Genomic DNA, 120,945 nt, shown 5'->3' with positions numbered 1-120,945 from the left:
CTCCAGACCCATCCCAAGTTCTGTTCCATGTGAAATTACAGATAGCTGATGCTGGGAGCACTGGGCAGGAGATGCCGATATCCCTGGAGAGAGACGGTGAGAGAAACACGTGAGGGCAATCCACGCCTCGCAGATGCTGGAATGTAAATCGGTCGCAACTGCGCTTGAACGCCAGGGCAAATTTTGAGCTGCTTGAATAATACAACCCGACCGCCGCGGAGTCCCTGGCTGTCCCAAGGATGGTGTCGCGGCTGGGTGGAGAACTAGGAGGATCCCGACTCACTCCTCTCTCTCCCCACGCTGGAAAAACCATTCACTTTCCACGAGTCTCAGCCAGAGGAGGGTGGGATCTGATGGCTCTGACAGCCCCACAGAGGTGGGATTTGTCTCTTTTTTTCCCCTATAAGGAAGAGCTAGTAAAACCAGCGTCAGCACGTCTGCCCATCACGGCTGGGGCACTCACCTGGTGCCCCTAAGCTGTCACTCTTAGCAACACGGCGAGCTGGGAATCTGCCTCTTTCTGTACTTTTCAGTACAGAACCCGTGAGAGCTTTGGCTTTTCTGCTTTCTAGGCTGTTATGCTGTATCGAACGCTTTCTGGGGAGCCAGCTTTGTGCTTCGACGGGGGGGTTGCAGAGAGGGGCTGAAAGGCCAGTTCTGTCTGAGGAGCACAGCCCTCCCCGTCCAGGCTGGGTTTGGTTACGGGACTATTTTTAAACCTACCCCATCTTTACTTCTCTCAAGACGGCGAGGTTGTGAAACTGCATCCAGAGAGCAAGATCTAGGAAGAGGGAGTGGAGAGCATGAAAAGAGACGCGGGGGGACATAAAATCAGGGGAACATGAGCAGCGCGGTCCTAGCTGATAGTGGAAGGAAGATTACCATCCTTTAGATTTCAACAGTGCCCTTGATTATCAAAAGGTAGCCAAACCTCATGATGTAAAGTCCCTGCCCTTTTGCAATGCAGCCACCTCTGGGGTGGAACACCTCAGCTGTTTAGCAGTACCTAGCAACCCTGCATAATGGTTTAGGAGAGAAAAACAAGGAAGAAGAATGCTGTATGTAATTGCAGCACTTGACTCCTAATTATCCCAGTTTGTATTTTGGCAGGATGGTGTGGAAACTGGATTGAGGAGGCTGGCTGGTGCATCCTGGAGTATTTTACTCTCCTCTGTGAGCCATTTACTGTCCTCGGTGAGCCATTCAACGTGAAGAGAAACCCTGCTGCAGCAATTGGTTGCAAGTGAAGACGGTGCCATTGTTATTCTGTCCTAGCAGCAGTGCTAAGAGGGGCTGCGTGCACTGGGAAAAGGAAGAGGCGAGATCTGCATTTCTCCCACACAGATTTATTGTGGGCTGAACAGTATTTTAGTTCTTTAGCTCTCTTAGCCCTAGAGGCCAAGACCAACCCTTCACCCACTGTGCTGTGACCCCTGTATCACCAGGTCCCTACCTCCTGTTATCATATCACGAGTCCCTCCAGGGCAAGTTCCTTGACTGGGTGTGGGGAAAAAAACTCCGGAAATTCAAACCACAATTCAGAAATACCCAGCAGCGGGCAGGGTTTCCAGGACATGTTGGGTGTTGATTAAAACTGTGATGCCACTTAAAAGACTGCCAGTAATAGTGGTGCTGTTAGAGCTCTGTAATTAATGTGTATGAAGTGAAATTAATTTTTATTTGATGTTTCACTTTTCGATTTAAATGAGATTTTCCAACAGACCAATTCCTGACTAGCCCCTGGGCTGGCTACACTCGAGGCACAGAGCTGCTGAGTAGGATGGCCTAGCTTGGCAGTCGCTTCTCAATCAATCTGCACCTTAAGGGTATGAATTTGTCTGAAGCAGGTAGGTTTCCACCAGCCACCCTAAACTCAACCCTGGTTTCTGGCCATGACTCTAACTCCAGAAACCTTTGGGACACCAAGGGGTACCAGGCAGTGTTTAGGCCAGGGGTGGGCAATTATTTTGGGCGGAGGGCCGCTTACTGAGTTTTGGCAAGCCATCGAGGGCCGCATGACAGGCAGCCAGGGGCAGATAAATATTAATTTTCCAAATTGTTTAGGGACCCCGCAGGCTGGGTAGAATGGCTTGGCAGGCCGCATCTGGCCCGCGAGCCACATTTTGCCTGCCCCTGGTTTAGGCGCTGGTGGGGCTTTGATGGGTGCTGGGAAGTGGTGGCAAGGGCAGCAGAAGTGTTGAGGACTGCAGGTGCTGGGTGATGCTAATGGTTTTGGAAGGGGAAGAGAGGTGCTGGGGGCCGGGGTGGCTGTGGGCATGTTTCCCATCTCCAGCCAACGCAGTAGGGCATCCAGAGCCATACTGGTTCAACAGGCTGCAGCACCAGTCTCACTGTAACTGGATGCACCACTTTCCCTGCACACCGCTGCAGCATGAGCTCTTGCCCAGGGACTTGATGCTAATGACCCGCACTTGCCACCTAGAAGTAGCCCATCAGTTCAGCATCTGCCTTTGTCCTGCCAGACTCGGGCAAAGACTAATGCAGCCTTTGTCGCAGCAAGTGCCTGGCTCAGTCTCCTAGGTAGGCTGCTCTTGCCTGAAGCCTGTTACGGAGCAGTGCTCTGATCTGAGGCAGTGCTCGTTACACAGAACACTGCCTCCGGCTTAGCTGTGGTTTCCAGAGCTCTGCAAAGAGAGCCCCAGGCCTCAGATGCTTGTTTCCTTCCCTTTGGAAGGGTCTTCGCTGCTCTTAGCTGCAGGGGGGCACTCAGCTGGGGGGGTACGGCCAGCTGGAACGTCTCCCCAGTGCACAAGTGCGCTCCTTGACCATGTAATATTCACATTGTAGAAGCCCTGTCCCATGCTCTGTTAGCGCACTGCCCAAGGCAATGAACCGAGGGCCAAGCACTCTGCCACTGTTTCCTGGCCAGATCCCAGAAAGTGCTTCGGTACCCAAGGAAGCTCTTATGTAAGGAAAGGTTTATTTAGCCTGGAGAAGAAAAGACTGTGAGGGGATTTAATACCCGCCTTCAACTGCTTGAAGGGGGTTTCCAAAAAGGCTGGAGCTGGGCTGTTCTCAGTGGGGACAGATGACAGGACAAGGAGCAATGGGCTCCAGTTGCAACAAGGGAAGTTTAGATTAGATATTAGGAAAAACTTTTTCACTAGGAGGGTGGTGAAGCACTGGAGCAGGTTACTCGGGAGGGAGGTTTTTAAGCCAGGGGACAAAGCCTTGGCTGGGATGACGTAGTTGGGGCTGGTCCTGCTTTGAGCAGGGGGTTGGACTAGATGTGACCTCCTGAGGTCCCTGCCAACCCTCATTTCCTGTGGTTCTGTCATTCTGTGTAAGTGCCTAAAGTCCCATTGAAATCAGTGGGTACCAAGGTGCCCAAATACCTTCAAGATTTGGTCATAAGTGACTCACCTGATACCCCCCAGCAGGCTGTCATGGAGCAGAGAATGGGACCAGGGTCTCACTTATCCCATGTCATCGCCTTCATTGCCTGCACATCGTGGCAACTAGGCCCTGCTTCCCCCTTTGCTGTGCCACATGCTCCGAAGGGAACAAATTGGATGCGACAGACCCTTGGAGACAAAGCTACTTCCAAAGGGAAAGTGGGGAAAAAATAACTAGTTGCAATATAATTTATGCATAAGACTGTAATGGGAGGGGCTGAACCATCCAAATAGCCCATAAGGCCCGTTCTATAGGGACTTCACTCTTCCAGGGATGAATCTGCAGTGAGAACCTTACCACCAAAAGAGGGTGTTTATTACTTCAGGGTACCTGAGTGATCGTGTCGCCAGGTGACAGCACAGGGAAGACCAGGCACTTGAGTTCTTCCTTGAGGCAACTCCAGCAAGGTCTAGGGTCTGCTGGAGGTGGGGAGATAGGGCTGTCACTGGCAAGTGTGCCTCCCGGTGACATTCAAATGCCTTGTCCTCCCCATGGGTTTCTGTCCCGGCAAGCTGGTGGGTTACTGCCCTGGCTTCGCACCACAGTGTGTGCAGCCGGGAGGATGAGCTAGCTCCGTGCAGCCGGCTGCAGGAGTTGCCTGTCAGCATTTGCGGTGCTTAAAAGCTTCGATCCGTTTCCCTGGGGCTTGTCTGGCTGGGATTCTGGCAACAACAGCAGCTCCAGAGGCTGGCTTGCGGCTTTTTCTAATATGCTCAAGGATTTCCTTTTGAGTGTGGTGCTGTTGACCTGCAGCATCAACATCTGTCTGGAATTCACAGTGGGGCCTGACACGGAAAGGCAAGATCAGGGCAAACTGGGCCTGCTCCACACCACTTCAGAGCTTTCTCACGTCGCAGTCTTCTGAGATGAACCTCGGGATGGGAGTTCCTGGCTCGCTCTGTGTTTGGGGTTTTGGGGTTTTCTTTCAATGACGTCTACTCTGCAGTACTGGGTGTAATGGAGGGGCGGGGGTCTGTAATGAGAACAGCCGGGGAAGGGTGATATTCAGAGCCCTCTGTGAGACCCTTTGGCTCTCTGCTCCTAACCCACCTTTCTCTCATTCAAAAAGCTGATGAACCCCTGCTTAGCTTCTGGGATCTTTCCCCTGTGCTGCAACATGAGCTAAATCTTCACATTCCTGATGCGTGAGTCATGACCAGATCTGGAAGGCCCTGAACAGAGAGGAGCCCCACCTCAGGGATCCTGTTATGGCCTGGCCCCTCTGGGCTTTAACTGTGCTGCTCCTGGTGCAAAGTGCGGATGGGTTCCTGTGAGAATGGGCCAGGTATGTGTGTGGGGAAACAAGTAAAAGAAGAAACACCAAGAGAAATCCTTTTGGCATTAAATAGGATGAAACCAGTGGAGTGGTCCAAAATGTCACGGGGCTTGATGAGAAATTCATGTGAAAACTTATAGGTCTTAGCAGTTTGGGCTTCTTGCTATAGCGCTTATGAAGCAGCCTATAGAGTGCTGCATTATAGAAAAGAAATCTCTCTGACTAGTCACAGGCTGGTTTACTAACCCTGCAGGAAAATGGTAGTACTTCTGTAAAACCCATAGGGCATTCGTACATGCCATGGGGTTTGATCCTCATTAATTTAACATGCCTAAAAATTCTTAACCCAGGTTATTTTGGTGCGCCACATTTGTGTTTGCACAGCACAGGCTTTCGAACAACTTAAGTCCCGCATGTAATTCCCTGCAGATTCCAGCATGGGAAGCCAGATACCAATCTACCTCCAGTAATGTCTTTCCTAATGAATTACAGCAGAAGGTGCATGTTTGCTGGTAAACCGGCCTCCACAGTCCCCACCCTGGCCCCCTGCTGGGAGTCTCATGCCAAGTACCCCCACTCACCCCACACCAGGCCACGGTCACCCCAAAACCCTGCCACTTGCACCAGCCTAGGCTCAGGCCAGTTTCCCAGTAGGCAACCCCATGGTGATCCCAACAACAAAGACTCCTCCCTATTTAGGGAAGAGGAGCAGGATGAAGTAAAATAAAAAAGACAATCCAGTGGGAGAGGAGGAGATGATGCTGTTAAATCCCTTTTGGGTATTCTCTGATGCTTAATGCCATACTGCATTTATGTACCATGGTGATAGTAGTAGCAGGCATCTGTCTGCCTCATGCAGCAATTGAATTATGCGGAGTGAGACATCAGCTCACTGAACATAATCCTCGCTTGAAAGACAAAGCAAAGCTGGAGTGACCTCTCCAGGGCACGCAAGCCTGGACAGTGTATATGGAGACATTGAGCTGCCCGCATACCAGTGTCTCCCTCTCAGCTTTACTGGTTTAATCCAAAGGAAAGGCAGGTGCCAGTACATGTGAAACCAGCTTGGCTTGCAGGAGCTGCCAGAGCAAAGGAGATCATCTATTTGTCCATCTACTGGGGCTCCACTCCTAGATTGGCTGCCGACCAGCATTAAAGAGCCCAGTTTACCCTATCATAGTGATAAAGAGCCTCTGAAATGCCTCACAGTGATGCACTCTGTCGGCACCATGATGCAGAGGCAAGTTGGGGAGTAATCCCACTGGTAGCAGAGGTCAGTGTATTGGGTCCTTAAGTTTGAATGTCTTGACCTTGGCGGGAGCTGGGATCTGATTGCACCATCTGAGCCCCTCATTGATTGCAAGTAGGGCAGCTTCTTATAGGAAGAGTTCAAGGTGTTTTTTTAACAACATAAAAACACCCAACATCCCGGAGAGGTGGGTAAGCGGGTTTTCATGATCCTCTTTTTACAAACAGGGAATCTCCTACCATAGCAAAGCTGTCTTGAAGGACAAGAAATAGGATGAAGCTGATGTAAAAACAGTTGCTCTTTAACTGCTAGAAAATTGCCCAGAAGAAGCCAACCCACCTCTCCCCTTATCTGGACACCTTTGGTCCCTCGCCTTTGGGAGCCTATACTTAAGTGTACATGATTCAGTCTCAAATTCACTATGTACACTCACCTCTGCCCCGGGCCTGGTGGGAGACTCTTCATAACTGCAAATTAATCATGTTAAACTGTGACTCCTCAGCTGTTAAGCTGTTCCCCGGCTGCTGATGGCAGGGTGACACAGCAGAACACACGCGTGCGTTTTAACCCCTTGCAGATGAATTGGTTTCTGACAAGGACCTTTTTTCTTTTTTTCTTTTCTTCTCTTTACTCTCTCCAGGTTTCACAGCTCAGGCGTTTGAATTGCTGGTTATGAAATCTAGCGACAGGGCTCACGGAGCAAAAGCAGGTTGGGAAGTGTCCCCCGCAGTGATGGCTGGATAGGTGGACCTGAGCACTGCAGAAGAGGCCTCCCCTGTTGGTTGTTGCTGCATGCGGCTGGTCGTGCTCAGCCGGGGAAACAAAAGGCATCGCTGCATGGAGTCCACGTGCTCAACCAAGTCTACTATATCGTGTAGTTTTAAGAGGGCCATCATGGGAGAAATAACTACGTCCATTAGGGCTGTGCAGAGCAGGTAATGTTCAATTCGGCAGCCATGTCAAATATTAAACCGGGTCCCGCTTTGATTTGCCGTCCGCCTCGAGTCCAGGTCGAAGCTCGGTTGAATATTTGAGCTGCTTCGACTTCCCCATAGGCGATAATGGGGAAGGTCGAAGCAGGCTAGAACTTTGGCATTTCTTGTCTGATCTTGATGAAACTTGCAGGAGTGGTAGCTCCTGAGGAGCCCACGAAGCATGCCAGGTTTCAACAAGATAGGTTCAAGGGGTTCAGAGAAACTGCACCCCAAACTCTTGAGAGCAAACCGCCTGTAACATCTACGTGCAAAGCCACAGGGAGCTCAAACCTGCAGGCTTGCTCGCCCCTGGGGAGCCCACCAAGTCTGCCAGTGTTCACGGTGGTGGGTGCAGGGGTTTGGGGGAAACTGCACCGTCGGCTGCTGACAGACACAACTCGTGGCACCGACGGAGCGAGGAGGCTGCGTTCGCTCCGTCTGCGCCTGGCACGGGGGGACCCTGGCAGCGGGAGGCTCACCTTGGGGAGCACCAGCTGCTCCCCCAAGCCAAGACCCAGGCAGGTGCGGTGGGTGTCACAACACCCGCAGCCATGCCGAACACCCTCTCGCTCGGCACGCTGGTCGGCGGACCGGGCAGGTGTTCCCGGGCAATTGCGGCCAGATCTGGCCACATCGGGCTGCGGGTTGCGCAGTCCGGGGCTCCGCAGGCTCGGCAGGATAGGCAGACACCACGGTGTAAGGGCTGTCTGCCTGATCCTGGGGTCTGGTGGGTCTGGGCCCCCTCATGGGTGCCATGGCCTTAGCCCACACTGACAGCGCCTGTGGTGGAGGGGAAGACTGGCTCAGGGATGTCCCACTTCCCCCGCCTCCACCACTTTCTTCATCAGTCCCTCCCTCCAGTGACTCGGTGTCTCGCTGCCACGTATGGTGCCCTTCACCCTTGGGTCACGGATGGCGGCCAGCACATGCGCTGTGTTGGATCCCAAGGGCTCGAGACTTTTCCTAAGGCCTCCTTCAGCCGCCTCACCAGTGCCTGCACATCTGGTGACAGCGGCCTGCCCCAGCCAGGGACATCGGCCCCCGGGAAGCTCTCCGTTTGGCTGCGGAGCTTCTCCGCTATGGGGACCACCTGGCTGAGAGGCATCAGCAGTGCTGAGGGGCTCCGTGGCCTCGAGGAAGGGCTTGAGGACCAGCAAGACCTGGGAGATGGCATCCCACTCAGCTTGGGTCGGGGGGCTGCTGACCCCAATCTCCCCAAGCAAGGCCAGCTCATGGATGGCCTCCTGTTGCTCCACCAGCCTCTCGAGCATCGGGTGTGTGGAGTCCCACCGAGTCTCCATGTCCTGGGCGATTCTGCGCTGCGGGACATTTAGCTCTGCTTCTTTGTCCCACAGCAGCTTGCCCCCCTTGATTGCCACTTTCCTGCATCTGGAAACGAGCCTGCTGGTGTTGCCGGTGCCAGCACCGGGAGCCCTGTCCCCCTCCAAGGCATCCCTCACAACCAGATGTGAATTGTGTGCCACATGGCGAATACCAGCAAAGTTGGCATCACGGACTGCCTTGACCATATTGGCCCCGTTGTCGGTGACCATGAAGCTGCGGGTGAGCTCAGCCTGCCCAACGCCCAGCCACCCCTGCACCATGCGGTTCATGGCCCCCCCCTTATCTCTGCTGCTGCGTGGGACTCGTCCATCACCTTGGCGTGAAGGAGAGCCCACCGACGGCCTGACTGGCCACACCGGTGCCTGTGCAGGAGAGGCATGCGTGATCTCCACCCGGCTGCTCCAGATGTCCGAGGTGAAGCGTATGGTCACCTGCGGACCCGCCTTGTGCAGCTGCTCCCTCAAGTGCTCCCTGCATGCTTTGTACGGGGGGGCACCGCCGTCCTGCTGAAGGTGGTGCGTGCGGGCACCTGGTAGGATAGGGCCAGCAGCCGCCTGAGCCCTGGCCACTCGACAAAGGTGAAGGGCTGGCCATCCAGAGCAAGCATCTCCCCAGTGGTCTGGGTTTCCTTGCTCGTATTTATGACTAGTCCCTTTTGCCCCCATGTTGCAGGGTGCCCTGCCTCTGCTGTGGGGGACAGGGGCTGTGGAGCGAGTGGGGGCCTTTCCTGTGGCAAAGGGGTGGCACCTGCGGAGATGATTCGGCATCCCCAAGGTGGTCATGCGCTTTGCTCCCTTGCCCCGGCTGATTTTGGCTCGGCAGTGCACACAGACAGCAAACGTGGGATCGTTTGCCAGCGCATAATGATCCCATGCTAGTACTAGGCCTGTCCCTCCGGCGTGTGGGTGCATCTGCGGATGCTGCTGAACTCTCCCCCGCTCCAGCAGTCAGAGGCGCAGCAAGAGAAAGAGCGGACTCAGCTGAGCCGCTTGCCTTCGCCTGTACGGAGGCACCTCCTGAAGTGCCTTCTGGGAAAGACCTCGTGGCTTGAAAGGAAAAACCTGAGGGGTGTCGAGCACAAACTCGACTGATTCTCCCTCCTTCCCCAGAACTTCCCTTGCCAGGGCACGGCGATCCAGATCCAGATCCAGAGCCAGCTCTTCGTCTGGCGCGGGAAGGCTCAGCGTCAGCAGTGCCACGGGGGGGAGCGCGCTGCTGTGCTGGCTGCAGTTATGGTGGGAGAGGTTGTGGCTGCCGTGTCTGGACATGAGGGAGTCTCGGGCACGGGCAGTGGCTCTGGTGGCAGTGCTGCTCGCCTCTCTGTACTGCTTGTAGCAGCCTCATCCCTTGTAGCGGGAGGAAAGAGGCTGCGTCTGAGTTTGGTGGGGGGAGAAACTGCTCTCCTGCTTGCAACCCCCCTTGCTCCGCTTTGTGCAGGCCAGCCGGTGTGGCCACCTGCCTTTCCACCCCGCTTCATAATGTGTGCCTTCGTGTGTAAACCGGAGCCTCTAAGTGTGCCGTGCGCCGCGGGTTAGATTTCTGGATGTTGTGTCAATGTGTTTGTGTGTGTGTAGATAATATATTGAGAAGCGTTGGTGTTGTGGAAAGAATGAATGATGATAAAAAAAAAAATATAAACTAAATTCCTATATATAGAATAGATCCTAGGTTACTACTAACCCTATCCAATATAAGCGTAAACTAATATGAAAAGTAGTTATAAAATAAAAGCACCAAGCTCTCAGAAATCCCTGTTGCTAGCATTGCAAGCAGGGAATCTGTTGAAGATTGGGGCTCCCAGCCGGCGTGGTCTGACGCAGAGGTGCTGGAGACCACCAGCAGCTCGAAAATGCACCCCGAGGCAGAAAGCAGGGAGCGGAAAAACTGCTGCCTTTTCTGCATTTTCTCTGGCCCTCCCCCAGCACTGGGATTGGACGGGAATGCTGACCGGTCACTGGCCAGCCACACATCAGTCATGAAAGCACTCCTTCCCCTCTCCCCGCCCCCCCTTACTTTCCTTTCTTTCCCCCCCACAGGGGGTCCAGTATAGGCAAGTCGAATATTCGACCCGCGCTGTTAATATTTGACTTCCGGTATTCGATTTGGCAGCTACTCGACCAGCTGCTATTCGACTCGACTTTCACTTTTCAAAGTCGAATATGTCAAATATTTGCCGAATCGAATATTAAGTCGAAGCTTTGCACAGCCCTAATGTCCATGAAAGCCATGAGCCCCTCCTCTTCCACAGGTGCTCCTTCCTGTGCATGGATGTCACAGCGGCTGACAAGCGACTGAGAGCTTTTGTTCCCGTTAGCCCTGCGAAGCAAGCGCAGGGCTGGAAGGGACCTCCATAGGTCACCTAGCCTGAGGCAAGATCACCTCTGCCCAAACCATCCTATACAGTTGCATGCATTGCTCATGACAGGCGACAACGTATGGGACGGAAAGGACTGCTGGTCAGTGGAGCCAGCTGTTCAGAGAGGCTGTGGGATCTCCTCCATTGGTCTGGGGTGGGTTAGGAACGGCTAATCCAACTTTTGTCCTTTAGACGATCCTTGAAGTCCCTTCCAGCACTATGATGGTGACTCCTGTGATCCAGCTGGAGCCCGTATCCCACGCAGAATTAGCAGCTCAGCCAGCAGGGAAGAAATTACAGCTTTCTGCTTGCAAGTGAAGTACCTCTCATCTCGAGTCAGTGCAGGACACAGGGCAGGGAGTCCTGTAAGGCCATTTTGAGTCACTTCTCACGGTGAAACCACAATTTAACACCTTTAAAAGAGCCAAGGCCTTTTGAAAAGCAGGCACTGGTGGTTTGACCTCTTGCCTGAAAGTGCCACCCCTGCTGTTTGATGGGCTTAGACCGAGGTTTTCTTTATGGAAGATTAAATGCTACTGATGGATTAAAGTGCTCGGGTGGATTAGCCTCTCCACTCCACGCAGGTGATACAGAAGAAAAGACGGTGTTTGGTGGTGTTTGCTTGAAAGGAAGCAAGGCCAGGCTCTGCTCGTGAGACGGGCTCTTCCAAGTGTGGGGGCTGTGGGGTTTTGTGACGAGCCATTGCTGCTCCGCGAGTTGCCGTCTGGTCAGAGCGGTGCTCTGGTGAAAAGCCTCCGTCTTCGCCGTTCCCGTTCTCTCCCCTGGACGGGAAGAGGAGCATGGTGTGAGCAAGAGGAACCGCGGGGAGGTTTTGTGTCTTCCTCACCCGCCACCAGCACTTTGCTTTTCTCTGGTATTGAGTGGGATGATTCTCGATGAGCTGCGCTTTGCAACAAGCCCGGAAGCTGCTACTGAGCTCTTGGTCTGCTGTGGGGATGCATCAGCAGGCAAAAGAGTGGGCAAGATGCACATTTTTGTCTTTCACAGGCTCCCCATAGATATCCGTCCTGCGGTGGGCCAATAGCGATTGAACACCACGAGGCAGACCCTTCCAGACCAGGCCATGGAGGCGCCGGAGACTAAATGCCGTCCATCTGTATAGACCGGCTGAAATATTCCCCGCTGGACCAGGCCCTGCTGCAGGCTGGCTGAAGGGGGAGGGAGGAACTGCACCCTGCCAGGCAGCAAGCCACAGCCCGCAAGGACAGAGGGACAAAACCCTGGCGGGCTCGGTGGGACAGACCCTCGCAGGTCTCAGCGCAGTGGGGTAATTGCGATACGGCTGGGGTAAGCCCGTCTGGGTGGCACTCGGTGCTAGCGCTATGTGTTGCCAGCCAGAGCGCCAGCAGATTTTGGGGCATGATGTGCCAGTTTTATCTTTGGGACAAGTAGGCTCTTGGGGCTGGGAGGCTGTTGTTCAGCTCTCACTGTCTTCTCATCCTTGTGATCCCTTTCCACGTATTCATGAGCTCTCTCTGCCTCTTTACTATGAGTTTTCCCTTTATTTGGTGAAAATAGATAAAAAATGCCACATACAAAGCAACCCAGGCAAGGCTTCAGACTGCGGAAGAGGGGGATCAGTTCTGGTCTCTCGTGACTCTCAGGATTCCCACCGAATCGAGGAGGTACACGGCTTAAACCGGAGGGAGTTTTAACAAAGTTAGTAATGTGCATTTTATGCTGTGCCTTCCAACCAGAAGCATCCCAGAGCACTTTGCCAGGCAGTCAAAGTCTCTTTGCTTGCCAGCAAAACACGGCTAACCCCGGTGGAAGGGAGCAGCTGTTTGACAGCACCCAGCAGCACTACACGACCGCTTGGAAAATAAAAGAAGAGCCTATTTGAGTCGGACTGGAGAGGGCCTTTTGGATAGCCAGGATGTAACTGCCCAGACAGGAATTTGGCCAGGATGCCGTTGCCCGTTTCGGTCTATCCACTAAGCTCTGATCAGAGCTGCTCGGTGTTTTGGGGAACGTGCCGAGGGTGCATCCATTTTGCCTCTCGTCTGAACCGCGGCATCTACAGCAGTGGGCCAGTGCTGCTCCAAGAGGGGAGAGGGTTGTCCCTAGTGCTTCATTTATAACCAGTGATGATCCTTTCAGGATCCCTGTCCCGTTCTGCGGAAGACTTGACACTGCGCGTGAGATGACAGCATGGAAGGCAAATGGCATCAGCACGAAGCATAGCTCCTACAAAGATTTTTCCTAGGGTTTCCCTTCTTTGCCTCAAGTACCTTTCCATTATTTCAGAGGAGCATGTCAAAGCCAGGCTCAAGCTGTCTCATTGGCAGCCCAATGAGTTGTGTTTAGTTCCCTTCCTCTCTAGTTTGCTCCCATCAGCCTGGTTATCTCAATTTGCCTACTCTGCTGTGCCCTGCTTGTATCATGACATACAGCAGGCAAAAAATCTCTCTGAGAGTTGGACATTAGGCAACACTGAGGCTGTTAAAATGATTTCCCAGAGCCTGGCCTAACTCTAAGCCCAGTACGTCACAATGGCCCTCTTCAAAGAGATGCTGATAGCTCAGCCCCTGGCTGAGCTCTGGATAGGACACATCCAGGAGAGAAGTGTCATTTCCCAGCAGTGCCATCAGGCTGAGGTTTCCATTTGCCTGGAGCTGATGAATGTCTGCTTCCTTTGAGACGCTACATTTGTAACATAAATCTGCCATCACCATCAAAATGACACGGCCAGGTTAAGTCCATCCATCAAAACCACCCTCCAGACCCCTTGCAGACATCTCACCTGGGTGCATTACTCCAAGGAAGAACACCATCAAAACCAAGTGGTGTCTTGGAGTTAAAGCCAGGCTGCTGCTGTGGCCAGTGGCCCCAAGGCAGGTTACAGCCTGCAGAGTGGTCTATGGCACCAGACTCAAGGCTTTGTCTTCCCCTCTCCTGGGTGTTCTGGTCTCCACGTGGAGGCGTGGGTTCAAATCTCACTTCTGATATTCCTTTTAGCAGCCCCAATCGCTTGCTGTGATTGTATAGTGGTTAGTACTCTGTGTTGTGGCAATGCCTTGCAAGCGGTGGCACGGCAGGCGGCTCAGCCTTTTGGACCTAGGAAATTACAGGCCAATCAGTCTGACCTCAATTCCTGGTAAAACCCTGGAGAAAATGATCAAAGAATCCATTGCAGACGGGCTAGCAGAAGGCAGTCGTCTGAAGGATAGCCAACACGGCTTTGTTACCGGCAGGTCATGCAAGACCAAACTCATTTCCTTCTACGAGCAGGTAAATTGCCACCTGGATAGGGGAAATGAGGTGAATGTCAGATACCTGGACTTCAGAAAGGCCTTTGACCTGGTTTCCCACAAAGTCCTCGCATTTGTGAACTCGGTAGGTCTTCAGCAGGATTGGAATGATTAATGCAGGTTAATGGCTTTCAGCTTCTCAGATGAGTTGCCCAGTATAAATAATACAATGCATATACCTGTACACAGGCCCCTGTGCTCAACAACATCCACACTTGCATCATCACCAGCGGCTCGTGCTCTGGTGCCCGTCATTACAGGGATGCGCCGAGCCGCCTTCTCTCGGCAGGACCAGGTGAGCTGAAAACAGTGTCCGAGAAGGCCAATTCACCCGGCCCGGGGGATCAGTGCAGAGAGGATGCCTCTTCCTGGCTGCTTCATTTCCACTGCCGGACATGCCTGTGGCAGGACCGGTGAGATCGCCCGACTCCCAGACTTGCTCGATCCCAGCACCGCTCGGTTGTAGACGCTGCACTGGCATGGCCTGAGGAAGGGCAGCGGAGTCCAAAGAAGTCAGAGCTGTCAGCTTCAATCTGATACAGCTGGTAATAATACCTGATGCTCTGGAGCCTGCTGGTATATTCAGCATTCACAGCAGTAAAGAGGGATGGTAACAGCTGGGCCTCACCTCCCCTGCTCTAGCCAGGCATAGTCAGACCTGGACACAGGCACGGGCAAACCAGGCGGCTGCCCAGGACCTGGACAGAAAGGGGGCCAGAAAATGGAAAAAAAAAAAATTACAATTGCAAAAAAAAAAAAAAAAAAAAAAAAGAAGTTTTAATATTGCATATATTATGGGGCTGGCAATGTTATCAATTGAGAAAAAAACTATTTAAAGACATCGATACCACAGATGTGATAAAAACTTTTGCAACAAAAAAAATCATTATCTCGGGCAAAAGGAGGCCTGATGCTGAAAGTTTGCCCTGGGCCCCCAGGTATCTAGGTAGGGCGCTGGGCATAGTGCAGGCAGGCACGGTGTTTGCTAGGCCTGCAGTAGCTCTGATCGCCCCCACAGTCCTGCCTTCCCTCTGCTTTGCTAGTGCCAGGCTCGCTCGCATGGCCGTGCCAGCAGCCACCAGCTCTCATCTGAAATCGGTCCTCACACGGACCCAGGGGAATTATCCCATGGAGTGCAGGGAGTCTGTAAGGTGGGATGGTATCTACCGGGGACTAGGTTTGAGGTGGCTAGTGCTCATGCCATAACAGCCTTAAATTGGGGTTGGATTGCCTTCAGCTGTTTTCTGCATGTTGAGAGACCTACACAGCTCTTGCTTTTTTCCAATTGCAATTACTGCATTTTTAACAGGAGACATCAGACAGTGGATGTTTGTCAAACCAGGCTCCAAATATGGGGTACTGCCCGCAGATATAAACCTAGCTACAGTCCTGTTTACAGAGCTCTCTAATGAGGGAATTGGGGAATAAATGGAAGCATTTAATGCTGATTTGCAAAAGTCTAGATGTGCCTAAGAACAGCTGATGCATCTGAACAGCTGATGCATCTACTGACTGGCAGCAGATGTCGGAGCAGGCTGTGAGGGACGCCTCCTTTAAGCCCTCTGGGCTGTTCTCTACTGCATGCTCATCATCTGAAATAGCTTCCCGCAGCTTCTTGAGAGACTCATTTCATTGAACACCTCTGAATGTCATACAGTCCTATGAGATCACTTCATGTTGTCTAAATATGGAGACACCATTCATCTTAAAACAGATCAATTTCCGTGAATAAATCAATCTGAGATTTGGGCGGGGGGGGGAGCAGTAAGCTGTTTTCCTGTCCATGGAGAATTTTTGAGATTTTAAAAAAGTTTGCAGTTCTGAACTGGAGTAAAAATTTGCAATCACAAAAATTGTTCATAAACCAAAAATTCCTCCTCTCCCCACCCCCCCCCAAAAAGAAAAGAAATTAAGTCAAGTTATTCTAAACATTTTGTTTTGATAATCTTGAAATGTTTTGCTTTCATCACAGTCCTTTAAAACTATTAATGAACATGGATTTTGAAACGAAAAGTTATTTCAACCTAAAAAACTGAATTTCTTTCCAAAAAGGGGCATGTTTTCACAGTTTTTAAATTTGGAAATTAAATTTGTCCCCATGCCAAACTCCCCCTTTCTTGCAGGTTTGGTTTTGACACATTGACACTTTCTGGCCAAAGAATATTTTTAAAACGTTTCCTGATCAGCTCGGCTATCCTGCCTGCTAATTCATGCATTTATAATACCTTGTTGCTATGGCATCTAAATACTTGTAGTAACACTTCGCACCTCCGTAATACTCTCCAGCTTCAACCACCTTATAAATGCTAATTAAACTGCATGCCACCCATGCAAACTAGAGCCGTTATATTACCCTTGTTGTACAGATGAGGAACAGAGAAGCAAAAGCCAGAAATGCACAGGGAATTTTTTGGCAGTCAGGAACCTTTACCTCCTGACTCCTGTGCCTTCCCTCAACAAGGTGGCTTTTCATTAGCATGAGTCGCAATGAAAAATAATAACAGGAAGCAGAGGCTGGAATGTAAACTAGCCAGTAAAGAGCAGTACGGTGGGCACGTCTACACATGCATTAACGCGCTTTAGTTAATGTGCATTAAATCTAGTACCTCCATTGTGACGTACTAGAAAAATGTGCATTAGCCTATCTTAATGTGCATTAACTAAAGAGCATGGGGCACTTTTACATGTGCTCAGGGGGTGGAGGGGTGGCGCTTTAATTAGAGCTCTTCTAATTAAAGCATTGCTGCACCTTGTGTATCAGTGTCCCCATGCTTAAAAATGGCGGTGGGGGCACTTGAACTAAAGGCCATTCGAGGAAGTTTAGATAAAGTGCCCCTGCCTTCTTTTTGAAGTGCAGGGATGCTGGTATACAAGATGCTTTAATACGCATTAAAATAGGTTAAAGCGCTTTAAAGCACACATGTAAATGCGCCCATAAAGGAAAAGCTCAGCCTTAGAGCTGCACTTAGCTGGTTGCCATTCCTGCAAATATGGGATGGGTGGGTGTGTCATACTGCAGTTCACAATATACTAAATAGTTTAGCAGTCTGCTTCCATCCCTGTTCAAAGATTTAATAAATCACGGAGAGAGAGAGAACTGTGGATGCTGATAAAGGGGAATAGGAACAACATCTCCCGTCTGTCTCTCTAGGCTCATTACCACAGTACCTGAGCCCGGGAGCACCTTCTCTTGCAGTGAAATCTGGGTCGTGCCTTGATCAAGTCTCAGTGAAGAAGCCTAGAAACGCATGCAGGGGCCGACGGGGTGAGTCTGAGATTCCACCCGGATTACTCAGTCCGGGCTAGACGGTGTCATCGGTCTGGTTAATCGCAATTGGTCTGGCTGATGTTCCATCCAGATCAGCAAAGGGTTCTTTGTGACTGCTGTTTATTTCATTTTAAAGGTTTTCTGAGACAATTTAATTGCTCTGGAGCCCTGCCGAGTCATAGCAGTCCTTTGGCACCTGCAGCCCTGCCTCCCAGGCCTGCTAGAGAGCTCCTACCCGATGCCCCTTGCCCAGCTGCAACCCAAGACCCATCTGGATCTGGAAACCAGGCAAAGCGGTGTGCTGAGTGTCCTGAGGGGCCAGATGCTTAGACGGCACGACCCCGATCTTCACCAATTTCAAGCAGAACATCTGGAAACTAGCTCGGCTTCTTGCCTGATGTAGCGGGGAGGGAAGTCCTCGCTGCTACAGCCCGTGGAACGATGCGATTGCTGGGGTTGCATGCTGTGCATGTGGATGGCGGCTATAATTACTAAGCAGAAGCTGGGAGGGGGGAAAACGAGAGAGGACGCCAAAGGGCACAGCCTGTCCATCAGCACTGGTAAGAATCTCACCTGTTGGATGAAAGAGAATATCTTGCAGGAAGAATCAGGCCGTTGGATGTAGCGGCTCCGAGGGGCAGTGGGACCTGTCCAGTGTCAGTGCACGGAGGGGGGGACCGAAGATGGCCTGGGGGTGGGCACTTGAAGAACCTGCTGCAGTAGATTTGCCAGAAGGCTCGGGCAGTAGTGCACAGTGGGTCAGTCGGCCTCTGTAGGGAGCGTTCAAGGGGAGGGCTCTGCAACCCGATCGGGGTCCGCGGGGGGCTCACGGCTTCCTCCATCCTGCTATTGTGAGCGGGCAGTTTGGCATTGCTGAGAACTGCAGCCGGGGCGCTGTGTGCTGGGGGCAGGAGTGGGGAGCACAGGGAGGGGATTTCTGGGTGAAAGAACAGAGAAGGGGAAATAGGGTTAGAGAAGTGTGGAGAAATGCAAAAGCGGAAGGGGGTGACCCTTGTGCTGGTGACAAAACCAAGCAGTAGCAGATTTCCCAGCAGCCACAACGGGAACAAGTCCGGCAGGAAGAGAATGGAGAGGAGGGAGGGGGAGAAGGCCTGAGTCTCATGGATTATTTCCTACGGGGTCACCCCAAACGGGGCTGACACTCCACCATCCTAGCCATCGTACATACGTATAAAAAGACGGCAGAAGGTAGGACAGGGTGGCACTTTAGAGACTGACTAGTTCAGAGAAGCGTGAGCTTTCATAGGCAACAACCTGCTTTGTCGGATCCTATGAGACAGTGGCATAAAGGGAAGGGGGGCCCTGGCCCGAGTCAGAAGAAAGAAGGGGACCAAGGAGGCAGGGCTCAGCCCAAGGCAGATTCTCCTGCTGACGGTGCCCGTGCACCCTTCCCATGGAGCCTGGGGCATGAGTGGGGATGAAGCCTGGGGTGGGGGCAGGTCTCAAGGCAGGAATAGGGCCCGAAGTACTCGAGCAAAATGTGCATTGCTGGAGACCCATTGCCTCCTCCATTTCGCTGATTAACTGTGCCAGACAACCAGCCAAAGCATGCTCAGCTGAGTGGGGGCACAGGCAGGGGACACAGGCTGCCCCCAGGACAGGGGCGAGAGCAGTCCCGCAGGGGAGGACAGACCCTGCATGGCGCCAGCACTGCCCCGGCACACTGGCTACCCCAAAGGGTGTGGGGGCAAGGCAGAGCCATGCCTCGGTCGCCCCTACCCCTCCACAGCGGGCAGGTGCAGAGCAGCCGGGAGGTGGCCGATCCGCTCTTCCAGCTGACGCTCCCTCGGGGACCCCAGCAGGAATCGTCCCGGAGTCGGACAGGCTTGTTCCGGGGACGCCTTGTGCGGCATGCTCCATCTGCTCCCCTCCAGGGCGCCCCTGGCTGTGATCACCAGCGCTTAGCCCTGCCTAATTAGTAAACACTCTCATGCCGCTCATTAATACTTAATTGACCAAAGGGATTTTTCAGGAGAGATCCCAGTTCGGCTCAGCCCCTACCAGGGACGTTTCCAATGGAATCTGGGTGAGAAGAAACAAATGTGTGAAAGTCCCGCAGGAGACGACAACTGCTTTGGGCACAATTAGTAGCTCATCCCCGGACGCAGGGAGCTGCACCGCCCCCTCCATATGCTGTAGAGGTGCAATTTCTGCATCGCATGATTTACAGCGGGGGGAAATAGGGTTTTTCCAGCTTCTTGAAGTTCCTCTTTTAAGCAAACAATCTGTTTACTGAGATGGGAGATCCCAGGAGAAGAAAAGTTCGGTTCCCAAGGAGCTGGTTCTGTACATGGCAGCAGACATGGCTACATTTCCTGCCGCTGCTGCAAAGTGGGATGAATGTTTTTAAATCGTCTAACTTCACCGCACAGCTTGGCGCTAGCTGCCAGTCGGGGTGGAGACAAGTGTTTAGGGAAAGGGGGGGTCTTTTCAAGGGTGGGTCCTACCATTGAAGGGTGGACTTGGAAGTGCAAGCCCCATCATTCTGCTCTGTAGCTTTAAGGCTGAAAGTCAGTAAATTGGCCAACCTTCACAGGAGCATTGGCCAAAGAGTTCCCGACCTTTGCTTTCTTCCCCTCATCTGAGAAGAGGTTTTAGCACAGAGGGGGTTTGACTGGTCAGCCTCCGACCCATCATTCACTCCATCTGCTGTCCATGGCAATGTTGCATTCAGATTAGGCTTCCTCCTATAATCATTTTGCAGTTTAAAATTCAGTTTTGTTATTTATCTGCTCCCTGCTCCTTGTATTTGGAATAAGTCCAGCTCAGGTACTGGCTTCTAATTTCTATTTGCCAAAACCTTGGTTTTTTGCACTAGAGTTTTAATCATTTTCCAACTGATTGCTGTGTGATCCACCTACCAGATTTGCAACTGCCCTTAGCTCCATCAGAAATGTCCTACCTGTGCTTGCTGCATTGTGTCTGGACAGGGACTTGCTCCTTACACCATGTCCCTCACAACCTTAGCTGTTTGGTGTCTGCATCACCCTTCGGTCTTGTAGCTAAAGCAGATGCAAGTGATTTGTCTGAGGGGATGCAGTTCTCTGATTGGGGCTCATAGATGGTGTAGGGATACAAAACATCCTCCAAATAATAATCCCGTATTCAAGAATGGTGTGGATCTATTTCCCCTTCTTCTCCCCTGATGCATCTTCAGTGCATTCAAAGCTGGCCTCTACATGGGGAACCCTTTTAAAGCGGTGCTTGCTGGTGGTTGTGCCTGGTATTAAATCCTGATTAGAAGCTCTTTGCCTTGTGATTCAGCTTTTTGCTTTGACATGCTGATGATCTGCATGCGCTTCCTTCCAAAAGCGCTGCTGCAGCTGGCTGTATTTATAGAAAGCCGTTTCTGACTTTGGACTAGGGGTTGTGGAGTGTGTTGATTTAAGCAGCTGTGTTGACTTTTATCTGCTTACCGCACATGCGAGGTCTGGGACACAAAGCGATTCCCAAGCAGAAAACCTGCCAACAAGATGTCTGCTGTGGTTGGAGCTGGCACTGATTGAGGACCTCGATCCTTCTGTGATTATTTTAGATCCCAGAAATGCAATTCTGCACTGCTTTACACCTGGTAGTCATACCAGAAGGAGTCCAAAGTGGAGGAAAAGCATCGCTTCTCTGCTTTCTATCGCTTAAGACCACTTCTATGTTTAATCAGAGCCAGGATGAAACTGTGGTTTCACTGGTGGGTTTGCCTTGTGAAAACTAATTAAAAAAGGAAAAAGACCTTTTCTCTTTTGTCATGTGAGGTGACCATCCTCAACTAGGTGCTGGAGCGCTCAAACCTTGCCGCTCTGTGGCACACAATATTGTTTAAAGCAGCTCTTCTACAGAGGTACATATGGGCTTTGCAGGGCAGGCATCCAGGCCCACCCCTGTCTCTATGGATGCTTGAAGGCAGAGTAGATTTGCACCTCATAGGTTAAACAAAATAAATAGATGTATCTACTTCTATAGATATCAATATAGCTCTACTTGTACAGATATAACTGTGTATTCACACACACACAGAGATATATAGTATACTTGGATAGCAAAAGTATATAGTGCGCTTGGAGGGATAGCTATGAATGGATAGGTTACCTGGATACATATAAATAGATCTTGTCTAGACATGTATATCTATATTTATATTCATACAAGCAGAAATATAGCTTTCCTTTGGTTAGTCTGTCAGGTGCAAAGCTACCCGGCCTTTTACTTGCCTCCAGGCTAACTCTTGTCTTCGTGCATGGTTGAGGCAAGGGACCCAGGAATCATCTGATGGCATTCAATATGGAGAAATGCAAGGTGCTCCACCTCAGGGGGTGGGTGGGGGACCCCACAGCACACTTACAGGCTTGGCCGTGCTACACGCGCTAGCACCACCACCGAAAGAGACTTGGGGGGCTTGATTGACCACAAGATGAACATGAGCCACCAGTGTGATACCGTGGGTGGCAAAGCTAACAGAACTGGTTTGCATCTATAGATGCTTCTCAAGCAAGACCCAGAAAGTTGTTCTCCCGCTTTACTTGGCCCTGGCGAGGCTGCAGCTGGAGTAGTGCGTCCAATTCTGGGCTCCACAACTCGGGCAGGACGTGGAGAAGCTTGAGAGAGTCCAGAGGAGCCACGTGCATGATCAGAGGGCAGGAGAACCGGCCTTACGAGGAGAGGCTGTGAGCCATGGGGCTCTTCAGCCTGGAAAAGCACAGGCTCAGGAATGACTTGGTGGCTGCCTATAAGTACATGAGGGGCGGGCATCAGGATCTGGGGGAACGATTGTTCACCAGGGCACCCCAAGGGATGACAAGGTCTAACAATCACAAACTCCTCCAAGACCGTTTTAGGCTGGACATAAGGAAAATCTTCTTTACGGTCCGAGCCCCCAAGGCCTGGAACAGACTCTCCCCAGAAGCGGTGCAAGCACCTACTCTGGACACTTTTAAGAAACGTTGGGATATTTATCTTGGGATCATTTGATCCCAGCTGACTTCCTGCCCCCGGCGCGGGGGGCTGGACTCAATGACCTTACCAGGTCCCTTCCAGCCCGAATGTCAATGAGATCTGGATTCAAGCACGAGCCGGGCCTCTGGGCGGTAGAGGTGACATCCACCCCGCACGCAGAGGGCTGGCAGGCACGAGGCCGACCTCCCTCTCCTCTCTCAGGCCAGAGCAGGGACGCGGAGCTTGGCCGAGGGCCGCCTCCCGCGCCTGAGCCTCCGCGGGGCTCACGGCTTCCTCCGCCCTGCTACGGGGAGCGGGCAGTCCGGCGCTGCCAGCCCGCCCCGCGGCTTCGGGAGCCGCCGGCTCTCACCCGGCAGCCCCGGTCAGGCCAGGCCTGGCCGGCGCGGAGCCGGAGGGGGCGGCCGGGAACCCGGGACCAGGGGGCACGAGGGAGTCCCGGTCCCTTCCGCGCGTGGGCGACCCCGGGCCCGGCTCCTGGCCGCTCCCAGCTGCTTTCCCACCTGTGGGTCCCACGGCTCACCCGCTGCGCACCCTGTCCACGTCCACGTGCACACACTTGTCCACGTACAGGCAGGCACATGTGTGCACACGCACGTCCACATATATGCATGCACACTTGTCCATGTACACGCAGGCACATACGTACGCGCATATGGATGCACATACGTGCGTGTGCGCGCATGCTTGCACCCCTGCACGCAGATCCATGCACGCACACGTGCAAGACATGCGTGCACACGTGGGGGCACACACGCACGCGCACGCTTTGCTCAAGGCGCGGGGCGGGGTCGAGGCCCTGGCGGCCCGCGCGCGGGGCGGGGCGGGGCGGGGCGGGGCTGTGGAGGCAGGCGCCGCTGGCGGACCACCCCGCGCCGTCTCTATGGTGCGGCGCGCGGGGACGGGCTGCGCCGCCGGCCCGTCCGTCCCGCCCTCCCCGTCTCGCTGGTCGGCGGGTCACGTGGGCGCGGCGAGGCGCAGGCCGGAAGCTCGCGGCCGCGGCGGCTCCATGGAGCGGGGCCCGGGCGGGGCGGCTCCAAGGCGGCCCGGTGAGTACCGCCGCCCCGGCCCGCCCTGCCCGGCCTCAGTTTCCCTGTGCGGGGTGGGGGCCGGCTCCGCCCCTGGCTGGGCTGGCTTGACAGGCCGGGACCCCCGAGCGCCCCGGGCCCGAGGGGGGCCCGCCGGGGGTGAGCCTCACACACACAGGGCCTGACACGCCTGGGCGCGGGGGGGCGCGCAGCCGGGAGGCACATCTGGGGTGACCCTCGCACACACAGGGGTGACACACTTGGAGAGGGCACGCCTGGGAGTGAGCCTTTCACAGACAGGGTCTGACACACCTGGAGGGGGCATGCCTGATGGTGATCCTTGCACACACAGGGTCTGACACACCTGGAGGGTCATGCCTGGGGGTGACCGTTGCACTGGCAGAGCCTGACACACCTGGGGGGGCACGCCTGGGAGTGACTCGCACACACAGGGTCGGGCACACCTGGGGGTGACTTACACAGACAGGGGCTGCCGTGGCCATGTCTGCCGGTGGCCGTTCCCGGGGATCCCCTGAGCGGTGACTGGCAGGCAGGCTGTGCCGTGCTGCGCTGCCCGCTCCCCATGCCAGATGGGGCTTTTCCATCCCCTTCTGCAGCGGGAGGTGTCTGCACTGCCTGCGCATCCCAGGGGGTCCGTGCTGCAGCAGGACTCGCTCCTTGTCTGGCTGGTTCGTGACTAGATGGACGCCTTTGCTCAGAGACCCTTGATCTGTGCTGGTTGTCAGTGCAGATACCGGCTCTGCGCCGAGGGAGATGGCAAAGGGCGGCCCATTGGTATATACCGCACGCCAGCACCTCCCTGCCCTGGAGCACAGGGACAGCAACCTGGGTTTGATCTTCGGGAAACTTTGCTGGCTGCCGTCTCTGGAGCGATGGGGGTTGTGGAAACGTGATCGGAGCAGGCAGGGCTGAGGTTTCAGACAAAGCCAGGGCCAGGCAACAGTGTTTCGAGGCTCTGTTTATAAAGCCATTGAGACCCTCAGGTTGTGAGCTGTTGGAGCTGAGATTTGCAACTCATTTCTAGGCAGAATTAGGGAGAACAGTTGTCAAAAATATGCAGCCTGGCACATGGGAGCGCGGCGGCTGCTCTCTGATGCCAGCTTTCCAGCGCCGTCGTCCTTCCTGGGGCGTTTTGCACAGGAAAGGTGGCTTGGGCGTCCCTGGAAAGTGGCCTGCTGAGAGTGCGACTTGCAGCTCTCTCTCCGGTGTGGGGGCCAGTTTCAAAGGTGCAGTAGCAATTAGATACCTAATTACCACTAGTGTCTTTTAAAATACTTCTTACTGACTTGGTTACTTTCCAGTTGTATCCAGTACAAGGCTGAAGGCCACATAGTTGCAACTAGGTGCAGATTGGTTTGACAGAGCTGCTTACATTGGGGGGCTGTGGGACAAATGCGATACAAATAAATAAAATTTCCTTTTCTCTCAGTTTCTTATTTAGTCAGTGAAAAGTAGGCAAGATCTTAACATTTTTAATGAAGTTTTATGTCTTTAACCATCAGTTCAAAAACTATTGGTGACATTTAAATAAGAATGAGTAGGGCAACTGGGTACTCCTCTTTAGCACAGGCAGTGTACAATGCAGCAGGGATATCGCTTAATGTCTCTGACTTTTACAAGGGCCTTAGCAAACAGGTGGGGAGCAGTAAAAGACAGGTGCACTTCTGTGGACCTTTCAGCTACAGCTCCAAATGGCAGCGATGGCTGTCTGTCTGGTTGGCACAAAGACTTTAGCATTAAGTCTGTCGAAAAGAAATAGACAACTTTTAGAGCTGTGTCATGTCTGTCTTTTATTTTTCGAAGGAGTCACAAAAGAGGATGTTCTTAGATCTCTCCCACTCAAATGCTCTTGCTTTTGCCCTGAGACTGTAGAAGCTGTAGATGTAACTCGGAAGAAGGTGGGACTTGGTGGTGAAAGCAGAACAAGAAAGGTGGTATGTCCCTGTTCATCCGCCTGTCTGGTGGCTAGTGTTTTAGCCACACTCTTCCCCCTGCTCCCTAGATTCTCAGGTTGGTTAATGGGAACAGAAGGGAGTCCTGCTTTACTGGTTCGCGTCTTAGCAGCTGTTGCTTAAACAAACCTAGGAGGGTGCAGTACTGGCCACAGGGCAGGATCCTTGTTCTGAATTGCAGTGGCGCCTTCGAAGGAACTATCTTTGCTGTACAAATTCCATCTCTAGTCCTGCAGCTCTGCCAAATTCCAGTGAGTTCAGCGGGACTTTCCATATTGAACGATAAACATTTTGATAGTTTTCATGTGCGGGGTGTCTGCATAGTGAGACCAGACATTAATAAACACTTCTGTTTGTCAGGCATATACATGGCTGGACTACAAACCTGGGGCGTTTCAGACCTGTGTCTAGAGGAAGAACTGGAGTGGTTTGGTTCAGGCCATACTGCGTAGCAGTGTGTGGCCTCACCTGCATCAGCTTGCTTTCCTTGGACAGCTGCAGAGGTCAGAGTGCAAATTGGTGTTTTTAGAAGGGCACGAGGGAGCACAAAGTGTGTTCTTGCTCGCAGCAGGATGCTAAGGTCTTATCAAGCTGCTGGGACTCATATCCATCCATGCACTTCTGGTGGATCAAGTGTTCTGCTTAGCAATGATGCTGCCAAGGGCGCCCTGGGAAGACCCTTACTGCTGAAGGTCCAAAGCGTTGCCACATGTTGGCTGTCGGACAATGGCAGATGCGGCTTAATTCAGGTGGCAGGGAGGTCACTGCCATTGTAGAAGTGCTTTGGCCATGGAGGTGCTCAGAGTTTTGCTAGCAGAGCTGGAGTTCAAACTCTCGTGCAGACAGGGCCTGGCTTTCCGAGTTCAAACGGTTGTGCAGACAAGGCCTGTGCTTTTCAAGCTGGATATTGTTGTGGAGCTCGAATTCCACCGCCAGCTGCTGCTTTGTCTGGCTGGAGAATGCAGTGGGTGTTACGCTGTGGACCTTTTAACCAGCACAGAATCTGCTGCTCGTGGCTGTTAACATGTTTTGCACTCTGTGGCAGTCGGGCAGACAGTTAAAACGTACAGTGTGACTGCCAAAAAGTAGGTGAAGCATGTTAGTGTTAAAATAACTTTGTTGGTAAGGGATGAATTGGGCAACTGAAAGGAGATGGGAAGTGTCTCTCGGTGGCCAGTACCTGATTAATAAGCATGAGCAACACAAACACCAAAGCAATTGCAGTGAGGCCCAGTGGGTGTTTTCAGAATTGGCTGGAAGAAGTTCCCATTCATAAGCTTGAAGTGTGCGTCTAGAAACACACGCCGTCATTTCTCAATAGCTTTCGGTGGAATAGTTGAAAGTTGACTCCAGCCTGGTCATGGGTCTGAGCATTCCCCGGAGGCTGCGTTCTTTCAGGAGCGTTAGAGCTGCGCTATTCATCCTCGCAGTCAAGAGCTTGTTATACCCGCACTCAGCTTTGAAATTTTTACAGTTTTAGTTTAAATGATTTAAATTGGAATGATGTTCTCCAGCGGTTTGAAATTATTCAGCTTGCTCCCTCTAGCCGTTAAAAACCTTAGATGTTTGTTGAGCAAATGGTCTTGCTGCTGGGCACCTTTTGAGATGGGTCAGTTATATTCTGATGCTTTTTTAAACCAAATTCAATTGTGAGCTGCATTAAACTAAGGTTAAGTGTCGGGCTAAAACTGATGAGGAAGGAAATGCAGTTAACGTGTCCAGGACGTGCAGAACACTGCTCTGCTGGCTGATACGTTGCAGCGTGGAAGTTATGATTGGAGTCACAGGTCTGGTGCTGAGAGTAACTTGTCTTTTAGTCATCAGAAGTCTTTCAGTACTCTTGCAGAACTCTGGCTTCTCTTCAGATGTATTTTCCAACATCTCAAGTGTGGAGATCTCTGACTGCTGGTCCCAGTCTGACATTTAGAAGGTGGTGTACTTGTGTTAACAGCTCAGTAGGATTAGCCAGAATTTGTAACCCAGCCAGATCATGAAATATTCAGTATTCTTGTTGCTATTGAACGTTAATCGTCCCTTCAGTAAGTAAAAGTTGTAACCTATCCAGTTTCCTTTCCTAGGCGGTTCTCCATGCTGTTGACACTTTAATACATCTTGACCCGCACACAAGAGAAGTTCCAAATCTCTGGTTCCAGGAAGATGTTAGATTGAAGGGAAAAGCATTTAAAAGGAACACCCCCTATGTCCTTTTTTCTGCGTCTCTCTTGCTTAGCATTTGACAGCTCATGCACTGGTTCAGTTTTCTGCCTATAGAGGAGCTTGAAGGTGGCTGTGAGAATAGGAGTGGGTGGGTAATGGAGGGTGGCGGAGCTGATACTGCAACAGCTCAGGTTGGTTATTCTCTTTTAAGGGCTCTCTAATTACATCGCTGGGTCAGAGGCAATTTTAAATGGAAGCTTCTATCTTCGTTGTCCGCGATGCTCATCAGTCTCATACTGCAGCTTTTGAAACTCATTGTCGTCCCTCGTTGTAACGAGACATGAAATAAAGTGGGTGAGCTGAAGGTGGTCTGGTGCAACCAGCGCTTGGGCTCTAAAGACTGTGTTTCTGGAGGATGCCACCCAGGACACCTAAAATGTCTGCAGAGGGCACTACGTTACAATCCTACACCTCGCAAAGGTGGCAGAGCTGTAGTCGAAATCAAGTTTTTTTGAGAATTAACAGCTGTTTGGTGAAATGGGATCTGATGAGTTGATGTTACTGTGAGCTACAAGTTAGTGTATCCCGCTGCTATAGAGCCTACTTCATCTTGGAATAAGTGTGGTAGGAAGATGGCCTCTAGTAATAGACCTCATTTCCCTAGCACCGGCTTTTGGAAGATCTGGAAGTGTTTTAAAAGAATGGCAGCAAGAATGTTTCCGTTGGGCATAGGCAGGGGCACAGTATTGTCCCCATGTCTCAGATGGAGAAACTGAGAGAGAGGCCAGAGCTTCTCACAGGCTGGAAACAGAATTTGAGTCTCTTGGCATCTGAGGTGGGAAGGGGAGGAGGGTTAGTCTCCAGTACTTTGTGCAGGCTGTTTTGTGCTCCAGGGGTATATCAAGACTAATGCCAAGTCTGTGGTGGAAGACGGCTGTTTAGCCATGCAACAGCGGCCATTTCAAAGTGTTCGCTGGTGATCAGGTGGGTTACCTTCATGCCGCGGAAGGAAACACCCTGACCAGCACTACAAGGGAGCCGACTAGAGGATGATCAACCTCGTGCTGCCGTCACTTCAGAGTGCTCTTCAACTCATTCTGGGATGTGGTCGTAGCAGCAGCACCCAGGTAGCAAAGGCAGGGTGAGGTGACTTCTTCCCTTGCGTTTCCCCCTTGCTGGGACTTTATCAGCATAAGATTTACCCTGCCTGGTCTGCCATTTGCACCAAGTACATGGGTAAATGCTTGGCCCCGTAACACACTGCCAGTCCCAGCTGCTTACATTGCAACAGATGTCACAGTTAGCTGCATATCCACAAAGCGCATAAACTGCTTAAGTGCCTAGCCCCTTCCAGCTCCACCTTCCGTTTTGTAACTTTGGCGTGCTCTCGTCAACTGCTTGCTAACTAGGAGTGTCTGTGTTGTAACGAAGTGCCCTCTACCTTGCTGTGCCGGAAACAGTCCTGGGGAAGCCACTGTCAAAGGGCTGTATTAAAGCCTTGAATGTGATAGTGGGCAGCTCCCATCTCTTGTTTTTCTCTCATAGCAGCCCCCAGAATGGACAGGAGGCAGTCAGTTGAAAGGTTGCTAACACCATGCAGTGGCAATACCATAAGCCCGGGCTGTTCAGCCGGTGGCCCGCGGTGCTCCTTATGCAGTAGGGAGCTGGCTACAAGCCACTATATGGCCTGTATCACGTGCAGCTTCATAATCGGTGCTCCCTAGGTACATGATGATGTGAATGTGATTTATTTAATGAGCACTTTGATGTTACATTCAGGTGAGTGCATACTACATGCAAGTCCACAGCCTTTTTCCCAGTCCCAAGGCTATGTATTTAAACAGTTTGCCATAGTTTGGTTGCTGGTAGGATTTCCATCAGGCAGCGAGCAAAACCGTTAAGATTCCTTGGCACTAGCTCAGGTAGCCTCACTGACAGCATACACTGCATTTGGTCAAGCTAAGTGGTGTGTTAGCCGGGTTTCCCTTGGTTCAGCTCTCCTGTCGCACAGCCAGGCTTGTGATGGCTGGAATGCGGCCTTCATCTTAATGCCATGTTGAAAGAGCGCTCATCAAATTTTTGTTTGCGTGTTTTAAATTTGCGGCTCCACTTGCTGACCTTACAGTCTGCACAGTTAATAGCCTATCTGATGTAGCACAGTTGCAAAGCCCTGCTAGGGAAGCTATACGGTGTTAGATGGAAACCCTCTCTTACTACACAGGATATTTGAACTTTTTGAAAGAGACTGAGAGAAGTTCAGAAAGCACGCTGGCAGAAAAAGAAAAGGAATCATTTGTCCCTATCAGATAGTGCAGTCAGACCTCCTTAGCTGTGTCTGTCATGGCCCTTTTTTACCCTTGCATTTGCAAAGCGATTGTTTCTGCTTAGCTGAAACTGCTGGGTTCCAAGTGGTGTTTTAAATGTCATTTTCTGCAAAACTGAAACACAGATATACAACACCTGCCTTCAAAGCATTTTAGCTGGTCAACAGAGAATTTGTTCTGTCCTTGTGGAGTTTTAGTTAGTCGCCGAGTGCATAGTGCAGAGATTGTGGGGGAACATTGTAAAATATGAAACACTTCGAAGTCTGACCGTTAGCTAGTTTCCATGGATTCAATACCGAGTACTGTTGTGACATTCTGCTTGTTTCAAATATATGCTAGAAAAGCAAAAGACTTTGTAACTGATACTAATTTTAAACAAAATCTTAAGTTGGCACTGCCACTTGGCAGTGCTGGACCCAGTCTGGGTCTCTGTTTGCTGCCTGCTAACCACTGACTGCTTTGGAGCACTTGAACTTGCTGGCATCGGAGACGAGCCAAGGGCAGGATCAGAAGGGCCATAGCACAGCACTAAATAGAAATGCAAGCAGCGATACAAAAATCATCATAAATATTGGCCCAAGGATCACAGCACTGGGAGCTCTTTGGTGTCTGGATCTGCAACCAGTGACTGCCCTTCAGCTTATGACTCCAGGATCTCCTCTGTTCACCTTGTGTCTTACCGCGTGGACATTTTCTGCAGGCTTTCAGTACAGCGAAGCACAGACCTAGTTTACTATAGAGGCCTTCCAGCGCTTTTACCAGTATCTGCTCCTGATGCACATTATAACTCGGGCCATGTCTTCCCTGCAGAGTTAACATTGGCTCTTGCCCTAATCTGGCTCCTGCATTTGGCATATGGCAGATGGGCCGGGACAGGCAGCACAGTAGCAGATAGGGTGAGGAGCAGAAAGCAAAGCGTCAGATCAGGTAAGGAGCACAGGGCAGGGAGTGGAAAGCAGAGCAGCCAGTTGGGCAGGGGAAGAGGATTGAAGTGGTGCTTGAGGAGAGCATGGGGCTAATTTGTGGCACACCTGCCATAAAGGTTGGCCTGCAGTACTCCAGGACTTTCCCACAATTCACCCTCTGGACTGTGAAGCATAGGTGAGCTTCTCCAGAGCTCCCTGGAAAACAGCTCAGCTGGGTATTCCAGCGCAGCAAACTGTGGGACATGCTCCCAGAAGTCCTGGTGCCCCACACGTGTGAGCATCCACACAAGGGTAGCTTTGCACTGTGGCTGCTCACATCTGGGGTGGGGCACCCCAAGTGCCCGAGGTGCTCTGCAGTGAGGATGTTCCCTTCAGGGGAGGCTTGGTTGGATGGGGCTCTTTTCTCTTCTGCCCTGGCAGGGAGGGAACCTTTTTATCAAGATTAAAATGGCTTCAGCTCTATACATAACAGTATTAGCAAGAGCCCAGCTGAATACAGTGAACCAGCTGGGATAGGAAAGGCATAGTAAAAAATATACTATAGCAGAATACCTGGATTGAATCTCTGGGTCTGTCTGATAGACCCTCTTCTCTAACTAGGACTTGAGGTCTTCCCCTAACCAGACTCAGGCTGCTTCCAGGATCCAATTTGTGCCTAATGCCTGGGGACTACTGATGTGCATATACTATATAAAGACAGTGTAAAGGAGGCTTGGAGAAATTTCTCCGTATTCATGTAGTCTGTAGGGAAGTTTCTGAATGTCCCCAGGTAGATGTCCTTCCGAGCAGCTAGCAGTGAACTGACCCTTGGTTTAGTTTGCATGGTAGAAGAAGAGAATGCTTTTCTGCATGTGTTTTAGATAGCTAGGTTGGCTCTCTGGCTTAAATGAACCGTGAGCTAACTTCTTCCCTTTGTGGTTAGCAGCAAGTTTTACACAAAGTATGAGAACTAAATGGATTTTAGAAGAGTTTCATTTCTGTACCTTCTTCCTGGCTTGAAAGGCGAAGACCGAAGAAGGTGTCATCAGCAGAGTCACTTGGGGGTGCTCAGGGCAGGAGCAGACAGGTCTCAAATTATACAGAAGAACAGCCTTTAAAAAATCTCGAAGCGGGGCCCTTGGCAGCAAGGCAGTGCGTGCACACACATCTGAGACTTGCCTTGCCTGAAAATAAGCAGCCCAGCTGCTGCATAAGAGAGCCTTGTTTTTGCTGCCCAAGGCCAGGCTTTTTCTCTTTTCACACAGTTCCTGGTAAGAAAGCGTGAGGTTTGCTCGCTGGCTTCAGCTGTCTGAAAGTGAAACTTTGTAGGAACTCCCAAACATAAAAATTTAAGAAGCACAATGCAGCGGTCTTCTCCCCTGCCTCATCTATTTGGCCTTCACGGTACGAACCCCGGGCGAGCGGGTTACAGACGAAACTACATCTGGATCACGTCTTCCTTGGTGCTGCTGGCTGTTCTGTCTTCAGGTTCTTCTGCTGAGTGCCCTGGCCAGCTGCTTTGTATTTCAGCTGCTGTAAGAATAGTCCCCTCGGGTCATTATAAAGAGGAAAAATTTATTTTATCTCCGGTTCTTGCTGTTGCTGGCATCTTATGTTGGTCTTCAAGACTCTGCGCAGTGCCCATTGGTTTTTGTGGGACGCGAAGGGTGCAGCAATGCAGGGTGTTGGGTGCTCGCCTCCCGTTTGTCCTTCCAGCTAGACCTTCAACTAAACATTAGCTGGAAGGATGCAGATGAACACCCTGCATTGCTCTCCACAAGTCCGGGCTAAAAGCAGCTGTATTGAGGAAAACAGCACACCAAAACCAACAGGCACTGTGCATTGTCTTGAAGACCAATGTAAGGTGCCAGCAACAGCTGGAACTGGAGATAAAAGAAGTTTTTTTCCTGTTTAAAATAAGCTGCAGAAAAAGCAACCTTCTCCTTTCACTGATTGGCAGCATTGTCACCCATTTAGGTTAGTCCAGCCAGCAGGCCTGGACGTGTCATCTCCCTCTCTCTCATCCTCTTTGAAGTCATGCCAGGGTGGCATCTTGGAGGCTGACTTGTTCGGAGAGACACAAAGCTTTTACAGGCGACAGCCACCTGTATCAGGTGTTATGAATATGGAATAGTCATACTCATCGCATCTAATGCACTAGGTCGTTGCCTATGAAATCTGCACACCTCTCTGAATGAGTTGGTCTCTAAGGTGCTGTCCTGCCATGCTTCTGCCTGTTCCCTCTGAGAGTGAAGGCTGATGGAGCAGCCTTCAGCATTTTGCAGACTTGCATCCAAGGGGTTGCATAGCTGTTTAAAAATCATGTTCCAGTCTGCCTGTTTTACATAGTAGCATTGAAGGGAACACTTGAGATTTGAGAAATCTAAGCAGAGATTGCAGAGGAAATGTGACTTCCCCCCCCTCCCTCCCCCTTTGATTTGCTTCTTGCACTTGCAGAACTCTTTGTGTCCCTCCTCTGCCAGGTCAGTCCATGTCTCGCTCATTATTATGTGGGCCCCTTGCACAAGAACAGAAAGAAACCTGTTAAGAATAAAAATGTATTGTAAATAACACGTTGGCAGGGCGGCTGCTGGCGGGCAGAGCAGCGGAAGCTTCTGCTTTAAGCTCGAGCAAGTGTCAAGCAAATGGTGCAGGAACAGACCAGGACTGCCTCGGCTTCGAGAGAAGTCACTAAACTTGAGGATTTGGAGCTGATCTCCATGAGTGAAGAGTAGGAGCAAGGATGTTGGCCTTTGCCACCGAATATGTCCAAGTTGGAGCTCACATGGTTTCATATGACATTCCTTTTGTCCCCACCCTCATGTCAGAAGACCAAGATGGAGCAATTTCTTAAAATAACTCCTTGAAAGATGAGTTGTGAGCTGTTTCTGGAGCTAGTTGAGTCAGTTCTTCATACCTGTTACTCCTATATTCCAGTTCCGACAAAGCCCAAATACCTGGACCCCCCTCTCTCTAAGGAACCGTTACCGTGCTCCTATTTATCCCAGCACATGTAGTGGGCTTTCACAGCTAACAGCATTTTCTACAGGTCGATTGCTCTGGTCTTTAAGAGCAATGCTTTTGTACAGCGGCTTATGCTTGTAAACCTGTGGATCTTCCCTTTTACCCTCAAGCCAGATAGCACCGAGCATCAAATGGCAGTCAGCATCCTTCTCACCAGTCTATACCATGATCTCAAAAGTGGTTTCTTGGCCTCTTGTAGGCTAAGATCAGGTGGGGAGCATCCAAATCCCAAAACCTTCAGGCTTGGGCCTGCATGTAAGATGCCTGCCAATGGATTTGGAAGTATCTGAAGTCCCAGGGCAAGAGCCTGGGATGGAGGATGGGCACTGGTTGTAGCGCCGTCTATGGTGTTTAAAATGATTTAGTTCTGCCTGCTCAGTCGATACGGTTTTTGGAACGATTGTGTTCTGCTCAATCAATATCATTTGGATCTGGTTTGGCTGATTTGACCTGGACCACCAAATATGTATTAATATCTGTCTGTCTGTCTATCTATCTATCCCACCTGCCCTCCTTCGCGTCTCCTCGAGCCACAGTGAGACCCAAGTGACTGTGGGCAGTGTTTCCATGCCCTTGGCACTGCTCCTTGTTTTTGCTGCTCCTTGTAAATTTGCATTTTCTGGCCAGAAGTATGGGCTGGTACAGAGCCTCATTGCTGTGTCATTGGGCCAACTTTGGCAGAGGTCAGTCTCAAGGCCTGGGAAACTTCCAGCACCCAAGTTTGGCAAGCTGGAACAGATGAAGTAACTTCAAAGGTGCAATCAACTTTTGAAACACAGTCAGATTTGAAATTAGTTAAAAATAGTCTTGGTACTAAACCTGCCTCCTGAGTCCTTTTGCCAATATTTGTGGTTTGGAAAGTAATTATAAATCTGTCTTAAAATTCTCTCCCCTGTTGCTTTAGGGGAAGAAACCCACACAGGGAGAAGAAACCGACTGTACAGGGAAAACCAGTCAAATTGGTTGTATAAAAAGTACTGTTGGATAAACTTGCCACTTAATTTGCATAGCTCCACTTGCCTCTCTAGTGGGGATTAGTTTATAACAATAGCGGAAAAGGAGGGAAGGGGAAAAATTTCTGAGAATTGCGATTAATTAAAGTTGTTGATTTTAATAGGGTAAAGAAACCAAATGCAGCTTGAAACTAGAACATGATGATAGCAATGAAGTTTCTGTTCCTGAGAGCTCATTAAGTCAGGTTTGCAAAATGAAAAGTATCATTAACCTCTTGAATTCCAAAACACTTCTGTGTTTGCCTCTGTAATTCTTGCTAGCTGGCTGGCATTTGTGTTGCGAAGATAACTGTTTTGTTGCATGTACATTTTATGTACTAACGTGGAGCCCCGTTTTTGTGGAACGACCCTACGTTTTGTGTACCCAGTCTGGCTAGCTCGTGCAAAGTGGCAGGAGGGGGCACAGGGGAGGGAGAACATAGTCATTTTGTATAATGCATTATGGTCTAAAGTGACTGTAAAAATGGCACCAGCTTACTCAGCAGATTGCTCTCGCTCTTCCAGAGGGCTTTTTCACGTGGCAGGGGCAGCCAGCTCTGTGTTAAAGCAGTCTAGGTTAGCTCCTTTGTCAATGGGATTGTTAACTGAGCCTCTTGCGAAGGGCAAGATAAGTAGACACCATTCCTAATGCACCTCAGCTGAATAAGGATTTTTTTGGGAAAACCTTGTTTTGCTTTTGTGTGTGAAGAACGGTGACTTTTTGGGGGGTGGTAGGGCTAGTGGCCCTCTGTGCTCTGGAGATCAAGAGTTGGGAATTGGAGGAGTGATGAACCAAAGAGCCATCTGAAACCGGATCCTGAAGGCAGTTCTCCCACCTACTTAGGGTGGTTGATTCTCTCCTGACTGTGAATCTGCCTGTTCTGGAGAGAACAGAAAAGGATCTTTCCTCCTGAGCATTGTTTCTGTGGCTCCCCATACATGCGTTGTGTGGGACAGCTGGGACTAAGTAGCTAGCAGTACCCATAGACCTTCAAAAAGGGGATCAGCTGGTTTTGCAGAAAGCTCCAGCCAAACAAGATGGCCCAAACCTGGCAAGCCCAGGGCAGTTGGTACAAGTTGATCGGAGCTACAGAAAGGCGTGTAGTAGGTTTGAACCTGAACAGGGCAAGATCTCGTTGGCTGAGACATGCAGACCTCTGCCGTGAGTTTCTGGCTTGCTGCAGCTGGAGTGATCCAAGGGGCAGCTGGGCTTTGGGCCTTTATAGCCATGTCCAGAGCAAGTGCATCCTGAGCCCCTGTGCTCTGAGAGAGTGCATTGCCACCACGTGGCACCAAACACTTTGGTCTCCAGCCAGGTTATTTTACTAGTAACCATTTATTTTTCTTCAGTAAGTCAAATGTGGCGTTCACAGGAGTGTGCCACAGGCCACCTCCCATGAGAGAGACTACAGAGGAAAGCAGAACAAGGCTGAACACGCAAGAATCTGACATGAGAGCAGCATAAGCAAAACCTAGCTCATGAAATGCTAGCTAGTTCTCCAGGATAAAATGGAGGGCAAAAGCAAGCAGCAGAGAGCTGGCGTTCTTGCATGTGCACGTTCCTGTGTCCAGAGACTTCAGTGATGGCCTGGCCCCCGTCATAGCCAATTTTATCCTAAAATGGCTCATTTCAAGGTGGTTCTTCTTTCTGGCTAAACTGTCAACTCCTTTGCTTGCTTGGTACCTGGGAGAGCCCTGTGATCTGCTTTCTGGATTTACTCGGGTAGATCCAGTTAGTATTGGAAGGCGAAGGCAGGGCCCACTTGAGTATAATGAAAGGAGAAGAGAAAATAAGAGTGACGAGACAAGATTTGTACAGAGCAAGCTGTGGTTTGGGGGACGTGCTAGGGAAAACTTTGTGAGGATAATGGAACTTGTTGCCAAAAACCCTCTGTTCCTGGACATGGATGGAGATGCAGTGTTACACAGAACGATGAGAAGCAGTGCTGAATTAATGCATGTCCAGGCAGCAAGGGGTTTAGACATTAGCAAATAAGAAATTGCCCCTTTCAAGGAGAGTGTTCTGGTAGCTGTGCAGCTCCCTCTGTTTTCCTACAGCGCTTGTCAGCATAATACAGCACTTTATAAACCATTAGTGACCTGATCCTCCCAATAGCTTTGTGTGGTAGGGAAGCATTAACCCCTTGAATATTTGGGAGCTGAGGCACTGAAGTCATTTAGGGAGTATGGGTTTTATTCTTGACTCTACTGTAAATCTCGAGTCCCGGCCCCTCCTTCTGGTTGGCTTCTTAAAGGGCTCTCATTCTTTCACAGGCTTACATGCTTTATTAAACTAAGTCAGATGTTAACTTGGAGGCCTGAATATATCCAGGGGTGTAGATTGTAGGTGTGGTGGTATAAGGACATAGACAGACAAGGTTCTTGGGGTAAATCTGATATCTTTTATTAGACCAACTCAAATACTTGGCAGAATTCTTCTTTGCAAGCTTTCAGGTATAAACGCCTTTCATCAGGCTGATGAAGCTTGAGAAAAGCTCGCAGTGAAGAACTTTTTCCAACTGTTTGTGTTGCTCTAATAAAAGAGATCAGATTTACCCGAAGAACCTTGTCTGAAGATATCCAGAACTACTGTCTGGAACTGGCTGAGAGCTGTGATTTACCAGTCAGAGGTTCTTTAGGAAAGTTGTTGCTAGCAGACGGTGTGCTGTGGCTGTGTTGTATGAGCGCTGTAAGGCAGGAAGAGCAGGGTGTGCATTCCTTTCCCTAGGCTACAGCCAAGCAGTCCCCAATTGAGATGCTGTCCTGATGCGTGGGGTGTTGTACAATTGTGCTGGAAGGCACAGGCCTTGCTGTAAAGATTGCTTTCCTTCTGCAGACGGTTGCATGTCTTATTTGCCCACAAAGCGAAATACCTGCTGACTGAGCCTCAGGGGTGTGCTGATCACAGCAGGGGTGTCTTTCCAGAAGGGATCCCGGAAGTGGAGCCAGGCAAGGCCCTCGGGCTAGACTTCCAGGTTGAGCAGGTGCCTGCCCAGGCTCCTGGCCTCCCCCACACCGCCACTGCGGAGGAAAGGACTGGGCCCCCCTGCAAAGCAGGGTCTGCGCAGCCCACCCACAGCTCACCCCCCTGGCCCTGGGGCAGGCGGGGAGTCTCCACAGCAGCAAGGATCAGGTCCCTTGCTACTTGTGCTTGAAAGCAGGCTCCTGCAGCATGCCTGGGAAGAGGCCAGCTTACCCCATGGGATCCTTTGAAGAGTGCTGCAAGGTGCCATGCAATGTTAGCACTGTTAGGTTGGCAAACATGATTCACAAGATTAAACCCAGAGATTTCAAATAGAAACGTGTAGTTGTAGTCTTTCTGAGTTCTTTGCAACAGAAAAGCTGCTCGATTACTTTTCTGTTGTCAAAAAGGGAGTGAAAACAAAGAGCTGGCATTTACTTAGGGGTACCTTGAGTCTATCCAGGGGTGCCTCTGTCTAAAAAGGTCAAGAGCCACTGGCCTGAGCTGTCACTTGGTTTCTGCACAAGTGTATAGATTACAATAGCTGTGTTGTAGGTATTTGTGGCAATCTTTGGTTTTGCTTTTCAGGTGTAGCCCAGCAGTTCCGTGTGCACAGTTGATTGCCGATTTCTGTGCACTAAATCTTAGTGCCGTCGTGGACTTTGCTTCCTCCAGTGGGACTTCTAAGCCTTTGCTTGTGTGGCTACAGCTTAACTTGTTCAGCTGCTTTTCTCTCAACAAAAGTAGGTGGTGGCTGGTCCACATACCAAAACCTTTGGTGAAATAATTACTGGAAATGCCCAAGGGGAGGGCAGCCTTGTTTCCCCTCCATTCAGTTTTGTACATTCAGGGGCTGAGTTTTCGTGGTTTTGCATTGTGAGTCCTGCCTGCTGCTGGTTAGTCACAAGTCATGCATTATTGAAGCAGCAGCTTTTTGTTTTAACAGCTTGAGGCTGGCCAGAAGATCAGCTAGCTTTCAGGCGAACAGCCGAAAACAAGTTGGCTGCCTGCGGGGAAAAAGGGAGAACTGATGCTGCTTTGTGAGCGGAAGAGAGCTATGCTGTCAGGTAGCTTATGCTCAAATCGTACTGTACAGCAGGAGGGAGGAAGCCTGAAACACAACTCAGTGTTTCGGATGTATTTTTTTAAAGTCAAACTTATTTTTTTTCCAACGCTTCCTACCTTCCTTTGCATTTTAGCAACCCAGCTTTTACAGCAGTGTGCTGGAGCCAGAGAGCAACATAGGCTATAACCACAGTCTCCTACAAACGTCTTGTGACATCCTTACCAGCCCAACTTCAGCGGGCCAGGGGAAAGGAGAAGGGAAGTGATAGGGCAAGGCCGTTGTAAGATGTCTTTCTTGCACCAGGAATTTCTTTGGGCTGCTGGGGTTGGAGTGTTTTGAAGTCTGAGACCCGAATTGGGAGCTACCACATCTATACACTGTTTCTTCCAAAGGGAATCTGCTGGTCCTTGGCAGCACCAGTGATATCAGCATGTGAAATGCAGTGAAACAGCTTTTTCAGCTCTTATCTGCAGCTGGGGCGGCAGGAAGCTTTGAAGACTGTAAACTCCTTTGAACGCAGACCTTGACAAGAAAGAAAAAGGCAGAGCCTGCCCACTTGTGGTTACAACGGCGCAGCTATAAATTCTTTATGGACTTTTTTCTCTGCTGTGCAAAATACCCTACTTGGCGAGCAGGGGATGGTGACAGGAGGTGCAGTGAAAACAGCCAAGCGTGGTGCTGTCAAATGTACAGAATTAAACTGGGCTAGGGAGAAAGAAAGGAAGCTTCAATAGCCTTTGGGTTAAATTAAGTGGAAATTCAGAGTGATTCCACATCTGTAGGTTTATGGTGTTCTTGGCCTTTCCCCTACACTTCCAAGGGATGCTGCAGAATGGCAGCACTAGCTGTGAATTGTCCTCCACTGGGGTTTAGTTCAGAGGGAGCAAAAGCCTTTGTGCCAGGGCAGGTTGCTGTGATGTTGGTAGGAGTTCAGACAACACTGCCTGCCAAGCCTTACTGCCCTGTGCCTGTCCTCTCCTGTTCTGATTTGCAGGGGGGCTGGACCCGATGATCTCGTGAGGTCCCTTCCAGCCCCTAACATCTACGACTCTGTAAATCTGTGATGGAAATCCCTCTCGCTTGTATCCTAGTGGCAATTAGCTTGGATGTAAGCAGCCACATAGTGAAGGATCTGTACGTGGGGCTTACTTATTTTCACACTTTCACATGAGACAGTTGTTGGCTATGTGAGGTTGCCTTGATCTCTGCTACTTCTCAGATTTTTGACAGCCTGGCACTCTAAATGTGCATCCCTTTTTCTTATTCATGCCACTAACTGGAATTGCTCTGCTTACCCAGCTTTGACACAAATCCTTCAAGTGCTGATGAAATGCTGTGCTGGAAGCCCGACTGCTTTTTCAGAGTCCCCACTCCCATGTCTTGGGTTTGTGAGCAGCACCCTTCCTGGGGCAAGGGGAGTGGGAAGAAGGAAAGGCATTGGCACTGCATCAGATCCAGCCTTTCATCGTGATATCAGTTGATAGTCCTTGGTTAAAATGTGAACGTTATCAAGTTTTAAAGCTCTTGGAGTACCTCTGCACGGGTTCCTGTACTTCCTGTACAGGAGAGCAGCTTTGTCTCCACTTGAGAGATGACCTGCCTGTATCTCTGCCTTTGTTTCTTAAGATGGTAAAACTTGTCTGCCCAAGCTTGCGTGCTTTCTTTTTGTTCTCCTGAAGTAAGCGGGAGTTTCCTTCTGAAGGTTATTGAGAAAACCCAGCTTTTGTTTTCAGTCTTGTTTTGGGCATCCGTTGGCTGCCTTGCTCTGCAGGTCCAAGCCTGCAGCTTTCCATGCTCAGCCCTGCGCACCTGTCAGCAGTCCCAGGCCTGGCAGCTGGGCATTTGCTCTCTGTCCTGCTCCTTGATGCTTCCTCCTTGGGAGCTGGCTCTCTCCGGTGCTGCCAGGCTGTATGTGGTTTCTACAAAGGTCGTGCTTTGTTTTGCATCTGTATTTATTCTGTATGCAGGTATTGAAGGGGTGACTGTTTCCTTGGAGGTATTTTCCTCCATTTAACTGTTTCCTCCTTCAGGATTCAGTGGCTGCCAGTCCATCTGCTCTATAGAAAGTAAGTTTTGTAGGAGCCGATGGAATGACATACATGGCTGCCTTTCAAATAACTGCAGGTAGAGGATTGGTAGGGCAGACTCCCTATAATGCTCCTTCTTGCCCCACGGAGAAAGCCACTACTTAATATCCATGACACAGGTCTCCTTTCCATGTTCACGGCAAGCAGTCTATCTTTGCATCCAAATAGATCTCTTGGATCAGGATCACTGCCTGAATGACCAAACTCTGCTCAGAGCTCCTATTTAAACGCATGGGTTTCTAATACTTGGAGCAGGCAGAAAGGTGGACAAGACTTGTTGGATAGTGACATATCTGATATATTAACATGTATGTGGTATGTATGTGGTGCAGTATGTGGTCTTCTCGTTGCTAGAGTGAATGTGAATGGGCTTGTGGTGAAGGAGGAGTGTGGGTTTATCCTGGTGCGTAATAAGAACAGGCGCATGCAACATTTTGAATAGCCTGGGAGTTTTCTTTTGGGGTTAGCCATATTGGTCTGGGGCTATACGATAGACAGAGTCTTTTGGTTTGAGTTGATTATCTTTTATTAGACCAACTTGGAGGTGGGTTGATGTTTCTAGCAAGCTTTTGGATATCACAGTATCCTTTTTCAAGCTAAGTGGAGTGCAGAAGGGGGTGAATCCATCAGTAGTCTGTGTAAGTGGATATTTGAATAGCCCAGCAGATTGTAATGACTATTTGGGGCATTTCTGACTTTATAATCTCTTCCTGATGATCTCCTTGAATGTATTGACAAAACGTGAAAGTTAATTCCTGAATTGTGTGTGTCTCTTTGGAGCAAGGTGGCTTTCACTTGAGAGAAAAAGGCATGGATGAGCATCAATCTCCTGTCTTTCCCATCAGGGGAAAGTGAATAATCAGCTCAGGCTGTAACTTCCCTTTGTTACTGCATGTGGTTGTTTTGGGGGATGGTTCTTCCTGTTTCTGAGTTTTCCCACTGTTTTTCCAGTTATACCACCAGGTGGATTCTGAGCATTTTGGGCTGAAATGGTTCTGACTTTGCATCCTAGGTTGTCTTCTGTGTTGTCATGATTGAGCTAGTACATGCCCTTGGAGAGAAATCAGTCCAAACCCAAATGCTCTGCCCTGTAAAGGAATCTTTCATTTCTGTTGGTGAGTAAAGTAGCCTCCAAAGGCAGGCAGTACTTTCTTCCCATTCAGAATATAATCTAAAAGCTCATTTGATCCTAGAAATGGAGATTTTTATGTGAATCAGGGAGGTTTGCTCTATTTGGAGTAATATTGCATGTTAGTAGAGTGAAGAAATTTTTGTCCCCTGAATCCGATTCATTCTTCGAGGGCTGGTGCCGTGTAGCGATGCCTGCTTCCAGACTGCCCTGGGAACAGGGGTGGCATATACAGTAAGTAGACACGGTTCTGTGGGTAAATCTGATATTTGAATTGGTCTAATAAAAGATATCAGATTTACCCAAAGAACCTTGTCTGCCTGGTCCTTAGACCAACACGGCTACAACCTACACCCTTGCAACATATACAGTAAGTGATATAGATGCCTGCAGTCCCTAACCAGAGACATGACCTGTCAAGGGCAGCAGTACTGATGGAAACAAGTTGCAAAAAGTCTTTCAGCTGTTGAGCTCTTCTGCTTTCAACATCTCCAGTATACTGGAGCTTGAGGTTTTGATGAGATCTGTTCTCTCAGCCATTTTGAGGTGTCTTGAAAAACATAAGGCTTTTAAAAGCAGTTCATTTAGTGAGCCAAACTTGAACTTCCCAGTGGTTTAGCGTGTCTTAGGAAGGTCCATTTGACAAGGCATCCTGGCCTCTCCAGGGCCTGTTTTTTGCCTAGGGAGAATGTGCTTTTTCAGTCCTCGGTATCTGTAGTTTCCCCATTTGAGAATCAAACTGGCTCAGACTGTGGCCGTTCTTGAAAGAGGAACCGGGCAGTGTTGTTTTTTTTCCCCCCTCATCCTCTGTTTTGAGGCTTGATGTTGCTGTTAAAATCCCGCTTCTGTCTTGTTATGCCAAATCAAAAAAATCAAATCAAATGCCAAATCAAAATAATTGCAGGTTCCTATCTGTTGGGTTTGTTTGGTGTTGAATCCCACCTGTTTAATGACATTCTGGAGTAACTCAAGACTTGGCTGAGAGCACTGGCAGTGACGCTGTCTTCGGGGGTTTATACCTAACTGCATTTCTTTGCTTGGCACACCCTTTAGCATGAAACACTGTCATGGGGATTTTTCTTTTAGGATAACATTTAGAAAAACAAGGCCTTTAGCTTCAAGCATGGTTGACTTGGGGGGTGGAAACAGCAGGGTTAAGAGTGTCTAGCCCTGCTGGGGAAACAGATGAGATCCCATCAGAATTGGACAAGGTGCGAGGGTGACGCCTACATTGGTGTCCGTCACTGATTGTGGAGAATCACCACTTACCTTGACTCGCTATCTTAAAAAAAAAAAAAAAAGCCCTCCCACCGTTCCTTGTGGAGCTCGTTGTTTGTGGTGTTTGCTAATGGAATCGCCTCTTTTTCTTCTTGGAGGTTCCCCCCCATCCATTTTGATGTTTAAAGGCTTCCCTTGAATAATTTCATGCATCTAGACCAAATGTTTATGACAGCACGAAAGCCAAGCAAGCAGATGTCTTACCCTTTGTCGTGCCACAAATGCCCACATTTGTGAGTGTGACCATACCTGATAATAGTTTGTGCTGCCTTTTCATGTCCAGTGCTCATTTGCCTGTCTGGACAGGTGCTTCCAGGGCTTTAGGGGTCTGATCCTGCACGCCCCAGGAATGTCTCTGCAGGAGCCCATGTTGTGCTGCTGCACCCCCAGTCACCCTGGAGCCAGGGCATGGCAGCAAAGCGCATGCACCAAGGAACCCCTTGCTAGGGGATTCCTGGGGTGCGTGTCTGCAAGCAAGAGAACCCAGGGCTTGCAGTCTGCAGCGGTGTGCCCCAAGTCGGGGCAAGCACCCGGGCCTTTGTCCCACTGAATCAGGCCTTTGGAGGTCTGAGAACAGCAGGGGCCTGACCCTGTGGGCCAACCTCCTTGCCGCTGCCTATAGATACCACTGAAGACGCATCCCAGCACAGCCAATCCTGCTCCAAAGGAGATCTGTTTAAACCCAGAGAGAGCAACTTCCACAAGTCTCTGTGGGACAGGTAGTGAGACAGGGTCCTCCCTGGAAACAAGGCTGACTTTGCATCCATCCTAAGGGTTTTGTGCAGCAGGATTCATCCCTCTTTAAGGGGAATGGAAGATCACACCCTTATAAATGAGGGCTACTTAAAAACTGAAGGGCTGCTTGCAGACCATTTAAAAAAGCAACCTAAAACCCCCCAAAATTTGTTTTACTGGAAGAAGCAGCCAGTAGCGGCCTTAGAGGAGGGCAAGCCAATGGACCGCCCGGGCCCCGCACTTTAGGGGGCCCAAAATTTTGCAACAACACTGAATGTTCATATTATCAATATTGCATTAAATTAGTTTCATTGCAGTTTTGTGGATAGGACAGAGTGAAATTGAAATGTGAAGATGTCTGACTTGCTCGTAATTCATCAAAATTAAGCCTCTAAGTGGCCCCAAATGACTCTCTTGCCCACGGCCCCAACCACCCCGAGGCCACCATTGAAGCAGCGCATTACTTTGACCCAGCTCCACAGCATCTGTCTAGATCGGGCATTTCATTGGGACTTTTGGGGGCTTTAATTTAAAGCTGAGTCAATTAGCTATTGCATAAAAGTGTTCCAAAGCCCCGCTGAATTGCCCAATCTATACAGACGTTGGGTGAGTCGGGTCCAACTAACATACTGCCTCTTCCGGGCATGTGCTGGGCTTGGCACGGGAGCACGCAGAATTTAAAGTAAAGTGCCGTGTTATTTTTTTTTAACATCTGCAAACAGGATAGATGAACAAATCTGTGTTGGTGAGCAGTGGCCTAGATGGCAGTCGTGCATTTGGATTTGCCAATTCTCAAGATTTTGCCTCTGGGACAGGTGCTGTCTAACCAGTAGAGAGAGTCTAAAATCTCAGGCCGGTACTTGTTCTCAGTCCTGGCATGTGTGCTTGTTCACGTTTTTTAATTCCATGCCTCAGACATGATTGCCATTTAAGGTGGCTTTATCTGCTCCCTCAGTCATTCGAGGATTTCTGCATTGCTTCCAGGAGAGATATGGGTTCATTTGGAGTCCTTTCCCTCCTCCAGATTGTGCCTTGTTTTCAATCAAATGAGCAGCCTTGAGTTGTTGATGCTGCTGGAGCCTCCTACACCGCTCTCTGCAGAAATGAATAGATGCCCTGCCCGCAGCCTTTTCAGCATAACACTTAAAGCTGCCTGTGCTGCTTCGCCATTCCCTGAACGGTTTTTTTTATGCAAACAGGAATCGTCAAGTCTCTGCGCAGCACTAAGGAATACATGTATCTGGTACATACACTTCTCTCCTTTTAGGCGCCTTGAGGTGTTCACATTTGTACTACGTTCCGCCCGTCAGCATAGTAGCGTAAATAGAGACGCTGTAACAGTGATCTATAGTGTAACTGTCTTGTGGGTACCTCCTTCCTGCCATTGGAGTGTAAACTTTGGGACTGCACTGATCAGTTCCAAGTGCTTGAGCTTCTGCAAATCTTTAACAAGTGGATGACTTTATCTGCCTTGCTGCAGACTTCGTAAACCACCAAGACGGGCTGATCACGATCTCGGATTCCTCGGACGAAGAGTTTCCTCCGTTGCTAGATGCAGGGGCCCGGCAGCGGCGGGAGGAAGAGGACGATGATGTCGTCATCCTTCAGGAGGTGATTTTCCATGCAGATGTGTTGCCATGCATCCTTTTTTGCTTTTGCTAAACAGCTCATAGCACAGATGGCTGCTTGGGTTCTTCAGAATGTGTGTTTGCAACGGAGGCACTTGAACTTGGAGTTAAATGAAAGTCACTTTTGGTCTCTTGCTGAGATCTGAAGGACTTGGTCTCCGTTGGATAAAACGGGGACTGTAGAGCCAGCCATGCTGCTTAGACTTGTGGCTGATGGAGACTGCAGCTCCCAGAACGTAATGATCTTTTTTAATCCAAGGCAATGGAGCACTATATACTGGGACCTCTAATCTCCATGGGTGACCAGTCCATATTAAATTAGCAGTGGTTGCCTGCCTTGACTTTGTATGTTTTTAGCAGGAAAGGTAAGTGTGTCCATTTTCTTGTCCACCCCCCTCTGGATAGCTTACCACTACTTCTAGAAATGATTTGAGTGTTAAAACCATCAACCCCTTAGCCACACAGTAAGGAATTGGTTGCAAAATAGTTGTTTGTACCCACAGAGTATTTGGGAATTCTTTACAACACTTTTTATCCCAAGTTGGAACCAAATGGTCAAAGTTCTGTCATTCCCACGTACAAAGAGGAATAAAATTTTAAAAAATCTCCATTTTAGGAGAGCTGAAGTGGAATCTCGTGATAAGCTGCTGGGGAGTTGGATGGGCAGATTGGCTGGAAGGCAAGCAAGTTTTTACCAAAAATTGTTTCAGAATTTCCTTTATTCTTGCAAAATGCATCACTTCGGACAAACTAGCACTTTTGCCAACGGAAAATTCTTCCGTCAGAACGTCTGGCCACCTCCAGCACATGGCGTGGCTCTGAGAACAGGATTATCCCAATGGCTGACATTAAAGAAATCTGTGGCAAATTGATTCCATGTTTCCATCCTCTTTGAGCAAGCAGTATGGCATAACCATGCAGTGATCACGTTTTGATCCCTGTAACAGGTCAGTCGCATGCCAGTGTTGCCTCAAGCAGTCATTTCTGTGCAGTGAATGAATGCCCTGGTTTGATGTCCCGATACCAAGACGATCTCCTGGCTTGGTGAAATATTACTGGTACCATGCCCTCTGCATTGCACCCCTGGCTTCAGTTGGTGGGAATTAAGCCTTATGCTAAAGGATATGATTGTAGGGCTCTGGACAGCTGCTTTCTTTGGCCACATTTTTAAAGCTTTTCTCAATTTTCTTGTAGGTCCATTTGGTTTTTAGGGTTTTGGGGGGTTTTTTTGGAAGGGAAGTATACTAATATAGCTCCACTCTGCATCCCCATTTGAAAGTTGTCATGGATGCCACAGTAATAAAAGTTCATGTGCAGCAACCTGAGTTCGCCGGCAGCAGGAGCAGTGGCCAGGCCTGGCACCTTCAGTCTTAGTTACTTCTGCCTGTCGAGTGAATTGCTGAACTGAAATTTAGATATGAAACTCATTAGTTCTGGCCTCTTATTCATAGGAAGGAAGGAAGGAAGGACGGGGAGATGAGCTTGCTAGAGAGTCCACTCAGAACCAGAAGTCACATATGGCATGATGAATTTTGTCGCTATTAATGTTGAGAGAGAACACAATTGAGCAAACTCAAAAGAATGCAGTGAAATGCAAAATAAAATAATAATAATAATAATAATGCAAGCTTCCTGTAATGAGCTTGGGAGCTATTGTAATGTTGCTCGCTGAGCAGGTTCTTCCTTTGTCTTCCAAAAAAATGAAAGTTGACTCCTCAATGTGGAAAAATGTAGTCCTTTCTACTACTGAGTTGTTTTTTTTTCAATTTTTTTTTTTAAGACCCCAAAACAGCAACTTCTGCGACCCAATGTCATCCGGCCAGCTGCTCTGTGGCAACGTGCCAAGAAGTTGGGAGAAGGAGGACCCAAGCTGATGAGGACCATAAACCTGCAAGAGGAGGTTCTGTCTCTTCCGTGCCAGGGAGCCCAGCATAATCGCATGGCAGAGACTGGTGCAGGGCCAAGCAAGGATGTGAATGGAAACCACTCTCCACAGCTGCCCGGGCCCTCTGAACTCAGCCGTTATCTACTCAAACAAGAGGGTGACTTGGAGCCAGGTCCAAGTGTGTTTGAAGCAGTAAAGACCAGTCCTAGACTCAGGAGCAAAAGGGAGATTATTAATCTGGAAGAAGCTGACTTCCGCCCAAAACAGGAGGAAAGCATGGAAACGGGAGGCCAAAAGCATGCAGACTTGGGGGCAGAGCTCTTACAAAACCTCAGAGGAGCAGCTGTCGCTGCTGCAACAGCAGCAACTAACGGACAGTCTAACCAAGGTAGCACCCGGTTGGATCCAGCTTGTTGTAAGGCTGCGGACAGGGGATCACATCCTGTAGTAAACTGTTGTGCTTCTCAGCTGGGGCAGGCCGAAGCAGAACTGGGTTCTTTGCCAGTGGCCTACCGGGAGGAGACCCCTGGGCCAGCCTTTCCCAGACCTGAACCACAGCAGGATGGGATTCCTGGTCCTGCTTCTCCTCAACCCGCTCACCCGCCAGAAGAAACAAAAGGCCACCCAGCAGCAATAGTCAATGAACAGCCAGGCCCAGCCTTCCCAGCACAGGGGTCTCATGAGCTGGGCTCGGGTAATGTCCCAGAGCAAGGAGCTGCTGGGCAGGACAAAGAACTCACTGCATTGCTCATCAGAGAGACGGTAAGTATCCTTTCTGCTAATGAGATGGCCATGCCTGCCTAGCCATATGTCCCCTTTCCATTTTCCAAAGCGTATAGCATTCTGTAGCACCTCTTGCTTTGGATATCGCTCTCCCATTGACATCACTTTCAGGGCTTGTCCCCTTGGCAAGCCCAACACCAGCATCTCTTGCTGGGAGCTCAGAAAATGAGAGAACGCCATTGGCAGCCACCGCTGAAATTCCCAAGACTTGTTCATCTCTGATTTAGTTAGTCTGTAAGGTACATCTTTACCCCACCTCCTGCTTGACTTCAGACTAATGTACCCTTTCCCTTTGCTACAAAGGAGTGATAATTGCATCAGATATTGTAATGAATATTTGATAATGAGAAAATGCATGAAATGCTGCACGTGGAATGCACCTAGGACTTCAAATCCCCAAATTTTAACGATGTCAGTAGACTTTCCTTTTAAAAAAAAAAAAAAAAAAGGGAAATAAATTCTTTACAAAATCATGAGATGACCTTCTGTCCAGAAAAAAAAAAGTTTTTAAAACTTTATCCAACACCTTGTATATCTCCTGCTTTCTAACCCTTCAAATCCTATAGGATCATCCTCATCTTGGTTGTTAGACTAGTAGAGGTTCATTTTGATGCTTTAAAGACACCTTGTCTTAATACCTCCCACTCCTCAGTTACATTTGATCACATCCGTATGGAAATATTTTTGTATGCATTTACCATGTGATAGTCTGGCCACATGCCATTCTTCTTGCATGATTCACTGTTGAACAGTGTCACCCTTTTTACTGCTTTGGCTAGTCATAGTAAGATACGGACCGGTCAAGTCTTGTGTTTTAACCCCCCTTCCTCCCCACCCCCCAAAACAAAAAACAACCCACTCCCCGCCCAAAACCCCCAGCAATTTATGCACAAGGCAGAATATCGTGTAGCATGGTCCTATTAAATATTTCGTAAGGGAAAGATCACGATGATAAGATCATGCCTCCTGCCTGCCAAACCAAGGCCTACCTTGCATCTTTACTTCAGCCCTTCAGGTAAAGGTGAGGAGAGCAGGTGTGTGAGGGGAATCTAAATACAAAAGTTTCCACTCTCCAAACTGGTTGAGTGCAAATCTTCTAGAAAGCATCCTGGTAGGAGAGAGATGCTAGTAATATGTCCCTGTTCCTGCGGATGGTGTTGCTGCTAGGTTGTGCCATACAATTACCTCCATAACCTTTAGCTTTTCTTGCTGCAGGAAGCAAGATTCCCAGATGCGAAGAGGGAGTATATTGAGGAATTAATTCTCATCAAGAACTGCTGCGACTTAAATGTGTAAGTACAGAGCTTATTGCGGCAGCAGAGAACTGGCTAATGGACCTAGTAACTTAAGAGGTAACAAGCAAAATGGCTACATCACATTTTTGTAGTCCTTTCTCCAAACAGTGCTGCTTCACAGTGTGCCAGGAGGGACATCCTGCTTTCCTTTGAAGTCTTCCTTCTTCCTAACAAATCCTTTTTTAAAAGCAGTGTTTTGACATCTGCCTTTGTCCCTGATCAGACCATTACATTGTAGCTCCTCCGCTTCTATCCAGAGAGCTTGGGAAGTGCTCTGGTCCCAGCTGTTCCTTTGGGGCTGCTGGGAGGATTGGCTGTGTCAGTTTTTCCATAATTAACAGACTTGGGAAAACATTGGTAAGTGAAGCAGCGAGCTGACAGTTTTGTTGCGTCAAGCATTGCTCAAGGATTTTTGGATTATTCTGCAGCATCTAAAATCCTTTCACTGCATTAGGAAATAACTCCTTTGGTACAAGTAGGGCTCAAAATAATACCTCCCTCTCACACTCTGGGATTTTGGCAAATCAAATTCAGGGTGGGGGGCAGATCTTTCTGTATAGCTTTTTCACTTTTGAAATGTTGCAGAAGGTCCTATAGAGTTGGACAGGCTTGTTCCCTACAAGATGGTTTTCTGTAATGCTGTTTACCTTGTTTTTCAATGTCTCCAGCACAGAGGCCTCCATCTCCCATGTGAGCCACTCCAGAACCTAATATCTTGCATTAAGAGAAGCTTTTCCCTAATTCCCAAAGCTAATTTTCTATTAAATGCATCCTATCACTCCTGTTAATCTGTCCTCCCCTTAAATCATTCTTTTCCATCTTTATCGCGTTTTATTTATAGACCGTTCGTATGTTTTACTGGCTTTCCTCCCACTGCTCCTTTTAGAAGATTTGCGGGTAGGCTCAAACTTTCTTTGCTAATCTCATTTAGAAAAGTGGCATAATGAGCACGCAGGAGACAGAGGTGGAGGATTTAATTAAAGTTTGAAGCCTGGGCCTGGATTAGACACCATGCTTACATCACTGTGTAAAACCAAAAACTTTGGTTTTGTCCATCAGTGTAAATTACTCAGGGATTCAGAGTGAACAGACCTCCAGCTATCCTAGAGTAAATGCATGCGATAGGCAGCTTTTCCCTCACTTTGCTTTTCAGCCACAGGGGAGCAAGGAACAGCATGTTTGCCTTGAGCATGGGACTACCCTGGGATAAACTGGGTATGACTAGGGTTACCATACGTCCGGGTTTTCCCAGACAAGTCCTCTTTTTGGGTCCTTCCATCTCCATCCGGGCGTTTTTAAAAAAATATTAATGAATGTCTGGAATTTTGTTCTGCTCAGCATTGACGTTTTTCCCAGCACTTCCCACCTTGTTCTAGCAAGGAGCTGCTTGGGGCTGGGGGGAGCAAGGGGCATCTCGTGTGTCTGCACGCACACATGCTTGTGGCTGGCATGCAGCCAGGCAGGGTGGTGGGAGAAGCCCCACAGCTGGATGCAGGTAAGACTTTGATGGGTAGGGGTTGGAGGGCCAGGGCTTGGGGAATGTCTGGGGTGGGTGGGGTGTGTGTGGCAAGGTGTGTGGAGGGGATGGGTATGAAGAGGGGCTGGTGCTGGGGCTGCAGCAAGGTGGAGGAGGCACCTGCCCTCTCCAGTAGGGGAAGGGGGTTGGGGCACCCTTTGGGGACAACAAGGAACTGCATGGGCCAGTGCCTGTGTTCACAGGGGCAGGGTGGCTGGGAGACACTGCAGGGCTGGCGGGGGGCAGGAGTGAGGGGCACCGGCAGGGCTGGGAGGGGCAGGAGTGAGGGGCATCAGCAAAGCTGGGGGAGGGGTGTTGGCTTGAGAGTAAGGGGCACCATGGGGGCAGGGACAAGTGGGTTGGGAGCGTGGAGCACAGGCAGTGCCGGGGGGATGCGGGTCAGAAGTGAGGAGTATCAGCAGGGATAGGAGGCTACGGGTCAGGAGTGTAGGGCACCAGCAAGGTCTGGGGGGTGGGGTACTGTGGGTCAGGAGTAAGGGGCAGCAGCAGGGCTGGGGGGCAGGGGCTGTGGCTTGGAGTGAGGGGCAGGGGTAAGTAAGGCATGAGCATGTCACTGCCCCCCACAATCATATTATCTCCTCCACTGATAGGTGTCCTCTTTTTTTGAAACTGGAAATATGGTAACCCTAGATATGACACCTAACCCAGTGGAACTTCTATATGGGTGTAGGTTTACCCCAGATCCTTTTAGGGGTAACAGCACTGAATTGGGAGAAGCTGCCTTGGTGCAACTTTTTTTGATTTATGCTGGCTGGTGTGTCTGCCTGGGCTCTCGGGCCTCTGGCTGGGACAGGTGTGCATGGGTTGTATAGCAGTGTGTTCTCTTGAAATTTTGGAGTAGAGATTTTTTTTTCCCCAGGATTGTTATACTATTTGTAGCACATGTGATCAGCGTTGTGGGAGTTAAAGCTGCATGTGTAATGGTGGTTAGTTTCCTGTACAAGGTGCAGCAGAAATAAATACTAAAGCATGACTTCTTTTCCCCCCAACCTAGCTTAAATATAGTGAAGTAAATCCTGGATATCTCTGATCTGATATGTAAAGAACAGAGACCCCAGTGATTTGCCTAATATGAATATAATAAATATAATAAGAATAAGTATTACCTTGTAACTGAATGCTAAAATACCTTTTTAGCTTGAGACTAGCTGTAGCATGTCCTTAGCGTCTTTTAATGTTATAATGCTAGGATTTAAAGCCAAAAGTGTGGACCTGGGGTCACATAACTTCAAGTTTGTACTACACTTTTCTTTTCAGGCTTTGTAATTTTCTTCTGGAAAATCCAGATTATCCAAAGAAGGAAGGCAGAGTGGTTTTAAATCCCAATAGCAGCCTGCTCGCCAGCCAAGATGAGGCAAAGGCAAGCAAAGAATCTTTTCATATATAATGTAATATATGTCCCAGCACGTGCATTCAGTCTGAACTCTTCTGGGTATATGCTTTTCTTTCAGCACATATTGATACAACACTGGGTGCATCAGGGCCCTGATCTCTGTGATGCTTGGGAGCACCTGCAAGCTTTAATCTTGAAATGACGGAGTTGGGCTCCGTGTTTCCTTGAAGCTTTTCCATTTAGCTGCACCTCGTGTGAGCCTGCATCATACCATCTCTTTCAGTCCAGTCGAACTGGAAAGTGCTCCAGCTCGTTCAGTCTGGATTTGGTGATGGCGTGGGCCACGTAATCCTGACAGAGTGTCTTGTGGATTGGAGCATTGCTGTTCGGCCACCTGGTTGACTGCCTGCCTCTCTAAGCAAAAATGATTGATGGATGTTCCCTTGTCTCCCTGCTGGCTGTACCCTTTTTATGAACATCTCAAGTGGCTGGACATGAGCTGGGGGGCATGGGTGTTAGTTCTCTTGCCCCATTCTCAAGCATGCTTCTCAGTCCTTGGCTGATTCCACTCTTCCATGTAAAACTGAATTTTATCTGCCACTTCTGCTCAGGGTATGTCTACACTGTAGTGACAGTGGCTTATGTAGGCATACCTGTAGCACCTAGGCTGCCTAGTTTTAACACTAGCAATATAGTGTGCATTTAAGCCACAGTAGCACAGAGTTATCTGCTCTGCTTCTCAAGTAGGTCTTGCAGCCCATGTTGAGCTCTGTGCAACTGCACTTAAACTCTTTGCAGTATATGAGCTGGCTAATTTAATTTAAAGCCAGCTCATGCATATCTCTGTGGGCTGCAGTCACTGCTATCTAGACATAAACTGCGCACACTTGAAATGCTCAGCTTATTTTTGAGTGGTCTTGTGAACACACCTTTGCTGTTGAGAGATTTGTTTTGTTCCCACTTTAAAGGGTGCTGGCACTAACTCCCTCTCTTGTTTTTTTTCAATTCAGGTGCCTAAAGTGGACTACTTTGACTTTTCCAAGCTTGCCCCTCTTGACCAGCGATGCTTTATCCAGGCAGCCGACCTCCTTATGGCTGACTTCAAAATGCTGAGCAGCCAGGACATCAAGTGGGCTCTGCACGAACTCAAGGGACACTATGCAATCACACGCAAGGTTCTCCAGCTTGCCTCTGTCTCCCTCGGGGCTGCCTTCCTATAGTGCTGAAAGGGTGATCCTTGGTGTCTTTTTGTCTTGCTACACCATTAAAAACCCTCCTTTTCCTTTGATATCCAGTCAGTCATAACCAGACATGGGTATTTCAGTGCATCAACAAAACTGGATGCTACAGAGAGTTCTCTTGTTTCTTCCACCATGTGGAGTCATAAGATTTACTAATCATCTGCTTATGTGTCATGGAGTGTCCTGAGGAATATTTTAATTTAACCTCACTGCCAAATCAGGGGGAACTGCCAACATAGCCTAGATTTACCAGATTTTAGGGCAGATGTGGTAGCAGAAATAATAATGGTATCCCTCTAAATTTGATGTGACAAGTAGCTGATGGCATTTGCTTATGTAACTTTTACCTGATGTGGGGTAAATCTTCACTTGTGTCACAAGTGACTAAAAGTGACTGAAGGATTAGAGGAGAAAATGGATGGGTTCTTGCAAACTCCACTGGCAAAGTAGATCGTAGATTCCTGTGCGAAGACTATTCCTGCAGCAGGGTGACCAGCACACCTGCCTTTTCAGTGGCGATAAATGTCTGCTATCTCAGCCTTGGTTCATAGTAAATGGTCATAATTTTTTTCCCCTCCTCCGGAAACTGCCAGTGTCTTTCCTCTGTTTCCTTCTTCATTACCACAGGACTGTGGTAAAACCATTGTCACCCCTTGCATCACTCAGTGCTCACGGGACATGCCCTTCTCCCATTCGGATTCAGGGAAAGCAGAAGGACTCCCTGAGTTTGAGTGGGAACAGTCCTAAACCTTTGCCAAATAACTAAGGAAGCACATTTTTTGGACTCTGTTGCAGCCTGTACTCACTCTTTTTTCTGAACGCTGCCATTGCTCGAGCAATAAAAGCAGTTGTTTTATGGAAGGACCATACAGGCTTTAGGTTTCTAAGAGAGCAAGGTACCTAAAGGACAAAAAGGCAGAGTTGTGTGTTGCTTCCCAATTTGAATCAATGTTAATGCAGGTCAGCATTGACTGTCCCGTGCATATATAATGCATTTAATGTTAACCTCTACCTGAGAGCAGCAGAGGCTTACAGTGATGCATTCACATCCTTTCTTCTTTTTAGGCCTTTTCAGATGCCATCAAAAAATGGCAGGAACTGTCTCCTGAAACCAGTGCGAAGAGAAAAAGGAGGAAAGAAATGAACCAATATTCTTATATAGATTTCAAATTTGAGCAAGGTAAGTGGGCAGTTTGGGTAAATGATGTAGGTCTAAACACTATGAGAAGAAAAGAAAGTGCCACTGTTCAGATGTGGTCTGGCCCTGACACTGCTTTTGTGCCACTTGGAGATATCCTTCACAAATAACTGTGTCTATTTGGAACAGTACTATGTCTGATATGCCTAAGTTGTATAGACAGTGATGGTCTGCACAGTCACACAGAGGTTTGGGAACAGGCCAGCAGCCTTGTTCTGACTGTCCTGCCCAATCCCTCTTTCATTCCACTCCAATTTTGCTTTAGGCGATGTGAAGATTGAGAAGCGGATGTTCTTCTTGGAGAACAAGAGGCGGCACTGGCGATCCTATGACAAGCGCTCGCTTCTCCCGCCAGTGTTGTTAGAGCAGCAGTTCTATGAGCAGAAAGTTAAAGAGATGGCAGAGGTGAGAATGACATGAACTGCTTGGGTCCCAGTGGGTTCAATTTTTGGAGATGTTTCAGCCTTACAGAGTGGAAGTGAGTCCTTCCTCTTTGCTGCTGAAATTCAATCACCATCTCAGATAACTGTTACTTCTCTTGCCTTTCCCCTCACAATTTTCATTTATGACCTAAAAATTAGTTTTGGTCTGTTGCCTTGGGAATAGCCAAGCAAAGAATTTACTCAGATCCACCTAATACATAGACCCACAACTGTTATTTCTGCATCTGCAAATCTTTTTTACAGCTGCTGCCCATATTGGATCAATGTATTATTTTTAGTTTAAAGCATTATTTTGCATTTCTTTTGTCCTGCTAGAGACTTGTGGAGGGATTTTGCTCCTTTGAGGAGCCCTTAGGATTCTGTCTTCCAATAAGCTTCAATCTTCTTGCAAAACAACATAGCAACTTCCTCTCTCCCGTTAGACTAAGGCTTCCTTTGGAGTTTTATTACCGTTTTCTAATTGGATAAATATGGTCATTAGTAAGTCCATCAGACGTTCCTGTCCACTCACTTCACCTTCCAAAGGCTAGGCTTGCTGTCTCTACAGAGGCATCCTTCTTCTCATCTGCCCACTCTGGGACTAAAACCATAATTAGAAACCCAGCTCTTCCAAGTCGTAGGAACGTAAGACTGGAAGGGACCTCCTAAGTCCATTGCATCCAGACCCCTGCAGTTGTGGGCATCCGTATGGTACCCAGTTGACAAGAATATCTGCTGTGGTGTCTCTTGCTCACCCTGGCTGCAAAGCGCCAATAACCAACATGTATGCAGGAACAAGGAAGGTGCCACCAATGCCTTGGGCCCCTGCAGTGGCACTGAGTATAGTCATATCATCTGAACACATTTTTACCTGAGAAGTAGAGTGCTAACACCCCAAAGCAGTCCTTGCCAGTCTGACCAGGAGGAAAACAGCCCTGTCATTCATCCTGACCTGTAGCCTCCCTAGCCAACTGCATGCCCTCGTTGTGATGGAAGCTAATGGCATACTGGGCTGCATTAGCAGGAGCATTGCCAGCAGGCCACTTCCCACAAATGAGTCCATTGGGCTCCCCCCAACTTCAGAAAGAATGTGGATGCACTGGAGAGAGTTCAGTGAAGGAAAAAATAGTTTTGGGGCTGGGGCATATGACTTCTGAGGAGAGGTTGAGGGAACTGGGCTTATTTAGTCTGGAGAAGAGAAAACTGAGGAGGGATTTAATAGCAGCCTTCAACTCCCTGCAGGGGGTTGCAAACAGGATGGAGCTGGACTGTTCTCAGTGGGGGCAAATGACAGAACAAGCAGCAGTGGGCTCAAGTTGCATCAGGGGTATATTTAGGTTAGATATTAGGAAAAACTTTCTCACTAGGAGGGTAATAAAATACTGGAACAGGCTCCCTAGGGAGGTTGTGGAATCTCCATCCTTGGAGGTTTTTATGACTTGGGTGGACAAAGCCCTGGCTGGGATGATGTAAATGGGGCTGGTCCGGCTTTGGGCAGAAGGCTAAATGAGATGACCTGAGGTCCCTTCCTACCGTAGTTTTCTATGATTCTATGACACTTCTATACCCATAAGGAAGGACCCAATTTATAGTATAGGACTGGTGTGTTAGAGCATGGCTTTTTAAAAGCGAGTACCCTTTACCTTTTATGCAAGTGACTGGTGGCAGCCTAAAAATAAAGCTGATGCTCCTTGAAAGGCTTTTGAATTTGGTGTCTGCTGCAGTCATAGTGTTGTCAAAAATGTCTTTGTGTGAGTTTCTGTCGCATGGAAATTGGGTTGTCATTCTTACACACTTATAAGAGGGGGTGGGTTGGAAAAGCAGGGGCTTTTAAATGTCTTGATGGGCATATGTCTGAAAGAGCAGGTTGAGCAGTTCATGAACAGCCCATTGTGGGCATCAAACCTTCAGCTGGTAAATTCTAAGGTAACATTAGCAGTGTTTGGTGCCTGGAATGGGGGTTTATTATCACTCCTCTAAATGCAAATGTCCCTGTGTCTCTTGCAGCATGCAGACTTCCTCCTTGCTCTGCAGATGAACGAGGAGCAGTATCAAAAGGTCAGTAACCCAACTGCCTGCTTTTCCATATTGCTAGGCAGACTTGCCTGGCTGTTTGGTTGCTGTGGGGCTGCTTTTGCTGACCTAGCACAGTCCCCGTAGTGTATATGAGCTGCCTTTTAGAGAAGGATGACAACAGCTGAGTCCAGCAAAGCAGCATGGATGTATATAATGATCTGTAGTAACTCAGTCGGTTGCTGATGCATATAATGATTTGTAGTAACTCAGTCAGTTGCTGCTCAGATGATTGGTCAGAGCAGTTAAAAAAAAAAAAAAAAAAAAAAAAAGCATGAAGGTTGCTGTTGGTATCTGCATCGTGGCAATTTTAAAACAGCTTTGCTATTCATGGCTGCTGGAAGCAATCTGCCATTTGCAGAAAGGACTTGTTAAAACCTGAGCCAACCCTTCCCCTCTACATGAAGTGGGAGGAAAGTCAAGGGTCTATTCAAGTGGCATGGATCACCTTCTTCTCATCCATACCAATCTCCTGTTAAACCTTGGTGAGGATATTTTGCCCCTACAAATAAAAGAACAGACTTAGTTCTATCAACATCAGCACAGTGCAGGCTTTCCTGCCTCTCTAACTGTGGTACGACAGGGTCATACTGCTGAGTGGTTATATGGACAGATGTCCTTAATGGTGGTTAAAAACCACCAAGCTCGTATCCAGTATGCAAATGTGTATGATACTTTCCCTCCATCCCTTTTGGGCTTACCACGCTTTTTATTCCTCTAGCTCAAATCATTGCTCTGCCTGATAAGAATGATGGAAGCACCAGAGAGTTTCTTGGGTTTGGTATTTGATTTAGAAGACGAACTCTCAGTTCAAATGTGGTTAGAACTTCAGTTTTAACTTGCTATGAAAGTTTCATACTCCAAGCAAGGCAGCTAATAAAGATGAAAAACCAAGCAACCATAGCACGGTAGAAATCCTCAGGCAGTTACACATGCCTGCTTTTATGGCTGTCTTGCTTATATTCTCAGTGGCCTTTGCTTTGGCAAACGCTCTTACCATGCTGTTGCTCCATGGTGGGATATCAAAGGAAAGCATCTCTTTGTGTGTGTGGTCTGCAGGACGGGCAGATGATAGAGTGCCGCTGCTGCTATGGGGAGTTTGCATTTGAAGAACTGACGCAGTGTGCAGACGGTCACTTGTTCTGCAAGGAGTGCCTAATCAAATACGCTCAGGAGGCCGTCTTTGGCTCTGGCAAGGTAAGAGTGTCCCAACGAGAGAACAAAAGGATGAAGGCAGAGCATACAGGGGCATGTAACTGCACATAGTGCAAGAGTTTGGAAAAGTAGCAGTGTGGAAACTGCACGTAACTGCACCTGCTGCCGGGTGTTCACGGGCATGGAATATGTAAACTTTTATAAGTAAAGGCACCCTCAAATTAGTCTGGTCATCTTGCAAATAGCCAGCTGGTGTACAGTGCCATCCTATTGCTGTTTCTGGATTTCCCCTTTAACAGTGCCTGTTTTACTGTCTGTTAGATGGAAGGGAAAATATGTCATTAACTTAACAGGGTTTTTTTTAAACAAATGGGAAAACAATGCAGAGGGGTTTGCATTTAGGCTTTCCAGGTTATGTTACTCTTCAGCTCAGCAGAGTTCCAACAGTGCATCCAATGCCCAACTTTGTACCATTTAAGTACCCTTTTTGGCAGGGATTTTCTTGGTTTTTTTTAACCCTTGGTCCCTCTGATCCAGTTGCTCTTATTCTTTCCCAAATTCAGCTCTTAACTGTAAGGTATAAGTTCAGTGCACTCTAGTAGGTCTATTTTTGCCAGTCCCTCAATGCGACATTAACATGCTTGGAATTTTGGCCAAGGGGAAGGATTGGGGTGAGTGGGCAGTTGAAGCACATTTGCTAGCAAACTTTCCACTTTCAGAGAAATCTTATCCTGTTCAGAGAAAGCATAGAGAATACTCCAGAGGCCCAGCAATATCTGCCTTGCTGTCCCCAGGGACCCAGCTCTTATCTTGGACTTGGCCAGTCTCTTGCAACCTAAAAGTGGAGAGTTGATGGATCCCCTCCCCAACCAGACATCCTGTCTAGATTTTTTAGACTGCAGGATCTCATTTAGAAAAAAATCTAATAATGGTAAAGGCTTCCCTGCTTTAGGAGTAGCTGACGTAAATCTAGGGCCCTCCTCAGGAGATGTCACTCATAAATTAACAAGGGTCTGAATTAAGCTGATGCCAAAAGATGCTAGAGAGATGTGGGGGTAGTAGCCGATCTGTCCTGGATTTAACTAGGTACACTGGGAGACTTCAGCACCTTTCTAAATGTGCTTACTTTTGCTTATTCTTTTACTACAGCAGTTGGTGTGGTAAGTGAAAGACCATCACGCCATATCTGTACTTAGCTTTGCGATGTGGCTTCCGTAATGGGTGGGTTTTGACTGGAGATGAAGCCTTGAATTTTGAAGCCTGTGTTGAGAGAGAGGCCCTGAAGAAATCTCCGGGTTGGGAAGCAGAACATTAGCTTTTATATGTCCAAGTGCACGGATATTTGTGCGTACAAGAGTCTGTTGTTGAAGCTTGAGTAGTGTGGTTTGGAGTGGTATACTAAGCAGCTTTACTGTATGGCTGAAAATCTTTCATTTTGAAAAGAAGGCCACCCTTTTAAAGGGTGTGAGTTGGATGTGGAGGTGCAGTAGCAAAATGTCTCGTCTCAGCGCCGGGGACCTTGAGTTCAAATCCTGCTCTGGGCTTGTGCCACAGTCCACCCTCATTTGATTAATTGTAAGTGGATACCTGGTTATCCAAGCTGAGAAGCTGGAGACAGGTAGGCAGTTTACTGGCCTTATCACTCCGTCACATGCCTTCACTATGCCAGTCTGATAAGCCTGAGGTTTGGTTAAACATTTCAATTGGTTGCGACAGCAGAAAGACCAATTTCAGAATCTGTTTGCCCAGAGACCCTTTTATTTCATAGCACTTCTGTTTTTGCAGAAGACTGTTAATGATAGAATTATCCTATCTGCTTTTGGGTGGTTGAGGGTTGGCACTGTGCAACTGACTTGTGACAGTTCTGGATACCTATGCTGAAGATTTTGCGTGTTGCTTGTTCCTATCCTGACTTTGCCATGTTGGCAGATGTTCTCTGTTGTAAGCGATCTTTCCTCCCCATCCACTACCTCTAAGCAGATGTCTGCCGTAGTCCCACCCAGAAATGATGTCATAGCAGGGTTTTCTCTTCTTTTGACTCAGTTGAGTTGAATCAAAGCCATACTCTGAACTTTGATAGCCTTCTCTTCTCTCCCTTTGTCCCTGGCGCAGTCAGAACTTAGCTGCATGGAAGGGAGCTGCACATGTTCATTCCCAACCAGCGAGCTAGAGAAGGTGCTTCCAGAGAACATCCTCTGTAAATACTATGAGCGGAAAGCGGAAGAGGAGGTTGCTGCTGCCTGTGCAGATGAGCTTGTCAGGTAAGCATCCAAACCACAAAGCAAATGGGTCAGAACTGATGTGGGCAAAAAAAAGGTCAGTCTCCATGTACCCTTGCAGTAGGCTCAGTTCAATGGCCTGAAAACTTAGTGAGCTTACCACAAGCAAGGTGGCGGGTTTTTCAGAGGCCTGCATTTTAATTGGAAGGGGCTGATTTTTATTTCTGAACATCTTTTATTACTAGAGGTGAGGATTCTTTGGTCAGAAACAGATTAAAATGCAGGAGAGAGTTGCATCCCTGCTGGCTTGTCAGGCGTGCACTAATCCTTTGTATGAAATGGTCTAAAGCTGCCCTAAGCTTGTGGCTTTCAGAGCACTTGCATGGTGGCAAGTCAGAAAAACACAGTATTAGGATCAGTGAATCCTTTTATAGGCTGGCCTTGAATCACAGCCCTGTGAATAGACACATGGAGTTGTCCTGCTACATCTGCTTCACAGCAAAGGCTTGCTAAGTACAGTACGTTAATGCTATCTTCTCTTGGGCGGTAGGTGTCCTTTCTGTAACTTCCCTGCTCTGCTGGACAATGACGTGAAGCGATTCAGTTGTCCCAACCCTCGCTGCAGAAAGGTAAAGGATCAATACTAGCTAGTTAATCTCCTCTGGAGTGTTGGGGTAATAGCTGGAGGGTTTTTGGCCTTCCTAACAGCTGGAGGCCTGCAGATGGCATGCTTCTGGGGGAGGTATGTAATTTTTTAATTGGAAAACCAAGGTAGGTAATGATATTCTAATAAAGCACCAGAATAAAGGTCACTGTTTTTTGGGGGCACTGTTAATATGAACAGAGTGAAGTCCTCCTTTGTGTGATTGGCTTAGGAGATAGTAGCAAAGGAGTGTGCTTCCAGGTACTTAAACATAGTGTTTTGCTTGTTCACGTGTTTAAAATGATCTCGTAATTGGGCATCTAGACATAAAATGGGCAGCTGTAACTCTGATTTTTGCTTCCCCAATTTAAAGAACCCAAATTACTTGGTGGAAATGGCTTTTCCCATCGTTGCATGTCACCATCTTGACTCCAGACATTTGGAAGGTTTATATAAATCCTGTTCATTTGAAGTGCATGAATCTGGTAATCTCCTAAAATCCACTAAACTGTCCATTTCCCCTTTCTCAGTAAAGGATGTAACCTTCAGATGGGCTTGGGGACTGAACTACTACACTTACTGTCAGCTATGGGGGTAGCCCCATTTAGTTAAAGCCAAAATATATTGGCAGGGTAGAGTGGGGAAGGTTTGAATTACTGCTGCATTTGCTGCATCTACTCTATGGACAAATTGAGTTTTGTTTCTGACAGACTCAGGTATTAAACACTAACATTTGATTGTAGGGCTTGGTTGGGGTGGGGAAGTTATTAATTGACTAGAGCCAATAAGTTCAGGCCAAGATAATGTTGGTAACTGAGGACTAATGCCACCAGAGGCCTCGTGCAACTAAACCCACAGTAGCACAAATTCTCGTGCAGTATTTGGAGAACTGCATGACTAGTAGAGATTTACCCTAACTTCAGACTCTCTAATGAATTGACCTTGTAGTTGCCTTCAACCAAAGCTCTGGGTTCTTGATTCTAAATTACACGGCCACTTGATTACAGGAAAAAAAGAATTGCTGTGTGCTGGAGGTCAGCTTCCCCGCCCCCCCCCCCATAACTCATGTTGCCAAGAACATATCTCATTACCATCAGCAACTGAGCAGAGGACCATCCTGATTGAAGAATCAGCAATTGCCTTTTGGGTGCAGGATCTCTAGACCCATGCTGTTAGCAACTAGCATTTGGGGATATAGCCCGGTCCGTTGTCTTACATTGCTGATCTCCGGACTTGTGGCTGAGGAAAGTTAAGTACCGCTAGATGGCACCATTGACTTGTGTATGAGTCGAATGATCTTTGAATTCTTTGAAGTGCATGGCACGCATCAGTACCACAGAACAGAATTCAGCTTCCATTAGCTGAACGCTGTAGTGCAGAAACAATTAGAAGGGTTTCCAACCCCCCATCAATTTTGACGTGACTGTCGCCAGTCTTGACTGTCACCATGGCAGTTCTGCTACCACTGAACTATTACCACTGGTCTGGACAAAGTCTCTCCTTGGTTGGACTCGCAGGGGACAGAAGAGGGGAGTCCTAGTGATGGACCTATTGTGTTCACCCTCCACCTATTAGCCTCACTGTGCCCGGTTCCAGGGTCTGTAGTGATGTCTGACTCTCCCCAAACTCTTCCAGGTCAGCACAGTGGCTAGGCCAAGTCCGGGCGAAGTGACAGAGAACTCTGCACTCCTTGAAGTTGAAATCATTTAGCTTTTGACTTGCAGCAACTCTGCTTAGACCCAGGTGCTCTCGGGTGACTAGGGGTGCATCTCGATCTCTTGCTGGGCTACAGTGGCTCCATCCCTCTGTAGCTGATATCTGAGTGGGCAGAGTGGCCAGTGGAAGGGAGGCATTGCCAGTCGCCTACAGTAACTGAATGGGCATGTGATGAGCATGTAAATGGGCCTCTACCATCTGTCACTGCCATTGTGACTCCAGCTGTGTTATGTGAAGTTTGGCTCTTCATTAGCTGGCCAGGCCTTGCATCTTAACATCGCTGTCTGCTGGGGAATATATCGAAGCTTAATTTGCCAAGGACAAACGTAGCCCAAGCAACCATATGACCACGAGGGATTCGCTGCTGAACTTAGGTTGCCATTTCAGGGTGGGTTTTAGGCAGTGTAGTCCTTGCTGGCTGAAAGTAAACCACCTTAAGCATCAAGACATCTTACTCAATTCTGGACTGAGCCACTTGTGCCTAGGAAGAGCCTGCTTGTGATGTGGGCTGAGGGTTCGCAGTTTGCAGCACCGCTCTGACAAGTCAGGTGCAAGTGGACTGAGTTGCTGCTGCTGAGTGGCTCCGTCTCAGTCCTGCTGTACTAATCTGTGGCCTTTTTAGGCCCCTGAGTAGCAATAGTATGCGTTTCCTCGGCTTCAGTGCTGCCTGTTGCTTTCCCATGTGTCGCGACTTACCAACATCTTTCCCAACTGAAGCTACCTGACGAAATTCTTCAACCACTTGCTTTTCATGCCTCTGAGTGGTAGAAGTGTGTGCTTTTCCAGAGGGAAGGAGTTTCCCTCCAAGAAGGGAGACCTTCTCCCCTCCGTCCCACCAGCCTGCACCCCCCGAGCAGCTTGACCGCAGTGTTGTGTGTGCTGGCAGCACAGTCTGCTGTGGTTACATGGCTTGCTTGCCAGGATCCCAGATCCTACGTGTGATGTACAGAGATGGTTGCCCCTCTTTGCAGTCTCAGCACAAAGCACTGCAGGGCTTTCAGCCAGCTCTGAAATGGGAAGGTGAAAGATGTTGTTGCCATGGTAATCGTACATGCATGAAGCAACACTGTCCCTCTGCGTGTGCGAGGAGGGGGAAGGGCCGGTGCTGGAGAGCTCTGAACATGAGCAGTCATTTCATAGGTGGGCAAGGATTTGCACTTACATTTTATAGTCTGTTGTGTTTCCCAGATTCGCTGCCAGCTCCAATTTCTGATGCAGGAGCTGTCTCACTCTGGCATTGCGGGATGCCTTTTACCTAGAGGCCGGGGTGGCCAAAGGAAATACTCACGTACAGCTGACCTGAATAGCCTCTGACCAGACAGCTGCCAGACCCTTGCAGTCGACAGCTAGAGTTCCCTGTTGATGAGGCTGTGATTAGGCAGTACCTGTGCCAGGTGGAACGGCTGTGAAACATCATGCCTCTGGAAGCAGCGGGGCTTGGCTGGTACCTTTTTATTTTGAAGGGCTAAGTGTTTCTGTCTGTTTTTCAGCTGCTACTGAAATGTACTTCTCAGGATGGAGTTCAAGGTGTCTGCTATGAACAGTCCTACGCAGCTGCTTTTAACCTTCGTTCTCCGTCAGCACTTAAACCCTGTCTAAGCTTCTACAAAGTGCCGCTTAGCAAGCTGTGTCTGAAAATGGCTATTTCCAGCAGGATCCAACACCATGTCCCCCCAGCCTATGCTAATAGACTCAAACCATGCTGTGTAAGCTGCAGCAATTTCATCAGGGGTGCCCTTTCTTACTAGAAAGGCTGGGCATGGCCTGATCAACTGGTTTACAGGCAATTAGTGAGGTCTACTCCTTGAACTGGGGCTGGCACACTTTACAACAGCCCTCTGGCAGCCCCACTCCCTAGTGGTGAAACGAATGGCTCTTCTGCTGCAAGAAGAGGCAGGAATGCATCTCAAGCTGTCTACGACTTGGTTACATCCTGTCCCTTGCTGTCAGGGACAACACTGGTCTCTTCCAAGGGCCCCCAGCAGAGATGGCACTGCTCAAGGGCAGGGTTTTTTTTGTCAAGGAACATTAAACAAATGGACAGTGCCCTGCAGGAGTCTTGTACCTGCATTTTATGGCTTGGAGTGTTGATGTCCTATCCAAGTTAAATGCCTTTGCGGCAGGAGTCTTAAACCGCATTCGATGCGTGTTCTGATCAGAGCAAACTGGGTAGGAATCCTTCCATTTAAAGACACCAAACCTTGCCCAGAATACACTTCCAGCTTTGCAGCATATGGAGAATTGCTCAATTCTCCTTGTTTTGCAACATGTTTTCCCAGCTGCTGAAGAGTCTGCTGTGCCTTGTTCAGCTTCCTGACAGCAGCACAAACAGTTTGAAGGTCCCATGGCCCCATGTCAGTCTCCGTTCAGTGGTTCATGAGCCTGGCCTCTGTACGTGTTTTCCCCAAGCAACTTTATTTAGGATTTAATTGTCACTTTTATTCTACCCTTGGGGAACAGTGCTGGAGACAGCTCTTGCTTATGGTGAACTCTCCAGTTCTTCTCAGGGCTGTTGACTCCTGCTCACAGGTGATATGTCAGCGGGGCACATACCCCCCCAGATTTCTGTGCTAATGGTGGGGTGCAAGCATGGGGCTGAAGCAGCAGTGAGGGTGGTGGCGGCACAGAATTGTGCCCCCGCACTCAACGCTTATGTGGTTTTTATGCTCCTAGTCCTCCTAGCTTCATTTTTTTTCAATTCACATGGTCTTTCTCTTGCTGCCTTTGTTGAGTTTGTTGGGATCAGGGAAGGTATGGAAGTGTGGAGTGGCCAGTCTTGCTGTTCGCTATACGGATGGCGTTTGGCCATGAGTTGCATAGCATATGTATGCATCCATGTCCCGTCTGGGGAAATATGTTCACTTGTGCTGTGTCGAGGCTCTTGGCTGATTGCCCTACCGTCTTCCTTCCGGTGCAGTTCCTCGTGGCAGCATGGCTGAATGTCATCCTCCTGCAGGGCTCTGGGCTTTCTCTTGGAGCCCAGTGCTTCCACTGCCCCCTTCCAAGGGAGCCATACAGATGGGAACACGCTCCACTCCAGGGCTGCCAAAACCACAACAAATGGCAAGTTTCCGTCTGGCGTCTCTGCTCAGCTCGAAGGCACTCTGCTGCTGGGCAGGCGATTCATTTTTCTACCATAAAAGGGCAATGAAACTTGCCTGTAGCTTTGGTGCTTTCTGCACTGCAGTGAAAAAGCAAAGCCGGGGAGATGCTATCAACTGCGGCACCAGCAATGCTGCTGCAGAGGCTTTTGTGATTGCAGCCTCTGCTCCTGCAAGGGATGGGGAGGGAGGGGTCAAGGCCAGCAGGAGGGGTGAAGGTAAGTGTAGATAATACCCCATTAGCATTTATTGCCCAGTACTCAGACAAAGCATTCATGGTGGAACAATTTGCTTAAAGACTCACAGTAGGGATAGTGGGATTGGGTTTGCACCTAGGGTGCCTAACTCTGCAGAAATGAGCAGAGGGCCAGAGACTTTAGTATCTTTTGGGACAAGCTTGGCACCTTACAAAACCAAGGCCCTTTGCAGAGACATGCCTGAGATGCTCTTAACAGGAATGCCCAGTCTGTGTGTGTGAGAGAAGAAAATAGCTTCCATCTGGCATGATGAGAAAGGTCAGTAAGATGGGATGTGTTTGTGTATCCAATAGAAAACTTCCTAAAACAGGAACTCTCAAACCAGTCCCTGTAAAAATAGACCACGAAAGCCAATGCAGCTTGCAACAAAATTTATCCCGGGCTCGGTTTCTACCATATATAGCAATATCCATGAAATGAAAAGATGATCTTCTCTTTTTGTATGCTGACCACAGAATGCATCCTGCTGGATCCATAAGGGGTGGTGCTCTCTTCCCTTTATACTTCTGCACTCCGGGCTGTCCTGAGTAGAGGTAACAAACTGGACATGACTTTATGTGGGTTGGAAACCTTTGACTGCTGCATGCTAGTAGGAGATCAGTTATTCACTCTTTCCATTTACATTGTGGCCAGGTTGAGTCCTGAGACCTTTGGAGGTGGGGCCCTGGGGATCTCATGTGTGTGTCTTGAATTGCTCTGATGCTACACGACTTGTTGATATTTCAGACCAAAATACAATGAGGACTAGTTCTTGATCCACTGGTGGATTTCCTGGTTGCAACAGTACTCTGCACAGGTGTGGCATGACCTGAAAAGAGAGGTGATTAGCTGTGTTAGTCTGAATCAGGCAGAAAGCAGGGCAGGATGACACCTTAATTATTACCTTGTTTAGAGAGGCATGAGCTTTCACAGGTGACAGCTTACTTTGTCAGATACAGTGATGGACTTGCTGAAATGTTGTTTGCATGGTTCCCATGGAGCGGATGATTAGTTAAGCTGATATTGCTACCATAGAGATGGGGTGGGGTGCAGGGTTGGGGGTTCAGATTCCCTGATTGGCAAGAGGGGGGAGCAAAGGCAGGTCAAGGGGAGTCTCTACTGCCCAATATTAGCTTTAAATTCAGCCTCCCCTTCCTGAGATTCCCTGGAAGGTAAATGGAGGGAGCGTTTAGCTTCATTTCTTCTAGCTGATAAGAAACAAAAGAGGGAGTAACTCGTGATCACATAATAGAAACACAGAGTCAATTCTGAACCTCTGCAAACCAGAACTGCTTGGTCACTTTTTCCTCGGGTTAAAATTGAGGGTTCTCAGTCTCACAGTTTGTTTCTCTTTAGAGCAGGTGGTGAGGTTAGGGACAGCCCTCAAAACCCCTTCCTGCATCAGAAATCCAGCACTGGAAGTAACTTCTGGAAGGGAAAGGCCACAGGATTCACCACAAAGCAGAGATGGAGAAGGTGACCCAGCTGTAGCGTGACATGAAGCCCCCGAGCTGCTATGGGGAGGGAGCTTGCAGAGGCTTGGTCCTGGGACTGTGGTTCCAAAGCTAATTTCTAAAACACTGTTCTGATTCAAGACACTCCCTCTGCTGCCTCCTGTGCCCAGAGTCCTGCCACAGCAGTCTCATCCACTAAACCTCCTTCCTGCCTCTCTGAACCAGTTAGCCTCTAAGGTGCTGCCCTGCCTTGCCTTCCTGACTTCAGGATAACATGGCAACTACTCTCTTCCCTCAAAAGCAATGAGAGCAGCCTGTGGTGGGGTGCCTCTGCCGCAGCTCCCCACAGCAACTCTGACCACTGTGCCTTTCTAGACAGTGCATCAGAAAGGCATGTCCTTGCATAAAGGCTTCCCCTTTCTCTTCGCTTGTAAACAGGTTTTAGCAAATGAGATGAGTCCTTGGTCTTCCTGGGCTGGTTTGAGGCCTCTATCTAATGTCCGCTGGGGAGGCTGTCGGAGGAGTTTGCTTCCTAATTTGGTCACCGTGTGCTTCGGGCTGGCTTGCTGCGTTCTTTTTCTTTTTTTATTTCTTTAAAAACAACTTGCCCTTTATATACTGTAGCACAGGGGAAATGCTCATATCTGCAAACCTCCAGTTAGTCTCGCTTCCCCTCACCAGAGGAAGTGATACTTAGGAAGTTCTCTGCTTAAAAAACAGTGACTCAGCTTAGCTTGCAGGCTGAAGACCTCCCCCCGCGCTCGCGCACACGTGTTTGCACGCACATGTGCACCTCCTTCCCTCCACCCCGTTCTTTGTGAATGCTCTTAGTGAGCTCATTTCAGCCTGCTGGCTTTGAATCCTCATTTTGAGCTGATAGGGCTGAAAGGGGGTTGAATAATAGCCCTCTTCTAAGGGGAGGAGGTAGGATTTAGATGACTGGGGTTTTTTTGCTGTATTTTGTTTTTTAAGGGGAGTGGAAAAACCCCTTCCTTTTGGCTGCATGCAGTTGCATTTACGTACCAGTAAATAAGTGTACCAGAGGCCTTGCTTTTATACACGTGTGTAGCAAAGGGAGTGGGTAGAGACTTAAATCAAGCTTTTCCTAGTGGCAGGAGCACTGATTTTTGTCATGCCTCTTCACTGCTGACCTCAACAAGAATTCTGGCACTATTTAAGAAACTGCAATTCCCTAACATTGGGCACCGGTGATCTGACATGTGTGAGCCTACTGACTTGTGGAATAGGCAAGGATGATGCACACGCACTGCTTGAGGTACCTGTAATACTCTGTGGAACAGCACTGGCTTTTCACCTTAGATTAAGAGGAGAAACACCTACCAAACCATCTTCAGCTGCTGCAAGTTGATACAGTTTTTTTTTTCCATCCATTCATCTCATCCATTTTTTGGTTGAAATGAGTAGTTGTGGCTGCTGCATTAGTCAGGCCAGTTTTAGCAGTACAGGGTGAGTAATGGCCACAGTTGTCTCGCCTGGAAGTAAATGTGGAGGCAGACAGCTGAAGAAAAAACGAATACCTGGTGTGAAGCCTCTGTTTTCATTTGCGTGCTGTGCTTCTCAGGTGGATCTGTGTAGGTTGAATCACTGCCAGCAACATTAAGAGTTTATCTTTCAAGAGACTTGGGGATGTTTCCTGGAGGAATAAGAAACTTGCAGTCATTGCTGAGGTGGTGCCATATGTTTCACACCTTTCAGGGGTCTGAGAGGGTTTGAAGTATGTATCCTAACCTGTGAACTTGGGCCCTCCAGTAGATTCAGGACCTCGTTGTCACTCTCTTCTACGACTGACCTCCACTTCGTAGGCTGGTAACTCTGAAATGCAGCATTTACAATACAGAGACTGCAGGCAGCAATAGCGCTGTGTGGGTTGAAAGTGAGTTTTCTTTTAATTAAAAGCAAAAAATTAACTGTATATCTTCCTACATTGTCATAGTACCTTATAATTAGCCCTGACTGCGTCAGGCCCTCCATTTGCTGTCTAAAAGGAGTAGTATACACCATTAAAGATCTCAGTAGGCCAGTGGCCCCTTACCCAGTAGGCTTTCTCTTACTGCTTTTAACCTTCAGGCCTCTGCATTCATGCATCCACTCTGTTACGGCTGTTGCATTATTAATAGGGCAGTAGCAATCCAGCCAGAACGCTGGCATTACTAATTACTACTTGTAACAGAGGAGTGAGGAGCAGGGTAGAAACTGGGTCAGGAAGCAGTGGCGTAATGAAGTGATACTACCAGAACCCCCAACGACCTTTTGTGTGTATACCGGGGAGGGGAGGCAGAAGGGGGGAGTTAAATATACAGGTATACACACCATTGCTCTGTACCATGTTTGTGCACTTCAGATGCCTGGGGGCTCCCTATTTGCATCCAAATGGAATAGATAGACATTATGCACAGCCAGAATGGCTAACAGCATATTAACCCACTGGGGCTGGCTGGGAAAAGGAGCGGTGTGCTCTGTGTCCTAGCGGTGCTGACTTTTGTGATGCTACTACTGCTCTCTGGACATCCATATTGGAGAGGGAAGCCCCTGCTGCTGCTAGTGTCTGCACAGGGTGGCAGAGCATCAGCGGCTGGGTTATATCTGTGCCCAGGTGAGAGCTTGGCACATTACATCCATTCAGCCTGTCCTTGGTAGTACGATGAAACTGGCCATCGGCTGGCCAGCGCTCGGGGTCAGTGAGGAGGGGGGATGTTTTTACCAAATGACACTTTTTAATTAGACAGGACACCTAGAATATTATTGTGGATGCTTTAGACCCTGTATTGAAACAACAGCCTCAGTCCTGGGGAGGGAGTTGCCGTCTGAGAACTGGCAGGCATGAGGCAGTGACCAATAAACAAGCCCCGCACAAAGACTCGAAGTATTTCAAACCACAAAGATCTCCATTTGGAAGACAAGTTCCCATCTGGTACTTCAAGCTGCATGCAAGACTTATATATTTTTTTTAAAGATAGGCTTTATCTAAAGTAATTTTGTTCTAGAAAACCAGCACTTAGCCTCATTGACCAGCAGCTTTCATAAAGTCATTGACCTTAAAACCACAGACCTGATCTGAAGGGAGGTGATCCCGGGGGACAGCAGGACTCTGCAGCCCAGTGTCCTCACCTGCAGAGAGAATTGTGAGCAAGGGGGTGGCGGGAGGCCTGCGGTCCAAGTGAGGCTGCCGAGGGGTTAGAGATGTGCTTGCTTAGTGTTGCTCATTTAGCATCCCCTGTTTAGCTCTTACTGGCTACAGGAAACATTCATGATTAAATATAAACTCTAGCTGCTGCTATTGTGGTTCTGAGCTCATCTTTAAACCTGGCCTTACTTGTGTCTGGATCTTGTCTCGTGTTCTTGAGTTTTGGTCATTATACCTCTAACCCCAGTCTATTCTTACTGCTTCATTTATGTGACCATTGAAAACTATTTCCTACCACTGCTCTTGTTCCCTCCTACGTAGCAAGCAACACCTCTTCCACCCAGATGGATGCTGAAACTCAGGGTCCTAGTGCCAAGACTTCAGAGGGACACGGCCTGGCATGTTTGGCTCATGATGATTCCTGTCTCGGACACAGATAGGAGAGCAGAGGTGACAACGTGGTCTCTTTGCTGCCTCTAGTGCAAGCAGAGCAGATGTTTCCGGGAGTCAAAAGGAGCATTAATGGAATGCGTTGGCCCAGGCTGATGTAGAACATTGCTACAAGTTTTCGGGATGAGGTCAGCAAGTACTAAAAGCTGATGGGAGTTTAATGTGGGGCCTGCCTTTCAGAACGAAGGGGGTCATCTGGGAAAGCTGCAGCTAATGGAAGCGCAGGCCTGCTTCTCATAAATCAGTGCCAGAGCACTGAACAGACAGAGCTGTTTTTATACCCCCCAGCCACCCACATATCTGTAATTAGCCATTCGGCGGCTGTTCTCCTCACCAGGTATTGATATTTTTGTGTTTAGCATTAACTTTTCAAGGGGAAGAGAGGGCAAAACAATGGAGGGAGGCTGAGCTTTCGCTAAGCTCCCAGCTTATGGGGTTCTGCCTCCCAATTTCACTCAGTGACACTGCAGTTTCAGCTCTGGGTCCTTGCAGGAGAGGGTAGGCAAGAGCATCCTCACGTATTTATCATGAACCAGCTGTCCTCTGGGTAAGAGACCACTGATTTGGGGATCTGCAGTGACTTTGCTGCGAAGCAGGCCTGGCATCCAAAAAACTGTAGAGGGCAGGAGGTGGAGTATACCTAGCACTGATTAGCGACCGCATAGTCTGTTTTTAAATTTGTCCGAGATCGGTTTTTCTAGGCAGCAGACGTTCCGCTCTCCTAACCTCGTTAGCAGCCCACGTGCTTCCTTTAAAGCTAGTGCCCGTAAAGGGCCATTGTCAGCCAGATTAAGATGGCCTTATTTGTTCAGTGATTCATCCCCAGGGCAATTTAATCTGAGCAAGTGTGGTTTTTAAGGTGGCTTTGTTTTGTTTTCACCAACACAGACTCTTCCTGTCTCCTGGGTTGCTGTCAGGAGACCACATGCCTCTTGGTTAGGTCATGAGGGCCAGTCCCTCATTGGGGTTTGCTTTTGTATTGGGTGTTTGAACAGCCATACCAGTACTGCCACAGGGCAGACATGCCGTCCTGTGAATGGGACCAAGCCGAGGACCCTTCCTCCCTGAGGTCTTGCTGATGTTAAAACAGCCTCGTGGTCACACAGCCATAACCAGTGTCAGAGTGGTGTTGGGGTTCAGTTTTTTTGATTAGCTCTTCTCAAGTGGCTCTTACACTGGCTCTGCCTTTGGCCTCCCGGGAAGCCTTGGGTATTGCACTTTCCTGCTCCCTGCCTCAGTTTCCCCATGTGTGAAAAGGGGGTGATAAGCCATCTCCTTTTGGATGTGAGAGCCAATGAAAAGAGCAGTATAAGAGCTGGGTGACTGTACATGGAGAGTGTTAGGCTGATGTAACGGGATGGTTGGCTTAACTTGACAACTTGGCTTTATACGAGTAGAACTATCTCCTGCAATAGGACCTAAATATTCCCTGTTATTAATACTGTCACCCAGGGAGAAGACTGAAACTTTCTGCATGCTGCATTGCAAGAGGGGAGACCTTTCAGGTAGCCAAGATCCAAACCAGTTTCTCTTCATGGTGATAAACTGCTTCTGGGTGAATTTGGCATCTCCCCTTTGGGTTTTTCAACACAAACACTGTTCCACCTTTTACACACTGCTTTTGTGCCATGTGTCAATCTCCATGCACATTTGCTGAGATTGCCACCACCTCTCCTCACAGTCATCTTTTTCTCCCTACCTCCTGGTAGCTGGGGACAAGTTGTACCATCAGCTGTAGCGTGATCAGTTGAGGCTTTGTGGTGAGTGAGTATTTTGGCTAAGTAGGAGTTCACTGCAGAACTGATATCAGTGGAATTAAGAAAAGCTTTTTCTCAGAGTCCTCCGTCATGTGGCCTTCACTCTTGTGCTATGCTTTAGCTTATCCTAAGAGGTATCTGGGACTTAGACTTCTATGAAGTTCCTAGTCTAACTCATTTCATGCCGTAAACAAATGTTCAGCTAAGCTGCTTGGGGAGTTAAAAGGTACATGCTTTAGGACTGTGGCTCTCAATCTTTCTGGACTCAGGGCACCCCTCAGTGGGCTTGAGGAACCCCTCCATACGTTTTGTATATTTGGTGGCACTGAATTTCAAAAACAAATCTCTGTATTACAGAGCTTACCTCCTTGCAGATGGGGTGGAGTTAGGAGTTAGGCAGAAATGAACCTGAGCCCACGCTCGTCTGCTTGTCTCTTTACACCTCCCTGATCTCGTTGCACCTCAGGGCACCTTTCAAAGGATCTTGTGGCATCCCAGGGTGCCCCAGAACCCTGGGTGAGAATCACTGTTTTAGGATGTCTGGTAATGAAATGAAGCCTTACTTGTTCTGGAGCCGCAGCCTAGTCACAGCTGTCGGGTGTGTCATGGATTTTTTTAATTGTGTATGCACACGCTGTGGAAAAATCCATGACTTCAGACGCTGGGATTTTTGTGGGTGGGTGAATGGTGCCGTAACAGATGGACCAGTTTTTATTTGGCATCTCAGTCTGCCAGACCAAACCTGCGTTGGCATGGGAGGCTTATTACAGCTGCTGATTCTTAAAGGACCAAATCAGCCAAGTCGTTCAGGGTGCCTGAAGCATCTGCAGTTAGATTTAACTCCATTCATAAGGGATTTTATTTTAAGTTGGCTTTTCAAGAGGCAGCTCCTATATCCCGCTCAGTCCAGTTGCTTGTGCACAAGTTTGTTGGTTTTAGGCATAGAACTAAAATGAGAAAGGCAAAGGCTTATGTTGGTGGCACAAAATGCTAGTCCCAGTCTGAGAGCAGTGAGGGCAGTGTGTGGCTCAGACTTGTCTGTACTAGGACTCTTTGGATTTGCTAGGATAAAACTGCTCTGCCCCAGCTCCCTTGTGATGGTTCTCAACCCTCAGGTAAGCATCTAAAGGGGATAAATGTGGCCTGGCCTCAAGTGCACAGGTATGCACTGCAGTTGGAGGCTGCAAGGGGCAGGCTTAAAACCCAGCTGGGAACAGTGAGAAGAACAAATCTCTAGTCACAGCAAGGAGCAAAATGATTTCCTAAAGGTAAGTGGAGCTGTGCATTGGCTACAGCTTCTAGAGCTCCCCATTCCCCTGTGAGCTTTGCAGAGTCGACACAAACTCAGAGCAGCAGGTGAATAGGAGGAACGCTCCCTTCTGCCTGCATCATTACACATAATGAGACTCCCTGCCCAGACACTACTCAGGCTTCCTTGTTTTGAACGTGAAGCTTCATTCTTTTAGAACAGAAGCTGATAAGAGACCTTGTGCTTTATCATAGAAATGAGGGAACATCTTCTAAAAGTGCCTCAGCAGTTGCAAATCTTTACAAAAGAGCCATTAAGTATGGAAATGAACTCTGTGTGTGTTTGATGCTGCAATGCGTGCATCTTGTTTCTCTGACCATTCGCTTGCAGGACTAGATAGATGGCCACTACAAGGCTGTTTGACAGGATGGGCTTTCACAGTTAATATGTGGTCTTGGATTAACTGCCTTTTGACATGGACTCCACACCTTACAGCTAGAAAGCTTTGTTCTTATATAAACATATCCAGTGCTGCTTTATAGTGTGCTGTTTTGCTTCACCAGTATCCTGCAGCAGAACTGCATAGATTAGTTGTGCTTGTATCAAGTGCAAGGTCATATCTTCTAGGCGGCATAATCAGATGGAACTGGATTCTGGACTGGATAGTTCCTTTGACAAGGCTTTGAGAGACATGGTGTAGAACCAACTGAGTGTGAATTCCCAGGGCAAGGGTGCCTAAGAAAGCCAACACAGTCTGTGCAGGGGACTACAAGGAGTTTGAAGGAGGTGGTGGTCCACATTGGCAGCACTACATGCCTCATTTTGATGCTGCCACTTAACGCAGGACAAATAGACGTTCAGAAAAGGGCCACAAGAATTACTTCAGTTCTGGGAATCCTGTCTTACTGTGAGAAGTAAAAATTAGCTTTTTCTCAGGGGCCAGTGAAGATATGGCTTGATCAGTCTACAGATACCTACACGGAGAAGAACTCTCTAATGTAGAGGACAAAGCCACAGTAATTTTCAGTGCCTCGAAGCTGAAGCTGGACAAATTCAGGTTAGAAAAAGATGCAGGGTTGTGACAGTGAGTAGTTGGATAACTTGACTGTGGCTGCAGTGGATTCTGTCACTGAAGCTTTCAAGACAAGACTGCTTGCCTCACAGAAAGAGAGACTTTAACTTGCCTGGAAACTAATGTAGGACTTACGGGATGCACTTCCACGGTTTCTCTTGTGTAGGATGTTGGATTAGAGGATCTGTGGGCGCTTCGGGCCTTGATCTGTAAATGCATTTCCTAATGTCCGCTGTTTGCCTTTTAACTTCAGGCTACAGGCGTGCTAGATCATGCAAGGTATGTGAAGCTGGATGTGAACAGGCTTGGCTGGGTGACTCCCAAAGACCCTGGCAGCTGTGAGAAGCAGTGGCTTTGATAATCAGTAGTAGTCTCTCCCCTTGAATGCCTTACGTAAGTGTAGCATAGGGAAAGATTCTCGTTGAGGCCTTTAGCTCATTTGGCTCATGTCTTTCCACGTGTGTCTGTGTATAACAAATGGCTGGTACTGCAGCAAGCTGGGACAGCATCCCATCTCCCACCTTCATGCTTTACTGCCTCATAACTATGTTCCACGTGGATTAGTGCAATGTGCTGAGGAAGCCACAGTAATAAAACACAACAAAATACCACCGTGCTTTTTCCAGAAACTCCCCCAGCATCACATGCCATTGCATGCACAACCTGTTGACCTACACTGCAGTAATCCCAGTAGATACCTTCTACTGAGATTAACAAAAGGTGGAAGCAGATACACATCCCTGTCCATTCAAATCCTGTATTAAACCCAGTGAGTAAGATAGGGGAGGTGAGCTACTGAAGCCAGGTAAGAAAACTCTGTCCAAGTCAGAAATCCCCGGGCCTGGGGGCATTGCTTCGAGTCCACATGGGATGAGGAACAGAGTTTCTGCTCTTGCAGCAGAAGCAAAGGTGGGAGGCTGGAACAGAACAAAGCTTCACTGGGGTTGTGTGCTTTGAGGATTGAGGGAACAGATGCAGGGAAGAACTGGGAACACAATGTCTGTGCTGCTAATAGTTAACTAGCATGGGTGTAGAGGGGGAAGAGAGGGCCTGTCTGCAGGAAGATAAGCAAGATCCAGGAGGCTCTTTTGCATGTCTGGGAAGGGCAGAAGCAGGAGAGGAGCCCTGCATTGTAGGTGTCCAATATTTTAATTACTGGAAGAGTAGCTTGATTTAGAGACTCCAGCTGAAAGTGTGGGAGTTTTTTGTGAAGAGCTGGAGTTGACTGAGGACAGAGCTGATGGTTGTTGGGGATGGTAGGAGTGAAGATGTGCCAGTGGAAGGCAAGTGAGCCTGTTTCCTGGGTGTGGTGGGCTGCAAGTAAGGTTATTCTGGGACTGACTAGGATTCAGGTGCAGTAAGTCCAGATTTTGAAGAGAAGAAACAGAATGGCTCCTCTCCCTTTGCACCTGCAAGCAGATACAAGTGAAGGGCTGGGAGGCACTTGGGTCATTGAATTGCATTGCAAAATTGGGGGTCCAGTGTGTGGTGCAATGGACGTTGAAGTGAATTAGCAATACCCATTTCTGGGGTTGGAATTGGGAGAAGGAAAGGAAGACCTATGCCTGGCTGAGGCCAGTTTTTTTTGTCTGTGCTTTGATCTTAAAGCATCGTTTAAGCGCTCCATAGGAGTTAGTGGCTTGCTCAGGCTTGTAAGGTGAGAAGTCATTTGTTCCTTTTGTATAGGGGGGACAGCAAGGCCCAGGCCTTCTCAACCCTTTCTCCCTAGTTTCTGAAGAGCTGGGAGCAAATGCGATTGGAATAGGTGCTGGCAGCAGACAGCAATGCCTTTGCAACAGGGTCATGAAAACCAGTTCTTTGGGTCTGGGAAGTAAAGGCACAAAGTGGTCCTTCTGCCTTTGGAAGCGTCTCCCTGGAGTCTTCCACACTCCTATCGAAGTCGCGTGTCTGGCTGCAAAAGCGCCTGTCTCTCCACAATGAAGGGGCCCTTCCTTCAGGTTTAGTTGGCTTTACTGGTGCTCTGGGTGGGAGGTTTGAGCCATTCAAGATCTAAGCATGAGGCACTGTACTCGAAACCTTTCCAAATCTGGGGAGGACTGAGGTTTGGACAAAATCTGACTTGCTGCATGGCCCTGCAGGGGGCTGACCATCAGGGCTGTGTCCATGCTGTTTTTCCTGACTAATAATATGAGTGCGGTATAGTTCATGAAGGCCTTTAATCCACTGTCCCTACCCTGTGCCAGTGCAGGGGAGACATCACCCTAGAGCATTGGTTTTCAACTTGTGGTCCACGGACTTTGTCCAAGATGTCTGGGAAAAATGATTTGGACCAATCAGAAGTATGTGAATACCCACACTTACAATTCAAAGGAGTCTATACCTCCATTCACATTTTTTTAGGAGTCCTCAAATGAAAAAATCTTGCAAACCACTGCCTTGGTGCATTTCTTTCTGGGATTCTTCCCAATTGCCATGGTTAAAGGATGGGCTTGGCCGGCTGAGGTTTCATAGCAGCCAGCTCCTGCCTCTGGTTTGATCTTGCCAGTGTCCCTTCATTTTCTTCTAACGGATGCCGTACTGTAGGCGGGAGGTAGACTTAGGCTGTGCGGCTCAGTAAGACTTAGATAGCAAACAGCCATAAGAGGGCCCCAGAGTCCTATTCCTGAGCACTTGCTCCTCTGCCCACTGGTCCCTGCACCTCCTCTGTAAATCTTATCCAGACCGTCATTGCAAATGCTGCCTTGCGTTCAGTCCCGAGGGTGCTGCTTGTACTGATAGAGCTATATTGATTAGAAGCGCATCTTTCTTCAAGTTAAGTAGCTGCATCTGAATGTGGGTTCCTTTTATACCAATAGAGCTATTTGCCTTTCTGTACTGGAATAAATGATGGCTCTATAGCTATACTCTTATATTAGTTTAAAAGCACCCACAGTAGTTGGGGGTTGTACTGCTGTAAATCTACTGCGGCAGACAAGTTTGTGAGGCACCATTCATCTCTCCTAGTGCGGGTCTGGTGCCTAGTACAATGGGGGCCTGGGTTTGCTACAGCAGTAAAGTAATTGAGGCTCTGGGCTGATAACGCTTGAGAACAAAACCTCTGTGTAAAATGCCAGGTCCCCCACACAATGGTAGCCAATAGAAAAGGTTTCGGCATGGCTTCTGGGTTAAATATCAAGCAGGGTAGGAGTGGCTGATATGATGGGAAGAGAGATATCATAAACCAGGAAATGTCACTGCAGCGATGCATGTCTGCATGAGAGTGGGGCCTTTGGCTACGAGTCAGGGTGCTCTGCCAGTGTCAAGTGCAATTCCTTTTGAGTGTCCCCTTGCTCTTCCAGTCCTGTAGTACATGAGCACCAACACCCCCAAATGTTCCAGTTCTTAAACTGAATTCAGAGGGTCCTCAGGTGCTTATTACTGTAATATAGGAGTGCTTGGAAATGGAGAGAATCCTGCATAGATACCCAGTAGAGTAGCTCCAGTCTGGTGCCCTCTGCTCTGGTCTGTGAAGCTTCTGCAGAAACTCCTTTTGCTCTAAACATGCTCAGTGTTTTAAATTGTTAGCTTTTTCCAGTTGAAACCTCACTAGTTCATCCGAAATGTACACTATAGAGCGGTATATAGGAGCTCAGTGACTTCTCCCAGGATTGCTCGCTAAGCAAGACTAAACATACCCAGTCAAATGCTACTGCATCGGGAAGAGCATCCTCTTGCGTCTTGTCACCAGCACAGAGTGAAAGGCCAGGAAGGGCTAGAGAGATCTAGAAGCCATCTAATAATGCCTCTTGCTTGCATCTAGTTGCAGCCCCTCCAGGATGCTTTATTTCATAACCTTATCTCAAAATAATGACGTTCAGTATTTTTTAAGGCAAAACTTTAAAGGTATTAGGTCCAGCTGTGACTGCCTCCTGGGAATAGCATGCGATAAGCCTCTTAAAGAAAGAAATACTTGGTTTATTTCTCTTCCTATTAGAAGCTTGTTGGATTGCAGAGGTGAACACATCTGGTGTGTTTTGGAGGATGCCTGCAACACCTGACTCTCATGGACACAGCTGGTCAGACACGCATGGAGCTAGTGGCTATTGAAGGTCAGCCTTAAAAACAACACTCTCAGAACAATGCATCTCCCACTGTGCTGGTGTGCGGTGGACAGCTGCTCTATATTTAACTCTTTGAGTTTGTACCACGTGCTGGCAAAGCTTATTTTTTCCTATTTGACAGCTCTTTAATGAGCATTCACAATGAGGGTTAGTATGCGTTTGCCATTTTTGTGCCGCAGATTGCACTTCCAAATAGGAGGTCCCAGACAGGCCAACAATGATAGGAAGTGATTTTTTGTGGGCTTTTAATATAGCACATCCTTTCTACTCTCTGGGGAAGTCAAATAGTCATAGCTGTAATAAATGGCTTTTCCATAATGGTTTCCACAGCTGCTGAGGGCAGTCACCCTGCAGAATCTAAACCAGGGCATTGGGCTGTCACGCGGATGCTTTGCGTTGCTGTGTTACCAAGTGACAGCTTGTGCCTGCTGAGAAACAGACTCCTGCAGAATTTGGGGAAGACTTCCGGAAATGGGACGATGGGGAAATGCACAGAGTTTGTGACCAGCAGGCAGCAGTGAATGCCACATGGGGAATGATGCTGTCTCTCTAACGAGCCCTGTTAGACCTCAAAGTAGATTGTGAGACCTGGATAAGGAGGGTACAACACTGGATCCTGTTTCCTGCGGACAGAGCCTTCAGTGTAATGCAGAAGGGGCACTGGTGATAGTGAGTGCTCCTGGCTTCCTCCTGCTTAGGAAGTGAACACTGGATTTGGTTTGAAGCAGATGCTGCAGCTGCTTTTTCATGGGTGTGGGAGCCCTTTGTTTGCGAACTCAGACTGTCCACATTCACCTTTGGCTTTCTCTGGAGCAGGCTCTCTTACTTTTAGGACTTGATATGCCAAATTCGTTTTTGCCCGGCTATTTTACTAGCAAAGATATACCCTACTTGCGATGGGACTAGAGGCAGACACACACACCTCTGCTGGGAAATCTGTATTCCCAGCTGAGTGATTGCAAGCTCTCTTCCCACGTGCAACTCTCCTCAGAGAGAGAGAGAAGCATTATCTGGAGCAGACTTAGCCACTCTAACTCCTGTACCATTGGGCAGGGAATCAGTTATTCTTATAGCATTGCCTGAAGGGGCTGACACCATCCTGCAAAGGCAACTGCCAGCAGTTTTTGCGAAGAACAGTCTGTGAATACATTCGGTCTCTGCTGGGACAAATGTTTTATGCATCTATTCCAAATAGCTTCCAGAGCCATTTGCAGCCAACCTGTGGCTGAATGATTTCACAGGCCTAACGCAACTTCTTCTTTAAAAAAAAAAAAAAAAATCCTGTTAGATTTCTGCGTTGGTTATAATCTCCCAGTAGTGATATTCTGCCATCTGACAACTAGAAGTTGATAGCAGATGTGTTTAACTTCCCTATTTTTGGTTCTCCATCCAATACTAGGTATGACTGGGACAGTCTTTCACTCAAAGATTTTTGTACCAGGTAGATTTGATTTCGAAACCAAACCTTATGCTTTGTGGTTTTCAGAGATCATCTCCATTTGGAGCCCCAAACTGAAGTCTTGTCAGAACAAACTGCTTTTGCAGAATGGGTTTTTTTTACTTAAGGAATTTTGCAGTAAATTCCCAGGTGGTATTTTCCACCCAAATATTGCTGCTGTGCACTGATGTGTCATTCAGAAAGTGGTGTTAGCTGTAAACAAAAATAAAATTCAAAGTGGGTAAAATGCAAACAGTAAATAGCTTCCTCTTCATCGCTGAAGCTGTTTTTCAGTTTTAATCATCTAAGGACACTTGGTTTAATTTGTGTGTCTTTGAGCTTCTGTTAACAACTTTTTAACAGCTGCTCCTGAATAAAGTCATGTGAGCGCGCAGGGAATCCTGAATAATTCCGTATATTCAAGCTGCAACCAAGGAAGGGATACGAAGCAGGTGAAATGTGTACCTGCCTCATTAGTGATTAATGACGTGGCTGTGATGGGCTAGGAATTATACGAGGGTTAAGGATTTTTTGGGGTCATATCTTATTGAACCAGCTGTGTGGTTGGGATAAAGTCAGAAACATTTTAAAGACGTGAAGAATAATGCCTGGCATTTGAAATCTTGTCTTTTATTGGCTCAGCTGCATGGTTGGGATAAAAGATATTGCCCCCAAAATGTCGAATGCCATTAGGCAGGGGAGTAAGAGCAAGTGGAGAGTGCTCAGGCTTATTTGGACTCATGTCCAATGTGCAGACCAGCACTCAATCAGTGCTGGGTAGAAAGGGCAACTGTTATATCCCCCAGCAGAGTTGCTGCCTACAAGCCAACAGGACCCAGATTCAAGTCTCTTCCGGGCAGTGATGCTGTGAGTATCTCATCCAGAGGCCGACAGCGTATAGCCACCGCTGTGCTGCCTTCTCTCTTCAGGCCCACGACAAGATGTCTGCGTTCCCCGCACTCTGAAATCTTTGCTGTCCCCCATTTGCATCCTTAAACGGAGCTGAAGGATGTCTCAGTGAATAAGGGAGCAAGGGTGGTGGCTGGTAGGTGGTGTTTCCTGCGTTTTAAGGAAGTTGAAGTTCCCTGTTGTCGACATACTGCTTGCCCTCGCTGCTGTAAAAGTGGAGCAGATGGCTTCTTTTCCTTTTATGGCCAGGAGTGCTGGTTTCCCCTTACAATAAAAGCATAGGTCATAAGTGGAACTAGGCAGGAGGAAGGGGCTTGTTCTCACAAAGCCCGGGGTGGGGGGGTGTCCTTTGCAACACAGTCAATTCTAGTTCACAACAGGGTTGCAACATCTGACCAGAGGTGTTGATTGCTGGGTTCATTTAGTTGAGCCCTGTTGTTTTTACAGCAGCCATTACCAATTTTAACCATCCATGTTTTCCAAACCATGCAAAGAAAACTAGAATTGGCATAGATAAAGATGGCTCTCAGCCTAACACTGCTGAATTCATACCAGCCCAAGAAGGTAACTATCCCCTCTTTGCAAATACATTTCAGCCCATTGCACTCATAATCCCAAATCCGGGATGTCTACAAAAGGCTGAGATCTCATCCAGTATGGTTTTTCTGGGATACCGCGAGCCTTTTATCTAGCAGGTAGCATAGTCAGCATGCCAGCTCTTCAGAAATGCTGCCTTTTACTTTGGGGCTTCCAAACAGTGGATGCCCGGCTGGATAATTAGCAACAGATGGTGTTAGTGTAGTAGGGGGCATCTCCGCCTGTCTTAAAACCCAGCATCTTAATATATCTGAGACTTTCAATCTTTAAAGAGTTTCTTTCTAACAGAAATCCCTGTTTCTTGTGCTTTGCTACCAAGCGCTCTGGATCATATTTCACAGATTCAGTGCAAATTGCATGTTGAGAACCATTTAAATGGTTAGGATTTAAGGGATAAGTGCAATTTTGTTTTCTCCCTGTGAAACCCGTTGCCTGCTTCCTGGTTATGGCTCTGATTCAGCACTTATCTTAATTATTTGATGAATGAATTATTCATTATTTATTGTTATGTATACTTATGTATTGTTTATTTAATTATTTAATTGATTTATAAATCTTAATGGCATAAAAAAAAAATTAACTGGTTTTGGAGTGATCAGCAGCTGTGCTGTTCTCCACTGATCACGAGCTGTCCTTGCTTGAGTCCTGCAGCTGCTGACCTTGACAAAAAAAAAAAAAAAGGTCTGCTTATTGGCTCCATCCACCCTCTCTCTCTTTTCTTCCCTCCCCAGCAAAGCAGTTGCAACACTGTTCAGGCCTAGAGCAATCAAACCAGCTGAGCGCTTGTGCCACTGGAACAAGCAGGCCATTCAATAGGACGATGCCCCATTTCAGTTAGTGTGACTCTCAATAAGTGGCAGGTACCCTGGGCTTAAATTTCTTTGGCCAGTTGCCCTTTGAGTTAAATCTCTCAGGCTTGTCTAATGAAAGAGAGACTGTTTGACCAGCTTCTTACTCCTTCACTTGTGACTACAGAATGGGCGCAGAGATGCCTTTCATTCCCCCTGACAATTCAATGTGGCTGATAAATAATCAATAGGAGTTTCCTAGCTCAAGGGGTAAAGGAGCATCTCGTGTACTATAGCAACCGCCTGTTCTTTAGCAGTGATTTAATGACTGACTGCCTGCAGCCCTGCAGTCTGGTTTTCCCCATTCCCTTTAAATCTTGGTCCTTGAGCACTGTGTGTGTTGTAAAGATCTCTGGGAACCTCACTCGAATAGGAAACAGTATATAAGCTGGACTATAATGGGGGGGGCAGGAGAACCAGAGCAACATCTGAATAGTAACATTACAGCTGATGCTTGCCAACGGGGTTGAGAAACATTCAGAAAGGCCTAAGGAGCATTTGTCTGGATGGACTGCGATGTGCCTTTCCAGGAGACATGTTCCTAAACCTCAAGAACAACAGATATTTTGCACTATGCATCTGCCTGCCCAGGAGCATGTATCCGGATGCGGGTCCAAGGATGTGATTGTAGCACGTGCCGTCTTGTTCTAGCTAGCTTAGGCTGCAACAGCAGGGCAGGTATGGCAGCAAGGACTGGCAACCACGGTACAAACCTGGGGTCCCTGGGCACGCAGTCTGGTTTCTAGAACATGCTAAAGGCATGTCAGTGTGTCTTCCTGTGTTAGCTAATTGAGCTAAGAAAGATACGCTAGCATGAGCTGCATGAGCACCTTTGTGCTGTGTTGGCACTCTCACAGCAAGCTCACAGCTTATGCAAACAGCAGCAGGTATTTGAGGAAAGAAATACTAATGCATGATCAGCACCAATAGTGCGCAGGGCTCTCACAGCAGGTGCTGGGCAAGCAGTATAAGCCTCAAGGATACTGTAATGTGAACAGGGACTTTGTTCCTGTACCTGGAAATCAGGTACAGGTGTCTAAACAGGCTCTTTTGGGGAAGCAGCTCCCTGCAGCCTGGGAATTGAAACCAGTCTTCAAGCCAGAGACCACTAGTGACTCAAAGGTCAAGTTGAGTGGACTTGCAGATGCACCTGGGTGCTGGGAGAATGCATTAAATGCCCAACTGGATTGGACTAAGGAGTGCATGTGGCAGGAGGGAGAGGGGATGATCTGTCTGTCTACTGTTGCTCAACATAAAGGGGATACAGGGTTGGCATATGGTTGACACAAGAAGAGCAGGCAAGGCCTAGCAGGACTTAGCTGAGAGTGTGGTTGCTGTGTAGCACGAGTGCAAAATAAGCTGGGCACAGTCCTAGTTTCAGCAGTGGTAAGTGTCCCAGCAGTCACCAAGCTCTGCCTGCTCTCTCTGGCGTTGTCTCGGTGGGCCATCTAGAAGGTGCTGGCTATCTGTTTGCAGAGACGGCAAAGATCTTCGTATCTCTTGTGCCGTCTGAGCCGGAGCTCTTCACTCTGAGCTGAATCAGTTTAAAAAGAAGTGGTCCTGCCTCCAGCATTCTGGTTTGCTTCACCATTGGCATTGGGTAAGAGCAGAAATGTTCTGCTGTTTCTCAAATAATTGTCCTGATACAAGGTGTTCTGGGGTTTTTGTTTTTTTGTTTCTTGAAGGCAAATGGAAGAAGACTAGTACAGGAAGCACTCCTTAGCCCCATCATGCCATGGAAATGATCCAGCAGTGAGTGTTATTTCAAGTTGTTTGGTGCCATGCTCAGCAGGGAGAAGTGGGGAAGTCTCTTTTGAGCAGTGGTGTGTTGCAACAAGAAGGGAACTGCTTTTCTCGGGATTGCATAATTCAGTAAAAGCCAAGCAACTTTCTCTCCCCTTCTGACTTATATCTCAGTGATGCCCCCTTCACATCTGTGCTGAGGCTGCACTAAGGTGGGAAGTAGTTTGATTCAGGCCTAGTCTTTCCTTTCTCTCTGTTAGGATTAGTCCACACGCAGGCTGGTGTGGAAGGAACTGTGTTACAGCATAATTCATGCTTGTCAGGGCTGCAAAATGCCCTGCTTTGATTTAGCTGACTTGATCGGTGTTACATTAAAGCAGGATGCTTTGTTCCAGATCCGCTCTGCTCCATGCAGACTTGCTCTGCAACAAGGAGAGGTGTGAATTTAAGCTGATTTGAGCTGCTTCCAGCAAGTTTGGGGCCAGATGAGGCTATATCGGGCAGGGTGCCAGCCTGCTCGCTGGCAGCATTGGTGTATGTTTCACAGCGGAGTTAACACAAGCAGTTGACTCTGGGATAAGGTTGTAGGCAGGGTGTGAGTGGCTGCGTTGTGCCGTGTCGTCATGTCCTCCTCTGCATGCATGTTGGAGAGCGTAACCCTGATACCCCTAGCTCCCAGTGTTGCCAGAAACTGAGCTGCCCCATGATTCCCTCCCCTGCCATTCTGGGGAGAGATTTTCCTTTCTGTCCTAAGCACAGGAGGAGGGAGGGAGCTGTAGGGAGGCATTGATGAGCTATTGGCACTTGAGGGGTTTAGCCTGTGTCCTTGTGGCAAACTGGGCTAGTAACATGCCCAAGCCAAAGCAAGAGCATGGGTTACTTCTGCATTGAAAATGTACCCAAGGATTACACACCCTCCGGAGCTTAATAATAGATTCAAGCTGGGAGGAAAGTCCTACAGCTGTTAACTCTGTGGTGTACCTTGCCTGGGAGCTAAGGATGACTTTCTGTATCGCTTTGTGGTTATATGAGTTTGTACCCAAGGCATCGCTGGCTGGAAAATACCAGAACCCGTCAGCGGGGACTTCTTCACTCAGAACAGCGGCATGAGCGTGCACTGACAAGGGCCAAAGATGGCACAGGGTACAAAGAGAGATCTCCCCGAGGCTGTACCTGAGCCCTGGGATTGCTTCCTACCCTGCGCTCCTTTTCTTGCATCTCCCCCCAAGGTTGCTCCCGATGCTGCCTGTCTGCTCCAGTTCATCCTGAAGAGCTTTTTATCTCTGATCAAAGCTGTAGCATCAGCATGGAGGGCTGCCAGGTCCTAAAAGTGGAAAGATCTGCACTTGCACTCGCCGTTTCTGCTTTCCACACCCTCCATTTTTGGAAGTGCTGTTTGGTCACAAGCCCCAGCGTGCTAGTGAAGAGACTGGGGCTGTGCGCCATGGAAGGACAGCTGGTGCCTGCCCATGGGTTGGAGCCAAGAGCATGAACTGCCCTTCATCACACTCCTCCCCTCAGCAGTTTGGGCTCCATTTACTCTTTCTAGGGCAGCACCACTTGCATCCAGGGAAGTCTGCTCGGGCACTTAGAGCACAGCGTCGGTTTTAACTCTGCAAGTAAGCTTTTTATAACCAGGCCTCATTCATAAATGTGACCCTCCACCTTCTGATGAATTTGCAAGTTTGCAGTTGGTGGTTCACAGAGCTGTTCTCCATTTTAAAACTGCCATCAATATTGCAGTGGTAGCTCCATCAATAATTAATCAGATGTGCCTCGTGTGCTATCGAGCTGGGGCTCAGTGCCTTGCAGAGCTGGTGGAAAGTTCCCTTTGAAGGACACCCGGCAGGATGAGCCCTCGGACATAGCGAGACATGCAGTTCACCTTGCATGTCGACAGGAGAGGTGGGGCTCTGACCTTGGGGACTTCGGGAGCACTGCGGGCAGTCTTCATGTTGCTTTCCTTCATATTTCCTGTCTTTGGTTTCCCCAGCTGCTCCTGGCTCTGGCTATTTCTGCACGTCAGCACTTTGCTGGGGGAGCCCTGTTGCTAGGCCGTCACAGCACATCAGTCCTCGTACAGATGATGCTATAGCAGTAAAACTGCTTCAGCTCGGAGAGCTCATTTTGGCTTCTCTCTCCTCCTGTCCCCAGGCAAATGAAACTGTACTGGCAGGAGTACAGCTCTGTGTCCACACAAGGAGCCTTTGCCAGCACAGCTGTGTCTGTCAGGGCTCGCAGCTCTTCTCGCCCATGACAAACGTCACTACGCCAGCAAAATTGTGGTGTTTGGAGCTGGCCCGTGTCTGAGCTTTCAGCGGGGAAGATGGGCTTTTGACTCTCAGTTCGGAGCCCTTTTCAACCCGTAAGTCTCTCAGCTTTGGGAGAGCCACCATCCAAGTTGTCAGGGATGATTTAAAAAGGGCCTGCAATTTAGTTTGCTGCCAGAAATGGATAAAAGCTTTCCCAAGTGGTGTTACACGAACCAGCCTCTCCTTGCAAATCTTGTGGCTTTACTGTCATCCTATTTTGTAAAGCTTTCTCCGTGGTGCGTGGAAGGACCCGCTTATGGTGTGGAAATGGCAGAAGACAGACAGCCTGCAAAGTGCTCGGAAGCAGAGGAACGGGCTTAAGGGGGGAAGAGCACATCTCCCCCATCCCTTTCGCTTTCAGTAACCGGACGTTGCTGCCTGTGTTCTTGTAAAGGCGTGGGGGTGTGACGCCACAGAAAGGAGCAACAGCATTTCAAGTTGGAGCTATAATTTACAGTATATGGTAGGAGCCCAGAGCAGGCTTTTGAAGGCAGGATGCGTCATTTGTTACACAACATCCTGCAGCCTGGACAGGACCACCCATCAGGACCAGGCAAATCTGGGTTTTGAGAGCAGCCCATCAGCTAAGGTGAAACGCTGGGGATGCTTGAAGCCTGCGAGGTGCAGGCTCAGGGCCTGGTCGGGATGACCTCAGTCCTGATTTCACTCTCCTTTCCCTCTTCCATTTCCGCTAAGCCTCCAGTAGCCAACTTGGAGTTCAGGCTGTTGGAAACATAAAAGCCCATACCAAGGCTGTCAGCAGATACCATGTAGCAGCATTAAGCAGATACCTTTCAGAGGCATTCGCTGTTAAATGGAATAAGGTAATCACTCCTCCGTATTTGGTGCAGCTGCAGGAGGCCCAGCCACTGAGCGCTTTGAATTTGCTGCTTGTGTTTAATTATTTACTTTGGCTGGGAAGACTGGCGCTATTATTTCATATCACTTGAGCATATCTAAGACCTGTGGTTTAACAACTGCATGTGCAACTCCAGTAGCAAATGATTGAACTCCTTCTCACTTCCTGCCCTGCGAAAGCGCATACGTGGAGCCCTTTTGCTCATTATAAATGGTGGCTTCAGCGTGAGATCACAGGCTATATTTAACCTGCCTATATAAACCCTCACTGAGCAGCACTATTTCTTCCGGACTGCCTGTGGTGCAGGTTGAAGCAGGTTCGTGCGATAGAGGCTTTTGGAGGGTTCACAAAGGTGGGTGGGAGGGGGGGTGGAAATTTCTCGCCCTGTGTGAACTGAACTATGTGCTCAGCAAATTGGATGTAGCGTGAGTTTTTTTCCAGGGCTGCACTGCTCAAAGGCATGGGGCTGACCCTAGAGCTAAGGGACACGGTGCTTTGGTAAGAGGTTACAGACCCTGATGCAAGGATTCATGGGCCCATGTCATGTGCCGTCTCCGTGCCAGCAGCCCTGGGTTTCCATCCCTTGCGTCTTCCTCATTCAAATGTAGGGACCTGCTTGGAGATGAATACTTGCGTTAAGCACAAAACACCACAAAAGTTAAAAGACCTCAAGGCGGAAAGGTGAAGCCAGCAGTCTCATCCACAAAAGATGCTTCTGCCTCTCTCATATTAATCATAGGCACACCTTTTTCATAGTCCGGTATGTGCCGATCACCAAGCTGCTCTAACAATACTAATGCCACCTCCGCAGCTGCCCAGTAGCCTGTCTGTGAGGTTGACTGGCAGTATTTTCTCACCTGGGCATTGATGACATTTTTAGTCTTGGAGACTTGACCACTTCAGCCAAAATGGCAATCAGCTAAGCTGTTTAAGGCATGCACCTGGAAAAACAATAATTGTTTGAATTTCTGCACAATCTGTTCATAATAATAGAGCAGCTTACTGCAGAAAAGTCTGTCGGGCTACTTGGAAACCTTGATCATGCGAGGCTGGAGTTAGCTACAGCACTTGAATTACAGCTGCTGGAAGGTTTGATCTTTCTGTAATGGCTAATGAGCCATGCACCAGGTCTTGTTCCCATATCTCCTGGGCTGGACTCTTGGGATGTTCTTCAGTCACTTCTGGAAGGAAGGGATTAAATTTCCCCCTTGCAACTTCTTGAGGAGATGGCTTCTTGAGGAGATGGGTTGGTTTACCTTCATTGTGTGGGAAGGAGGGGCCCACAGGAGCCTCTTACTATTTAAATATTGAACTTCATAAAAAAGACAACAGGGGGTTTTTTGCAGGGGATGAGATGGCAGAGACCCCTTGTGACCCTCTCTTAGCCTCCAATGCAGTAAAACCCAGGGCTTCCAGGGATGGGTGCTACCAATTTCTTTCTTTTTTTTAATGTTGTTTTTCCTTTTGCCAGTCAAACATTTTTCCAGACCTTCTCCAAGTTCTGCAGAGCTGAGGAGCAAAGTGAAGTCTGGCTTCTGATTTCCAAGGTTGCTCAAAAAGATGGAGGAGCCAAAGGAAAAATGAAAATGTGGCTGAGCAGAGGAGAATATCTCCCTCCTGGACATGTTCTGTCCTTTCACTGAGGGGGGAGAGAGGAAAAATGGCAAGACTTTATTTGATAGAATAAATGATCTGGGTGGAGGGGAGAACTTTGTAGTGAAAAACCTCATGTTTTGGTGCATTGTTTTATGTTGGTTGCAATAAGAGTTACAACCAGCTGTATTGTCCCTTATGGAATTCACCCCCTTTTTGTTTCGTGTGAGTTTTAACTCTTTAATTGCTCCCAGCAACTTGTGTTTATGGACTAGTCAAGGCTGGTATAGTCTTGGAAACCAACCCACCCGCCTTCAGGAGCTCACAAGGCTGCAAGCCTCCCCATGAACATAACTGTGCTAAAAAGCAAGAACTGTCCATCTTCCTTGGTTTCGCAGCTGCTGACCACTTGTTTTATCCTTTAAGGTGCAAATCCACCCTGCCTTCTACTTATCCTTCTTAACACAGCACTTGTGTGTTATCACATGGTGACAGCACTGGTCCTATTTAAATGATAAGCAGCTGCAATTGCAGCTGTACAGCGGTAGGCGGCAGCCTTACCTGAGAAACCAGCCGCCTGCCAGAGGTAAAATGCAGAGCAAATTTGAAGGGGCAAGATGAAAAGAAGCTGGAGTTGGACTCCTTCCAACTGGCAATTACTTGAACATTGCCTCCTTTGTGTGCACATTTTGCCGTGATGCATGTATACAGTGCGTGTAGAGCTGGAACCTGCCGCCACTGTTACGTGTTGCCTGTATGGGAGCCAGCAGAGCTAATCTCCTGGACCAAGGGGCGGGTGTAGCTCTCCAGGCAAGGCAGAGGCCGTTTCAGTGCTGAGGAGCCCCGAAGCTCCATGCCAGGTCTCCAGACAGTGCATCTTCCTGCAGATCTGCCGAGATGCTTTTCCAGCCTGGTTGCCATTTAATTTTGGGTTTTCCACCCTCTCTTCTAGCTCCCAGTTGGGGAAACCCTAAATATTGCTCCCAAGCGCTCATGTCTAGGGGCTTGGCTCTACGCAGAGGTTGCACTCATGTAACTCTTTTTATGCTGAATCTTTAGCTAAAGTGATGCCTGACTTTATGCATGCTTTTTCTGGGTACCCATTTAAAATGAGGTCTGTCGATTCAGCTCGGATTTGTCGGTTGATTAAGCGGGTATAGAAGACAACCTGCCGTTAAACCAATGCAGCAGTGCACAGATGGGCCTCGAGTGCTTCGTGGTGGGGGGCGGGGGTCAGTGTAGTCTCTGCATTGGGTAGATGCAGGTAAATGAAAACTCACCTTGGCTGCCTTTAGCCTGCAGGAAGCTTCAGGGGTTTGCTGGTCAAGGCCTGGCACCATCAAGAACATTCAGGATGTTGCAGTCGGGAGTGTACTTCACCCACCCCCAGCCGGTGCTTTGTGTAACACAGGCCGCTCGGCTCTGTGCTGGGGCAGCCCCTGGACTGGGAGACAGCAGAGCTTGCATTTCTGTGGCAGTGGAGGAGGGGTTCCCAGCAGCAGCAACAGGGCTTAATTAGGCGACATATGGGGAGCCCAGGCGAGGGGCAGGCTCCTTCTAGCCTCGCCGAGAACCAGAGGGTGCCGACGATGGGGCCGGTGGGAGAGCCAGCCCTTGCTTGCTCCGTTCCATCTGCCTTGTTGGCGTGCTCGCTACAAGAGCCGTGTTGATTCGGAGGGAAGGAGCGAGCACGCGGTGAATGTCGTGGGCAGGCAGGCAGCAGCTTCTGCCTCTGTCTCCCTGCATTTCCGTCCACGCGGCCTGCGCCTGGGCTGAATCTATAATAAAGTCCGTGCTGATCAGATACCGACAGTGAAAAAACAGCGGCTCACAGCTGGCCTGGAGGGGGTGGAGACTGAGCAGGGAAAGCATTTGAATGTTAACTGCTTGATCTGTAGAGCTGGGGCTTGCAAAACTTTCGTGGGGTTTTTTTTGGTGGAGGGGGAGAGGCTCATTTGATCAGTTTGCTGTTCTCATGGAGGAGGCGTTTAAACAAATGTTAAAGCCCTCCAGGTTGCGATTTGGACGCACCAAAGAGTGCAGTGGGATGCAGGATAACTGGCAGGGGATTTGCCGGCTTCGCTTCTGAGCTGTGCATGGAAAGTTCAGCCTCCACATCACTGACCTGGGAACAAAGGATCAGCCTGAGCCTGGGTATGTTTGCATTAATCACTGTGGCTTCCTGTCAGCCTGCAGGAAGCAGGAGCCGCTGCCTCCAGCAGATGCTTGGTAAGGAGATTAGTTTTGGGATCAAAGGCATCTCCATCACATCCTCCTCTTGCTCCCTGCCCAGCGCCGAATGGGGTAGGCCTGCAGTACCTGGCCAGTGTGGGCAGACGTAACCCAGTGACTGGTGCTTAACGTCCCTTGTCATCCCTGTCCAGTAAAGCAGTGACCTTTGGGATGCTTAAAGCCTTGTGCAGACATGACTACAGTCTACTGAGCTGCAGCCCCTAGGAGAATGGAAGTTGTAAAAACCAAGGGGAGTTAATGTCAGATAAAGTTACACTGGTCTCAGGAAAGCCAGATGGGATGAACTCCCCCATGTGAGACTCCAGGATGAACAGCAAATGAACCAAGCGGCCTTGCCTAGTGAGCAGAGCACCAGCTTGGGCATCAGGCTGGATTTTATTCCTGCCATCCCACTTTTACTTCTCTGCCTATATAGCACCAGTGCTATGTGGACTCTTTTCGGGCTGGATGTCTGGCTGCTGCTGTAATGTTAAGTAAATTATTCAAGGTGCTCAAGCTCAGACAAGATCCCGGATACAGTAAAGCGAGTGCAGTTCCTCGACAAACACTAAACAAAAGGTCCCGCTCGATGGAAATAGTTGTTATCAGAGCAAGCAGACCTATAATAATAGAAGGCGTGATAAAGCCTCAGCAGCCAGCCCGGTGAGTTCAGCGCAAGTAACTGGGTTCAAAGCAAAAGATCCAGTCCTGCGGCTTGGACAGAACAGCAGAAAACGTTCCTGCTTTTCTGCAGCAGGACAGACGTATGGGTCTTTCTGACCTGCTTTTAATTTCCCATGTGTAAGTGCCACTGTCTGATTAGGAGGGGCATGGTTTTCTTTGCCTTCTTCTGATATCAGAGGTCACTTCGGAGATCTGGTGCATCCTCCAGAGCAAGAAGGGTTGCATCAAATTGTAGCAGGGACATTTACACTGACAATGGTGAGGTTCACAGTGATGGAAACAGTTGGGGAGGGCTTTCAGAAGCTGCACAAAACGTCCACAGGGGAATTCATTAGAGCTGGGTTTTACCTACCTGCGTCTGGGTTAGCAGGTGACCGGAGTAAATGCTGTATTGGGAAGGATCTCACAAATGCGCAAGCAACTGTTTGTCCACGGCCCAAAGGAAATGGCAGAGGAGATGGGACGCTTCTTAGCGCCCTATACCAGAAGGGGGCAAACTTTGCTCGCTCTCTCTCGAGTTGAGAAGGACCGAGTCTTTCTGGGAATTCAGACTGCCGGTCTCCCCTGGGAAGGCTTTTTGGGGCAATAAGCAGAGTTTCTGCCCAGTCGGGCAGAACATTCTTGGGTTTCAAACTGCTTGAGACAAGGATGTAGCAATGTCGAGGGGTAAATGGAAAGATATGGCGTGAAATAGGGCAGTAACTAGTGGTTACGAAACCAGTAGTATTGTCCCTAACCTAACAACAAGCAATCAAAATATTCAGGTTTCGGTGGAAAGGGCACGACCAAACCCTTTTCTTTGACTGAGGTTTTTGCTTTGAGTCTTTACTGCTGGTATGTGAAAGTAGTACCATGTACCTGGAGAAATTGGGATGGATCCTTACTCATGCAAGTTATGATGCAAAGAGCAAATTTGAGTCTCAGGCTTGGAAGAGTTCCTCGGGTGAGGAGAAGGAACTGGGCAGGGGAGAGGTGGCAGCAGGAAGTCCGAAACGGGCTCCTAGATGAGATTGGCAGCAACTGTGTCCTCCCAGCGCTTACCCACAAGTTGCTGGTTGTTGAAACAGTTCAGGAAGAGAAGCTGGAAAAAATCTATATGTAGGTTAAGTGACAGCAAACTCAAAACAAGTTTACATTTTGCCCTGAAAGCCAAATCCTGTCCATCTAGCCAGAAGTCTCTTCCCCTGTTCGGGTGGAGGGGAATGGGAGTATCCACAATGCCTGGTGGTTCTGTATTTTAAGTCGCGTTGGGCCGTGGTACCGTAACACTAAAAAATACAACTGCCACCTTGTATATCAAAACGGCGGTAACTTCCCAGGCAGGCCAGCCAGGAAGTGAGTCTTTCTATTTTTCTTTGTGTCTGCCAGACAAGAGAAATGAACCGTTCGCTTTGTCCTCCCTCGGATGGAAACTAAGACTCGGCACCTAAAACATTATGTTAACCTGTTCTTCTTGCTTACTAAACCAAGTCATTAAAAATGTGTGGTTCACTGGAGTTCTTAGAGCAGTCTGGGAGATGTCCAGAACTTAGGCAACTTGACTGTCTGGATGTCAAGCGAGCTGGTAATTTGGGCATTTTAGAAGCAGGTGAGACAAACAGTTGGCTGGGATGGTTTAGTTGGAGATGATCCTGCTTTGAACAGGGATTTGGATGAGATGACCTCCTGAGGTCCCTTCCAGCCCTGCTTTTCTATGATTCTGTCTTTTGTATCTGAAAATGAAAAGCTGTAATGTAAATTAAAATGAAGTGCTCCAAATAGCAGTCGACTCTTTCTGCTCTGCTGAATTCTTGTCTTTTGTTAGTGGCAAGTCTGGGCGCTAGATTGGAACTTCCCAGCTAAAACTTTCTGTGAAAATGATAGATTTGGGCGGTCTTAAAGCATTTCACAAATTCACATCAAAGTGGTAGTAGTTTTGACTGGGATTTTTTTTTATAGCTGAAGTGAAGATGTGGACTTTTCATTCTGAAAAATGTGTTAATATGAATTAATCATAAAAGACTTAAAAAAAAACCAAACAAACAAAAAAAGCCCCCAACCCTGAAAAATGGAAGAAAATGTTTAGTTTAGCCTAAACACTTTTTTTCTCCTGGCCAGTGAACCAAGAAATCAGTTATTTGCATAGCTCTAGTCAAGTCCTCTTACCAACCCTGTCCCGACAGCTTTCCTGTGCTACTGTTGGCTTACCAGTCCCAGAGCGACGGGCGAACGTACGGGGCTGGGGGTGAGGTTACGCTGAAAACTCAGCTGTCACTTTTGCTCCGGTTCATTTTGTAAACTTGCTCAGACTCACCCTCTATTGTCTGCTCCCCTTTTAAGCCTTGAGCCATGGGTCTATCTAAAATTGTCTGCTCACATAACCGTGCGGTGGAAACCCCTCATTTCTCATGTGATTGTATTCACGTGAACATTTGCCTCTTGCTGGCATTAACCTACCCACTGGCCAAGTCATTGTCATTTAGCACTACCAAGTGTTGTCACTGATCCCCCTCTCCTTGGGTTTACTGGTTGGGGATGATGGTTGGCAACACTGCACTGGTTCTAGGTATCTGCAGCATGGCCTGGATCTGAGCTTTCAGTGGGAAACTGCAGTTTGGGGAACGCCCTTGCAGGTCCTAGCCTTGCCCTTGAATGATACTTCTACATGTTCGCTTTCCTCCAGTGCTTATGTTGTCCTCCTCAGGAAACCTGCAGGAAGTGCCAGGGGCTCTGGAAGGAGCACATGAACCTCACCTGTGAGCAGCTGGCCGAGAAGGATGACATCAAATACAGAACGTCAATGTAAGTAACTTTCCAAGTCTGGAAAAACTGAGTCGTCTTATTGAGGGTTTGGCAAGAAACCACCTGGGCTACCAAAAGCAGTAACAAGTATCATTTATGGGGAGTATAGAAAGATCCTTGTTTGTCCACAAACGGGGACCTTGGCCCGTATGAGGTCTGGCTGCGTTCTGGTCACACACACAACGTGCAGTCACCCGGCTCTGCGATTAGGATTTCCCTGGACGCTTTTCAGCAACGGCAACCGGTAAATCAAGAGCCTGGGAGTATCTACTCTTGAACAGGTGTTTAACCCATTTTGCATTTTGCAGCAGCCAGGCGTGATTGTTCAGAGGAAATGAAAAAGTCTTCAGGCTGTATGTAGTCAGCTCGCAGTGTTTGTGCTGCGGAGAGGTGAGCAGGGAGGCAGGGGAAGTCTGCTCAGTCGCCTTGCACCTTACATTGCGGTGGTAAACAACGCTCTGTTAGCTTGATGGCTGAGGTATTGCTTGCCCGAATCTTTCTCGCCTCGTCCCCTCTGTAGAGGAGGGATGTGTGTGTAATTTCTTATGCTTCTACATGCATTTGCAGACCAGGCATTACATGCTAAGCAAAGCTGTCTCAGAACAGACTTGAATTTGAAATGTAGACGGCTGAAACCTTAGGTGTTTCATAAAATCTGTTTTGAAATCTGATCTCTTACTGTGGAGAAATGCCAGCATGGTCTAATGTTAGGAAGTAGGCTATAAAAATGCTGGTCTGGCGCACTGCAATTCAGAGAGCCTGCCATTGTTAACCTAGTCACTTTTCTCTTATATCACTGCTGGGTGATGCTGTCCCTCTGCTGGGCTTGAGACACGCGGGATACAGAGTTTCCATAGGGAGGTGTTCTGGATGTGGGAGTCGAAGTCAGGTCATCCTTCTATTCTTTAAGGCATAACTTCTCAGCAAGACACCAACTTTTGGGGTATCCGGTGGCATATTTCCACTGCTTTCCCTGTAGGAAAGGGGGACAGGGAAACCTGTAGGATGGTCATGGCCCTAACAAAGGAAAGAATTGGTTTGCAAGGTTTTCTTCAACAGAGCAGTGCTCTGGGTCTGCTTGTTCAGGTGAGTTTGCTGCCTGGAGATGAGACAATAAACACTTCCTTTTGAAGCGGAGTGTAGGGAAGGGGAAACGCAGCTGGAGCCCAGGCCCAGCTTCCTGCCTTGCTCAGAGTTCCCATTAACACACACACGCTGTGTCCTGTGAGGCGGACAGAGGAGGAGCCACCAAGAAGCCAAGGTCTGATGTGGGCTGGTGCCATCACACCGCTCTGGTGATTCACCTCATAGCGACATCTGCTCTGGGGAAAAAGCAGCTGGAGCCCTGAACTTGTGTCCACACGCTGCAAATCCACTAGCAGGTTGCTAGAGGCGGAGAGTCCAGGTCGTTCCATTCAGTCGAGCCATCAAAGAGAGCAGATTCTGCTTCTCTGACCGCAGCGCCACGTGCGACTGTGCTGCTGTGAAGGGTTGTCAGCCTGCTCCATCGGTTTGGACTCCATTAAGTTCTGTTCTTTCCAATTTAAACATTTCACTTGTTTTAGAGCTCTGTAATCAGGCCCTCAGAATTGCAACTAATTGTCTCATTCTTCCTGGTGACTAATTACCAAGAGGCTTCCCTCTGATTCCCACTCCATGATAATATAATTACTAGCAGAGCCCTTCCACCGGGTTCTGCCGTTACAATTATATCTAGCATCACCAAACCATCTCGAGGGAGAGGCATTATTGCTTCCCTTTGAGACAATTGTCATGGTTATAACCAAACACTGCCGGGAAATGTCCTGGGTTCCTGTTTGCTTTCTGTGCTCTCATAAAGCCTGAGTGTGTACACCTTCGGGCATAAAGCAGTAGTATCTGGCAAGCCCCTGTGGGATTTGGGGAGAGGCGTAAGAGGGGTAGGAAGCCTGGCCTTCATGGCAAAGGCTTGATTATTCTTTAATTACCTGCAAAACAAAAAGCAAAGTTCCCTCTCAGGTCTAGGAGAGTTGAGAAACATTCATAGCAGCTCAGTAACCACCACAACAGCCAGACCTAAGAACAGGAGCTCGCAAGTGACAATTAGCAGTTTGCTTTTCCTAAACCTTTAGCTCCCGGACTATATTTCTTTGCAGCAGAGTCAAGAATCTCTCTGCCCTTTGGCCCTTCTGACTTTGGGTTGAAATTCTTTCTAAACCACAGCTCAGCTGTGCTACATTTGGTCTCGCTTGGAAACCACACTTGAGTCTATAGAATGCAACCGGTGATTAACTTTCTTTCACTTAATTTGTTTGCAACTCATCATGGGTTGGCTCTAGATGGAGCTCAGCCCAGACCTCCTTGGAACAACACTGGGCTTTGGGATAAAGTAGGAAGAAAGTGAGGAGGGGGAAGGGACATCAGGGGAAGGAAGGTTAAAGTGCTGTCATGGTGGCAGTGAGAGCACAGCTCATGCTGAGAATTGGCAAGTGCAAACATACCCACGCTAGTGTCTGCTTCTCTTGCCCTTTCGTGCTGCAGAGAAGAGAAGATGACAGCAGCGCGCATTAGGAAATGCCACAAGTGTGGGACTGGCCTCATCAAATCCGAGGGCTGCAACCGCATGTCCTGCCGCTGCGGCGCTCAAATGTGCTACCTCTGCCGAGCCGCCATCAATGGGTATGACCACTTCTGCCAGCACCCGCGTTCGCCAGGGGCCCCCTGCCAGGACTGTGCAAAATGTTCTCTCTGGACGGACCCCACGGTAAGTGGAGAAGCCTTTGGGAGGGCCATGAAACCCCAGTTTCCATCACAGTTAAGCATGAAAATGTCAGAGTAGCTGCCCTGTAGCAGCACTGCACTCGATGCTCCCCTCTACTCACTTGGTTCAGAGCGGCATGGGGGCTGCATGAAGGCAACACAACTCTTCAGCAAAGCCAGCCACGTGGGACTGGGAGCCACCTACAGCACCTTCCTTATTGAAGGAAAGGCTGATGGAGCCTGGGGAGCTTTGGAAAACAATACCGGGCATCTACAGGGCTTCTATTTGGGATAGCCAAGAGCTGCGATCTGCACCATGGTGGAGGGGGCACGGAGCAGGAAATCATGGGGAGTGCAAGGGGGAGTTGAGGTAGGGAGGTGGGAGTTGGGTTTTTTGGACTTGATTCCATTTTTGGGTCTGTCGTCTTTTTTTTTGTTTTTTTTGTTTGGGGGAAATAGTTTATACCTCATGCCTCAGTGGCAATGGGCAAATGGATGCTACAACACACCTGGAACCCAAATGCCTGGGGTCTCTGTTATGTCCATTATGGTGCTGTTGGCATAAAAATAATTGATGTGTAGCCTGACTAAGAGAGGAAAGTGGTGATAAGCAGGGCATGGCTAGACACTGAGTCCCTTTTGCAGTGTCAGAAATTGATGGGAAGGGCAGAGTAAGGGAGGCGGGAGCCTCCTGAAGCCACAGAGATGCTGCACAGAAAGGTGCCAGCCTGTTCTCCCTGCTTGAGGGTAATCTGTCCAGTCTTCATCCTTGGAGGAGGAGCAACAACAGCAGGTGTACGCTTGAGTACCAGAGTGTCACTGCCTCCTCTATCCAGGGAATGCTTTCTGTCCTCTGGAAGAGCTGCCTTTAGGTGATGGCTGCACTGGTCTACCCATTCCCTCCCTCCAAAGGGCTCTGCCACGCTCTCCAAAGGGCTCTGAACCCAGCGAGTTAATCACTGGCTTTCACTTGTGTTTTCTTTTTTCTGAATTCCCCCAGCACTGAACAGCACTGGCTCAGAACAAAGCTAGACAGAGAGATAACCGCACCTCTTCCTCTTCCCACAGCCAGGATACTTCTGATGCCCATTTACGGAGTATCCAATCGGTCTAATTCCACTTGTTCCATTTCCCACTGGGACATGATTCTCCGTTCAGGAACAGCAGAGCTTCCTCTGTTCCCACCGGGCCAGTGATTGTCTGCAGCCATGACATTTGTTCAGGCCTCGGCAGAACACAAGGCTATTCAGAACGCCCAGACTGTCCTTCAAACAACACAAAGACTAGCCTGTCATCTGTCCCTCTTCGGAGGCTTAATTAACCAACGTGGTGGCAAAGCAAAATTTCCCACTGTCAGCTGAGGGTTGCTTTCTTTTGCACGATGAAGCATTGGCAAGCTGAGGGGTTGAAACTAGGTGAATCTCTCTGCCCACGGTGCAGAGGGTGTCATGAAGAGTGTAGACCAAATAAGTTTTTCACCGTGAAATAGTTGAGCTGCTTTTGGTGCTGTCATGGCTGACGTTTCGAGAGAAGAGGGGGAAGGTGTTGGGGCAGCAGATGTAGCGCCTGTCCTTGCCTGGCCAGTGGGTTGGGAAGCAAAGATCAATACAAAGGGAGTGACCCCAGATTGGAAATGAGAGATGTGGGTGAGTAAGTCACGTGTGCTCTGGGGAGGAGCAGAAACGAGAGGCATCAAGAACTACCTCCAGGGCTGCTGCTTCTGTCTCTAGGAGGACGAGCCCCCCTCGTTCCCTGTCTTAGCTTGGCCACTGTCTCTCTTAATCCCTTTTATAGTCCTCTTTTTATTTTCCCTTTGCTGTCCAATGCCTCTGTGTCCTCTAGTCACAGAAGGGCTCTGTGCTGCTTGCTGTGGGAGAAGGGTGCCCGTTGTTGCATCTGTGGAGTGGACCGTGCCGGGCTTAGCATTACAGATACTGAGAAGCAAAGCCGGGCGTTCGGCTGCCTCCTGCAGCACCATGCGCGTGAGCAGCTTCTACCCGGCACTTGGCCTGGGGCTGCTGAAAACATGAGGAGGGCAGATGTGGGCCCTTTCAAGCGTGTGGCTTCTGGCAGGAGATAGGGCAGAGGGAGAAGCAAACGGCTTCCTACACTCTCGCTGCTTCTGTTCCTTGCATATGCTGGTGCATCCTGTTCCTCGGGGGCTGGGCTTGGCTTATGGACAGGACAGGATGCAGCAGCTGTGGTACAGGAGTTTTCTGCCCCCTCACTTCAGAGAGCTGTGTTGTGTCTCGCTGTCACCTTGGGTTGATAGCATGTGCCTGGCGCTGCGACTAGCACTTCTTAAGGCTGCGTTCGGCGTTTCGTGTGAAGCGGACACTCGGGGTTTGTTGCCTACACAAGAAATACACCTCCCCTTCCCCAAACCTACAGCCCTCACCGCAAATCCAGAACAACTTCTCTGAAAAATACAAGTTAATGCATTTCATTAGGTTTGAGTTAAAGGACTTTGTTTTTAATTAATTTTTCAACAACCCAGCATCTGCTAGTCCTTATCCCAAATGATCTAGGCTAATGCAGACACTTCCAACTTCCCTGGCTTTACAAGTTAATTGAAACCTTGTCCATCTGCTGTAATTGAAAAGATTAGGATGTAATTAAGCTATTAATGATCTATCTAATGGTTATGATGATGTAGGCTACAAGCAAACGCAGGTACTAGGAAGTGGGGGCGCTGTGATATCAGGAGTGGCATAGCCAATTGCCAACCTGCCTCCACTGCTATGTCGCAGTTGTCTTGGCTGTAATGAGTTGGAGGGATTGGGAGACTGTTCCCAAGAGCTCTCATTGGTGGTTGATTTAGTTCAGCTGTCACTGCTGTTTAAACATTCAGCACCCATATGTTAGCTTTGGCTTCAGTGCTTGAGAGGCTTCTCCTGGCACTACTGAGAAGCCACTGCATTGCAGACTAGGGTAGCACTGGTGGGGAAACCGAGGCAAAAATGGACAGGGGGTGGGGGTGGAGTCCTTAAATAAGAGATGTATTGGGACTCTGAAAGCCATGCTCCCAAAAATAACATAACAGACATAGAACCATAATATAAATTTAAGGAGAAATAACAAAAATACAAACATAGCAATAAAATAGGGCCAACCATTATAAAACGTTGTTCCTACTCCTCGAATTGAAATAATAATAATAGTACTACTTCTAATAATTATTAAAAATGAAGCTTCATAAAAAGAAGGGGAAAGGTAAATAAAACGCAACTAAAACCGGGGGAGCAGTAAATCCATTCCATCCATCAACTTGCCCACCCCCTTCAAACAGGTCACTCATAAATAAAATCAGTTGCTGCAAAACTGAATAAACCCAGCAGGATCTCATGAATTAGGGCAATCGATCCATCTCAAGGAGTTCTCACTGAGGGTGTTTGGGGTCTCTTCATTTTCATACGGGGTGTCTTTACTAGCCTATTTGTGATGCACGCCTCACCCCACCAGTGAGTCCACTGAGCAGTACACTTATTCTCACTGCCACTCGGCTCCCGGCCTGGTCCTGTTCACAGGGCGCTCACCCGGGGCTCCACAGCCTCTGTGGTCAACTTATTTACAGTTTGTTGTCTCCAGTGGGTTCAACACCCATTAGATAGCTGGTCTTGGGCTTCTGGAGGGACTTGGAGCTGCTATGCCGGCACTGTGACAGCTGGGCTCAGTGGCTGCAACCACTGCTGCAACCACAGATGTCTTGGCTGCTCCTGGTGCTGCCACCGGTACTCTGGCCCTCGCTGCTGTTATGGGTACTGCCGGCTTTCTTTCTGCCGACAAGCCCTCCGCTGCTTCAGGTGGAGTCAGTGCTTTGGCTGTTTCGGCCCTCGTTGCTGCTAGCACGGCCGTTGCCAGCTCTCTTCCCAGCGACCTCCTCCTTCCAGCCGAAATGCTAGCTGCAACTGTGGACCGCAAGCAGCCGGGTGCTGCATCCAAGGTGGCAGCAGCAACTCGGGGTGCTCCTTACTCCCCCCCAGCAGCAGCGGCCGTCTTGAACTTTTCCAACCAGGAGATCTTACAACTCCTTCAGTTCTCCCATAACTCTTTGGATCCTGTGGGTGACTTGTTTCAACGTGACTTCTTCAGTACGGGACGAACTAGATGTTGCAGTGCTGCTAACTCCATTCTTCATCCTTGTGCAGCCATGGTCTCCACGTCTCTGAGTCCCACTGCCAGTCGCTCTCACTTGTAGAGCTGCTGCAGCTTTGCTTGGACCCCTCAGGTGTCCACCCTCTGCCCCAGCCTGGGCTGCTCTGGCTAGCTCAGACCAGGGTTTATATAGCTTTGGCCTGAGCCCTCTCATGGTCACCTGACAGCTCCAGTCTGTATTGGGACTCTAGATTACCGTAACCCTGATTTTTGGCTCAGTGAATCAGTTAGGAACTAATAGATCCCTTCTATGTTTCAGTGGCTTGTGCTACTCTTCTGATGCAAAGAAGCTGGAAACCAAGCATAACTGACAAGTGGGTTTTGACTCATTTTGGAGAAAAGTGAAAAATGTCCACTTTTTTTTTTTAGCTTACTATGAACTGTCTTCAACTCATTACATGGCAGTGTTCTAGTTTTGTGGTCATGACTCTTGCATACCTCTAAAACGCAGCAGAAGTTCCCAGAGTAAAAAGCTTTCCAACTCCTTTACAGCTCTACCCTTAAGCTACTGAAGCAGAAGGTAAAAAGTTGTGACAGGGACATCCATTATCATACAATCAGGGGCTTTAAATGAGGGAAATTCAAAAGGCCGGTTGTATGTAAAAACTTCCAACATAGCAAGGTAAGAAGTGCACATTTGGGATACCCAGACAACCTGAAGTCTGCCTCTAGTCAGCTTCCAAAGGGGAACAACATGGAAGAAAATCTTTGTAAGAATTTGTATTCTTCTGATGAGACTGCACGCTCTCAAATGCCGCATCCCTTCCAATATCATTACTGCACAGCGTCCACGCAGAGCCATCCTAACTGCATGCCTGTTGTTAGACTCACTCTGCATCTCGCTCTCTCTGCCAGTATATTCTCCAGCCCTCCCCCCCTTTTCCTGCCTAAACCCTCTTCCCGTTCCAGCACAGAGCTGCCTTTTTTCCCCATTTCCTGCTGCATGGAGGAACATGCCTGAAACAGTCCGTGTCTGCTGCTCAAGCTCTCCAGAGCAGATCTGGGAATGATTTGAAACAAAACTTTTAGTCTCTTGTGAAATCGCTTCAAGTTTATTAATAACGGCTGTGGCCACACAGACGTGGAAAAGCGAGTGCAGTAAAAAACCCAGAAAAGAGGCAGTGGTGGATCGGCCCATTTTATGGTCTCATTTTGAAACAAAATGAAACTCAACCCAGAAATAAGTAGTGGCTCTATCCTTTCCCCGCCTTTGCATGAAGCTGGCAGGCATTTTCCTGCGATGATCGGTAATGAGAGAGGGGAGAAAATACCCAGTGGATAAAACAGGCCTTTCGGAAAGCTTTGCTGACTGCGTTTTTGTTCTGGGCGAGATGGATTCTATTTTGGGAGCTGTGGCTGGAGTTTAGGCTCTGGACTGTGTGTAGCTCCCTTTCTATCCCTTGCACTGCGCTTTCCTGTCCTGCCTGTTGGCCAGGGCCATGTGCATGTGGAGGGCTGCAGGGACGGGCCATTTTAGAATAAAAAAGCCATTTTTGCTTTTTAATTTCTCCTTTTAAAAAGCATTGTTGAAAAATTTGTCTCTGGTTTGTCGTAATAAAAAGATTCTTCCCCTGATCCCAGCGTTTTTCCACAAAGCTGCCACGAGCTCCGCACCAGGTTCATTGCCCTCCTCGGCAATTGGCTCCACTGTTTCTGCGTTCCTTGGACTCCAGTGGGAAACGGGGAAGAGGGAAACTTTCTCTCTTTGGATATATCCCAATGCTTCAAGGTCTTTTGAGACCCTCTCATCAGAGTAGGTGACCGGGCAACTCGTGGTCCAGCCCTCTCCTTTGTTTCAACTTCTATCTCATGATATCTTTGCATTTGACTGGAAGAACATGGGCAAGATCCTTTTTTGTGTCGGGTTCAGAGCCTGGCCTCTGGCTTTTACCTCCATTTAAAAGGCAGAATTAGTCCTGTGCTGCTTGGTCGTGTGGTATCTGCAGTCACTGGAGGTAAATGAAAAATGCTGGGGCCTGATCTCGTGGTGCTTTACTCAGCATTTGGCAATTCCTTTCAACTTCCTTGCTGTAAAAGAGAGTGAAGAGCCAAGCTGTACCAAAGCCCTGCTCCCACCATCCCAGGAAATGGGCTGGGTGTCTCTGCTTGGTGCTGCGTAGAGCCAAGCCGGGAGAACCACCTCCTACTGTCATGGACAAGCTGGAGACAGGGAAACTTCTTGCTTACACCAGTTTGGTGATCAGCTTAAATCTGTGAAACGTGGCAGCAAATCCAACTGAATTAGCCTAGATATTCTGTGTGGTCCATAGGACTAAACTGTATCAATGGCATCTGCTATTTTACATCAAGGCACGTTGGTTAATGTGGTTGCAGCATTCAAGGATTTCTCCTTTCTAACTTTTCTCCAGCCCCTCCTGGACTACCAGTCAGTTAAACCTGTTAGTAGTTTTTATAGTGCAGAATTTTAACCCTTTGAGTTTGCTCTTGGGGAAGACTTGCATTGCCTTGGTTTAACATTTGGAAATACTGGCTGTAACCAAGCAGTGAATCTCTTGACCAGGGGCTTGAAGGAGAAATGGACTGTGGAAAAGAGAGGGTCACTAGCCAAACCAAGAAGGTGAGAGAAGGCAGGAAGAATTGAGGGAAACCGTCTTGGGACCATGACCAAAAAAATCAAACCCCACTGAAAACACGGATGTAGCCCCAGAGTGCTCCCAGGGGCAGGATGAGCAGCATGCCCTGTCTCTGGCATGCCTGAAAGGAGTTCTGCTGCCTCACTTCCAGATGTGCCACCTGCCAGGCAGGAACGGGCAGATGTGGTGTGCTTTTCAGTGGTGCTTGCAGAAACACTGCTAAGGGGGTGGTATAGGCATGCCCTGAGCAGTGAGGTGCTAGGGAAAGGGTATTGTCTGCAGGGGTGTGGTGGGGGTAAGGTATGTATTTCCCTCATATGGGCTCTTGTCTGGGGAAAATGCACACCCCATCTATTCACCACGGCCCCTCAGGGGAGGACAAGAAATAATGGGCCCAAGCTGATTGAAGATCACTTCAGGCTAGACACAAGAAAAAACTTCTTTACAAGTTGAGTGCCAAGGGTTTGGAACTGGCCCCCTGGCGAGGTGGTAGTCGCCCACCCTGGTGATCTTCAAAAACCGTCTTGATGCCCACCTTGCTGGGGTCATCTGACCCCAGCACTGTTTCCTGCCCAAGTGCAGGGGGGCTGGACCTGATGACCTGTAAGGTCGCTGCCAGCTCCTGACATAGATGAAAGTATGAAAAGATGGATTGGCTTGGAAATGCCCATGAGAAACCTGCACTTTTAATCGCCCCGCAGTCTCACAAGGTAATCTAGACTCAGCAGGAGTCCAGACAGTCCGGCTTCACTGGAACCCTGTGTGTTGCTAGCGGGAAGGTTTGGGAAGGCAGCCTTAGTGTCGGGGCTTAAGCCATTTGCCTGAAAAGCCGCTAGCTCAAGAATGGGCTCTAGGTAGGTTCAATACCCCAAACATGGGACTGGAGGCTCAGAGATGTAGTATTCAGGTGCTGTCCAGAACCAGCAAGCTTGAAAGCACATGCAGAACTTTACTGGGGTCTGTGACAGATGCTGGACACGTACCCGCAAGGGGAGCTCAGCCCTTGGTGGGCCAGACTTGGGCACTGCGAATAGACAAGTGTCTGCAGTGGTGACAGTGATGTGGATTGTGGCTGCTGGCTACCTGCACGACTCCTGGCTGCGCTGTCTTTGGAGCGTCTGTCAACGTAGCTGCTCATTGCTGTTTCTGTGTGGCGCTGCAGGTCAGAAGTATGAGCAGGCTGCTTGCTTTTCCTCCCCCATTGAAAGCTGCATGACATGTCACGTGGCCTTCAAAGAGAAGCATGTCTATGGATAAGATGCATCCAAGAAAAGGGAAGACAGACTCTACAGAACCCCTGTTGTCTTGGTAATCGCACGTTGTTCTGGTCACTAGGTACTTGAAACAAGCCTCTGCGGTGCCAGTGGTAACGGTACCGCAGGCTTTAGAGCCACCTGGGTGCTGGGAACCATGAGCAGCCCCCAGTGATTCAGAACAAATGAACGAAGTTTGGATGCTTTCGGTGGAGGGGTTAGCTTTGCCCACAGCCGTCCCTATTTTTCTAGTCCTTATTCTTCTAAGTATTTAGGCATCAGGAAACATCTCCTGAGGGAAGCAACAAGGAAACGCAAGCAGCTAGCTCCCTGCTTGTAGGTGGCAATTATTTCCAGCACTGAGATCTGGAGTAAAACTGGTTGCTCAGAGCTGAATTCGGACCTGTCTCTGTACATGCAGCAACAGCCAGAATTTCAACATTCATTTCTTCCCCCCAAATGTGCCTTACCGTCTTTTATTGTGCACACATTGCATCAGATTTTTTAGATGTAGATCTCACTGTTTCAGCTGGAATTTATTGTTCGTAAATACTGAAGGTAATTAAACCGTATTATGCATTAATCACTTGCCAGACTTTAATGGTTTAATGCAGGGGTTTGATTTTAAGTGAGAGAATGTGTGTTTTATGGCAGCCGGGTGGTGGGGTTTTTGTGTGCGCGCTTACATTGCGTAGACAGCATTCCTCTATAAAACCAAGGCCGAAAGATCTAAGTGCAGAACATGCAATGTGGAACGCATTATAAATATTTCTAAAAGTGCACTTTGTGGTGGAAACATTTACAGCTCTTACTGCAGTGGAAATTCAGCAGTGACTTTGTTATACCGTCTGTACAAAGCTGCTTATTGAGCCTGTGCTCCATGACCCGCGCTGTGTTTTGGTCTTTAAAGCCCTATGTGGCCTGGAGCCTACGTACCAAGGAAACTACCTGTCCCCCTGGTTACTGGCACCATTGCAGCCAGTCAGGACAGCTGAGCTGCGCTCGCCTTGGTGTGGGGGAAATGGGTAGTTCCAGAGCAATCTCTGTCAGCTGCTAGTGTCCGAGACTTGGCTTTCTTCTCAAGCGCCATAATAGCCAAAATCTAGGATAGGGGTGGGCAAAATATGGCCCATGGGCTGCATCTGGCCCATGGAGGGACTTTGTCTACCCCACGGTGGTTCCCTTGGTCCCACCTGGCCCAGGCACTATCTGGACTGCCTTTCTAGGCAGCTGCGGTGGCTCCTTCTGGCTGGCCGCAGCCCCGTGGCACTGGTGGGGACCCACGCACACAGCCCCGACCCCAGCCCACCCGGACTCGGCCCAGCCAGAGCAGAGCAGCTCCAGACTAGCTGGAACCTGCGCGCGCAGCCCCGACCCTAGCCTGCTTTGCACCGGCTCCAAACTCTAGGGTCTGCTGCCGGGCCCGTCTCTTGCATGGAGGATAAACCTGGGTGATGGGGCTGTGGAGAGGTGTGTAAAGTCAATTAGTTTGTCCTGGCAACTCAGTGCAAAGTCACTGAGTATGCAAGTTGATATATTATCGGAGAACTCACAGGTCTTTCCTCTTTGAAGAAAGCAGCCAAGTGCCTAGAGCATGAGATCGTTGCACTTAGTATACAGTAAGTATGGCCTGGCTACACCCATGCTGACGTACCAGCTGTAGTGGTATACTTGGCACTTGTACAACAGCTGCATGATGGTTTGTCACTCAAACAGCAATGGCTTTAATTACCTGAATCTCTGTAATCTCTGTAGGATCATGTAGGAAATGGAGCCTGCGCTGTGTATGTGCCCACTACAGCTGTTGTCTGAAAAACTAAGCCGGGTTGGGCAGTTATTTCAGGTGGAGGGCCACTTACTGAGTTTTGGCAAGCCATCGAGGGCTGCATGACAGGCAGCCCAGGGCAGATAACTATTACTCTTCTAAACTTTTTAGTGGCCCTGTGGGCCGAATAGAATGGCCTGGCGGGCTGCATCTGGCCCCCAGGCTGCATTTTGCCCACCCCTGAACTAAGCAGTGATTGTAAATCATAGTCTGCCTGCCTTGATTGCACTGACCGACTCAAGTGGCATTCAGATTTATCAGGCTCCTTCCTTCCAATCAACTCTTCCATGCTGAGTGACCACAAAACTGCATTGCATGCATAGCAGGACACATTTGCAGGGTGAGCAGACAGTGGGGTTATCTCTAAGCTTTGATCGGAGGGAGACCTGGGAGGTCCTGACTGGTCACCTCTGCATGTCAACTGCATATTTTTAAGATCGGGTGCAGTATTTAAGATAACCAAGGTAAATAGTATATACCTGACTGTGGGGGGAAGCAGGGCCAGGTTACCAGATGTAGTCACTAGCTTTTGCTTGTATATTTATTATACAGAGCTTAATGTGCAACTTTGCCACTAAACTGAGATATTGTGGGAGCAGCAGCTACTCCCGTCATGTTCTTAATCCACTTGAAAACAGAAGATACTGAAATCTTGAGTGAAAGATTAAGATAAAACAAAAACCCCAGGACTTTAGGGAGTGGGGTCCTGAAGAGTATCTGAGGAGCGTTGCTAAATAGGCACGGTGTCCGGTTACTCTACCGGCTGGGGAGTCTGTAGCTCAGACACTGCAAGTAATGAGTTTGTTCATGATTTATGTAAGCTTATTCCATAAAGGAGTTGTTTTTCAGCACTTTTATGGTGATATATAGACTGTAATTAACGGTTCATGGAAGCAGCCCATTTGGAAGAAAGCACATGTAGGGGAGTCTTTAAAATTTAACTACCCATCAAAAGCATAGTCGGAGAGAGGGAGGTGTGGGGCTGGATAGGTTTTTCAGCTTAAGATAACTTTAGTCTCTCAGGGCAGTCTTATCTTCCAAGACGAAAGAACAGGCTTACCTAACTTTGCCGCTAGACGTGGTGGACTAAATAGATCTATACCAGGAACCTGGCAAAATGTAAAATCCCTTTAATACACATGCATGCACACGCATGGCATATAGCACAGGAGTGTCTAAGCACATTTCAAAACATGGGGTATTTTCCACATAGAAAACGCAGGGAAAATACTGTCTTGCTAGCAGTGGCGATAAAGGGCATCTCCCACTTTAACCTTCCCTCATACCCAGTTGCTGTTACCTGCTAATGGAGCATTTGCAGAGAAAACAACTTTCTTTTGTACTTTGCATCGTGGTGACCCCTTAGCGTGTTGTGACTAAGGAGGGTATTCTGTGTCATGCAGTAATTTCCACTCCTGGCCTTAAAATGTAGAAGCCGTCATTGAGAACGGGGCTGCCGACCAGAGCCCTGGTATTTTGTCTTGCCCTTCTCCTGGAGTACCAGGGATGTAGGGCTCACCTGGTTTGCTCCCAGGAGCCGACAGACGTTAGATTCGATGTGATGCTGTAGAGAGGTGAGACCTCCAAAGACATCCATCTAAAATTGGGCTGTAAAAGTGATATCCCAAATGTTCTTTTCCGAGTTGCAGTTAGGGCTGTTTCGATGACTTGCTCTTACTGCCGTGACAGTCCCGGGTGGCTGTTCCATAATGAAGCATCCCTTTTACCACCATGGTAGGGAGCGGACAAAACTTGCTGATGGGAAAGTTGATGATCAAAGACACCTGACTTGATGGCTGGATTTCCTGTTGGTATCAGAATACATTGCACCGAATTGGTCACTGTCAACCTGACTGAGATCACGTGGGCTTTAGGACGCCTTCCTTATTCCAAGTGCCTTTTTCCATCGGTCTGTGTAGCTGTGTGTAAAGCTTTGATGAAAGGGTCTAGATCGGGGGGTCAGCAACCTTTATTATTATCAATATTATTTACAAATTGTGGTTAAAGTAATGTAGCCAGTCCCTAAGGTGGGCTGTTGCTTGTAACCCAGCTGCCACCCTTCCCTTGTCATTCCCCCGCTGCCATGTGCTGCGGGACACTGACTGCCACCACTGCAGAATAGCACTACGGGTCACCAGTCCCCACCCTCCTTCCTGGGACGAGCCAGGTGCAGTCTTTGTGGGTCAAATCCAGCCTGCGGGTGGACTAGACAAGATAAATGCCATTATTAGTCCCCTATGACTGCCTAGGTGCATAAGATTCCCAAGGCAGAATTGCTTCATGTGTCTTTGGGAAGGCTCGGGAGAAGGCTGAAGAGCACCAAATGAGGGTGGGGAAGTTATGGAAGGACCCAGCACATACCCATGGGAGGGGTGTGCAAAGAGTCTTCAATCTGAGCTTATGCTCATTCTTCCTTTGTGCAGTGCAATAAAGTGCTTTTGCTATAATTTTTAAATAGGCTTTAAAGTAACATGTTGGAATTCATGAGTCCCTGATAACATCTAAATGGCCTCATTAGTGCAGCGCTTAGCTACTGGAGCCAGGATTTAAGTTGTGTTAAGGCCAGTTGTTAGGCCAGAAACTCTTAAAAGCTGCGAGCGTAGTGTAAATATTTAATACACAATTGCCATTTAGGAGATTAACAGCACTCCAACATCTCTTCAGATAGACGGAGTTTAGTTACTGCGCTCTGGTTTCTGTCAAGCTCGTAAATTTTAATCTTGGATCCAGCTGAAAAGCAATTGCAAGCCTTAGTCTTGCTCGGAAGAATAGAGATTCTGCACAAGTTGCCTGGGCTTCAGGACTGTGCTGCCCCTGTTGTGATGTTGATACTGTCTAGGATGGCAGCAAATGCCAACCACTTGGCCCCGTTCTGTCATTACACCGCATAACCGCAGTCATGCTCTGTTTGCAGCAGTGATCAGGTCGTTGAGTCTTTTCTTTTTTTTTTTATTTCTTTTCCTCTAACTAGGAAGATGATGAGAAGATAATTCAGGAGATTCAGAAGGAGGCTGAAGAGGAGCAAAGGAAAAAAAACGGAGGTAGGTCGCGCAGCGGCTGAGGATCAAGGGTGGGCTGTGGAGGCAGCAAGAGAACGTAAGTGTTCCCAGCTGCTGGCAGGGCCCTGGTTCCTAGTTGCATCTCCCAACATCAGACTCTTGGTACAGTGCTCCCCTCTGCTGCAGGTGGTGCTTCATACACGTGGTTTCAAATGGTAGGAGCCTGGTATTTCCCAAACCGTGTCCTTAGTAGCCAGTGACTGCTGTGCAAGACGTAGACTTCCTGCTTCTGGTCTCAGGAAGGATTAAGAGCGCCAGGGCTGGAAAAGAAATTCCAGTCCTTAGCCAGAAGGATCAAAGCTGCACCACCTGGCTTCCTGGGCAATCTGGTAGGGAGGCTTGTTAGCAGATCTCCCGCTGCCAGGGGCAAAGTTGCTTGGGATGAAGAAGGCAACGGGTTATCTTAGCCAGGGTGTGCCTGTGCAGAGGAAACGGCTATCAGTGGGAGGTGTGTGACCCCCGTTGGAAATGCCTGTTCCTCGTCCTCGCTGTGGCAGCTGGTGGTTGTCCTCATGGGGGTGCTTCCACCTGCCTGTCTTCAGATGACATTGGAGAGGGAACAGAGGTTCCTCTGGGCTCTGAGAGCTCCCCGGGGAAGAGGAGAAGGAAGATCTTAAGGCTTCTGCTGAATAACATGGATTCTAACGGATTCTGATCTTCAGAGTGGACAAAAGCAGGTGGAAGCAAAGAAGCTCAGTTAACCTAATGAGAAATGAATTGGGAGCCACCTTGAAGGAGATGTACAAAACCAGGGTCTCTCCACGAGGGCCTACCTTCGCAGCCCTCGTTGTTGGAACCAGGGGCTTCAGAGGCCTGGCCAGTGCTGTGGGAATGGGAGGTCCCTGATGCTAGCGCAAAGGAGTGACCGAGTCGGGAGCCCTTCCTGCACAGGGTGTCCTGAAGGGAGAGGGGAAACTGCGGTATTTTTAGTCATCCCATCAAAGCAGCTAGGATGAGGGCCTGGGGGAGCAGGAAGGTGTCTGCAGCTGTTACAAGTCTAAAAATGGCGCGGGGCTGGTGGGACGTGCCTTTTGTTTCTCCTTGCGAGCTGCTTCAGTCTTTCAGCAGCGCTCTGAAGATCATGTGCATCCAGAGCTGTAATTAGACTAGAAGTGTAATTATGTGAGGCAGTGTTCTTGGAGTGTGTGTCAGGCTGGCTCCCACCCCAGTGGGTTTGAGTAGCGGTGTTTGGGCTGTGCTATCTCATGCTTTTGCATGGTGGCGCAAAGTGCAGGGTGGCTGTAACTCTCCCAAAACTCTCTTACTGCCTCCCAGAGCAGCATGATGAAACCAGTGGCTGTCCTGCCTGCTGGTGTGTAGCTCTTGGCTAGAGTTCCCGCAAACATGATGTCTCTGAACTCTTCCTTGGATTTACCTTGATTCTTGACTGCTGTGATCAGCTCAAGCAGCCTTAGATCCAGTTGTCCCAGCAGGAACTCCCCTGGGCAGGATAGCTGAGCCTGATGGACTTGAGATTGGTGGGCTTCGAGATGTCTGCTTTTTGCTATAGGTTAATCCAAGTTTCTGTAGGAGACGCAAAGAGCACCTAGCAGGTGCTCATTTCACCTGTTGCTTTCCGTAAGGACAGGTAAGACATGAGGCTCAAATGCCATTTCGTGGACCAGTCTGTGAAGGCCTCATCAGATCCCAAGGAGACGAGTTTGACGATCCTGTTAGCGGGCAAACAGCATTGTCTGATTACCCGTCCAGCAGAGGAGGCCTCACCCAAGAGCGAAGGAACCAACATTAGCACAGTCTCCTTTGGCACACAAGCCAATGTAGTCAGTGGCATCAAACAAGCATCAGGGCCAGGTCACTCTAAACAGATGGATTCCTGGTGGAACAAGCAATGCCAAATGTCATTAGGGACCAGGCTTGGGTATGAAGGAGCTGGTCCCCACCACGTTCAAGGAAAAGATGATCTCCCTTGCGTTGTCTTTCACCAGGCTAATTATGCTGAAGCATCAAGAGGAACCAGATCCTGGGATGTGGCAACACCGACACCCTGTATTACTGCCTAGGAAGACGAGAGGTCCGTTTCCTGACCAGGCAGCGCCCCTGGTACCAGCATGGGGTTGTGTGCGCTGATTTCCAAAACGGCGAAGACAGCAGTCAGCAGTAATCTCAGAAACTCTCCCAAGCTGTTTGTCATCCTGCTGGCGACTGGCCCCCTCTGTCAATGAGAAATTGTCTGATCCAACCCAAGTGTCACAGCACATGCAGACATCAGCTACGGGACATCCACGGTGAAATGTATAAAGAAAAGGGACCAAGTTCTTATCCCAGGGCTTGAGCACTATGTTGTTCAGCCTAACCTGGGCTCCATAGTCAAGACAATGGTACAGGAGATCTCTCAGCTGAGCAAGGGGCACCTCCAAGGACCAGGACCTGGGACAGCTGGGCTGAGAAGGTAGTAGTAGTTTTCTGCTTTTGTATAGGTAACACGTTGCCAGGCCTTAATAGCTGAGTTCCCATCCGTAACCAGGGATGGGTAGTGCCCTTCTTTGTGAAGCTCCTACAGGACAGATGAGACTAACTAAGATGTAATTAAAGAATGTCACCTGGCCAAGGTGGCACGCAAAGCTACAGCAAAGGCTTAACAAGTCTGAGGAGATGGGGACTACACAACTGCCATTCCTCAGGTGATGGCAGGTTGGAGTCGCATCCCAGCAGAAGGATGCCACTGCCGTGAGTTATGTCCTTCTGTTCTCTTGGTTGAGCTTCCTGGAGAACAAGAAGAAACTGTCCTTCATGCCATCACAGGAGATGGAGATTGCTAGTAGCCACATCTGACTTCAGACCAGGCGAGGCCCAGGTGCCAGAGGACAGAAGGGATGACAAAGTCTCATGTTAAACCACAGTGGTACGCGTGTGCCCTGGGTTCAGGACCAGATGCTGTATTCCCTTAGTAGAACCATGCACCCCTAGCTCCTTGGAGCTATTTGTAAATCAATCCAGGTCGTCAAGGAAGACCTTAAAGTGGCTCACCAGGACACTTCACCATCAGTCAGTTGGGCACCAAGTGTTTCCCTCTGAACATCAAGCTGTGCACATTAGCTGAGGACCCCAGAAAGCAGGATGGAAGACGAGTCCTGAGCTCCACACTGACACCTCTCCAAAGAGGAGAGAACATGACTTGCCCTACGGTACCTGTGGCTCTTCAAGATTTCAGGGTTGATCCCAGGACCTGCTCTCCATCCCTGCTCTCTGCAATCCTCCGCTGACATAAGAATCACACAGGACCTGAAGGGAGCATCCAAGCTGTCCTGCCCCCTCCACCCGTGTGCGGGAGAACACGGAGGCACAGAGCATGTGTGGTCCAGGTGAATGCTCCTACTCAGATGCCCGGTCTCTCGCTTGCATGCCCGCAGTGGTAACCGTGCTGACCAGCTCTAAGATCCTCAGATACTGTAGGGCAGGTGAATGCTCTTTCTGCCTTGTTGCTGCTTGGAAGCAAGCCAGTGCAGCAGGAGGCCAAGGTGGTAATGCTGGGCGGGGGAAGAGGAGAGGGGCATGCTGGGCCTGTGTGGTAGGCTCTCCTGTCTGCCATGTTTGAACCCCAAAGCTGGCAACCTCTGCTCACAAGCCTCAGGACTAAGGTGGTAGGTGCGCTGGAGGCCACCAGGATAGTAGAGCAGCCTGGAGGAAGGCGGCACAGCCTCTGCTCACGCTGGGTCCGCTCCCAGCTGAGGGCTGAGCCCCCTCCCCACCCCTTCCCACACATCAGGCTCTCCCAGAGTTTGAAACTGAACCCTTGCCGGTTTAGCCAAGGAGCGAGTCCAGCTGCCCCAGGAGACTTCCTCAGTGCCCTGTTTTCTTTAACTTCTTTGCAGAAAACAGTTTCAAGCGGATCGGCCCACCCGTGGAAAACCCTGCAGAGAAAATCCAGCGAGTTGAAGCCATCCCGCGACCAGTCCCCCAGAACCTGCACCAGCCTCGAATGCCCCCGTACCCCTTTGTGCACCCGCCCTTCCCTCTGCCGCCTGTCCGCCCATTGTACAACAACATCCCCCTCAACATGGGGCCCATCCCCGCCCCGTACGTGCCCCCCTTGCCCAACATGCGGGTGAACTACGACTTCCCCCAGATCAACGTCCCGCTAGAGCACAACTTGCCTATGCACTTTGGTCCACAGCCTCGGCATCGATTCTGACCCAGGTCCAACAGCACTAGTAGTGGAGTCACTGCAGGGAGAAGCCCCCCCTCGCACCCTCTTTTCCCCAGCGCTACGTCCTCGCTGCCAGGGGAGTAGCTGGAGACGCCCTTCCTTTGTATCTAGAGATCCAGATCTTTGTAATTAAACACTTAGTAATGAAATGCTCTGTTCCCTTGAAACGGCTGCCCCCCTGCTCAGCCTCTGGAGCAGAGTGGCCACACAGGCCTGCAGAGCTCAGGTATTGCCTCACGGAGGGTCTGCCTCCAGGACAGGCGTCCCGCTGCTTTTCGTTTCGCAAAGGCTGTTGGCTGGCTCTTGAGATGGACAGTGGCAGGCTCAGTATGGAGCGCAGGGGCAGAACAGTGCTGCTAAACACTTACCGTGTTACTCGAATCTAAGACTAGGCCCTCCCCTCCCCCACCTCCCATTCAGCATGGATTTGAGTGCAAGGTGGGGCGAGGGCGGGTGGCTGCTGTGGCTCTGGCTTCAGCCCCGAGCCCAAGTCGGTGCCAGACTTGGAGGCACAGTAGCTGCCTGCCCCCGCAGCCAGAAAGGGGGCAGTGGCTGCAAGGGGAAGGTGCTGTGGGGGGCAGGCAGCACAGGGAAGAAGTCACAACTTTTGCAGTAGGTGGCTGTTGCCCTCCAGCAGATGGGCATTTGGATACAAAGCAGAAGTGTCGTGCTGGGATGCAGCAACTGTCTTGCTGCAAAATTCCTGCTCAGCCCACAGTGCAGAATACCAAGGAAGGAGGCCCTGGGTGTGTAAGATGATTTAGGGCATCTGGGTTCTTGGGGGTTGAGGTTGAGGGGACCCAGGCTCCCCTGCAGTGGCTCCAGCTGGGCTTTCAGGTATCTCCAGTCAGTTCTGAAGATCTCGGTTGCAGTCGTAGCTTCCTGCACTGTCAGTCCTTTAAACCGCACTGATTTCTAGTGCCGCTTACAGGATTAATGCTGCAGCCTAGCCACTTGCAGCATTTCTGACTTGAAAACCAATGTTTTGGCTTCAGTGGCTCCGGAAGACCTCCTTCAACCATGAGCTCTGACGTTGCCGTTTCTGGCAAAACGGGTGTGTAGAATAGACGGGTTTCCTTTAAGAAGCAATATCCACCAAGCTAGCTCCTGCAACTGCCCTTGCCCTTAGCTGCGTCCTCCGTTTAGGACTGGTTTGCTTGAGCTGGCAGCAGCCTGTAACTCAGGAGAGGTCTTGCAGGTTGGCTGTAGCCTGCATGTAAGTCGAGCGGAGGATGTGGATGCGTGGGGTGGGCTCCCTGGTACATGCTATGGTTGTTGCCACATTGGAAGCCCAAGTCTGCCCAAATTCTGGCTGTAGCAACTGGTTTGAACCCACCCTTTTTAAAATGGGAACTGGGAGAGGACATAGTAGGGTTTTCAGTAAAACTAGACTGTGATGCAGTAATTCTCCAAATCCTTGGTTTCTGTTCCCATTGTCCACTCTCATCTTTGGGGAGCAGGTTAACATCCCGTCTTTGATTCCTTCTCTAAGTTAACACCAAGGATTTCTTTACAAGTGAAATTCTCCGTCTCTAGATACAGGAGTCCTGTCTGCCTCTTCATTCCCCCTGTGCAAGCTGCGATCTCTGAATATTGAACAAGCAGAGAATCGGGGCTGTAGAGGCTGGCAGCTGCAGGAAGCTTTATATCATGTCACGGGCTGTGAAAGGGGAAGAAAGAACTAGGGTGACCGGTGATTAGATGGTAGGGTGCTCCCAAAGGATATGTGGCAGCCTCTGCCGTGGCTTTGAGCAGTTTCCTGCTGAGCAGAGGATGATGACTTCACTCCTGTCTGTGGGCTTGGTGGCTCCAAGATACACCCCAGCCCCAGCAATTTCTCCTCACACTCTCACTTTATATAGGCTGAAATACACCGTGCTCAGTGAATGTTCCAGCCTCTCCGAGTACCGTCATCTCTGTTGCATTAGTTACCAAGGGGTGAACTCGTCAACATTGCTGCTAAAGTTTTTAGTATTTTAAACAAGAGCACAGGGGCCGTAGTGGCCCCTTGAATACTGCTTGATTGTTTTATTCAGGTTGAACTCTACATCTTTCATACAAAATAGCCAGGGGCAGCTGAGTTGTTGCGCTGTTGGGACTGGGGAGGTGTAAAGCGGTGGTTGGATTTGCTCTTGTAAAGTTGGTGATTCTTCCAGTTTGTTAGTAGCCAGATGGAAGGGGCTTGACCACGTTCCCTCCTCTCCTGGAGGCTCCCACCAGGCAGAAGAAGCTGTGGCCGGAGGGTAAGTCCTGTCATTTCATAGCTGCTTCAAGAACCTCCCCAGGGGAGGGCACTGTGTGTCCTGCTCCTTTCCTCTCTCCGGCTGGAGCTGGAGCTCAGCTTCTTGGCATAGCCTCATCTGCTCACACCTGGTGCTCCCGGTCAGCCTCAGCTTTTGCTCCAGGGCCTGGGGACACTACAAGCATCACACCCCGTGGTGCTGTGCTACGTCCTATGTGCCCAGCTGGGGAGGGATGCTCATGTATTTTGAAAGGAAGTCTCGCTCATCTGCTGGAAGACTATGCACACAACTGGAGTAAGGAGGGCAGGAGTTGAGTTTTCATTATTCATTGTAGGAACAAAGCAACGCAGGTCCAGGCACAGTGGAAATCAGTCGGTGCCAGCTCTGTGATGCCCCAAACCTGCGTTGCCATTAGCTAGATCTCCTAAGCAGCACGGAGCCTCTTGAACAAGGGCTGCTTCGTGTGCGTGGTGTTCAGCTCGTGGCTGTCCCGACCACTACGCGTAAAGCTGACCTGGAGCCTTTCCTGTGGATGAGTGAGAAGCAGTTGTCTTTTACAGCAATGAATTCCTGTCTTTAGCAAAGAACCAAACCGTCTTGTAGTTCTGCGGTTGAACCTCTGAAGGCTTTCCATTACGTTTTGTCACGGCGAGATTCTCTTGGCTGCCTTCGCATGCTGCCTCTGCGGGCACTGGTGGTTCAGTGAATAGAAAAGATGTGAGGGTGGGGAGTGGATCCCCGAGCTGACTGCCTAGTGGCTGTGGCCTTCACGTGAAACAAGCCTGGTCCCCTGGAATGACTCCGCTGCTTCTCATCTCACCCATGTGATTCCTAAACAAAGCAGTCACTCTCCAAAAAAGCCAGTGGTAATTCTCTCCAACCCAGTGCCTTTTTGGGGGTAGGAGGGAGGGAAGTGTGTCCCTTATTCTTCATGTGTTGCACAAGGCCTCCTATACATTTTTCTGATCAAGCACAATTACAGTTAACGCAGAGCAGTTTGCCATGTTGCCACTTCCAGCAGTGGAAGAGGCAGAGCAGGAATAGCTGCACAGCAAGACAAATCCTCCACTCAAAAATCGGATGTTACGAATCGTTGGCTTGATGTGGTTGAGCTTCTCCCTGCAGGTACACTAGACCTGTCGCTCCCAGCTGTGCACTTGCTGTGAAGCCCATTGAGGCTGCATCTCTAACATTTATCACATTTAACTTGCTTGCAGCTCCAGTTTGGGTGCAGATAGTCTCTTCAGCCTAAAGTGGAAAGATTTCTTCTACATGCAGTTAACTGTCCCTTTGCAGTTCCCCTCTTTGCAGTCTGAATTCATGCAGATAGCAAAGGTGTTTGGATTAGTTGCTTGAGTCGAGTGCAGTCTCAGCGGTCTTATCACAGATGTTAGTGGGGTGTGGAGAAAAGAAGTAGCTTCACAATGCACAGAGGCTTTTACAATGAAGCCATGTGGGAACAATGGAGCTTAGACCAGGGCAAATTCTTGACATCTGGGAGCCAGGCTATAGTACAAGTTTACTCGGGGGCTGGCTGGTGGGCTGCCCTCAGCCAGGCTATTTTTGTCTTGCGCCCACAGAGGGGGAATAGAGGCCCTGTAAAGACAGTGTTGTTCAGAGTCAGTTAGCACGTCCTACCCCCCAGCAGTGCTCACTTGCTTGAGGTTGCACTGTACCAGCTGGGCTGGGAAAGAAGGGAGACTGTGATCAGGGTTATAAGGCTAAAGTATTGTGCAGAAGTGGGAGACTATTGGACTATGCAAGTAGTCCTAGGGGCCTTATTTCTGCCCTTGCACCTCCACTTAGTTGCATCACCCCTCTGATCCCCATGAAAGGCCCCAGAGCCTCGCTCCCTGCGGGCTGCTCGCCAGGCCGGCTGCAGAGACAGCTGAGCCAGAGAACCAGGCTGCTTTACATGGCCCTGTGCAGCTGGGTCCAGCTGTTTTGTAGGCCACCGGCTACCACTTGGATGCCTTGGTTTAGCCCATTAACAAATCTAATGACCCATCTCGCAGGTTTGTAGTAATTCAACTGTGTTTTTCTTTCAGTCAGGTCGGGGAGTCTTGAGATGGGAGGAGAAACATTAAGTGCCGTAGCCAAGGCAAGTCCCAGTGCGTGTAGTTATTCTGCTGTTGATCTTGAACATTAAAGGCAAGCCCTGGACCCTCTGGGTATGAGCACAGTGGGTCCTACTCTTCCCTCGATGTACAGGCCCCTGTTTGAGGCCGGTGGCACATTGCAACCCTTGATGTGATGGCCAGGAGGTGCTACCAATGTCTTTGCAGTGTGTGCTCAAGTGGTTCTTGCCAGCTGGGAAACGTGTTTGGAGTCCTAATGGAAGCCCAGGTAGCTGGGGGGAGAGAGACCCATCTCCCCCCTTCTCTGTAGCAAGGGCCTGTGTTTCCCAAGAGGAGAGAAGCTGGCGCTCAGCCCTCCCGAAGCAACACACCGCTCCATTAGCGGCTGCAGTGAGACGGGCCATGCAAGGAGCCCAGGTGAGCTCTTCATCCAGCCTCCCTCCCTTCACCTTCCAGCCCTTGCTCTATCTAGGCTGATGCTGTGAGCACAAAACAAATTCTGAACTAGGGATTTCCCTGCAGCCAGAGGGACGTGGGGCTGCCCCTTCCCTACCATCTCACCAGTGATTTGTGAGCAGTTCATAGGCTTTGCTGTCTCTCGGGCTAATGGGGACGCTTAGGTCCTTACTACTCACCATTTAATCACAGTTAACAGAAAAGTCTTAGATTCTTCCGACTTTTATGTCCTCCTCCCCACACTTCTTTAAATCCTGCTCTTTACAGGAGAAGTGTCCAGTGTGCCCATGTTGATATTGTAACAGGTACTTTTTATGATCGATTGGAGCATCCCATTTTACTTGCCTTAAAGGTGGAGAGAGGAACCTAGTATTTGCACTTAGCAAAACATTATATTAAAAAAAAGAAAACCCTGTAAAAATAAATTGTGCATGTTCTGCAACTTTGTATAACAATAGCTGAAAAAATGAATAGGTGGTTTATTACAAAAATATTTTTCTTTACCTTCTGTTAGTAAACGGTTCTAATATCCTGTGTGTACAAAGTTCCTGTATTATACTGTAATTTGAATTTTTTGTAAATAAATTTGTGCACTCTGACTTCTTCTCCTCTGCTTTCCTTGCTACACAAATGTTCTTCCACGAGAAGTGTGCCAGGTTTGACTGAAGGATAATTATAGGCAGCGGCAGATAGGAGAGTGACTACAATTGTTCTGTCAGATTGTAGCCTGAGTGGTTAAAAAACTGTAAAAGTTGCAAAGCAAAACATTTGACCCTGCTATAAAAGCTTAATTTGTTCCAAATGCCTGAGAGGAAAGCTGCAGTGGAATATAAAATGGTTTCCAGGCCTGGGCCAGGGATCTGAAGTAGTGCTTTGAAAGGAGAGCGAGTTCACATGCCTGGTACAGATGTAGCCTGTATAAATACTAAGCCATAGTCAACAGTG

The 120,945-nt window shown here is 48.9% G+C and overlaps 1 protein-coding gene across 1 annotated transcript; it reads left to right on the top strand.

Annotated features, from left to right (window-relative positions):
• The first annotated feature begins 23,037 nt into the window (after window positions 1–23,037).
• Window positions 23,038–120,599, top strand: RNF216 (ring finger protein 216). Its single transcript, XM_090023946.1, has 16 exons — window positions 23,038–23,170; window positions 45,262–45,392; window positions 47,190–48,056; window positions 49,293–49,369; window positions 52,167–52,269; window positions 53,253–53,417; window positions 54,549–54,663; window positions 54,947–55,086; window positions 57,111–57,161; window positions 58,236–58,373; window positions 60,444–60,592; window positions 61,101–61,179; window positions 95,333–95,430; window positions 97,951–98,173; window positions 110,968–111,037; window positions 114,889–120,599. Exons 1-16 carry the CDS (start codon window positions 23,131–23,133, stop codon window positions 115,206–115,208), a joined length of 2,766 nt encoding a protein of 921 aa, XP_089880072.1. The 5' UTR covers window positions 23,038–23,130; the 3' UTR covers window positions 115,209–120,599.
• Window positions 120,600–120,945: the final 346 nt, after the last annotated feature.

This window comes from Crocodylus siamensis, chromosome 12, assembly GCF_052110815.1.
Source record: "Crocodylus siamensis isolate JL-2025a chromosome 12, ASM5211081v1, whole genome shotgun sequence".
Taxonomy (NCBI): Eukaryota; Metazoa; Chordata; order Crocodylia; family Crocodylidae; genus Crocodylus; species Crocodylus siamensis.
The sequence above is the reverse complement of the archived record's forward strand: the minus strand, read 5'-3'. Positions and strand labels throughout refer to the sequence as shown.

Coding starts and splice junctions, on each gene's coding strand:
- RNF216 (XM_090023946.1), top strand. CDS start 23,131: ATGGAGCGGGGCCCGGGCGGGGCGGCTCCAAGGCGGCCCG. Junction 58,374..60,443: donor CCGTCTTTGGCTCTGGCAAG/GTAAGAGTGTCC, acceptor TCCCTGGCGCAG/TCAGAACTTAGCTGCATGGA. Junction 60,593..61,100: donor TGTGCAGATGAGCTTGTCAG/GTAAGCATCCAA, acceptor CTTGGGCGGTAG/GTGTCCTTTCTGTAACTTCC.